The sequence below is a fragment of the Ahaetulla prasina genome, chromosome 7 (genome assembly GCF_028640845.1).
Source record: "Ahaetulla prasina isolate Xishuangbanna chromosome 7, ASM2864084v1, whole genome shotgun sequence".
Lineage (NCBI taxonomy): Eukaryota > Metazoa > Chordata > Lepidosauria > Squamata > Colubridae > Ahaetulla > Ahaetulla prasina.
Genome location: NC_080545.1, coordinates 74,774,231 through 74,918,409, shown reverse-complemented (window position 1 = coordinate 74,918,409; position 144,179 = coordinate 74,774,231). Strand labels below are relative to the sequence as shown.

At 40.0% G+C, this 144,179-nt stretch overlaps 5 protein-coding genes across 11 annotated transcripts in view; 4 read left to right on the top strand and 1 right to left on the bottom strand.

The window, feature by feature from the left end:
* Positions 1-13,934, top strand: part of HCFC2 (host cell factor C2) — a 30,411-nt gene extending 16,477 nt beyond the window's left edge. The window contains exons 10-16 of one of the 2 annotated variants that reach the window (XM_058189727.1): positions 846-963; positions 1,474-1,653; positions 3,552-3,622; positions 4,986-5,126; positions 6,275-6,460; positions 7,194-7,479; positions 8,297-13,934. In XM_058189727.1, the coding sequence (XP_058045710.1) occupies positions 846-963; positions 1,474-1,653; positions 3,552-3,622; positions 4,986-5,126; positions 6,275-6,460; positions 7,194-7,479; positions 8,297-8,322 (1,008 nt within the window). In that variant the 3' untranslated portion in view covers positions 8,323-13,934. The remainder of the gene's footprint in view (positions 1-845; positions 964-1,473; positions 1,654-3,551; positions 3,623-4,985; positions 5,127-6,274; positions 6,461-7,193; positions 7,480-8,296) is intronic. The other variant, XM_058189728.1, reaches the window with a different exon arrangement.
* A 2,339-nt stretch (positions 13,935-16,273) lies between these two features.
* On the bottom strand, positions 16,274-28,036 carry NFYB (nuclear transcription factor Y subunit beta). Of its 5 annotated transcripts, none has more exons than XM_058190961.1 (8): positions 27,912-28,036; positions 25,280-25,374; positions 23,694-23,787; positions 22,303-22,433; positions 20,735-20,932; positions 19,820-19,901; positions 16,890-16,969; positions 16,274-16,715 (listed from the first exon to the last, which is right to left on the bottom strand). In XM_058190961.1, the coding sequence occupies exons 3-8, from the start codon at positions 23,785-23,787 to the stop codon at positions 16,683-16,685; spliced, it is 618 nt and encodes a 205-aa protein (XP_058046944.1). In that variant the 5' UTR covers positions 25,280-25,374; positions 27,912-28,036; the 3' UTR covers positions 16,274-16,682. The 5 variants fall into 5 exon arrangements, with proteins under 5 accessions (XP_058046944.1, XP_058046943.1, XP_058046946.1 ...); XM_058190960.1 differs by lacking the exon at positions 27,912-28,036 and adding an exon at positions 26,739-27,817; XM_058190963.1 differs by lacking the exon at positions 27,912-28,036 and adding an exon at positions 26,749-27,817.
* A 6,798-nt stretch (positions 28,037-34,834) lies between these two features.
* Positions 34,835-46,289, top strand: LOC131202573 (thioredoxin reductase 1, cytoplasmic-like). The gene is made up of 4 exons (XM_058191678.1): positions 34,835-35,025; positions 42,938-43,098; positions 46,043-46,103; positions 46,222-46,289. The coding sequence occupies exons 1-4, from the start codon at positions 34,947-34,949 to the stop codon at positions 46,287-46,289; spliced, it is 369 nt and encodes a 122-aa protein (XP_058047661.1). The 5' UTR covers positions 34,835-34,946.
* Positions 46,290-57,879: 11,590 nt separating this feature from the next.
* LOC131202220 (thioredoxin reductase 1, cytoplasmic-like) lies at positions 57,880-99,694 on the top strand. Its single transcript, XM_058190993.1, has 14 exons — positions 57,880-58,074; positions 65,587-65,706; positions 72,397-72,469; positions 73,377-73,496; positions 74,069-74,214; positions 76,716-76,831; positions 79,397-79,622; positions 81,337-81,429; positions 82,856-82,932; positions 86,032-86,188; positions 86,576-86,683; positions 90,270-90,365; positions 92,857-92,991; positions 98,979-99,694. The coding sequence occupies exons 1-14, from the start codon at positions 58,006-58,008 to the stop codon at positions 99,039-99,041; spliced, it is 1,599 nt and encodes a 532-aa protein (XP_058046976.1). The 5' UTR covers positions 57,880-58,005; the 3' UTR covers positions 99,042-99,694.
* A 37,681-nt stretch (positions 99,695-137,375) lies between these two features.
* CHST11 (carbohydrate sulfotransferase 11) overlaps positions 137,376-144,179 on the top strand; it is a 213,236-nt gene continuing 206,432 nt past the window's right edge. The window contains exon 1 of one of the 2 annotated variants that reach the window (XM_058190995.1): positions 137,376-137,657. In XM_058190995.1, the coding sequence (XP_058046978.1) occupies positions 137,555-137,657 (103 nt within the window). In that variant the 5' untranslated portion in view covers positions 137,376-137,554. Of the gene's footprint in view, positions 137,673-144,179 lie in introns of both variants that reach the window. The other variant, XM_058190994.1, reaches the window with a different exon arrangement.

Below are 144,179 nucleotides of genomic sequence, written 5' to 3'. Positions count from 1 at the left end.
TAATTGGTCTGTATGATTATTAGCAAACAAAACCCTTAATTTTGCCCAATCAAAACTCCCTAATGTTGACTAATTAGGGTAATTAACATGCAAACGTTACATACCCAAGGATTCAGCAGTATGGTGATGCCACTCACGCTGGTACCCAACCATCCAGCCTATCACACCTTTTTTCCCATTGCTTTCCTAAGCAACAGAGGCATCATCTGGTAGACCATGCCTTCGTACCCATTCTAAAGGGCTCTGTAACACTTGTTCCTCATCCCAAATTAAGATCTCCCAAGCTTCTTTTTATGTTACCTAAAGTAGCACCAAGCTCAAGCTTGCCAGCAGACCCACTAGAGAGATATTAAGCCCCTGGACCCAGTTGCTAGATAGATTTTTTTTTTAAAGGGGTCCCTATATCACCATTACACATATCGCTACCACATTAGAACTATAACTCAATGACAACTTTTTGAGTGGATTTGGGAGCCCAATCCAAGACTTTGTGTATAGGATTCACATCCTGCTTTTGGGAGCCAGTTTTCCCCTCACACAGCAGCATATGGGAGGCTGTAGTAATAGACACCAGTGTTCATGTGATTAGGGGCCCAAGGGGATATTCTCCCCATTCTTCAGCAGAAAGAGTTCGGAACCTATGTTGACTCACACTCCCCCCCTCCAAAAAAAAAAGTTCAGATATTAGTTCCTACATAAACCATGAAATCTATAGAGACTATTGGGCGAAAGATTCATAAATCTCTTGGTTTCCCACCTGAAGCAGAATCACGAGTTCTTAGATGCTGACATCCAATAACGGAGTGGTTACTACAGAGAAATTGGTGCTTGTCTTCTCTGTCTAGGTGCAAATTTCCATTTCAGAGGCTAAAGCCAAGATTCCAGAAACTGAAAATATGAAGAAAAACCATTCCGGTTCCAAAGAGTCCAGTGTCCCTTTATGTTTACCTGCTAGCACTTTAGGTAAGCAGCACTAAGTTGAAACTTATCTGTCAGATGTGATTACAGATGTATGCGGGATAAGAATGAATGTTAATGCTTCAATTTTTACTAATACATTATTATTATTGTTGTTGTCAGTGGAAATAATGTTGAAGCAACAGTGGCAGATAACATTTATCACTGAGAGTTATCCCTTGTGGAATTTCCCGTGGCGAGTTGTCTCACAGCGAGTTGGTTGTGGCAAGATGGCCACGGCGAGTCGTCCCGTTCTGTAAAAATGAGCAAAACCATGTAAAGACACCCCCTCTTTGATTTGTTTTTAATAAGTTTTTAAAATAGATTTAATGCAAGTAAACATTCAAAATGGATTTCTTGTATACCCCGAAGACCTAAAACCACGTTATTAAGCCAGTTTGCTGCATGGACATCCCAGCTATGTCTGAAGGAAAAGAATTTCTGTAGAAAACGAACATCTATTAATTTCTGTCTTGGGATCATACGTGATGGGCTTTTGCTTTTCTCTCCTTTCAGATCCTCAGAGGTCAGCAAATCTAAATGAATTACTTGACTTTGATTCGAGATCTTCCCAAGTAGATACTTCTACATCTAGCATAGCCTCCACCACACAAAATATAGTAACCCAGCAGGCTGTTAGAACCAATTCGTCAAACGGGGCAGTTGCAAAAGATGAAACTTCATTATTATTAACAGGTAGTTCAAACCTGGAAGTCAGAATGTGTCACATTTTGTATTTTGAATCACATTCATTACGGGTTTTTTTCATGCTTGTTACAGAATTCTATTTCTTGAATAGCATCAAGATGTACACATCTAAGATTTTTAACCAAGCTATAAATAGCTTTTTATAACACATGCAGGCAGTGCCTTTCCTTGAACCAATAAATAATATATTAGCCTTAATTCCTCATTTCATTCAGACTGAGGAAAGATATCTGTCAAGAATATACCAGGCCAGGCCATTAAACCAGCTTTAAATTGTAGATGAATATTAATCTACAGTTTAAAGCTGGGTTAATGGCCTGGCTTGGTATAGTCATATTTTTGAAGTTTAGATGAAATGGGAAGCTAGGATAGATAGAACAGTTTCCAGTTTTTCAGCATGTGTGCAGATATAAAGATTTGTTTATGCAATGACTTATAAAGCAAAACTGTGATAAAATGATTTCTTTAAGATGCAGATAAGCATATCTGCTCCTAATGAAGATGAGGACATCTTAGGCCAATCTAATAACCATAAGGCTGTCTTTTAGTTTGCCTTTTCTTTAACCAGATGATCTATATCAGTGATGGCTAACCTTTTTGCTATCGCGTCCCAGAAGCAGGGGAGCAAGGGGGGGTGTCATGCGTGCACATGCCTACACCCATAATTCAATGCACCCCCCACCGTGCATGCGCACGCGACCCCCCACGCTCCCGCTTTTGGCACACGATGGCACGGTGGGCCCAGTAGGCCCATTTTTCACCCCCAGCCTCCAGAGGCTTTCTTGGAGCCTGGGGAGGACAAAAATGGCCTTCCCCACCTCCCAAGGCCCTCTGGAGGCCCGTTTCCTGACTTCAGTGGGACCGGAAGGCCCAAAAATCAGCTGGCCGGTGCACGCATGCACAGTGCAGCTGATTTAGGGTGATGGCTTGCGTGCCCACAGATATGCCATAGGTTCGCCATCACGGATTTATATTTTGAGATCTCAACAGGAACTGTTTCGTTTTTGGTGTAATAATTTTATGCAGCTTTTCCCTTATTGTTCTTTTACCCTTGTGGATTTTTTTAAAAAAAACAAACATTAGAATGTTAGGTTTCTTTTGGTTTTCTTCTCAATCGGAAATAATATTTAATTTGGATTGAATGGAAATTTTATTATTTTTTTGCATTTTTTTAACCTTCCGATACATATGCAGTATATGAAATTATCATGCTGTATGAATGAAGTTTAGATATTTGAGTTACAAATAACTATGTTTTTAAAACTGCATTTTTAAAAAACAAAGGTGGAGATTTGTTGCAGGTCAGATCAATTATTTGTTTCCATATATTTAGTTTATATTTTGAATGAAGTTGGGCTATAGTTTTAATTAAATCACCGGCATCTAAAATTACAATTTAAACTGTTCACAATATTTAATATTATTAAGCATATTCATATTCTTTGTGCCATGTATTTTTAATATGTTCCAAAAAATGTAGGAGGAAGAATTTATTTGTTTGTTTTTTTAAAAAAGGCTGGAATCTGGTAAGTGTACAATATTTTGCCGAAGATGACACATGAAAATGTAGGATTTGGAACCTTGGTAGCCCTTGATTACTTTTTAAAAATGAAGCTATTTTTATTTAATTTTGCATGCTCAAAATAATAATTCAAGTTTATTTTTTTCATTCAGCCTATATTTATCTGTTCTTGATAGTCACGCATTACAGATAGTTTGTCACTTGCTTTCCAAGTAAAAAGCCAGCATTTTGCTTCTTGCCTGTAGAACAGAAATGTTATGAGTTGTTATCTCTGAAAGTGATAAAGAGATTTCCACTGTGGATGGATTTCTATTTGAAAATGTTTGTAACTGTAGTAAAAGAATTTCAAATGTGTTTCTCCTAGTTAAAGAGTCTCCAGTGCCCTCAACTAGAGTCACAGTTATTAATCCTCTTGATTCAGCTATACAATCGCCTGTAAGTACATGACATATTTTGAGCAGGAAATATTGCCAATAAGTTTTATCGCTTAGAGAATCAGAGGTGGGCTTCACATACTGTAGCAACCAGTTTGCCAGCACTGGAAATGTGAGCGCTCGCGTGTGGTATCACAAAACACGGCAATTCGCTCGCGCGCGGTGTCCACATATGCATGCGACGTCAAGCAACACGGCAATTCGCTCATGCGCGCAGTCCACACATGCTTGCGGCGTCAAAAACACAGTGATATAGGAAGGGATTGTGCCTGGGTGGGGGTGGTGGCCCACCCACAGGTCGCCACTACCGGTTCATCCGAACCGGCTGAATATCACCTCTGTAAAGAATGATCATTATTTATGTTATCAGTTTCCTCAGTTAGTGGAAATTGAGTCAGTCATACCGTTTGCAGACTTGACAACTTTTATTCCGTATATGCCTTAATTGCTCATTCTATAAAATGCATTAGTTTAACGTAGCATTGGCAACTATGACATCAAATTGATTTCAGTTACTATCTTGACTTTTCTGCAGCATGCAGTTATATTAACAATATTTCACAGAGGGCTAGTATAAGTGGTTGGATGACTTTAAATACATTGGGAGTGGTGCGATGGTCTAGAGGTGGAGCTCTCGCCTCACAATCAGGAGGCTGTGAGTTCGATCCTAGGTAGAGGCAGATATTTCTCTTTCTGAGCACACTGAGAATATATCTGCTGAACAAAACTCCGCATTGGTGACAGGAAGGGCATCTGACCATTAAAACATTCTGCTAGCTCCATTCAGTTGCCCAGACTCCACCCCACAAGGGATTATGGGGTCGTTAAAAGAAGACAATGACTTATAACCACAATTGGGCTTGGAATTTTCCACAAGTCGTTGCAGTCGTAAGCTGCATCAGGCCTGCCTTTACGATAGTTTTTACACTAGTCATTCAGTGAATCCAGCTCAATGGGCCTGTTTTGCTGGAAATAATCATAAGCACGTAGCCACAGGACACTGCAACTGGTCATAAATGTCAGCTGAGTGCCCAAGTTGCAGTCACATAACAATGAGAGTCATTTTACAGTTGTAAATGAAAGCATAGGTTGTAAGTTACTTTTTCCAAGGCCATTATAACTTTGAACGGTCTTTAAATGAATGGTCGTAAGTCAAGGACTACCTGTGTCAATGGTAATTGACATGTGTTGTACTACCACATAATCTGCCCTCTCCTCCTATCATTGGTAGGGCTGTCATTATAGGATGGGGACGGGGAGATTTAATTCCTTCCACATTCAGGTCTCCAAGACTGAATTGTACATTAGACTCTTGATGTGGAGAATGTCCATACTTTTAACATTGCCTGCTCTTTGAATTATAGAAAACTTCACCACCAAAGCAGAATGCAAGAGTGAGGACACAAGAACGAAAGTGGAATGATGTTGGGATTTTTCAAAGCAATACGGCATTAGTGAGCCAGTTTTATTTGCTGCAAGAAGAAAAGATTCTTTCCAGCAAGAAGGTCTGTTGGATTTTCCTATTAAATAGTAACAACAAAATTAAGTAGGGACGTGATTGGATCCTGGAAGTTGAGATGAAGGAATTAGCATCTTAGGTAAAGAACTAAACAAGCTTGTGCCCTATGCCAGTCTAGTTGTTGTAGTTATGGGTTTGTTGTATTTACATAGTTTCTTTCTGTCACCAGTTAATTTTAAGAACTTTCTCTTTCAATTTGGGAACCCTGGTTTTTTTTTGTTTGGTTTTTTTAAGGCAGAGAGCTGCATTGGCTTTCATAAAAACGAAATTCAATGTCATTTATTTTAATTAACATTAAAAAAATCATGATTTTGTGTTTAATATTTTTCAGTTTGATAACAACTTTTAGATATTTATAGGAACCACAACCAAGACATTCAGGGGCACGTTTAGCGTTTGGGCTTTTAAGTTGTTTACTTTAATGATTGAATACTATTCTCAAATTGAGCACACATAAATCTCAGTTGCCAAGGTGAGAGAAGATAGATCATGTTCCACTCACCCATTTACATCCATGGATCTTAAAAACATTCAAAGCTGTTTTTGCTTAATGGGCAGTTGTACTGGAAAACTCTTCCTAATAGGAAATTCAATCTAGAACAGGAGTGTCAAACTCATGGCGTCACAGCGGCGTCACATGACATATCACAACTTTTCCCCCCTTCGCTAAACTAGGTGTGGCCATGGCCAGCGCAAGACACATCCAGCCCGTGGGCCACGAGTTTGACACCCTTGATCTAGAACAGTGGGGGGTTTCAAAAAATTTTACTACCAGTTTTGTGGGTGTGGCTTGGTAGGCGTGGCATGGCTTGGTGGGCATAGCTTGGTGGGCGTGGAAGGGGAAGGATATTGTAAAATCACCATTCCTACCCCAATCCAGGGAAGGTTACTGCAAAATCCCAATTTCCTCCCTATCTGCTGGGACTTGGGAAACAGAGAATAGATTGGGGCGGAGCCAGTCAGAATTTTTATTATCGGTTCTCCAAAATACTCAAAGTTTCCGTTATCGGTTCTCCAGAACTGGTCAGAACCTGCTGAAACCCACCTCTGATCTGGAACATAAGGAGTCTTTAGGACCTATGTTTTAAGAAAAGCAAATAATTATTTATTTATTTTCATGTTATTTATGTTTAGGGAGACAATACGGATATTCCAAATGCCAGTTTATTTAAGAAACAGGATCTCGCTCCTGGCACTTTATACAGGTTCAGGGTTGCTGCAATTAATGGATGTGGTGTAGGGCCTTTCAGCAAAATCAGTGAATTTAAGACTTGCATCCCTGGATTTCCCGGAGCACCTTCAATTGTCAAAATTAGCAAGGTAATGATTCTTCCTTTCCTCCTCAGTGTGTAAATCTGAATAGGGAATGTTAAAACTCATGAAAGGCTTAGAGAAATGAATGTTTCTTGGAAACGCCAGCAATGGTAAAATTTTGAGCAAAGTTAAGTAATTTTGAGTTGACCAAAAAAAAACTTTTAATGGTCATCAGATTTTTGGCACAGTGGTTAACAATATGGATTCTTAATGGAAAAATCTTGCTACTAAATCCAAGATTGGCTCTTGGAACAGCCTTAGTCATGATGTTACTTCCATTTTCATATCTAGAACCTTAGATGTATATAGTACATTATAATAATGTACCTTACAGGTTTACTGGAGTTATAACTGAAACACGGTAAGATCTCATAATCTCAACATAGACATATGTGTTTTGAAGGACAATATTTAATCCCGGATTGGCATATCATGCAAAGCCTATTTTATTTAACCATGTTTTATTGAATAAGCCATCAATTCCTCTGTTCTCAGATCACACTAAGTCAGAAACACAGTACATTTGCAGTCTTGAACTGAATTTTCACAAACATAACCCATAACCCAGAAACCTATATTATGGCTCAGTACAATGTATGAACTGAATAAATGCCTCTGCGTTTTTTGCTCGGTATTGAGTAGCTAAGTAATCTGCACATACCAGAAGTTAGAGAACAAAATTACAGTTTTTCTCTCTAGAATTGTAAAGGGAGGTTTTTTTCTTTTGCTTCTTCCTTAGAGTGCAGACTGTGTTCATCTTTCATGGGAGCCTCCAGTTTCCCCTTCGGGAAATATCTTGGAATATTCCGCTTATTTGGCAATAAGAACCACCCAGCTTCATGAAAATCCTAGTCAACTTATGTTTATGAAAATCTATTGTGGCCTTAAGACCTCATGTACAGTAACTGCTGCCCAGCTTGCAAACGCTCACGTTGATCATACATCCAAGCCGGCCATTGTGTTCAGGATTTCGGCTAAGAATGAGAGGGGGTACGGACCGGCCACACAGGTTCGATGGCTCCAAGGTAAATTGAGTGGTTGAACCAAATCTTTCTCAATACAGGTAGTCCTCAACTTATGACCACAATTGAGCCCAGAATTTATGTTACTAAGTGAGAAATTTGTTAAGTGAATTTTGCCGCATTCTATGACTTTTCTTGCCATATTTTATTAAGTGAATCATTGCTGTTGTTAAAATTTAGTAACATGGTTGTTAAGTGAATCTGGCTTCCCTATTGACTTTGCTTGTCAGGAGCAAAAGGTGATCACATGATCCTGGGACGCTGTAACCGTCATAAATAGGAACCAATTGTCAACAGAGCTTCAGAAAAGAAGCCCCCAAACAGGGCAGAAAAAAGTTTTTTCTGAAACAAGAGTTTCAGAAGTTTCAGAGGCAGAAAAACAAGCAAAAAAAAGCAAGGCAGAGAGCTCACAACCAAGGAACCTATTGCTAAAATTCACCTCTGGGAACAGCTGATTGGGGGTATTCCAGGAGGCCAATCTACCTGTCAATCAGCTTTTTTCTTATTTTCCTCCCCAAAAATTAAGGTGTGTCTTATACTTCGAAAAATATGGTATATAATGTACTGTAACTCTGCCCATTTTTTATAGTTGCTCTGTTATCACAATTCTTAGTCTTACCAAAAAAAGTAATATGTGGCCCATAACTACTGAAAGTTACATATCCCTGTTTTATTCAAAGTATATAGCATCAGTGAACAATTTGGTATAAAATGTTTCATTTGGATAGTCAAGAATAAAGCCAGTTCTCCAGTTACAAAGAAATTTTATGGAAAGTTCTGAATGCTTGAAGATGTAACAAAACTTTCTATTTCTTTACAGAAATGAAAACATCAGGCTCAAAGTAGAAGCAGGATATTCCACTGCGGATTATGAATTGGCAGTTAGTACTCTTGAAGTTTTATGAAACTTCCAAATATTTCATTTTATGCCAGCTTGAGATCAGCATGGTACAGTCTTGAAAAACTGGGCCTATAGTGATCATATTTTTTGGTAGTACTTTACCCAGCATGGTCACTGGCTACTATCCAGAAGGTTATGTAATCACCTGAATTTTTGGAGAGTCTTCCTTACAACATCTCCTAACACAGAGATCCCCAGCTGTGTTAGCTTCCAACACATAGGAAAGGGCCATAGCTCAATGATTGAGCATGTGCCTTGCATGTGAAAGGTGCCAAGAGAAAATTTCTGGCTAGTTCAGCTGGGGTTGAGAAAGGCCCTGTCTGAAAGCTCAGAGAATTGCTCCTGATTAATGTAGACAATCTTGAGTTAGATTATGGTTTGAATAAGGTTCTTTGTGTTTCTAAACATAGATGCTCAATTACTGCTTAAATTTCATTAAATTTAAAAAGAAAGTTTGTGATGTGTTATGAAAATTGCTTAAAGAGAAATTTACCAGAGGAGGAATAATAATAATAATAATGTGTTTTAAGTCACCTTATTGGTGAAATAGGAGGCATATATAGTACATAAATAGTAATTTCTCTTTAAATTATTTTCAGAACAGATTTATAAATGTTTAAGATAGAACTCAGAGGTTTGCTTGGGGAGCAAATAAGCGAGTCTCCAAAAACTTTGCTTGTGTTCAGATCCTCGTGGATGATGGTCTGTAAAACTATTGTAGAATGAGCTGTTCGAAGACTGCTGTAAATATATAGCATCAGAGATGCTGAAAGTGAATTATTTGGTTTTCAACGGCATAATAATGGCCTTTTTAAAATCATTAATACTGGTTAATTGAGTCACCTTTTTACAATAGTAACTATTTCAGAGAAAAGTGATTTGTCTTAGGCTTTTATTCGTTCATTTTTATGGCGTAGGTAGGGCTGTTTTTGATGTACAACTTTATTCATGGGTATGAGTCTCATCAACCTTATCAAAAAAATTAGGAAACAAGGCAATATGTTTCCTTGTCAAACAAGAGTTGTTTCCCTACCTAATTACATGTTTTTGAAAGTATTTGTGGGAGTGACTTGGAGGGAATGAAAGCCATCATATAAAAAATTATCTTTGTAGAATGAACTATAGTTTTGTGCTGAGACAGCGTGCCTTTGTCCAGTGAGAGGTTAAAAGACTCTTGAGTTAACATGATGGCCAGCCTAAGAATGAAAAACAACTTCAACAAGCAGAGCCTATACTCAGTTACTTTTGTGTACACCACAATCAACTGGTTACATTCATTCATTTAAAGCTGCAGTTGTGCAGAATCCACAGGCCCACACAGCTCTGTCGCCCTTATTTCTGTACCATCAAGATACAGTGCTTATCAAAATTCAGCATTGTTAATTTTTGATAGTGCAACTTTTTCTGGTTTTAATAAAGATAAGGGCTAGAACTAGTGCTTTAATGCCTTCTTACCTGCTGCCTGAGAAGCAAATTGAAAATATCTCCATTAATTCCTTGGCAGGTTCACTGTCAAGATTTCTGTCTTCTAGTACCCACAAAAAAAATGCAACCCAGGCTGCAAAACACTGGCCTGTGCAATGGGTATAAATCCCATTGAGCTGTGTAGAGCTTATTTCTGAACAGTTTTGCATAAACAATTTTTTTATGCTGCCCATAATATATAGGTTAATGACCTAATTTTGGAACAAGGCAAAGCTGATGTGATGCCATAGGTCAGTACAGGGCTTCCAGCAAACTCTGACTATTTGGCTTAATACAATGGCATTATAAGGTAGAACCCAAAAGATAAGCATCAAATGCAGTCCCCAAAGTATGACAAATCACAAGTGAGTAGATGATGCTCCTGTTCCACCTGAATTTGATATATATGCAGATTTGTTCTCCTCTGGCTTATATTTTGTATCCATGTTTAGTGTAACGAAGATACTTTTGTTTACAGTAACTTAAAATGTATAGAATATTTTAATATATTCATTTTTGTAAAGATTTTTCTAGTGTTTACAAACACATATTCTAATCTTTGAGAATATCCTAATATGCAAATTGCTAAACTAGTCACTTCTGTTATGAAAAGCGAACTCTGTGTAAATGCACTACTATTAATTTCTCATGGGCATAGAAATGTTAAAATCTGTAGAAAGTTTGAACGTGTACAAAAGTACTCCATAATGAACGCATCACATACCCACAAAAAAAACAAAGAAGAAAAAAAGGGAAAGAATCCTACACGTTGTTTTGGCATAATCATGCTATTTTGCACTAGTAAGAATTGTAACATTTTTGTGTTGCTTCCAGAAATTAACTGTATTGGTCTAAAGTTAAAGCAGATTTGCACATCTTTGCATTGCTTTTCCAACACATGTTTTTCATGACTTTCCTCAAAGGCTTGGGATTTTATTTTGCTAATTGCCTTAGTTTCCTATCATAATATTGGATTTCTGTAACATTTTTATCTTAATCATGTTATGACTAATGTGCCAGCTGCTTCATTGCCCTTCACAATTTTTCTACATGAGACAGCAAAATAGTGCAAGTGCACCAAAAAGTAATAATCTAGACTTACGTTCAGAATGCCAGTGTGCACTTTTATCTACCACCTTATGTAGCAAAAATGTGTATGAAGCACTTACTAGGAATGTTAATCTGTTCCTAAGCACACAAGTGTATTAAATAGAGGCATTTAGATGCCATTTTATACATGAGTAATTGTTTATCATAATATAGCATAAAGTGGCTAAATTGTGCCAGTATATAATATAGGTGGTGAATAAAGCTTAATGATGCATCCCACAGGGATACTTCTGTGAACAATAGTGCTTTTTACATTAATTTGCATGGATGTTATACAGGTTCCTGTGGATTGCATCCTTTGGCATCTAAATAAAATGATTTTTTAAAAAAAATCTATTTTGAAACCCGATTTAGTGCATATGTGCAATAGAATGAATATTTTGCACTTCAGTTTTCCATCAATGCATAAGAATTAAGATGGGAATCACTTGATCTGCAAGGATCAGTTTTAAAGTGGATTATGGTAATATTAATGCTTTACTATCATTCCATGGTCACAGTTACAAAACATCTTTGAGAAGGCCCATTGGAACCCATTCTTAGGTAGACAAACTGGGATAAATTCATTTGAAGAAAGTCTGTTTTGGCTTAGTTCCTAGTAAACCATGAGATGATTGGGTATATGAATTACTGGTTATGATATATTAATTAAGCCACCGTGATTTGCATGGTTTATGGCTTAATGTTAGACAAACCATTATGGCTTCCACAAAATGGCTTAGCATAATCCCAGTGAGTTCGTGGTTTGGATAGAATTAGGACCCAACTCCCCCAGCTTTTATCTCCAATACTTATGAATAATCTTCATCCAGAGATATTTGAACAACAGCGGCAAACAGTTTGATGTATGGGAACAGGTGGTTTGTACTCTCAAATGTGTGGGAACTGAAATTTCCAGAATAGTAGTTAAAAGCTCCAGTCCTAAGACATCAGGAGAGTGGCAGGTGGAGAAAGCTACCCTAAGATAATAGAATTCTAACTTTACAATAATCATACTAATGCAGAACAATCTGTAATGCCATGAAAAGCAGTCGACTATTTGTTAAAAGCTTTCTAATAAATTAGACATTTAGTAGCACTTTTTACTGGCTACTCTCTAAGAAGGAATAAGTTCCATCAACAAACTTTTGTGTATGTTAGTCAGCTGACAGTAACTTTTGCTTACTGGGTTTTTTCCTGAGATAAATATTTGCAGTGTGATGTAAAGAGAATGGGATGGGATGTCACTTATACTACCTATACAACCCTGTGTCTATTTGTGGCATAATAATACAGATGCTCAGAGTGAAACTAACATACTCTTTCATGCACCTTATATGTACCCTTTCCTAAGGCAAGTATGTAACAACACCCCAGAGAAAATATATGTTGCAGCCATACAATTCTGGTTGTTCTTAGCAATTAAAAATAGCTCAAGCTAACATTAGATTTTCGAAACTAGTACTGTGAAATGGAAACTTCAAAAATCTATAAATACTTTCTTCAAAGTTGAAGGTAGTATTTCCTGAGAAGCATCCATTTTAGATGCTCGGAGAATTTCAGCTCTTCCTTGAATTGTCATAAGAAATGTGCTTCCTCTCATTTTACCTGCCACACACTTCCAACTCTGGATTGAATCCAGATATCCCAGTGGTCACAGGGTCAAAGAGAAATACCTTTAGGAAATCAGTCAATGTAGGTATAGTGTTTTGTTTTCTATAACTTTTTTGAATTAGGAGGCCTACTGTGACAGAATGTGAGAATTATATGGCTATTAATAACTTTTGATTGTAGATACCTTACTTAACAATATGATCTGTTGAGTATATCTGTGAGTATTTTTGCACTTTTGAGTTCATATATTTCTGCACTTGTTTTAAGAGTATGTCATGATTACCAAAGGTAAAATTGTGGTGGTGTTAATTCAGACCTGAGATTCAGTGTACATGTGCTTATGCCAATAGGTTATTATGAGTTAACCACAATTCAGCAGTTTCCCATATAGAACTAGATTAGTAACAAGTGTAGAATTTCTTTGGTAGCCTCACCCATACATTGTCGAGCTATTTTTGCAGCCGTCTTCTCTTAATAGCACTTAAAATGTATTTCATCCAACTATAAATTTATATTTGAAGCATATTCTGTTTAAAAGTATTGATATATTTGGATAAATGGGTCAACCTAAGTTCATTTAAAATATATATAAAATCAGACTATTTGGGAAACTGATTGTTGGTTTGTTTGTTTTGCTTGCCTTTGTAAATATATGTATAACAATCTTGTATAAATTAGTCCATCCTGTTCCAACTTCAATAATAATAGACTTAGTATCGAACTTTATAAATGGAAAAGTCTGTTGCTATTTATTCAACTTCAGTTTTGTTTGTGACATGGAGTGTGAATAAAAATTTGGCATGGTTCAGAGGGTCATGTATGTATTTATGGTAATAAACTGATACAAATAAGTCTTTTGCCTATGTATGTGGATTGCAATTCCAAATAACTGCTTACCAGTTTTAGAATAAAATTGAAGTATGAAAATCAGCTTCTTGGTTTCATACACTGGTTTGTTCTAAAACATATACCCATATGCTGGGTTTGGTAAAATGGAATACACCAATTAATTTGACATTTCCCCATTGACCTATTGAATAAAGTACAGTACTTAGTGTTGTAAAAATGCTGAGTTATTATTCAGAAAGGTATGTAAGAAAGAGGAAGAATGGCTCATGTGTCTGTTTGTTTACTAAAGTAATGTGACCATCTGAATGCAGCCATTTTTGGGTATGATTTATAGCAATATTTGACCATAGTTTTGAAGTAGGCTGAACCAGTAAATCAGTCTAACAAAAATTGCACCACGGTTAACTGGAATTCTGAAGTGATGGTTAAAGCCAGCTATTTATGGTCTCATGATCTGCAGCTGAAATGTCTTGAGAGAAATCCAATATTTTCTATAATAAAAGTAGCATTGTTATTTGTAATAAAGTGATTTGTCCTAATGTTTTTCTGGTTTTTTTTAAACCTATGGTACTAGTTAAATCAATGCAACTTTCAACAGTAATAATTATATTTAGAAATAAACATTTCACATATTCACATTGCAGAGTGGAGTTTAGTGTTCTAAGAAGCTAAATCTTGCAGTATGTTATTTTGGCTTTAGTGTAGGGGAAAACAAGGTGAGATGTGTGGGGTTGATTTTTAAGTGTAATAAAACTTTGATTATCTCAACTCGACCTGAATCATGTGAACAAATCTAATTACTGTGGATAGAGATGTAGGATGTTTAAATACATCTCAAGTTTAACATGTTAGATTTGCTTTATTTCTTAAACAGATTTAACAACAAAAGTTCAGTATTTATAATAGGATTGGTATAAATACTATAATCCGGATAGTTACATTTATCACAAAGCCTATGTTTAACTATAGAACCAATAAAATGCTGAACAGATCCCCCTCCCCCTTCCAGGAATTCAAGGGAACATATTTTTTTCTCCCTTTACCACCTTGTGAAATAAGTTGAGCTGAAAGTAACTGGCTCAAAGTAATCAAGTGATCCTTTATGGGTACAAGGGGATTTGTATCTCCACTGTCTTAGTAAGTGCACTGCAAATTCACATATGCAAGCTTGTTTATCAAAAGTTATGCTTGGTAGCTTCATAAATGTATCTCTTTACTGGATTGCTACACTTCAATTTCATTTGAGGCTTGTATTGCACAATGCAATGACTTAAGCTTTATTAAAAGATAATTATTCACATTTTTCCCAAATCCCTTAATCAGTTTGATTTCATATGAGGTGAATCATAAGTTAATTCTGATCATAACTTTGACAGCCAATATCAAATAAACTTTCTAGAAAATTAATTTAGTAATTTGCATTCTAAGTTTCCAACAGCTTTTCAGATTATCCCACATCTAATTATTTTTATTGCACCATATCACAGCTTTCTGAAAACAAAAATGTGTATTAATTTCCCTTAACCTGTTGCAGATAATGAGAGAGATGCTTTCTCTATTGGTGCTATTTTTTTAAAGAAATCATCTTGAACGATAATATCCCAAAGGTGCTTTTTCAGGAGGCAACTGGACTTTCATGCTTTTTCTTTGAAGATGTTTTGGTTCTCATCCAAGAAACTTCTTCAGCTCTGACAGTGGGGAATGGAAGGATTTATGTTCCTTGCAGGATTTATAATCCTTCCATTTCTCATTAACCTGTCAGAGTTGAAGAAGCTTCTTGGATGAGAAGCAAAACGTCTACAAAGAAAAAACAAAGTCCAGATGCCTCCTGAAAAGCACCTTTGGGATAACCATGACCTGAATCACTGAGAATCTCTATAGACATCTTGGACTGTGTAGCTTCTGAGCAAAAATTATGTGAGGTTTCTGTTTTTCCAATGTTAAATGCTACTGGAATGTGTTAGTGCATTGTGTTAGATTTAGAGGATTTTTGCCATCATGATTTAAAATAGAGACCAATTCCCACGGAGGGATGAGCATCAGATTTTCACATTTCTCTCTTCATGGTTTAGAATTCAGCAGCCCTTTTCATTGTCCAATTTTGTCCAGGACAAAGCTTTGCTGATCAGCAATTTTATTTTCAAGTTCTCAGTGGCATTTGTTCACTTATCATTCTACAAATCACAATATTTTTAGGTATCTTAAAATTTATTGCAGCAACAGGACACAGCCAAATAAATGCTCAAACCTTCCATTTACATCCCTGGAAATACATGCCCCTCTTAACTTCCACAGTAATTAAGATCTGAGTTCCCACATATCGTGACTATGAAGATGTTAAAGAGGTAATCTGACAAAGTATCAAACAGAATCTGGCTTCTTTCGAGAGAAATCATAAATTAAAAGGAATTTATTTCAAAAGTAGCAAATGAATATCCCTAGTTCAAAGATTAACAAAAAAAACAAACAAACCAAAAACAAACCCTTTTACTACATACTTCTAATTGTTGCAAAACAGGGACTGCACTACCAGATACAGTTAACACTGATACTGGGTACCAGACAATCCACAGAACTAATTCTGCATACAAGACAACAGTTCATGACAAACCCACTTTCATTCTTTTACAGCTTGTGCAAAATAGTTCCCAGGGACCATGACCCAAGGTTATAATGCTAGGATCCAAAGATTGGTTACTTCTACATTCCGATTATTTAAAGTATTATATTAAAAGTACTGGGAGCACTTATTTTGAACTGTGGGCATTTGAGGAATTTCAAGTTAAATATTAATAAATATTTAATTCAACTCATGCAAGACAGATACAAAACAAAAGGTCATCTCAATTTTTATAATAAAGGCAACTTGCATTCAAAATGAACTGTACCCTTATGTTTTATTCAAAGGGTAAACGTGAATTAAACCCAGCTGTTTACTTGAATTACAAAAGTAACATGATTCAATATGAAAATAAGAAACTGTCTACAAATCTCTTGACAGTAGTAAATTGCAATATACAATGCATATAGGAGTTATACAGAGCAACAAACTCTTGTACAAAACAAAAAAAATATTTTAATACCTTTAAAATCCAATTTCTTTTAAAATCACTCCTGAAAAAAGGTTTCAATCAGAGTTCACATCTCAATTAGTCAAGCCTCAGGAAGCTACATTACAACTATTGAATATACAAAGTGACATTTCTTTCTTCGCTAGCCAATTCAAATTCAAGTTCTCTTTCCTTTAGCATTCCTTGTTCATATTTCTTACATGTCTAAAACCTTCAAGTCATGAGAACTGAATTTGCTGAACACCAGGAATCTAGGGAATAGAAAACAAATACACATTAATTTCAAAAACTAATCCAGAAACACACCTGTTTGTGAGATCTATTGTAGTGATCTTGGCAATAACACACCTTTTCATTGTACTGATACCAAAACTGGAAATATTTTAAAATATTAAAGGGTGGGGGGAAGGAAGGAAACACTGTACCTGTTGATAGGACGTTGTATAAACCATGACATTTTGTTGTTGGCCATCGGTAGTTATCAAACCTGCTGGCAACTGGTTAGCTAAGTGAGAAAAATAGCATTGTTAGAAGATTTCTGCTCATGTAGAATTAAATACCAAATTCAAGTTAAGTATCTACCATTAAACAGTGTTAAATCTGATCTCTTTCACTAGTTTGTACTGGAACTGCAACCTGATAGTACCAGATGAATGTTAGATCTTTCTAACAAGAAACTGAGTTCAACTGTGAACTAATTTGGAAGATAAAAATACACACTAGTATGAATAAAAACATTAAATAATATATTAAGTGTCTCATCTTACAGTTGGAAGTCAGATTGATTCTTCACAGTGCATTTTAATATTTTCAGTTTTTTAAAGCACGACTGTTTTGAAGTACACCACCGTACTTTAATGGAAACGTGCTCAAAGGTTCTCTATCCTCTTTTATAATTGTTTGTCTATATCTGGCAAATATTTTTTTAAATAACACACACACAAATCAAAACAAATACACCCGATCAGTTCAATGGGGCAAGTTCCAACTAATGCAACAGCCCTGTCAAATTACATGCAATGTTTCTGAAAAAAACAGCATGGTTTCGAAGATATAGGTCTACTAACTTCAGTCATCAGTTTCACATAGTTGCTGCTCCATGTTCTATCCTCCACCAATCTACTTCCAAAGTTTCTCTGAGCATTTTAAAATTCTAATAAAATATAGGTAGTCCTCCACTTACAATTGAGCCCAAAATTTATATTGCTAAGTGAGGCATTTGTTAAGTCAACTTTGCCCCATTTTTATGACCTTTCTTGCCACATTTGTTCAGTGAATCACTGCAGTTGTTAAGTTAGTAACACAATTGTAAAGTGCATCTGGCTTCCCGATTGACTTTGCTTGTCAGGAGCAAAAGGTAATCACATGATCCTGGGACACTACAACCATCATAAAAGAGTCAATTGCCAAGAATCTGAATTTTGATCACATGACCATTGGGATGCCACAACAGTTGTGTGAAAAATGGTCATAAATCACTTTTTTCAGTGCCGTTGTAACTTTGAACATTCACTAAATGAATTATGGTAAGTTGAGGACTACCTGTATATGTGTTGTATTGCAGGGGAGAGAGAGGGAGAGAGAGACCGTGATTAAAAATTAGACAATTCTTTTTTATGGTGTTTATATAAAGGTCTCTCTGCCTTACTTTCAAACATTCTTCCTCTCATTCCGGAGGATCATCTGACCTTCAGATGAACCTTTTTGGGCAATAAGAAGAGAGGAAGTAAGCTTCTATCAGCAATGCCTATGCATGCTTTGATCTGCATTCAAACGATCCTCTAATCAGTATAGGGATTTTTTTATTCAGTCAATACTTGGAATATAATTCAGTGAAGAAAATAACTCTGCAATTAATGAGGTTCTGTTGTGACAAAGTTTTATCAGAGAATTCCTCCTTTCCTGCCCGATTAGACTTTCTACCAGAACTATGTACAATTAATAATTATCTTTAGCCTCTCAAAAGTATCTGTATTGTACTGGAAAACAATGCAGAGTTCAAAACTAGTGGAAGATATCAAATTAAAAGCTCAATGAACTCTATGCAAAAGAGACACACACCTGTTATCAAAATGCAAAGAATGCTATTAAAAATGCTTTACAATGGCCTCTTTCTTGTGAGACATCAAACATAGTTTAAACATAGTTTAAACATAACTCATAATGAAAGAAACATTTGTTTTCTACAGAAACTTTTATTAAAACAATTCTGTCTTACAGTAAGAATGCACAGTTAGTTTTGGGTAAATTACACCACTGTTACCGTATATCAAGTTTCAGGTAAACAATTGTGTATTTTAAACCAAGTATTTCAAATTAATTTTCAATTTAATTTTACATAGTAGTATTGTTTCATTCTCTTTTCTTCATTATAATCAGCATGAGATTCTCTGGACAGGACATAACTATTTCAAATAAATAACAATAATGACTTGAGATCAAAGACTACTATTTGTGAATGAGGGATATTCAAAAAAAATAACATTGTTTCTATATGTTTCAGTAAATAATCCAACAGCAGCAGAATTGATTTGTCTCTGTGTTTTCATTAAGGAATAAATCTTCATGCATCAAAATTTATGTTATACTATCACATGTAATTTTCAATGGAAAATCTCCTAATTGGTAAATCATTTATAGTGATGGCAACAAGTGAAGTACGTCAATATGAAATCTTGCTCAAAAATTGTAAATCACTCAGTATAATTCCTTGTTAGTTTCAATCTTGTTTTCAAGGATTCATGAACAAACTAAGATAATACTTGGCTTGTCTCCATTTGTTCAATGAACTGTTCAAGATTACAGTGGTGCTGAAAAAATAGATGTATAACCAATCCTCAAAGTTCTGGCCACTGCAGCATCCCTGCAGTCACTTGATCACACTTGATGCCTGGCTCACAATTATAACATTGCAGGGAGCCATGGTCACGTGACTGCCATTTGCAACCTTCCCTGCCAGCTTCCCATAAGCAAAGTCAATGTGAAAGTTGGCAGGGAAGGTCACAGATATTTCCAGTCCCCTGGCCACCCTGGACTCATATGCAGCCTGCGCAGGATCTCCCTCTCTATCCATGCTACTTACCTGGGACTCTTGCCACTTTCTGCTTAATGATCTGTGGAACCTGGAATTATTATGGCACCTGGAAATGATAGCTTTCTTTGAGTTTTGCCCAATCCCTAACCCAAGGACTACCTACATATAGCATCAATATTTTGTGGACTGCATGTACTTTGCCATTAAACAGTCACATAAATACTGGCTATAGTTCAATACAATTAACAAGCCTATTTAATTGTAAGTATTAAGCAATTATCATATCTGCCCCAGAGTCAGTATTAGAAATACGGTACTTACTAAATGCTTCCTCTGTGAGCTCCTCACTAAGGCCGTCTGCTGTGGTAACTGTTCCACCAATGCCTTTTTCTCCCTTCATTGCCTTGAAAAACGGTAATGTTTTACATATAACACATACATTTTCTGTAATTCACAATACAATTGAATAAGTTTGAAATCTCTCTTTCTCTCTTATATAAAAGACTTTTCCTAATAGGAGCCTGTTGATTTTGCTTCATCACTGATTATATTAAATATTCATATAGTAGATTTTCTGGACAAAATAGCAAATTAGGCAGATGTTTTGAAGAATTTCCCCATACTACTTCCAGCTCAGTCTGCCTTAACCAGAGGCTGATGTGAGGTTCTGACTTCCAATGTGCTATGAATAGCTATTTACAGAGAGAAACTGCAACAATGAGCACCATTCCTTATTATGAGATGCATATGTATCAATTCTGCTCCACTCTGTTCATTCTTATCATTATGGTAAACAAAGTACAAGTAAAACAGTAAGGCCCCAAAACCCCCTCCACAAGAAAACAGTGCAAATAAGAGGGGGAAGAGAAGAAAGGTTGTTTGTGTCAACATTTATATATTTTGGTTTGATTTCTTGGAGATTCTCATCCATTTTCTTCTCAGAACCTAACACATTAAATTACAACACTAACTGCAAATGTTGATTAACCCACTTTGTTAAAGCAACAAATTGCAAGCTGCCTTTTTAGTCTAGTCCATGTGATACGAATAGGAATATTTTTTTCTACTATAAATGTATACACTTGTATAGTAAAGGAAAATCTTTACAAAACACTGCAGTACAGATAAAAAGTGATCTTTTCCAATAGGAACACATACAAATTACCCAGCTATCTTTACTTCCAATACAAATATATTTAAACATACAATGAAACAGTTGCAAATAGAATTACAAACCTCTCTAAACTTCTGAAGATACAACTTCAAAGGTTCTACATAGCTATCAAACCCCAGAGTAGACATAGCAAAGAGAATATCTTCTCCATTTATTGTCTTCCGTTTCTCTTGATGACACCTCTCACTTGCTTCTGATGTAATAAAACTGATGAATTCACTGACACACTCCTGCACACATTCCTTTGCATCTTTAGCAATCTAAAATATACACAATATACATTAACGTATTTTTAAACTGCCATTTTCCAAAAAGATAAAAAATATAATAACCCCCTCCAAAACATAATAAAAATATATAAAAGGCATAATAATGGAGCATGTCTAAAATATAAAAACAAGGCAGGCAGATACAGGGAGGTAATGTTCTTTCAGACATTTAAGCCCAAAAATATTTTGATCTTTAGAGATCAAATCAGGCATTCACATGGACTGGGAATTAAACCAGCAACCCATTCAGCTTCCTCAGGATCAATGTAACATAATCAAGTCCGCCCGAATCTGTTAGAAATTTACGCATCTTCCATAATAGCTGACATTTTCCATTATCAGAGATAATGGTCAATCATCCTTATATAAGGATAGTTAAAGCTGGTAATGACTCTTCATGCTAATAAAATTAGTGTGGTCCCAAACAATACATCTAGATTAAGAACAACCAAATGACACATCTTCTGTTCAAGAGGAAAAACAGAGTATGTAACAAATTCCTGGACACAGGAAACTTATATCACAAGGCATCTATTCTACTGGAGTTTTGCTTTGGTTTGCTGACTCTCATCCATGTGTTACTAGGTTCAAATACTATTGACATCTTACTTGATTAACCAGTGTCCCATCTGATTCAGATGACAAGCACATCAGAGCTGAATATTAAAATATTGATATCTTTGTGCCAAATTCCCCAGTTTTACTTCTTAACAGAAGTAGCATGTAATCTAGCAGAAATGTTGCAGAACCATTTTTAGAAACTCACCCTGCCCCGTGAATGGACATCGATATCTAATCGAAGAATCAACCTAGCTAGTTATCAATGCCAATTATATTAAAAGCCATTAATGTTTAAAAAATATAATAAAGTGTATTCCCTAGCTTAATCTCAATTAATTCTTAAGTATACTAAGAAAACTAACAAAATATGCATTTTATACAGAGAATTGGAATGTGGAAAATATTTTTAAGAGCAAAACACTTCCAAAATAAACAAAGTAATCCATTTGCAAAGCAACCATATTGAAAACAGTTGAAACTCAAAACACTTTGTGTGCCATTAAATAAAAAATAAATGTTATTTTATTGAAGGAATGCTTCTGAGAATTATTAATTATTGGCGGGTTTTAATATGAAAAATGATCTGGCTTTTTTTCTTTTTAAGAGAATTTAAAACTTATTTTCCCTCACAAGAGAAAAATGCAAACTTCTATCCTGGACAAGATGGAATTGTAACTAACCACGAAATATGACACTCTTGCCTGTTAACAGAGACTGATGACTCAGCAATACCAGATCTAAGTCCCTAATCTGGATTTAAAACATGGAATACTATCAAAGATTTATTTTACATATATTACCTTTCCTGTCTGAGGTATAGCATTCTTCATTATCCTTGCCACATTTGCAATAGGAAGATATATATCTTGTTCTCTAAAACTCTCTTTGGAACCATTTGTATCTTCATGATCATTCATGCTGTCCTCAGTATCTAAGAAAACACATTAATTTCATAATCAGGAATGTTAATCAATGCACTGATACCCAACTGAAAAACCTACACTTACTGGTACTTTATAATTACCCTTTTGTTACAGGTAGTCCTTGAGTTACAACAATAATGAAGCCTGCTCATCAAGGTTGTAACTCTTGATGGTTGTAAATTGGGTCATCCAAGTGACCGATTTTATGACCTTTTTTGTGGTGATTGTTAAATGAACACTGCAATTCTGTTCACTATGGTGTGATTTTGCTGAAAACTGGAAGTAGATGCTGGTTTACCGCAAAGCTGTCATAGAACACAAATAGTGACTGTGGGACTCTACAAATGGCGGTAGTTGCTAAGCACCCAAAATATGGTCACATGATGGAGAGGGGCAGCCATCAGAACTTCAAATCTGGATTATAAGTACCTACAGAAGGTGCATTGTAACTTTGAATGTTTGCTAAGCTACTGGTCATAAGTCAAGAACTACCTGGATTCTTCTTTAAGTGCTTTAAAAAAACTAGTAGTTTTTCTTTCATATTTTTACACATTTCAGTATTCTAAGAATGAAAAGATCATGCTACTAGCCTAATAAAAAAAGGTAAAGGTTCCCCTCGCACATAATGCTAGTCGTTGCTGAGACTAGGGGGCGGTGCTCATCTCCGTTTCAAAGCTGAAGAGCCAGCGCTGTCCGAAGACGTCTCCGTGGTCATGTGGCTGGCATGACTCAACGCCAAAGGCGCACAGAACACTGTTGCCTTCCCACCAAGGTGGTCCCTATTTTTTCTACTTGCATTTTTATGTGCTTTCGAAACTGCTAGGTTGGCAGAAGCTGGGACAAGTAACAGGAGCTCACCCCGTTACACGGCAGCACTAGGGATTCAAACCGCTGAATTTAGCCTAATACTACCAGCAATATTAAGCCTGAGGCATAATTCATATCAAAGATGGGCATGCTCAGGTTATGAGCAAGATGTCATTCTTAGAATAGAATTCTTTATTGGCCAAGTGTGATTGGACACACAAGGAATTTGTCTTGGTGCATATTCTGTGTACTAATTTTATGCAGTGTTTGGCCTTCCTTCAAAAGTTCTTTACAACATTTTAATTTAGACACTAAAACAAATCATTTATATCTTTCCTGTCAGCCTCCTGTACAGGAAGATAGAAAAGGGCATTTCAGACAGAACAGGATACCAAGAAAGGAGAGATTGGGCAATTCTAACTGTTGAAGAATCAATAGATTCTGTTCAACATATTGCTTACCATCATGAGGTTGGATCACATAGTGACTACCACCAATATAATCTCCAGCAATTCCCAGCTGTGAAGCATCTGTTGTAGAATTATCACCATCCATCTACAATAATAAGATAATTATTAAACAGAACATTGGCTATATATACACATTACCACCATCATGAATGGCAATATATATAATATCAATACTCTTCTATACCTGAACTTTAACTTTCAGGTATATTAAGAAAATCCCACTGCATTTCTTCTTGTACAGTTCAATTTGTCTGCTGTTTTAGCACACTGGGATACTATTATTCATGTGCAATGGTATGGCATTTCTTTTATCATCCCCAGGCAGCCAACTTTATTCTTTTGTGGGGCACTTATACAAACCGAAGTATTTCAGAAGTTATCAAACACATATCAAATGTTAAGAGATTTACACATAAATAATTAATTATTCACTATTTCAAATAACTGAGTGTTTCTCAGTGCATTAAATCCTGTATGATAGAGGCCATTGTTCATTAGGCAATGATAAATTCTTCACAAAACAATGTTGTTTCTCTTTGTGTAAATATTTCATGCTTTGGCTCCACTTCAAGAAGCATTAAACTGAATTTCAAAGAGAATTACTGCCACTTCCATAAATAAAGATTGTAATAAAATTACATAAGTTTAATAATTTGGGGGGAGGTTCCTTCTTTTTAAAAATTTATGTATTTATGTATCTCCATCACTATTATATTTGTTTTGGTCCTGTTTTGTTATTAATTGAAAAGCAATAAAATAATTTCAATTCCCCCCTGCCAAGGAAGCATCATCTACTGCTGTTTTATTAGGCCAATATTGGAATAAAACGAATTCTAACCTGAGAAGGAGCTTTCTGCTCTGTGTAGTTCACACTTGAAGCAGACAAAGTGGATGGAAGTAGGAAGATAGCCACCCTGTGACTCAGAGGGTGCCCAGAGAGGAGTGTGAAAGAATTGGGCTGAAAGGGATGGGCATTCTGTTAAAGAGCTGCTTTGATCACACACCAAATTACTGCAATCTTTCCCTTGCAAACTGAAGAGGGATACAGCACCAGACCACTGAACAAACTACTTTGGATTGCTTGACAAGAGCCAGACATTTGTACCAGAGTAGTTCTCTGTCATTCCAGCTGGAAGAGAATGGTCAACTCTGCACTGGTATCCCTAACATAATCCCAGGGCACATTAACCCATGTTTCTCTGCTCAGAAAATGGCTGCAAATGATCCAGCCTGTCCACCCCAGTGATTACAGTCAATAGGAAGAGAGTGAAGACAAGATCATAGCAGTAAGAGGAAGAAGACATGTCAACAAACCATGACAGATTATTGTCAGAACTGGTTCTCTAATGCAGATAATACTTCTGGATATGTCCACATAGACCAAGGGGTCAAACTCACGACACCACTTCATCAAGTGATATATCACAATTTCCCCCCCTTCGCTAAACTGGGGGTGGGCGTGGCCAACACGTGATGCATCTGGCCCGCGGGCTGTGAGTTTGACACCCCGACGTAGACTATTTGATATCACTAGAAAAGTGGCATCTCTCTGGGATATTCTTTTCTAACATCTTTACCTTGCACTCCTGGACCTTCCTAGTACAGTATTTCAGTCAAGTCTTGTCTACTGTTTATTCAACTCTTCAAGATGTGTTAAAATCAGCTATCATATCTGAAAGTGCCAAAAGAGTACTTATCATATTTTCATAAATCTTAATTTATAATACAATTATTAAATTTCTATTATGCAACTGAGTAGGGAAATCATTTTTACATTTTGAGAAATGTACTTTGAAAAGTTAGATCTGAGATATTACAGTTCTAATCCTACACATTTTTATCTATGGATTTCATCAAGGTCAATTAGACTTAACTTCTAAGTAAATGTATCCCATTGCGAAGATAATCAATCTTTGATATCTTTCTTCAACTATATCATGAATTCATATATAGAATTGCAATCTTAGGCAAACTAACATAAGCTGTCTTTTCAATAACACTAACAGTACATTAACAGTATATTAATTTATTTTATATAAATCTAAGTATATATATTTTGAGTTATTTTTAAAGACAATAATGTACATTGCTTATTAGTAACTATATTGATTATCCCTTCCAGTTTTCTATGTCCTTTTAAAATTATACTTCACAAATGATGCAATTATTCCAAGTTTTATATGTTTGGAATGTTATTAATTACAAAAGCACCTCTGTGTGTGCGTGTTGGAAGGTCAGTATTTTAGGGGGCAAAAAAGGAACAAGAGCCAATAAGCATATAAAGGTAATCCTCAACTTACAATCACAATTGAACCCAAAATTTATGTTGCTAAAACATTTGTTAAGTGAGTTTTGCCCCATTTTATGCCTGCTCTTGCCACCGTTGTTAAGTGGATCCCTGCAGTTGTTAAGATATAGTAACACAGTTAAATGAATCTGGCTTCCACATTGACTTTGCTTGCCAGACAGTCACAAAAGGTCACATGACACTGCAACTGTCATAAATATGAGTCAATTTGGCAAGCATCTGAATTTTTATCATGTGACCATGGAAATACTGCAATGGTCATATTATTTTTTCAGTGCCATTATTAATTTTGAATTGTAACTAAATGCTATTGTAAGACAAAGACTACCTGAATTAGTATCAAGTCTAACAAAGTACAGACAATTGGACAGATTGATTTGTATATATTTTGTCATTCAGTGAATGATTTATGCTGAAACTTCTAAGAACAACCTCACTGGAGATCCATGATTTGCTTTTGAACCGTTATAGTCTTTGTTATTCATTTGCTTGACTAATGAGCAGAACACCAGAGAGGATCCGTATTAGACTTACGAATTTTCTAATAAATATCGATCAGTAATTCTGGGAATTCTACCTAACGGATAAAACTTTTAATACTAATAATTCCAGTCTAAGTCAATTAACACAAACATAACCCAGAGAAAACATGCAAGGCTCCCTTAAAAAAAAGTGAGAAAAGTTTGATGACACATTTACTTTTGATAGGTTCACAAGCATTTACTCACATGGTCGCACCTTAAAATTAGGCAGGCAGGCTGACAAAACAACAACAACAAAACAACCCTGATCCGACAATACCGATCTGTTGTAGTTGTGTGTACGTTGTAGAGAAGGGGAAAAAACAAATTACTCGGAAGTGTGTGTATATCCACCTGGTGGGTTGAATCCTTTCAGGGCGGGAGCGATAAAAGGCGCTTTGACAACCGGGGTGGGGTGGAGGAAGACGCACGTGGGAGACGTAACAAGAGAAAACAACAGCAACGTCTGAATGCTAATAAATGCGCAGCGAAAAACACAACACCCAGCGGAGGGGAGGGAAGAAAAAAAAAAGCTTTCGGGCAATTAAAATAGCAGCCCTACGACACCCCACACACACCCCTTTAGGGCCGCCGTGCCCGGACAGCAGGACAAATACATCATCCGGCTGGGGGGATTGCGGGAGCCCTTTCTGACAGCGTCCCATTTCCCCCCCCCACCTTCTTCGAACCGCGAAAAGCGGAGGGGGCAGCGCGACGGAGGGTCAGTCGGGGCAGGCGAGTGGGGGCCAACGAACCCCGCACCCCGCCATCCCTCGTTTTTAGGCCGAGAAGCAGACAAAGCGGGTTGGCTTAAAAAAAAAAAAAGCCCAACTCCACCCGAGGAAGGAAGGAGGGAGAGAGAGAAACGGGGAGGCAGCCCTCTACCCCCCCCCGAGGATTACGATAGCCCCCCTTCAAATAGCAAGGAGGGGGCCACGGGGGGGGCTCGCCGCTGAGGGACCCCCCCCTCGGGAAGAGGGCGCGGGAAAAAAAAAAGGAAGGCAAGGACGGTTTGCCCCGCAGGCGACCCAGGACGAGGCACCGCCGCCGCCGCCTCGCTCGGGCCTCGCTCTGGGGCCCCCGCGTTTCCAGGGCCCGGCCGGCCAGCGCCGCCATCTCGCCTTCTCCTCCCCTCGCGGCGGGAGCAGAAGACGCGGCACAAAGAAGCGGCAAGCAGGCGGGCCCGGCTTGGGCTCCGCTCAGCTCCGGCCGCTCGTCCTTTTTTTTTTTTTTTTAGATTTTCCAGGCTCCCCCCTACACTTCCTTGTCCCCTCAGCGGCGGCGCGGCGGCAACGCCGGAGCCCGGGGAGGGAGACGGACATTTCATTCGAGCCTGCAGTGGAACCGGTTAGCAATCATTGGCCGGAGCCAGGCACAAACCTCCAGTGCGGCCCTGGTTGGCTCCCTCCACAAATCGGCTGTTTGGTTGGACAGAAAATGGCTGCGAAGGAACCAGTCCCAGCGCGGAGCACCGCTTCCCGAAGCCGGCCTGCCCTCCCTCCGCGCCGCCTCCTGCCCGCCCCCCCTCCCTTCCCCGCGCGGGAGGCTGTTCCCGCTGAAGGATTCCCCTCCCGCCGCTGCCTCGCGATCAGCCGCGAAAACACCGCCGGCGGCCTCTCGGGGAACGGCGTTGCCTTGACCTCGGCTCTTTATACGCCCGAAGGCAGCTGCCGTCCCCCCCCCCCCACCTCCTCCAACCGTCTGTCGAACCAAGCTGAGAGGAGCAACGTGGCAGTCTTTTTTTTCAGTGTTGTTGTTTTTTGTACCCTTTCCCCTCCTCTTTTTTTTTTTAAAGCAGGCTAGGGACCTTTTCTCGCGGAAATACAAGAGTTATTATATTCACATGACATGAGAAACCATGGTTTAAGATAGAGGTCTTCAAACTTTTCAGCTTTAAGACTTGTGGACTCCAACTCCCAGAATTCTCCAGCCAGCATAGCTGGCTGGAGAATTCTGGGAGTTGAAGTCCACAAGTCTTAAAGCTGACAAGTTTGGGAACCCCTGGTTTAAGAATTGGCTACCTTGCAAATCCACCGCAGTAGCTGTATTCACAGTATATGTTCTGTCTCAAGGAAATCAGGTGTTGTACTTTGTGAGTTAAGATGGTGTTAGAAGGGTCCCCTTCTAAACTGAATAGAATAGAATATAAATTTTTTTTGGCCAAGTGTGATTGGACACACAAGGAATTTGTCTTGGTGCATATGCTCTGTGTACATAAAAGAAAAGATATGTTCATCAAGAATCCTAAGGTACAACACTTAATGATAGTCATAGGGTACAAATAAGCAATCAGGAAACAATATCAATATAAATCGTAAGGATACAAGCAACAAAGTTACGATCATACAGTCATAAGTGGAAGGAGATGGGTGATGGGAACGATGAGAAGATTAATAGTACTGCAGATTTAGTCAATAGTTTGACAGTGTTTAGCAGATTATTTGTTTAGCAGATAAACTGGGTTTGAAAGAAGACAGAACTGTTGCTTGAAGCAGAGAAATTAATTTCCAAAGGCACAGTATGAGTAAGATCAGGTTTTTTTTCTCTAGATTAGCCAAACCCAAATCATGCAACCGTTCTTCATATGTTTTAGTGTGTTGTTTTTGTTAGTTGCGAAGTACGGGTAGTCCTCAGATTATGACCACAATTGAGCCCAAAATTTATGTTGTTAACTAAGTAATTTAAGTGAGTCTTGCCCCCATTTTATGACCTTGTTAAGTGAATCGCTGCAGTTATTAAATTAGTAATACGGATGTTAGGTGAATCTGGCTTCCCCATTGACTTTGTCAGAAGTTTGCAGAAGGTGGATCAGATGACCCTGAGACACTAACACTAATCAGTTGTCAATTTATTTATTTATTTATTTATTTTATTAAATTTTTATACCGCCCTTCTCCCGAAGGACTCAGGGCGGTGTACAGCCAAGATAAAACACGAAATATATATACAAGTTAAAACATATTAAAACCTATCAAATTACAAAAAGGCTGAATATTAAAATTTAGTTTTAAAATTTTAAAAATATTAATAAAACCCCAAATTAAAACTTGACACTATTATGCCAGTCCCGCTTGAATAAATAGGTGTGTTTTGAGCTCACGACAGAAGGTCCGAAGATCAGGCACTTGACGTAAGCCAGGGGGAAGTTCGTTCCAGAGCGTCGGTGCCCCCACAGAGAAGACCCTGCTCCTGGGGGCCGCCAGCCGACACTGTTTGGCGGACGGCACCCTGAGGAGACCCTCTCTGTGAGAGCGTACGGGTCGGTGGGAGGCATAAGGTAACTCCCTCGGCTCCAGACTTTCTTTAATCAAGCATCCAAATGTAAATCCAAATGTAAATAATGTGGCCGTGGGGATGCTGCAACGGTCATAAGAGTGAAAAATGGTCACGAGTAACTTTTTTCAATGCCGTTGTAACTTTGAATGGTCACTAAGTGAACTGTTGTAAGTAGAGGACTCCCTGTGCATGTCAATCCTTCCCCCAGTTTCTTTTATAGGAACATTTTCCATTGCTCCTTGAAAATGCCTGAACAGAGAACCACCTTGGAAAATGCAATTGGCCTAATGGCCAAAAGGGAGCGCTCTGCTGGGCTTGTGGTTTTTTTGCCTTTTAAAACAAGCGATGGCCTTAGAAACAAAGAGCCTTATTGTTTATAAAATGGGGAAGTCTCAGTAGAGAGGAAAAGCCTCTGATAGCCTAAACACATTTTATTTGAAAAGTCTGACGCCCTTTCTTATCTTGCTAATTTCAACCTTGGTGATAAATCCTTTTAAGTGTAATTCTAATAGTTTGCCCTGAAAATGGTTGAAAGGTTGGATAGCCAAGAGTGAATGGTGGGGGAAGGCTTAGTTTCCTTTCTGCAGTGGATACAACCTATATGCAGTAATTGATACCTAGGCTTTGGGATATATCCAATAAGGAAAATATAATTTTAGTTAATTTTACAGTGTAAAATAAATCCTTGGCCAGCGTTCACTGAATAACCTACAATTGCTGAGTTGAGGTAAATGGTTTTCCTCAAGCTGAGTTCACCCTGGAAGTTCATGGACATCTCCCTCATGACCAACAGCAGGAGGGCAAGGAGAGGAAAGGATGTTTGCATCATGAAAAGGACGTCCCTAATCTACTAGTGTCAGACACCATGATATCATTATATACTCATATTTGCACGCTGTGATGCCATGTATCATCAACTGGATGACATGATGGCTAGTTATTGGCTCTCCTGAGCTCCTAGTAGTTTTCTTGGGAATGATGCTGGAGCAATTTCCCATTTCTGTCTTCTGGAGTACCTAAAATACTTCTGGAGTAACAGAAAATAACAGAGTTGGAAGGGACCTTGAAGGTCTTCTAGTCAGTCCTCAATGTTTTTGGCTTGGTGGCCTGGCTTGGGGGGGGGGAGAGGGGATCGTGTAAGTGGCAGGCTGGTACATGCATGCATACACACAGTTCAACTTGTGCTTGCGAGTGCCCGCCATACTTGCGTGAGTTGAGTTGTGCACGTGTGTTCTGGCTAGCCCTTTGCATAGCCCAGTTCCAAACAGGCCACGGCCTGGTAATGGGGCACTGCCCAAAGGTTGGGGACCCCTGTTCTAGTCCAACCTCCTGCTCAAGCACTTTCTAAAAGTCCATTTTCTAAACATGGATCTTGATGACCAGCTATATGGTCAGCTATATGATAAACCACACACACAAAAATGTGTGTTGCGACTTGATAGCACAAATCCAAATTGCATTTATGTCCAACATACTTTTATATAGGATTTGCCTTATGGATGCAAATCTGAGTCGTGGTTTGTATTACAACAGGGGTGTCAAACTCGATTTGTATTGTATTACAACAGGGGTGTCAAACTCAATTTCATTGAGGGCCGCATCAAGGTTGTGTTTGACCTCAAGGGGCCAGGATGGGTGTGTCCAGGGTGGGCATGGCCAGTTCGACATCACTCGTGTTGGGGGTGCCTGTGGTGGCCTGAGCACTCTGCCAGCAAAAACGGGCTCCTGAGCTCTGTTTTTGGCTGTGATGGCTTCCTGAAACCCTCTGCCAGGGAAAATGGAGTTTGGGAGGGCCTCCCACAGCCCTCCTGAACTCTATTTTTGTTGGCAGAGGCACTGCGGGCCAGTCCTTTGCTGCTTCCAGAGTAGCCCCACGGGCCAGATCTAAGCATGCCATGGGCCAGTTCTGGCCCCCAGGCCTTCAGTTTGACATCCCTGTATTACAATGTCACAACACACATTTTGTTAGTCACCCCCTGCAAGTTCCTGTGTGACTATATGGGTGAGATGTAGGTGAGCCTAATTAGGTGGCAGATGTTGCCTCAGGTTTGCTGACGGGAGGGGAAAGGTTTAGATAAGTAGATTTTGGTAGTGATGAGAAGGAGGAGAAATGGCAGAAAACGAGGAGCTTCATGAAAATGAGGTATTTCATTACAGGTAGTCCTCGACTTACAACCATAAATTTTGAAATTTTGAGCCCAAAATTTCTGTCAGTGAGACATTTGTTATGTGAGTTTTGCCTCATTTGATTACTTTTCTTGCCACAGTTGTTAAGTGAATCACTGTGATTGTTAAGTTAATCACACGGTTGTTAAGTGAATCCGGCTTCCCCATTGACTTTGCTTGTCAGAAGGTGATTACAGGATCCCAGAACACTGCATGAGTCAGTTGCCAAGTGTCTGAATTTTGATCACGTGCCCATGGGGATGCTACAACGGTCGTGAGTGTGAAAAATGGTCCTAAGTCACTGTTGTAAGTTAAGGACCACCTGTTCTACAGGGGCTGATTTTCTCACTTTGCTATTTAGCATCTCTATGAGGCTGCTGGGATAAGTCATTAATCAGATCAGGAGATATCACCAGCATATTAATGATACCCACCTGTAGGTCATCCCTGGAAGCTATGTAGATCTGGATGGGACCAATTAAGCCAAGGCTGAAGCGAGGAAAAATGGAGCTGCTGCTTATCCAGATATCATCTAGTTCTCTGCTTTGATGGTTACTCCAGACAATAGCACTTCATCTAAAAGAGCAGATCGGCTGCTTGGGTACCTCCTGGATTCCTGTTGCTGCTGAGCAGGTGGAGCTATGGCTTGGGTGAGAGGGCATATAACTCATGTTTTTACCAACATCCCTTCAATATGCTGTATATGAAATTATTTTTGGAAAGGATTTGGAAGCCGCAGGGGATGAAGAATGCAGCAATCTGCATGCTGACATGCGAGAGTCATTATAACAATATTGTGGGTGGCAAACTGTGCCACAAGGTTCCTAGATAAAATTCAAACTGTTGTTTTTCGCTATTAAACCCTTGGCTAGTATGCATTTGCAGGATTCCTAATATAGTACCGACCCATCTTGTATGTTCATCCTGTATAAAAATGTTACAGGCCCCTGTGCTACATCTGGTGAAGTTCGTGGGGACCCAGAGACTGTGGTCTGTTTGGTGGATGCCTCTGCCATGCAGAACAGCTACAGGAGATCAAATCTTCGACCACCCTGGCTTCATTTCTGAAGGCAACCCAGATAGAATTATTCTCAAGAGTCTTTAAATGTTTCTGTTTCCAGCTGTAAACTGCAGGATTCTGTAATATATAAATGTGGAAAATAAATATTCTGCATATGTTGATATTTTAACCGAGTTCCTTTTTTTTTTGCCAGTCATTTTACAAATAACTGCTTTTTTTCTGTCTGGCTACAAATGAAATGTAGACACGGCTTGACACAACAGATTACATGAATTAATTGATTTTTAATCCATAAATAGATGAAATGGAATCTTATCTCAAATTTATGAATATGTCTATGTATTCCCAAAGGCTGGAGACCTGTATTCTAGATTCAGAATTCTGGGAATTGAAGTCCTCCAGGCTTAAAGTTGCCAAGATTCGAGACCCCTGTTCTAGATACAGATAGTCCTCAACCTATAACCACAATTGAACCCAAAATTTCCATTGCTAACTGAGGCAGTTGCTAAACAAGTTGTGCCTCATTTTACAACCTTTTTTGCCACAGTTGTTAAAGGAATTGCTGGAGTTGTTAAATGAATCATGCCATTGTTAATCCGCTTTACCGGATTTTGCTTTGCTTGTCGGAAGCAGCCAAGGAAGGCTACAAATGGTTATCACATGACTCCAGGCCATTTGCCGAGCACCTGGATTTTGATCACGTGAACACGCGGATGCTGCAATGGTCTTAAAGTGTGAAAACTGATTATAAGTCACTTTTTTCAGTACTGTCGTACTTCAAATTACTGTCAAAATAATTTAATATTTTTAATGACTTGTAATGTCATTTGTGTGTTTGTGCGTGCGTATGTGTGTGTGTTATCTGTCATTGTTTTCAATATGAGCATGACAACTAAGGCGTCTAGTCGATACGGCGCATGCACTCCTGTACTAATTTATCTAATGAAAGTCTGAGATGGTAGGACATACAGGGAAGAAACTAACCTCACAAGCACACATCAGTTTCATTGCATGAAATATTCCATAATTTCATGGAATAATAAATATTCCATAAAATACAAATTGCCTAGCCAACTCAGATAACTCAAGCCATGCCAGGGGAAAGAAAATACACCTATCCTTCATTAGCCTTTCCGGGAGTGACCATCCATCTCACCCTTTTCCATTTTTTAATTTTATTTTTGATTTATTTTATTTGTCAAGCATGTATAAGATAACAGATAAAGGTATAAACATGATTTTGAATACATGAAAAGGATACGAGTAAAAAGGGACATTAAGACAGGGACAGTAGGCACGGTGGTGCGCTTATGCACACCTCTTAGGAATGGGGTGAGATCAACAGTAGAATGTCTTAAGGTTAAAGTTTTGGGGGTTTGGAGAAGAAACCACAGAGTCATCAAGTTATCAAGTTATTGAGTTATCAAGGAAAAGACAATAATCAACGTTATGGAATACCTTCCTGAAAACTATGTACATTATAGCTACAGTATTTTTTCAGTCTATTAATCTAGACACTTTGTCCCCCCCAAAAAGTATATTTTGTCGAACCATTTTTAACAAACCCTTCTATGTGCTTCTACTATGGGCATCACCTTGTTCTTCCCTTGCAAATTCAGTTACACCTTTTCAGCCAGCAGGGGTCGCACGACCCCTTTCGGAATTCAGAACTTCATTCTTTCGCTTCAGGTTCTATTCCCATCGCAACCGGCTGGAGACCGTCAAACCCGCTCTGGCTGCCCGCCCGCCGGGGTCTGCAAACGCCAAGAGCTGCCAGCGTCGCAGACCTCGGGGCTCCTTCGGTTTTTTGTTTTTTTATAGGACTGTTCCCGGCTCAGGATCAATTGCTACGCGGAGACAGAGGAGAAAGGAGAGTCTACAGTTCCGGGCACCTGACGTTTCGCTTAGCGGCCAACAGAGGTCGCAAGAAGCGGAGAGACAGGAGCCCCGGCATGGGCAACTCAGTGGGGAAAGGCAAAGTTGTCCAGCAGGCACCCGAGGAGCAGCGGAATCGCGCCACGCCCTTCGAAGGTGGGGTTGTGCTGGCAGGCGAAGTGGATGCTTACCAGAGCAAAAGAATGAAAAGGGTTAAACTTAAGCTCCGTGGTTTGGTTGGCTTTTTAGCTGGGCGTGGGGTGTGAATTTAGCCACTTCCTTTTGTTTCAGCCGGTTGTGATTAAATCACAGCTGGCATGATGCTTGAAATCAACTGTGGCCTCTATTCACAAGAATAGAGGCCACATGAATGCATGTTGCACAAACTAGCCTGTGCGATTAGTTGATGAGCCAGTGCAGAATTTTGCAAATTGGGTTCAGTAAATTAAAGCCATATTAATCACGGGTAAGCGTTAATAATCATATTAACAAAACACACTGGTGCAATACGACTGGGTGTTTTGTTAATATGATTTATTGGGTTAGAGATTTCCTGTCTTCACTGTGAGTTGTGTTGTGTCGGGGGAGTGTTGCACTGAGGGAGCTCCACCAATCTCATTGTACATAAGTTGTGTACCGAAAATAAAGATTTGATTTTGAATTGAATTGAATTGAATGTGCAAATACACCTCCCATTTTACAGAAGGTGCTTCAAAGCAAGCTGCTTCTTTATTATCCCGCTGCCTCTTAAATAAATGTTTTGGGGATCTGGCTTTTTGCAACGTACACCCCCACCACCTCTGGTCCCTCTGAAAATCTGGCTAAGGAGAAAAAGTTTAGTAGGGAACACTTCTCAGTCTCAAAGCTCTCTGAATCTGTTTCTAATCCAGTGTTGCTTTTTCCTCCCAGCGCTTTTCCTAAAAAAAAATCTGCATTTACAGCTCGAGCCTCTTTTATGGATGATAAACATCAATGTCTTGTAGGTACTCTTTTCTTTATCTTCCTATTTTCTTCTTTCTCCAAAGAGCCCAACAGAACATAAAATATTACTTTTTCACAACAGGTGGAAAAAAACAAGTGGTTTTTTTCTTGATCACAAAGATCAAGAGTTTTAGAGCTGATCAAATGATGTTCACGTTGGAATTTCTCCCCACTCTTTCCCCATCCCCCATTCTCAGGGTTTGCAGCTTAGCCTAGAGCAGGGTTCCCCAACCTTGGCAACTTTAAGCCTGGAGGACTTCAACTCCCAGAATACTGGAATTCTGGGAGTTGAAGTCCACCAGGCTTAAAGTTGCCAAGGTTGGGGACCTCTGGCCTAGAGCACAGATTTAGAAGGAAGAAAATCTCAGAAGGCCGCTTAGAAAGTAAGGCGATTGAATTTAATAAACACAGTAACACACTTGGGAGGTAAAAAGGTAGAAAGACAGGTACCTTTCTTTCTTCCCAAATGCATCTGCTGTACTCAAAGCAACAGCACCCTAGTTAGAGACTTGATAGCTACGGTATGGAAGCAATGCAGCATGCCAAGATCAAAAAGTGAGGTGCACATGCTGCCGTGTTAGAAACTGTTATATATGTCTCATTAATCAAGGCTGGTGCTTTAGTAACTTAGTCTGTTTCATGACTAAGGCAGGACCTGCCATCTGAGGTTTCTAAGGACCAAGGTTTGTAATCTACCACAAACTTTGGGTATCAACAGTGGTTTCAAATCTGCTATTGTTTTGTGTTCAGGCAATTTAGCAACCCACATACTGTGTTTAAAAAGCCATGCCATGTGGTTACTTTGGTGTGTGCCTATGTGTTGGCAGCAAACATGCCTCTCAATCAATCTTTTTAGTGCGTATGATGATTCTCCATTGAATAAACAGCAAAATATAATACTTTTGTTTAGTGGTGCAAAACTCAGTAGGCCTCCTAAAGGTAAACGACCTGCCCATTCATTCATCTGATCCTTCCCTCCAAGCTTATTTAGACCTATGGATGAACACACCTTGAGCCTGGTCATTAATTGGTATGGGGCTTTGCTGTTGCTCAGGTATATTCTGTTTCTGGTGTTCCTCTGATCTACTCTGTTAAAAAAAAGATGCCCAGGTAAACTGGCATGATTTGTTTCTAACAATCTCGTACTACCTCTTGTTAATTGTAGCATGCAGACATGCTGTTTGATGGTCTGAGGATGTCACCTGGTATAGATGTCAAGCTGAAAAGTCCGTGGTTTCCTGGAATTTATTTCTCCTTCCTAAACACAATATTTGCTCTTCTCCAACACGCTGAGACCTTACCAGACTTCCAGTTCTCAAAGTTTGCCAACAGTTTACCTACTCTGCTGAATTTCTTTACTATCATAAAATATAATTCCTTTGGCTCCAGAGATTAAATTTATGTACATTATCTAACCCACCTATGAGCACCTTTGTTTATCCTAAATTCCAGTTCCCTCATTCACTCAGCAAGTTAATGATGCCAGGGTGTAATTTTTCTTCTGGCAGGAGACAAAAAAACAAACAAACCCCAGTGGTCCTTGATTTACAACCGCAATTGGGATAGGAATTTCCATTGTAAGTCGCTGCAGTCATAAGTTGAATTGGACCTGGTTTTATTGCAATTTTTACAGTGGTGGTTAAGCAAATCTAGCTTCTCCGATGGGCATTTTTGGCCTTATTTTTGTTGGAAATCAGCAAACAAATGTCACAAATTGTGACCACATGACCACAGGAGACTGTACCCAGTTGCAAGCACGTGCCCATTGGGGTGATGCAATGGTCATAAAAGTGAGTACAGTTCATCAGTTACATTTTCCCAAGACCTTTATAGCTGTGAATGATTGTTAAACAAACAGTTGTAAATTGAGGATAACCTGTAGGATTAAGAAATTCAGTCTTTTCCCTGTAGTGCATTGCCAACTCACCCCTTTCTTCTTTGTTTTTCTTTCTGTTTCTAACATACCCAAAAAATCTTCTTTTGTTCTTTTTGTTCTTTCATAAGCTTCCATTCATTCTGAGCATTAGCATTTGTGACTCAATTTCTGCAGATCTTATATTTTTCTTTAATGCCGTATGTCTCCTTGACGTGCCTCCCTGCATGCCTTTCTTTTTCTTCATCATTTTGGAGAGCTGTATGTGGTGTGAACCTTTTGCCCCATAAATTGGTAATACATCACTAAGTCCATACATCACACTAAGCTAATTTTTGAGTGGTCCTTGGTGCTCTCTGAGGTTGGTTGTTTTCTTGCAGATGTTTTATTACCCAAACTAGGTAACATCATCAGTGCTCGTCTGCAACGAAACACTGAAACATCTGCAAGAAGACAACCAAGCTCAAAGAGCACCAAAGACTCCTAATTTCAACCCTGAGCTACAAATATTCTCCTTTATTGAAGCCATTTTTAAAAAACAAATGTGTGACATGTGAATCCAACCACTTTCTATAGTTTCTTTTTAGTGCTGAAGTGGCAAAGTAAAGGGGCAAAGGGCAAAGGGCATTTGTCTTACAACTGAACTGTTTCTAATAGCACAAGTCTACTTGCCCAAGTATTCCCAACGTATAAGAGAGGTATGTGTGCTCCAAGTTCTTCTATGTTCCAATGACTGGCAACCAAAAAGCAGGAAGGACCAAAGGGTACCATATCAAACGTTTTGCAGCAAAACAAGCAGGGATGATTCACCAGCTGTGCGCTCTTGTGCCACATTCAATATAAGAGAAAAGCCAATAGAATTTTTGCTTAGAGGAAAATAATTCTGAACTCCAGACATGAAGATCGGTCCTAAATGTGATATGTAAGACTGTGCCAGTTATATTTAGAGATTTTATAACCATATTTGTAATTTTGTTATTGGGCTATGCCCATGCGATTTTCAGTTTTTTAAAGATTTGGATTGGGTCCAGGTAAATAAAACTTGGATTAGCAAATATTGATACCTTGGTCTAGTGGTTTAGCCACCAGGCTAGAAACCAGGAGATTGTGAATTCTGTCTAGTCTTGCCCTAGTCATGACAGCTGGCTGGGTGACTTTGGACCAGTCAGTCTCTTTCAGCCCAGACCATCTCACAAAGTTGTGGTTGTGGGGAAAAGAGGAAGAGGAAGGAATATTAGATATGGTTGCTGCCATTATTTATAAAAGTAATGAATAGGATAGGATAGGATAGGATAGGATAGGATAGGATAGGATAGGATAGGATAGGATAGGATAGGATAGAGTAGAGTAGAGTAGAATAGAATAGAATAGAATAGAATAGAATAGAATAGAATAGAATAGAATAGAATAGAATAGAATAGAATAGGTGTGATTAGACACACAAGGAATTTGTCTCCGGTGCATAAATTCTCATGTACATACAAACAACAAAGTGACATAATCATAAGATACCAATAGGAGAAGGTAACTGGAAAGATGAGAAGGATAATAGTAATACAGTCCTACTACATGGGTAAATATCCTTAGGCATAAGACAGTGCTGTGCTGTGGGAATTAGGTGTTCAGCAGAGTGATGACATGGGGGGGAGAAACTGCGTTTGTGTCTAATGGTTTTGGCATGCAATGCCCTATAAGTAGCGTCCTGAGGTAAGAAATTGAAACAGTTTATGTCCAGGATGTGAGGGGTCTGCAGTTTTTTTCTTGGCCTTCCTTCTGACCCTGCAATATACAGGTCGCAATTGTTTTTCCTGCAGTCCTAACTATCTATTGGAATCGGTACTTATCCTGTTTAGTTGTTGTGCCGAACCAGACAGTTACAGAAGTACAAATGACAGACTCAATAATTCCCCTGTAGAACACTACCAGCAGCATAACAGCAGGATACAAACAAATAAGCAAATATGTTCTGCCTATTTGTCAAATTAGTCCTCTGAGGTTTGACTTTTGTGTCTATTACTAACAATGTGCCATTTTGTAACTGCTAGATTTTTTTTTTGTTTCCTTCCCTGAAAGGAGTTTTCAGATTTTTTTAAAGGAAATTCCTTGGAAAAGGAAGGGATTTTTTTTCCATGTCAGCATTTAAGTGCTGCCTCAAGAAGGAAGCATGAAAGTGCAAAGAGCAGAATTTTGTCCTCCTAATTTGAACAGAAAATGGCTATAATTTAGGCATGTTTATGTCAGTAGGTGCTAGATAAATAAGTCCTAATGTACCAAGCAACAGGAGATAGAAAATTGGCATAAAATATTCTTTTGTTCTGATTCAAAACACAGTCATATGCAGATGCTGTCAAGAAACCTTTTGCATAGAGAGCATTCGACTTTTCCCATACGGTGCAAAGCACAGAGGATACAACAGTGGCAATGAGGAATCAAGTGAGTGCAGATAAAAAAGAAGCGGAGCCTTTATTTTATGAATGAAAAGAGGCAGCTGGATTGCAACAACATAGCTCGGGTATTATTTTGAAAGTATGACAGATGTAATTGGGTAATTTTCAGATTTAAAACAAAAAGGCACTTAATAAATACTCTGTAATTATTCTTTCTAATTACAATAATTAGAAATAATTATTATTTGCTAAATAAAATAATTAATTTTATTTATTTAAATAGTAAATAAATAGTAAACTACTTGGCATTGTCCTGTGCATTTGAGTTAAAACTCTGTGCCAACAGGGTACTTGCAGGCTATACATTGCATAGAATATCTAAGATCAATTGTTCTGCTGCTTATTTACCCTTTAATTTTAAAGTAGGTAAGAGACAATTACCAATGTCAGGAGCATCAATATTAATCTTGTCACTTCTCCACTTGGCATCCTGGGTTTGTTGTGTATGTCAGTGTGGGATTTAGGCCAGATTTCCTTGACCCTGATTATCAGAATGACCACTAGGGGGCACCCAAAGATGCTTCTACTGTCTTTCCACATTTAAATAAGTGAGCTAATACACTAAACCATATAACAAAAGACCATTGATTTCAGGATCCAAAAATCATCCAACCGCTGTTGAACATTTTGAAGGAGAGAACTAGACTTCTTTTCTTAGATTTAATAGTAGCTTAATAGTAAGCGGGCAAAAGTGTAAGTCAAACCAGGAACAGGATATTTAGTGGGAAGAAAAATTACAATCACCTCACGAGTGTTATTACTCAAAATCACAGCTAGCCTCACTATTGCCCTCTTTTGATACAAAACATGAAATTGTATATTTAAAAAAAAAGCCCCAAATAGCAGACCTTCTATGTTAAAATATAATGAAGTTCAACACTTCTCATCTAAGTCTCAATTGCCTGACGTAGTCACGCATCAAGATTTGAAAGCTCACATTTTCAGCTTCCGCAACTGCAAAATTTGCTGTCACTCTGGTTGCGGAAATCCACAAATGGTTTCAGGTACCGATTCAATAGACTAAATCTACAAGTAATAATTTTCCTTGACTCTAAATCTGATCTACCTAGGTATTTACCCAATCAGAACACCAGTTGTTTCAAAGAAACAAAACTGAGCGTATTCTGGAAAAACTGGATTTATTTGGCTGGATCTTGTTCTACCGCTAGGAATGTGTAATTTAGATTGTGAATACTGATAGAAATGTCTCAAGGTTAAAACCTAATTTCTTTAGGTGCACAAAAACAACTCAATTAACTTTAATTGGGGCTGCATAAACCAAATTCCTGTATACCTGTCAGAAGAGAAGCCAGTGGCGACTTTATGGTAATGCTCAGCTGGCTATGATTAATGCATCAAGCTTGTATTGTGGTGTTTGGGCCTAAGGGATACATGATACTTTCTGGAAAATGCCCTCATTGTGACATCAAGCTATATTACAATATCTGCTCTGAAAAACTATCTACGATTTTCATCCTTTTCCTCTTTTGCAGCCACATTAATAACAGTTTTTTCTTAATAACCAGCACAAAGAACGGTCACAAAACATGTAAAACCCACAATCTAAATAACAATATGTTTAACTTCTTGTCTTCCATCTGATTGTGGACAAACATTTGATAATTTTATCCAACTACATTTCTAGGCTTAACTACATTGCACATCCTGAAATATGGGAGACCAAATGCACTCAAATTATGTGAACCTGGACTAAATCTTCCCTTTCAATAGATAATCAAAATCTTCATTTGTAATTTCGATTTTAAGTAGAAAAGCAGATATATTAATGAGAAAAGAAAAGAATTTCAGAAGCTCAGGTATGGGGAAGGGTGTAACAAGGTGGTATAACCCACCCCTTTCATTAAAAGCATGATGTCATCTATCAGATCATCCAATGCACAACCTACTTCCTGCATTGAAATAGGACTGCATAGTGGTGGCCTAGTGGTGAAGATGCTCGCTTCCCACTTGGGAGGTTGAGAGTTCAATCCTAGGTCACCGTAGATGTTTCTTTCCTAGGGTGCAAAGAAAAAAAAATGTGGTACAAATGCCATGTAGACATCCGGGAGGGCATCCAGCCAGCCAGTAAATGCTCGCTCCATCCAGTTGCCCCGGCTCTACCTCGAATATCCCTGTAAAAAGGGATATTTTACATGTCTCCAATAAGACATGTCATAAAAACAGTTTTATTGCTCTAGCTGTATTTTTCCATGTAATGCTGCAAATGTCTTTCCAGAAATATCTACAACCTCATAGTTGTAGACTTTACATTATTTAAAAAAAAAAATTAAAACATCCATATCCTTCATACCAAAAATTTTAGCCCACCTCATGTCGTTATCTACTTTTTGGGGCCTTTTACTCCTAGTAATGTTAGATATAGTTCCATAGCACTGACATTTAGCCTATCTTTAACTTTTTTTTCTTACTTTTTTTTGCTGATTAAATTCCCATACTGTGGGTGTTATTCTGAATAAAATCCTCCATTCTGGTTTTACAGAAGCAGAAAATAATGCATTTAAACAAACTCTCCCATGCCTTGGCTAGAGTCACTTTAATTAGTAGAATTTTTTTAATTTGCAGTGAGAGTTAATAGTAAAGTTCCTTGATACTTAGGCTTTCCTAATCCCTCCATATTCCATATATTTTTGGACTTCTCAATCAGTAATTCTAAAAACAGCTGTTGCAATACATCTGGATGGTATCAAATTCAGGAAAAGAGCTGTAATCTAGTTTATTAGAATAATAATATTCGTTTTTCTTGCAGCCACCAAAAATACTACTCAGAAGGCATTCCAAATTCATGGCAAAGGAAAAAATGTGGAGGCTGCTATTAATAAGAAAGATTGGAAATTAGCGATCCAGACACTCATTGATGAAAACAATGTCATGATTTTCAGCAATACCACTTGCGAATTCTGTGCAAAGGTAATGCATTTGTTTTCAGATGCAAAGATGCAGAATGTGTATCTAAATCGTGTGTGTGTGTGTGTGTGTGTGTGTGTGTGTGTGTGTGTGTGTGTGTGTGTGTGAACTATGGCCCTTTTATGATTTGTGGACTTCAACTCCCAGAATTCACAACCCAACCTTGCTGGCTCAGGAATTCTGGGAGTTGAAGTTCACAAGTCATAAAAGGGCCATAAGTCTGTAGAAATTCCCAATCACCCGGGTCATGGTTGTCCTAAAGGTGCTTTTTCAGGAGGCAACTGGACTTTCTTGGTTTTTTTTTTGAAGACATTTCTTTTCTCATCCAAAAAGCTTCTTCAGCTCTGACAGGATAGTGAAGAATGGAAGGATTTATATTCCTTGCAGGCAGTTAGAAATTTGCATCCTTTTAGAGGGTCTTTGAAGCACTTGGAGGTTTATCTGTGTCCTGGGTCACCTGAGTAATACTCCTGGTTCCTGTAGTCTGCAATTTTTTTCCTCTGGAAATCCATTCCTACTCCCACACCATTCAAAGGGTGTTCATTCCAAATTGTATAGCCAAAAGTCTGTAGAGATTCTCAGTCATCCAGGTCATGGTTGTCCCAAAGGTGCTTTTTCAGGAGGCAACTGGACTTCAAAAGAAAAAACAAGGAAGTCCAGTTGCCTCCTGAAGAAGCACTTTTGGGATAAAAGGGCCATAGTTCCCCACCTCTGATTTAAATGAAACACTAGAGAATGCTGGCAATTCATTGCCTTGATACTGAGTTGGTAAAACATGGACTGTCCGTGGCAGCTTTTTTTGTTTCTCTGTTCTTGTTATATAATCTTTCCAAATCTGTTATTGTTCAGATCTATAAGTCAGCAGTTTTTCACAATTTCTTAGCAGCTCTTCTGCCTAGCATTGGCCATCTTGGTAAGAAAGTTATGATAATGACATTTACTCACACTAAACATGGGCTCTTTAATGGCTTATTCTGGCAAGTGGTAACTAATTGTCGCCTATTTTATCCAGGCATATTGGCTGCAATATGAAGATTAAATAGTCTGAAAAGGGAAACAGTTTAAACTAAAGAGTCGCCTTGTGGGCAGATAGGTGGCAAACAAATCTAATAAATAAATAAAATATATTTTTTTCTGCTTTAATTCTACTGAACAAATCTAAGTGCAAGCTGTAGCTTTTCTGAATCTCTTGTATAGATCTCAGTGAAATCTATTTCATAAAGATGGAAATTGCACTACAGGTAGTCTTTGACTTACTGTACGATCACAATTGAGCCCAAAACTTCTATTTCTAAGCAAGACCGTTGTTAAGTGAGTTTACTCTCATTTGACCACTTTTCCTGCCATAGTTTTTAAGTGAATCGTTGCAAATGTTATATCAGTAAAACGGTTTTTAAATGAACCTGAATTCCCCATTGACTTTGCTTGCCAGAAAGTCACAAAAGGTGATCGCATAACCCTAGGACACAGCAATTGTCATAAATACCTGTCAATTGCCAAGTGTCACATGACCACAGGGATACTGCAATGGTCAGAAGTGTGAAAAAATCATAAGTCGTTTTTGTCAGTGCCATTGTAACTTTGAACAGTCACTGAACGAATGGCTATAGGTTGAAGATTATCAGGAAGGAAAAATACTTTCATTCGCTTATTAAATTAATAAGAAAGATCCAATGAATATGGGAGATGTTTTTTAAGCAGTATACAATTAGACTGTACCACCAGTCATTTTCATCTATTTATTTTATTTCACTAAAATGGGTGGAATTCCAGTTTAATTACTTTAGACGAGACCCATAAATTAGATTTATGTGTGTTTTCATTTATTTCAGTGATTGTATCTCTGCCTTTAAACCCAACCCTAAAACTGCAATCTGCTGAGCTAAACATCTTCACTTTAATTCAAATTAACTGAATATATTTTAAATAAAACCCTACATTCTCAGTGCTATTTATGCTGATCCAACTCAAGTGACTGGGAAAGAAACAACTCGGGGACCACCAACCCGCTTGAACAGACTGCCTGCCTTAATCTGAGAATGAAAAAGACAATATGAAAGGATCAATTACTAGAAAAGAAATTTCATGATTTCAATGTCAATGCATAGGCAAAAGGCCACTCCCTTCTTTGCGAGTCTATGATAATTCGCCACAGCCAACTTACTGTTGCCAACTCACTGTAGGACAAAAGTTACGCTAATATTAAAGAAAGAGTCGAATAGAATCATTAAAGAAAGGATGCAAAAAGAGGGACAGAATGAAATATGAATGACAAAAATTAAAATATTTTTAAATTTTATTTTAAATAATTATATAGAATTATTAAATTTCCCCACAGCAGGTTGGCCCACAGTGAGTTGGTTATGGTGAATTATCCTGCAGCAAGTTGGCCATGGCAATTTGGCCACAGTGAGTTGGCTTTGGCAAGTTGTCCCATTCCACCTCTTTCCATATGACATTCAATTGATGGCATTCAATGGCTACCCACATGTGGCTCTGAGTGCCCTTACTTGGAGGGCCCTGTGTGGCATTCAAAAGTATTAGATATGGCCACCAAGGATGCAGTACCATCCTTCACACGCATCTCAGAAGCCAAACATGATCCCTAGTAAAAGTTGTGGATTTTGTTATTCTAAACAGCATGCTCACAGAATTTTCTTTATTAAACCTATGCCACAGTATCTTAAAATATCAAAACAGGTTTTAAAAGAAAGATACTATGTTCATCATTTTCAAAGCTATATTTAAGCAATATCTTTAGTTAGTAAACTTGAATGGTATACAGACTTTTGAGTTCTATTTAACACTTCATCAGGAAAAATGGTACAAGAGAAGAAATTGCTGTTGTTCTCATTGTATATTGATTATAATATTAACCTGCAAAATGGGAGGGTATGTTTTAAAAATTCTAGTTGCTAATCATAATGAAATGTTGTGTTTTATGTAGGTGAAGGATCTGTTCAAGTCCATGGGTGTTTCTTATTTCGTTCTTGAACTTGACCAAATTGGTAAGGTTATTCATATTCAAATATCATTATACTTAAATAAAAATTTATGTCCTAATATCCTCCATATACGTTAGATTGTCCTCTTCCATAAAAAATTCTTGTTTAATATATTTTGAAGGCCACCACATTGAAAAAAGGAATGTAAATGAAACACTAAGGCCAGACTGCACATTTTTCTCAAACTGAAGGATTAATTTTTCATTCAAAGTGAGAATGATGAGCATTCAAGACATACAGACCTGAGTTATGCATCATGGTAGGTCATCTGACTTAAAAATGGTTAGTGGAACAAGATGAATTCATCTGGATTCATATAAAAGGCAAGCTATTAAGTATAATAACTGGGTTCAGACAACATGTTAAGTCAAAATTAAACACAGTAAATCACTATGATTTAGCCTGATAAGCCAGCCTAACTATATGGGAGAAGCTAATTTTCTAGCTGTTGCTGTGCTACAACATTCAGACGACAGCCAAAAGGGCCATTAGTGAAAAATGCTGAAAGTTGTACTTCAGCATCATCTGTTGAGCCAATATGTTTATACAAAGGGGTAATCTTTTTCAAGATTTTTGGGATAAAGAGATGGTGTTATTCCTCTTGTAACTGTTTATGGTTAAAAAGATAAGTTTAAAGAAGTGAACTTTAACTTCTTACTAAAATCAAGAGAGTGTTCCTTTTACAATAATATTCCTTTTTGGGTGGTTTGAAGCTAAAAGAGAAAAGGGAAGAAAGAGAATGAGAGAGAGAAAGCGGTATCCAGGGGCCAAGCAAGTGTGATGCAGTAATACATGCAGTTAAGAAAAACAGTTTTTTTTTGTTTGCTTCTGAGAGGGAATTAGATTGAGCATTCAGACAATATAATGGTATGTGGGAATGACCTTGGAGAGAGAAGGAAGAGCCATAGACCAGGCCAGGGGTGTCAAACGCAAACCCTGTGGGCCAGATCCGGCCTGCAGGGTGCTTAGATCTGGCCTGTGGGGCTGCCCTGGAAACAGTGAAGGACTGGCCCGTGGTGTCTCTGCCAGCAAAAACGGAGCTCGGGGGGCCACATGCCGCCCCCTAAGCTCTATTTTCACTGGCAGAGGGCTGCAGGAGGCTGTTGCAGCTGAAAACGGACATCGAGCTGGCTGTGGCCACTCCCCCTAAACCCACTGGGACCCTCCCTGGTTTCTTGAACCGAAGAGGCCATGGAGGAGAAATATCCTCTTAGCCTTGCAAGTTTTTGCTAATGTTACCTTATAATAAAGATACATACTGTAGCTAGTATTTCTGGGTGTGCTTCTTGTCTGAACTACGTCTCAAGGTTGACAGACAGGAGCAAATGGGTTCATTAAGTCATCTTCACACTGTCCAGTGCCATCTTAAAAATTACATCACCAAAAAAAGGAATTTTTTTTTAAATTAAAAAAATATTGCATATAGGTAATCCTCGATGTACGGCTTTTAGTGACCAAAATTACAACGAACAAAATGACTTTGACCATTTTTCACATTCACAACCATTGCAGCATTCCCCTGGTCACATGATTAAATCCAGACACTTGGAAACTGACATGTATTTATGACAGTTGCATTGGGGTCATGTGATCACCGTTTATAACCTTCCTAACTGGTTTCTGACAAGTAAAGTCAATTGTGGGGTGGGGGGGAGCCAGATTCACTTAATGATTCATTTAAGTGTCTTGCTTAGCAACAGACATTTTGGCCTCGATTTAGGTTATAAGTTGAAGACTACCTGTATTGGCAATAGAATGTTTTGTTGGTCAGAAGGCCATATGTGGAGGGCCAGCTAGGCCCTCATCTTCTGAAGAGAAGGAAATCTACTCTTTGAGAAAAACATGGGAGAAAGTTCCTTTCTTATGGGCCTTCGGTTTAATGCTAGTTCAGAAAGGGAGGAGTCTCCTCTGAGGAACAAATGACTATTTAAGCCAGTGGTCCCCAAACTTGGCAGCTTTAAGACTTGTGGACTTCAACTCCCAGAATTCTCCAGCCAGCTGGAGGCAGAATTCTGGGAGTTGAAGTCCACAAGTCTTAAAGCCGCCAAGTTTGAAGACCTCTGATTTAAGCAGTGACTCAGGTAGCATGACTGCCTTGTTGAACTCTTCCGGCATAGCAGTTTTGGTGGCATGACATTCAGGCTGAGATTACTTCTTTGGCTTTTGACCTGATATAGTGAAGAAACTGGTTGAGGACTCATGATATTAGGCCAAGTTCCAGCCTTAGCCTTGAAGGTGCCTCATGCAAGCCCAGGGTGCTATAATTAGATGCTGTGCTAATTACAGACAGTCTGAGCAGGATTAGTGAGGTGGTGGTAGTGGTGGTGGTATGGTTTTAATGCTGACTATATATATAAAAAATGTGCCAGCTTTTTCCTTATATGGCTTTCCCTCCATTTTATCTTCCGATTGCCAATCTAGTGCTCTTTGAATGTATTGAATTACTAATTTGATTATCCATGCAGGCTAAAAAGTTGAAAGAAGTTGATGGCCAGAACATGTGGAGGTGAACGCAACCAGATACAAGTGATCAATCAGAGGCTCAAAACCAGTTTATGTTTTAGAATAGGAACTAGACAATTAAGGTTATCAAATAACCAGTAGACCTTTATACGATCTCTTAAACCTGAGGACATCATCTTGCAAATAGTAGTTGCTAGAGGTACTAGGTAGGATACCATGCTTAAGGTCTGTGTGTGATCTTCTTCAGCCATTTGATCCAGGAGGATCTTCTTATAGTTTTAAAAACTTTTGTTGTAAAGGCTGAAGTTCAGCTACCTATTTTTGGTTCAAAGACCTTTCCTAGTAAATGGAATTGAGAACAGAAATAGGAAGTACAGTACAGAAATTGCTCAATTGTTCCAAAGTGCTAATATTACGAGGCAGGAAATGCCTTAAAGGGAAAAGAATTCACATACAGCAGGACAGAAACACACTTCTTTAGTGAGCACCTTTGTTAAATTATTTTTGCATTGTCATGCTGCCACTGGCAGTTTGCACAATGCGTAGGGGTGGCACTGTGAAAATTCCACACTAGGCTGTTACAGCATTTCTACACAGGCACATATTTTATGGGGAGAGGTGGAACATTTTATTTAAAGTTGTTTCACAGGAAGGATCTTCAGATAAATATATATATATGTGTGTGTGTGTGTGTGTGTGTGTGTGTGTAGGTCTTTGGTTATTCGGGTTTTCTCCCGCGTAAAATATATATATACATACTTCTAAGAAGGATTTAAAATCCAGGCCGTTGAAATGGCTTTAGACATAAAGCCTTAGTTTTGTTACTGTTGTCGTTGTATTTATCAGAAAAAATTAGTGTACTTTTTAAAAGATATGTGTGCATGTGTGTGTGTGTATGAATGACATTATTACAGTCTCACAAAATGTTATTAACTTCTTATTTAGTAACTAGTATGCTGATGAAATAGGATTGGGTTGTTAATATGATTTATTGGGTTAGGGATTTTCTGTCTTCACTGTGAATTGTATTGTGTTGGGGAGCGGTGCGCTGAGGGAGCTCAATCAATCTCATTGCACATATGTTATGCATTGACAATAAAGATTTGAATTTGAATTTGAAACTAGTTATACATCTCTAAACTGGCCTGAACATTTGATTGCTGTCAAGATCTCTTCCTAGTGCCCGAAGGCTGTGAGGGTCAGGATCAGGGGTATCAAACTCGCGTTGTCATGGTGGCATCACATGAGATATTTGACTTTTCCCCCCTTTACTAAACTGGGTGTGGGCGTGGCCAGCATGTGACACATCTGGCCCACGGGCCACGAGTTTGACACCCCTGGTCTGGATAAAGGAGAAAAAGCTTCAGCTCAATCCTGGCAAGACTTGAGTGGCTGTGGATTTTAAGGTTCCCTGGTTCTCAGGATTTTCCATCTTTAACTCTGCCTGGGGATGTATAAGTAGTCCTTGGCTTACAACAGTTCATGTAGTGATGGTTGGAAATTACAACAGCACTGAAAAAAGTGATCGTTTTTCACACTTATGACCATTGCAGCATCCCCATAATCATGTGATCAAAATTAAGATACTTGACAACGGATTCATATTTGTGATGGTTGCTGTATTCTGGGGTCATGTGATCCCCTTTTGTGACCTTCTGACAAGCAGTGAAGCCAGATTCACTTAACAACCGTGTGACTAATTTAACTACTGCTGTAGTTCATTTAACAATAAAGGTCATAAAATTGGGCAAGAAAGGTCGTAAATGGGGACAAAACTCACTTAACTGTCTCACTTAGCAACTTTTAGAGTTGCTAAGAAATTTTGGACTCTATTGTGGTCGTAAATCAAGGACTCCTTTTATAACTTTGTACACTGTTTTAGGGTCCTCCTGAATCTCAGCTCCTGCTCAATGTATATAAATATACTAATGAGGTGATTTTAAATATTAAAGATGTCATTGTGATGTTGAATTATATACTAAAACTTTGGAATCTGATTTTATCAGGAATTATGGCTGTATTGTGCTGGAGGTGGAGGTGGAAGTAGCTAAAGGAATTGTATTGAGATATGGGAAAAGTTAACATTATTCCAGATGTTAAGGAATGGCTTTTAGAAATGCATGACTTACCTAGCTTGGAAAGGGCAACATTTCCTATTAATCAAAGAATAAATCTATATGCACTAAATCTATATGCACTATTTGCCAAAGCTTTTATGATACTTTTCTATCATTTTCACCATATATTTTGCATTGATTGTACTATAATATTAAATGGTATAAATTAGTAAGCCCGTGATTATTCATATGTTTAATATCTAATTTTAATAACTACGTTTTTAATATAAATTTTATTGAGCTTTTTCTTTTCATTTTTTAAAATCCTTTTAAAAACCTCTCTGGGAGAGGACTGCATATTTTTTTTTCATTTTAAAGATTATTATATTTAGCTGTGGTTTTTTTATCTTCTGGAAATATTCTGTATTTTATAAAATACAATGAACATTACAAAACCAGGCAAATCCTGAAGACCTGGCTGTTTCCCCAGGGATTTGGATCAGGTGATTAGATGAGCTTTGCTGTGCTTTTTTCCCCTGTGAGTCTAGTTATTCTTTGTCTTTGGATGCCTGAGGTTATGTCATGGGGTTTGTTTGTGCGTGCATGTGTGTGTATGTGTGTGTTTTTAATCCTTGTATGTGAGCCAGTGACTTGTATGAGATGGGAGTCTTTATAAATTGTTTAAATAAACTAAATAAACAAATAACAGCATACCACCATCCTTAGCCCAGCATGTCTTTTGATGATACAAAGAAGGTTACCTCTCTCATCCACAATTATATTCTGGAAGAGGCCAGCTTTATTACAGCTTTATAGAATTCTTTATTGGCCAAGTGTGATTGGACACACAAGGAATTTGTCTTTGGGGCATATGCTCTCAGTGTACATAAAAAGACAAGATACATTCATCAAAAACCATAAGGTACAACACTTAATGATAGTCATAGGGTACAAATAAGCAATCAAATCATACTAGGAAACAATCAATATCAATATAAATTGTAAGGATACAAGCAACAAAGTTACAGTCATGCAGTCATAAGTAGGAGGAGATGGGTGATGGGAACGATGAGAAGATTAATAGTAATAGTAATGCAGACTTAGTGAATAATTTGACAGTGTTGAGGGAATTATTGGTTTAGCAGGGTAATGACATTCGGGGAAAAAAACTGTCCTTGTGTCTAGTTGTTCTGGTGTGCAGTGCTCTATAGCGTCGCTTTGAGGGTAGGAGTTGAAACAGTTTATATCCATGATGTGAGGGGACTGTAAATATTTTCACAGCCCTCTTTTTGACTCGTGCAGTATACAGGTCTTCAATGGAAGGCATGTTGATAGCCATTATTTTTTCTGCAGTTCTAATTATCCTTTGCAAAACCAAACCAGACAGTTATAGAAGTGCAGATGACGGACTCAATTATGACGGTGCATTAAATAGCAACACCTGGAAGCCAGGATTTCCGGAGTCCTGGTTAACTGACTTTGGGTCATAGCAGAAAGGTCTGGAAGGCAACATTGATACTAAATACTGATGTTGCCTTCCCCAAGAGTGGCACACCCTCTGTCTCCCACCATATCTCCCTCTATCCATCCCCATCCTAGTATTAGCTTGCTGCCCCTTCTCACCACTCCCCAATCTCCCCCAACCCTAGCTGTTCCACCCTCATTGCCAAAGGCTCCATCATCCCATCCAACATATCAACCGTGCCGTCAGAGATGGGCACCAAACTCAGGCTTCTGCCTTGCCCTCAGTACTCCTTATGCGTAAACTAAGAAGTGCTGAGTAGCGCCAGCTACTTTATCACTCTCTTCCAAGAACTTGCATCAAGTTAACAACCCTAACCAAAATAGAAAAAGGGAACTGAATGGATTTTGTTACTCTGCAAGATGGAACAAAAGAACCAGGTGTAGATATCGTTAAGATTGGCAAAAGGGCTACACAATCCTGGTCAGATTAAGCCAAAATAATGCAAAAGTATCCCAGCAAACCAAAAAGAACAAGACAAAATCCCAAATTACACCAAGGATAGTATACAGATTATATGCTGGCTCTTTCTTCAAAAATTTAAAAGCCTACATTATTTTTTTTCCTGCCATCATATACTAGTTAAAACGCCCTAGTTATAAGGCAGAGAGTTGAAAAACCCACAATTTACTGTAGGTGCAAAGGAGAAGTATGCTTTTATGTGAGAATTACGTGATACCCCAGACGTTGGGCAGTCTGGAATACTGAGAGCTGTACTCATTTTGCAATTGCTATACATATGCCACTGAAATTTGGGGGTGGGTGGGAAATTGCCAGTGGGTTTTTTAAAAAGAAAAAATAAGAGTGGAAATGAATGTGTTAAACATCCCTTTAGCCCCGTCTCTATCTTTCAATATGAACGCCTCTAAATTGTTCAATCCTGCTGCATACAAACACAGCTAGCATTGCAGATCAGTTCACTTGGTGATGTTAAACAAACCGAGAGTTTTTAGCTTTCAGTTGACAAATGGAACTCATTTAAAACTGTTCTACCTTGCCAGCTTGCACTACAGTAAGAATGATTGAGCTAATGACTGTGGAATGCTTTAAGTTTAAAGCTTAAACACACATGGAATGTCGCTATCTATCTATCCAGGGGTTTCGGTAGGGAGGGATTAAAAAATGATGCCCCCCTCCACCTTGCATTTGAAGCCTGACCATTTTTACCTGTAGTGCAATGAAGAAAAGGGACTGAGGCTTGGATCTCATGGCTGTGACTGCCATCCTGACGTTTTTGACCTTCTATGCACCTGTCATTTCACAATGCACTGAGAGAATTGCAATAATAATAATAATAATAATAATAATAATAATAATAATAATAATAATAATAATAATAATAATAATAATAATAATAATGGAAATGTGAATAACAACAACATAATAATGATTATGTGAACCAAAATACAAAAAAATTGCTGCAGGCTGTGAAAACAGAGAACATTATAAAAACAACAGAAACAAAGGCAGAATATAAGGAAAAACAGCTGGATGACAGATTAAATAGATGGTAAACCAAAGCTTTGCATGGACAGCACTTGAAAAACATTGAAGAAAAATGTGATGACAACTTTACATGGGCATGGCTTAAGATGGGAACCATCAAGAAAGAAACGAAAGGTTTAATACTCGCTGTTCAAGAACAAGCACTACAAACTAATGCCATGAAAGCAAAGATACAAAAATCCACCGACAATCCAAACTGCCGACTTTGCAACAACAAAGTCAAAACTGTTTCACATTTAATATGTGAATGCACAAAATCGCACAAATTGATTACAAAGCTGGACACAACCGAGTTGCTAAATTAATCCACTGGTCATTATGTAAAAAATACAACTTACCTGTCTCCAAAAGTCACGGGAACATAAAGTGGAAAAAGTTATAGAAAATGAGAAGGTGAAGATCTTGTGGGACTTTCAAATATAGACGGATTGTCACTTGGAACACAACACGCCAGATATCACAGTTGTCGAAAACCGAAACATACAATTTATTGACATCGCGGTTATAAGGCATGCTAAAGGTTACCCAACTATTAACTGACTTGGTGATAATTTTTGTATATCTAATTTTTTTCTGTGTGTTTCACTTTTCTTCTTTATACTATAACTGCTATTCTAATATCAAAATCTTCATAAAAGTTATTACATTATATTCTTGATTAAATCATCTTTCCATTGATATATAATTTTATGGTACTACTAAAAACAAAGTGGTGTTACCCTGTTTCCCTGAAAATAAGACCCAACTGGAAAATAAGACCTAGCATGATTTTTCAGGATGCTTGTAATATAAGCCCTACCTCCAAAATAAGCCTCAGTTAAGATTGTCAGCAAGATGGGTGCATTTAGTACCATATTTTCCCCAAAATAAGACCTAACCAGAAAATAAGCCCTTTTGGAGCAAAAATTAACATAAGACCCGGTTTTATTTTCGGGGAAACACAGTATTAGTTAGTTTTAGAAAATACACGTTTCCCAAAAGGTTTCTACAATTTTGGCCACTACTGTAACTGTATGTTTCTTCTTTCTTATATTTAAAGGATAAATGAAGTTGTGTCCTTTTGGAGCTTACTACTGTATAAGAGTTGTTGGTCTTTTTTGTTTTGTTTTGTTTTTTTGCTTTTTCATACAGCTGCTGGCAGAGCTGGCCCAGTTCAAAACAAAATAGCAGTTCAAAACAGAATAGCAGTTCAAAACAGAATAGCATGATTAAAAACCTTCAAACAGTGCAGTGTTTATATACCTGTGTGTCTTCCTCTGTTCTGCAATTTCAGGAAGGTGGCAGAAAATTGCTTAATTAAAACAAGTTCATTGAGTGTATAAATATTTGCCAGTTGTAAAACTGTTTACATAATGTGAAGCTTTATATGTTTCCCATCTCCTGACTTAGCCACCGGTAGTTGAAATTAACTTCCTTTTAGCAATTTGAAGTTAAAAATCACTCTATAGATGAAATTGATTTAGTTGTGGATCTCATATAAAAGTTCCAGTTGTAGAAAATAATTTTATAAACAATAACTCAGATGAAGAATACTATCAACACAATGATTTTCTTCATTAGACGCATACACATATATCCAGCAGATTAAACTGAGATTAAGCCACAGGAGAAACAGCCCCTGTAGCAAGGGAAAAAAATATCACAGGACCTCATTCCTAGTTTAAGAGTCTTGAGTTTTCTTAAAGAAATGGAGCCAAGGAAAAAAGATTTTCTATTTGGCACATCCTGTACTGGGGGATAAACAGTCACAAACAATCCATTCACTAGAAGCCAGCTGGTAAGGTTTTCTTCCTGACATTTCCGTGATCTACCCCACCCTGTAATCTACCCCAACCTTATTACTTTTACCCCTTTGTCTGGTTAGATTGCATCACCCAGAGTGTTTGCTTTCTGTAAATAGCTGTTGGACCTGAAAGCATTGTTAGAAAATGAAAGGTATGCTAGAAGCTTATTTTATTTTTTACATTCGTAATTAAAGAGAGGAATAAATATAAATTCATCAACAAAGCATCCTCCTCCTATCATCTATGATACATCATCCGGGTGGAGATGTCCGTGTGTGAGTCCACGGGTGTCCGAGTGTGTGTGTGTGTAAAAGTTAAGATGTTAGCCACAAAATTCTGATTGACAAACGTAGTTGGGGGCTGGACTTCAACAGTTTGATTTCAGCTTCCATTTTAACTTTTAACCCTCTCTGGATGTCCCAAAGGCATATTTGGTGTTCAGGATTATTCCATAATGCTAACTAACTAATGCCAGCATATTCCAAGGTATATATTCCCTTTAATACATTTTATACTGCTGTTCATCTTTGTATCCAGGATAACGTATAATTAATTTGTACATTATTTCTCTCTCTGCCAGCCTCCCGTGCATCAGCTGGGAGGGCTGCATGGACAATTGGCAGTACAGGTAGTCCTCGACTTATGACCACAGTTGAGCCCAAAATTTATGTTGCTAAGTGAGAATTCGTTAACTGAGTTTTGCCCCATTTTACAACCTTTCTTGCCATGGTTGTTAAGTGAATCATTGCAGTTGTTAATAACATCGTTGTTAAACGAATCTGGATTCCCTATTGACTTTGCTTGTCAGAAGGTCACAAAAGCTGATCGCCTGATCCCTGGACCCTGCAGCTTCATAAATTATGAACCAGATGCCAAGTATCCGAATTTTGATCACATGACCGTGGGGATGCTGCATGGTCGTAAGTGTGAAGAACAGTCATAAGTCCCTTTTTTCAGTCCATTGTAACTCTGAACAGTCACTAAATGAACTGTTCTAAGTCGAGGACTACCTATAGTTATTTACCCTTAGCAAACCATGCTGTCTGATCACAGCCATTGCTTTATTGCCGATTATTTTGGTGCCAGCATGCCTGACTGTTACCTCTCTTTCAACATCTCACAATCTGCATCTTTTTGGTCTTGCCCTTTCTTCAATAAAACTGTTAGTATTAAAATAACGCTTCTATAGAAATGATATTTTTCTATGATCTTTACTGTCAGTTATTTTTGTCCTTTTGAAGTTATTTTCTTTGACGGCACACTTTTTGTTAATTTTGGTACATAGTGTTTTGTATATACAGTTAGTTGTTGGTCAGAAACTTAACATATTATATGAACTCAGCCAACTGCAGCTCATTCAAAAAATCATGGTAACCCACAACTTGTCATATGACAGGAACACATGCATCATTCTAAGCTATAAATAATTCCCTCAACACTGTCAAACTATTTACTAAATCTGCACTACTATTAATCTTCTCATCGTTTCCATCACCAATCTCTTTCCACTTATGACTGTATGACTGTAACTTTGTTACTGGCAATCCTTATGATTTATATTGATATATTGACCATCATTTGTGTTGTAAATGTTGTTCCTTGATGAATGTATCTTTTCTTTTATGTACACTGAGAGCATATGCACCAAGACAAATTCCTTGTGCGTCCAATCACACTTGGCCAATAAAAAAAAATTCTATTCTATTCTATTCTATTCTATTCTATTCTATTCTATTCTATTCTATTCTATTCTATTCTAATGTACTTTGTCTTATTTTGGCTTAGTGTGTTGAATGAACACAGCCTCTATACTCTTCTGCTAGGAAAACATTCTGATTTCATAGTATTTTGTTAGGAGGAGAAAATGCCAAACTTCAAGCTCTGTCCAAAGAGATTAACATCCCAAATCCTCAAGAGAATATTTTTAAAAATGTGTCTTTTTTATGCCAGATAGAAATTGACCAAATTGCACATTCCAGCTTTGGCCAACTGAGGACTGCCTTGAACTGTTGGAATCCATTTCCCATAACTCTGAGACATACTGGCTGGGGATTATGTGCTTTGCACTCCAAATCACGCCTAGCATATGCTGTACTAAAGGTTGCATTTCTGTACCCGTTTCCTTGAAACGAACGGGCCGCGCCTTCTTGAACTCAAAGGGTACCGCTTCCGAACGGCCGGTGGGAGCGCAGAATTGCAGGTGGAAATGTCTACTATAGGATGACGCGTACATTGCTGGGGCTTCTGCAATTGCCCCAAAGCACAAAGTACAGTCTTGAAATCTGAAGTTAGGATATCAGATTTGTGACGTGAAGCGAGGAGGGGGGGAAAAATCACAACAAAAACCAGCAAGTCATGCTTACTGGCGAGTGACTCACGGACCCTTTTAAGCAATTTACCAAGAATCGCGCCCGGCGTTGGGCGTCCGGAGTCCCGCCTTCTCCCGGCGGGGCCTCTATCGTTTAATCCATAAAAAGGCGGAGCTCCCAGCCGGCGCGTTTCTTCCTCTCTCGTCTGATTTTTGTCTTGCAGAACATGGGCATCAACTGAGAAACGCGCTCTTTGAACTCACGATGGAGCCTTCTTTGCCTGCCGTGTTTGTCCGAAAGCAGTATGTAGGCGGCTACGACCGGACTGTGAAGGTAGGGAACCAAATGTGCGCCGGTGATTTAGTGGTGCGGGGCGAGTTGGCTCTCTCCTCCGAACATGGGGTTTTCCAGATGTTCTGGGGCGACAACTCCCGTTTATAGCACGCTGGATTGAGATATTGAAATAAAACGATCGGATGGGGGGCGGGGAGGGAGCAGCTTGCTTAATGCTGTGTGCATTCTAGCCGAACTAAGTCTCAGGCATCCCTCGTTGATTTCGGGGTCATTTTCTTCCGCTTTTCCTTGAGGGTACGGGTCCAATTGAACTCCATGGGACTTCTGATAGGAGTTCAGAGAGAGGTGGCTTTCCCTCTCCTGCCAATCTGCTTTGATGATCTGCCCTCTCCAAAGGATCTGCCCTCTGGCTCTCCCATGGAGATTGTAATCAGATTCAATCTGTAATCAGTCACAGATCTTTGGACACTTGATGCTGTAGCTTAGAAACTCTGCAGGCATTTTGGGTGCAGGGTAGGGGAAATGTACAGGCTTTCAAACCTTTTGCAAAGTAAATTGGTTGCTGATGCCACATCTGTACACATAAGTTCTGAGAGAACCGAAGGCATAAGTAATGAGGGAAACAGGTTGATAGCAATTTGAGTTTCAGGAGGATGTGCAACAACACTGGGCTGTCCGAGATTTTGAAGGGGCTAAAAGGTTGCATTACACGTTAATTGGTTAGGATGCTCTAATATTACTTTGTCCTTATTTTGAGTCCTCATGTCAAGCTTGGGTCCATTCATTCTTTTGCACAAAGCCTGAGCTTTTTAATAAAATGCGTTAGTCCGAAAAGCTGCTACTATACTTCTGGGTTTTTTTAATGGTACATAGTATTTGCATATCTTAAAATGTCCCATTCCATTTCATGTCTTAATAAAAATACTGCTAAACTACACAGTTCATACTTGGTCTATAAATTGGCTTGTAGTTGTGTGTGTGTATGGGGGGGGGGGAAAGGGAGGAGCACATTTATGTATACTTTATAATTCATGCAGCAAACACAACTGCCTTGGTCTTTAGTATAATGAATTTCAGGTGCATTTTCCTTAGTGCATCAATCTTAACATTAACTGCAAATCATTAGGATTCTTAGCCTATACCCTGGCACCATCTGCCTTCAAAAGTGCAGTACATGTACCTTCATACCTCCAATCCCACAGGACTTCTAACATTGCCCAAGCATCCCTTATACACTTACCCACAAATGCATTAAACAACCACCCTGGCCTTATTCCTTACTGTGATTGATCAGTTGCTAAGTCGTGTCTGACTCTTCGCAAACCCATGGACCCTCCTCCATTGTCTCCCAAAGTTTGCCCAAATTCATGTTTGTTGACTTGATGATACCATCTAACCGTCTTCTGCCGTCCACTTTTCTATTTGCTTCCACTTTTTCCCAACATCAGGGTCTTTTCCATTGAGTCGTCTCTTCTCATTTGGTGGCCACAGTATTTGAGCTTCAGCTTCCCTGCTTAGTACCGATCAATTTATAACACATCTTGTTTATTCTCACTCATGCTTTACTCCCATTGTATACTTCTGTATCCCATTCAACAGCCAACCTTGATTCTATGTTCGTGCATAATATTCTATCAGACAGACTCATTTCATTCAACACATGGTTTCTTTACATTGTGCAATATTTTCTCACATCCATACTTTTCACAGCGATCTGTTGAAGCTCCAAAATATCTCTGGCATAATGTCACACTCGATTCCCCAAATTTGCACATTGTCATAATCTTTTGTACCTTTCAATCACAGTTCTGCCAAAGTCCTTTTTTTTGGGCACAAGTAACAAACCATTGTTAACCTTCACTCTTGCTACCTTTCTTTCTTTCTTTTTAATAGGAAAGCAATAACAGCATTTTCCCAATCATCTCAGGCAGTCTTTGTGGATTAAACAGCAAGTCTGTAAACAAACCATATGCAAACTTCAGTGCTTGACCACTTAAACCATTCAACATTTTGATAATTTTTATTTTCATCATTTTTTCTTGAATCCTAATATTGATATTTACCTTCCATTCAGTATGTTAGAAAACGATTCCATATCTTTTCATACATCTTATATTTTTTCTGCAATCATACTTTTATTTTTTTTAATCTTTAATCTTTTTTCTTTTTCCTCTATGTAACCACTTTTGACATAGCCAGAAAAGGATCTTTCCAGATTTTGTATCTGTCGTCACCGATACATTATTTCATCTGTCCTTTTTAAAAAAAACATATACAGGTACTCCAGTTGCATAACAACCATTCAAAGTTACATTGTACCTCCCCAGGGCTACTTATGGCTTAAATTTAAAGTTCTAACGGCCACCCCTCCCCGACAATCATGTCATTGTATTTTTAGTGTTCAGCAACTGGCCCACTTTAATGATTGTTTGTTGCATCTTGAGGTCATGCGACCACAATTTAGGCCTTCCTATTTCAGCAAAAAATGCCTGTTATGACAACAGATTCACTTCATAACCATGGTGATCCAATTAACTGCTGCAACAAAAGGTCTTTTTTTAGATGTGGTCATGTGGTGATCTGCTTAATGACCAGCATGATTTGTCACAGTAATTCACTAATGATTGTAAGTTGAGGACTGACTGTATATTAATTCCCTTGCTCCCAATCCCATTCTCAACTATTTAATCATGCCCCCAATGAAATAATTGTTTGCCTTGCATTGTATGCTTCTAGAATGTTCAGTTTTCCTGGTTTATCTGGTCGTTTCATTTTCATTGAAGCACAACATGCAACTTATCCACCTTATGGATTCAAATTTCAGATACCTTCCTAGCAAAGTCTATGCTACTAATTCCTATTTTCTGACATATACTATAGGCCAGGAGTGTCAAACTCAAGGCCCGCGGGCAGGGAGTGCTGAGATCTGGCCTGTAGGGCTGCCCTGGAAAAAGTGAAGGACTGGCTCGTGGTGCCTCTGACAGCAAAAATGGAGCTCGGGTAGGTCACGCAAGGCCTGCCCGGGCTGTTTTCAGCCACAACAGCCTCTTGCAACCCTCTGGCAGCGAAAACAGAGCCTGTGGAGCAACATGGAGCTGGCCACACCCACCTCAGCCCCCTGACATCAAACACAATCCTGATGCGGCCCTCAATGAAATCGAGTTTTGACACCCCTGCTATAGGCCATTCAATTTATAATTAAACCTGCATATCATTTCTGCTTACAGTCAAGCCACCTTTAGATCTATGCTTTCCTTTCCTTTTACTTCTGTGGACACAAAGCCTACCTATTTTTTTTTTTACCATTTTGTTTACTCTTTCATTTTACCTTTACTACTTCATCCTCTTGTCTTCCAAAGCTCCATATATCACTGTCTTAAGATAAGCTTATTATCCTAACTGTGGTGTATTGAAACTTTTGTGTAGGGGTTTTTCATTAGATAAATGAAATAAGGGGTGTATCAGTCAGTTTTGCCAATTTTGTTTAGTATCTTACAGGTACAACCAAAGGCCATTTTTGCGCTCGCATTATTCTGTGTAAACAAGGATCTATAATTTTGGAAGACAGCATACCCTTACCCATATCCGGGGGTGGGTCCACTTACCTTTACTACCGGTTCGCAGTGGGAGCATGCACACTTTTGCGCATGCGCAGATCACCCATGATGATGTCGTGGTGGGTGGGCGGAGCCTCCCACCGGTTTTACTACAGGTTCTATAGAACCGGACTGAACCGTGAGCAATTCACCACTGCCTATATCCCACAAATTAAGATGTATACATACAGCTAGTTCTTAACTTACAACAGTTCATTTAGTGACAGCTCAAAGTTACTATGGACTGAAAAAAGGGACTTATGACCGTTTTTCACACATATGACCATGCAGCATCCCCACGGACATGTGATCAAAATTCAGATTCTTGGCATCTGTTCATATTTATGACAGTTGTAGTGTCCAGGATCAGGTGATCCTTTTGTGACCTTCTGACAAGCTAAATCAGTGGGGAATCCAGTTTCATTTAACAAGAACATTATTAATGACTGCAATGATTCACTTAACTATGGCAGGAAAGGTCATAAAGTGAGGCAAAACTCACTTAACAAATTCTCACTTAGCAACATAAATTTTGGGTTCAATTGTGGTCATAAATGGAGGACTACCTGTACTGTACTGATAAAGACTCAGGATACTGAATTGTACACAATATTTTATTTATTAAATTTATATGCTGCCCATCTACAGCATGTGCTGTTACCACATGCCTCCCACCGACCCGTACGCTCCCATAGAGAGGGACTTCTCAGGGTGCCGTCCGCCAAACAATGTCGGCTGGCGGCCCCCAGGGGAAGGGCCTTCTCTGTGGGGGCTCCCACACTCTGGAACGAGCTTCCCCCGGGTTTACGTCAAATACCTGACCTTCGGACATTCCGTCGCGAACTGAAGACACATCTTTTTATTCGCGCGGGGCTGGCTTAAATTGGATTTTAAAAGTGAATTTTAGCAATTTTAAATGGGGTTTTAATTGACGGTAATTTTTAACTTCAGGCTAATTTTAAATAAGTTTTTTAAAGGTATTTTAACGTGTATATTTGTATTGTTGGTTTTATCTTGCCTGTACACCGCCCTGAGTCCTTCGGGAGAAGGGCGGTATACAAATCAAATCAAATAAATAAATAAAATAAATAAATAAATAAATCTCATTACCCAACCAATTCTGGGTGGCCAACAACACAATAAAAACAAGAATATATTTAAAAAAACCTTTTAAAATATCTACTACAAAGGGTGATATGTCAATATGCAGCTACATTGCTGACCTTATAAGTGTAATTGCTGATTTAATCTTGGGGATTGTCAAAATTAGTGGAAGACTAGAAAATGTCCAAGAGGATATTTATTGAAAGATAATTGAAAGATAATTTTTAAAAAGAAAAATGGCAGCTAATTTATCTACATGGATTAAGAGCCAAATTCTTCTTTGATTTAGCGGCGCACTTTGAGTTAATCAGGTTTGCGAAGCATGAGCAAATATTTCTGCTTTTAAAAAGTATTTTTATATGAATTGTTCCTTAAAACTACAATGAACACTCTCTCTTTTGCCAGTCAGTTAAGTCTTTTTCTTCCCATAAACATTGCTTCTCTCCGGCAAACAACTTGGGTCTATGTCAGTTTCCTTATCCTTTCATATTAATCCCATGACTTCTAGGAGAAGCATATTAAATCTTCATGGGCATATCAAAGAACTAACATTATGGAAGCATATTTATCATTTTTTGACCAAGTGCCTGCAGCTATTGGAAAATGCACGGAACATATCTCAGACTAGAATCCCTGCTCTAGCAAACTAGTTACTCAAGCTTGGTAATAATTTAGGATGCCTAGATATTCCTGAGATAAATCCCATTTTGTTTATGAATGCAATGAGTCAGTGAAGTGAATTACATTTAAGATTTATCACTTAATAACCCATTCTCTTCTGCTTGCCAGTGTTTTTGCAAAGGAAATTGTAGACCAGAATTACAGCCTTATTAGATGCAGGTGCACCTATTTTTCCCTGTATAAACCATTTAAAGAGGCTGTAGAACCATTTAAACTATTTAATCTTATCAGAGGAAAGATGTAGAGGCTGAAAAGAAAATATTGATTAAATCTTAGGGAGAAAGAGCTGTATTTGATTGAAATCGCTCTTCCTAACTTCCTTTCTGTTTGAACAGTGTGGAACAGTAAAATAATATATCTAAACATATATAAGTTTTGTTAAAACATGATTCTAAACAGAGGTAGCTGCCCATAAACCTTTTATTTTATAGGTGATCCTGATAAGGTTTAGTTGCATTCCCAGTGGAGGTTTTGGAAGTTTAAGCAGCTTCCTTCCCAGAGATATCCCTTACTGGAGTTTGATTTTAGAGGCTTCTCCTGTTATGAATTACAATGGGGCCAAGCTCCTTTTAGCTCTCGTCTATCTAAGACGGGTGTCAAACTCACATCATAATATCGTTGTCACACAACATAACACTTTTCCCTCCTTCGCTAAACCAGGGGTGAGCGTGGCCAGCATGTGACACATTCGGCCCACAGCCCGCAAGTTTGATACCCCTGATCTAAGAGAGTATTTCTTGGCAAATGACAACATTTCTGAGTACTGTATAGCGCAGGGGTCCCCAACCTTGGCAACTTTAAGGCTGGTGGACTTCAACTCCCCGAATTCTGGGAATTGAAGTCCTCCAGGCTTAAAGTTGCCAAGGTTGGAGACCCCTGGTATAGGGCATCATTCAAGAACAAAATGAGAAAACAGCATTATTTAAAGATACATCTCTGAATATATGTTCAAGCTATAAAATGCACTGTTTTTTTGTTATTTCAAGGGTTTATGGAAGCTGTATCTTGTATTAACTGAAATATTTTTTTCTGCAGAAACAGAGAGGTACCATAAGTTAAAAAAGACTAAATGGCTAAACAAAAGGCTAAACCATATAATGAACAATTGAGGGAATCTGGTATGTTTAGTCTAACGAAGAGAAGGACTAACAGGGACATGATAATAGTATTTCGGTACTACTATCTGAAGAGAAGCTATCACAGAGAAAAGGGAGTTGACCTATTCTCCAAAGCATCTGAGGGCAAGATACGTAATGGATGGAAGGTCATTAAACAGAGATCCAATCTAGAATGAGGGAGAAATTTCTTGACAGTGAGAACAATTAATCAGTGGAACAGCTTGCCTCCGGAAGTTGTGGGTGTTACATCACTGGGGTTTTTGAAGAAGAGATTGGACAGCCATTTGTCCAGAATAGTATAGGGTCTCCCGTTCGAGCATGGGGTTAAACTAGATCTTCAAGGTCCCTTCCAATCCTATTATGCTATGTTCTATCAATAGAACAGTATTTATATAACTAATGCACGTAGCCCCTGATATGCAGAACCTCAATCCATTGATTTGGAGCATTTAAGGAATGAGCTACACATGACGTAAAACACTGTAGGCTGGGATGGCATATCTACCTTGCAGGTATTTGGAAAGCAAGGTGGTACAGAAGTCTGCACATTTGTCTCACAGTAGTTCAAATAAAGATGGAATTAAACCCTGCCAGTTATCTTGCTAATCGTTCCCAACTCTAGGGGGCGGTGCTCATCTCAGTTTCAAAGCTGAAGAGCCAGCTCTGTCCAAAGATGTCTCTGTGGTCATATGCTGGCATGACTAAACGTCAAAGACGCACGGAACGCTGTTAACTTCCCACCAAAGGTGGTACCTATTTTTCTACTTGCATTTTTTATGTGCTTTCGAACTGCTAGGTTGGCAGAAGCTGGGACAAGTCTCGGGAGCTCACTAGAGATTCGAACTACTGAACTGCTGACCTTTCGATCAATAAACTCAGCGTCTTAGCCCCTGTGCCACCGCGCCCCTATATTTCTTTTCCTAGTAGTGTCCAAATTACTCCCCACCTCTAAGTTTACCATTTTTTCCCTCCAGATTTCTTTTCATGAAGTAGTAATTTTTCCACTTCACCTTTGAGTGATATTGATCAGTTTCTATATTTTCTGTGTTCAGGTATACCGTGAAGGAGCTTTTCTTAAACTACTTGAAGGAAACAGGCAAACGAAACAGACTTCATATGACTATGATCTGATTGTCATTGGAGGAGGTTCTGGTGGACTGGCAGCTTCAAAGGTAAGATCGACCAAGCTAGATTCACAAAAAACATTCTGATAGCTAGAATTTGTTCCAATATGTTTTAGCAGAGTCTAGAAAATGAGTTCTCTCTTGATAAGCCACAGTTTGGTTTGTGGAATGCAGAACACATTTTACAATCGATTCAGACAGCTTTCCTAATCAGCTTCCAGCCATCTAGGTTAGCCATACTAAGAAATCCAGTAATTTTAATTGCAACACATCTGGAAGACACCAGATTGGAGAACTGTGCTATATAATTATATTATATTATATATAATCAATGTGGCAGGGGAAATTACTATACAGCCCTGTGGATAACCTCAAACTATTCCATATAGAATAGATCCGTGTCAAGGAGTGTTTTTCAAATACTTTGAGAATCCCTCTGAAAAAAAAATGATACAAACCTAACGAAAGAGCAGAATTACATTGAACTGAAATCTAGCCATGTCTCTTGATAGTTATCAGTTGAATATATATTAAAGTCTGCCCTTCTCAGTCTTCCATATATTTTAGCAATGGCTTTTCACCATAATCTTTGGCAACTGGAGAGCAAAAGACCGGAAAAACTGATCTAAAGAGAATTATTTGAAACATATTTAATTAATAAACCATTCATCTTGTTTTAGAATCTGTTAAAATAAAAGAAAAATAATTAGCTGTCTATTATTTTACCTTCGTGGGGAAACGTGTAACAATATTTTCCCATTAATTGTTTTGGTATGAATAAAATGTGAGATGTATTAATAGTTTTGAAGGATAAAAGATTTGAATTCCCTTTTCATCTAAAGTATCGTATTTATATTTTTAAATAAAATATGTATCCAGCTGCATTAGAAACGTGGTTGCCAACCGTAAATGTCTGAAGTGGGCCAGATTGAAAATAGAAATTGAAATATACCAACAGCCCTTGTTAAATAGCACAGCAGTTACAGTATATTATCTTTGATCGTTAGTACAATGTAATTTCCTAGAAGGAACTTTCTTGCTTCATTTACATTCTCCTTTCCAATAGTAATTAAAATGGACTTATGGGTATTGGTGGTCTAGATGAGGTTCATGCTGTTCTAGAGTTGTGGTTGGTAGCTTGAAAGATTAGTCTGGTTGATTCAGTATAACGTCTTGTGTATTTCATTGGGGTTTTGGTGTATTTTGGTATGCTGGAGAAAGCAAACTATTTCAACCTACTACTAGAATGTAGAACTCTCCCCCAGAACTTTGTTCATCTTTAATCCTTCCATCAACTAGAAGACCAATTCAAAGTTAACATAAAACCATAGCATTATATTACAATAATACATTAAGTTAATATATATTGAGTTGGACCATCTAATTTAGTATTGCTTACGGAAAGTGCCTCAGGATTTCAGGCAGGAAATCTTTTCAGTGCTAATTAAAAAAAATCAGGACTTGATCCTTTGACCATTCAAAGTAGACGGAGTAGTCCATGACTAAATTATGGCTTTGCAATTTTCCAAGCTTGGATAGACTAAAAAAAAAAGCAAGATGCGTACTTCCTTCGTAAATTGTCCATTTTATATAGTTATGGTCATAATTCTTCTATCATCACTAGTATAACACTTGTAGTGATGATATCCATTCTAAGCCAGTTCTACAGATATTTTACTGTAGTGGTTTTGTTCCCAACATAAAAATGATACAGAAACTCATGTTTCAAATAGAGCTCCTGCAGCACTTTTAAAGAATATAACAAATATATTTGCTGGCAAGATAGTAATCCTTCTGAATCTGGCAGGATCCCTGTTTCTGTCTCTGATTCTGAAGCTAGTTTGATTTGCAAGGAATAACCAGATAGGATATAACAGCAGTACTACTCCTAAAATAGGAGAGCCATCAAAAGAATAAACATTTGCCTTAGTTAAGTAGGAAGAATGGGTATTCTGGAGAACACAGGCGTTATGATAGTTTTTAGCTTCTTGCTGAGTTAGGAGTGATTGTGACCCCAGGGACCTTGAAAATACAGGAAGCAGTATTTGCTTTTGGTCTTCCCATGTGTCTAGAAGTTACCTCGTAAGTAACCCAACAGGACAGGTTTTCTGCCAATCAACAAACTAATGACATGACATCCTTACAAAGCACGAGTTAGCGGGAAGCATTTTTTTGTCTCTGGATTTTCTAGGACATCTAGGCCACATTTTAGTTCCAAAGAAGGGATGGGTTGACTTTCAAAGGGAAGCTGCTACATCAAACTGCTGAGTTAGTATCATATCTGCAAGCTTGGTCTTAGCTAACAGAGATTAGCTTGATGAGCCTCCCAGTAAAATTAATTGTCCCTTTTTAAATTGTGGTATAACATAAAAGAGATGTCTTGCCTTTGTTAGTTCCATAGTAATTAACAAGGATCACAGGTTTTTTTTTCTTTTTGTGTGTTTAGGTTTTTTTTGATTGCATAATAATGTGGGACTCCTGTCCCTTGTATTATTGTCTACTCTGATTCTCCTTTATATATATATATATATATATATATATATATATATATATATATATATATATATATATATATATATATATATATATATATATATATATATATATATATATATATATTTGTTTTCTGAGGTTTTCACGGTGTTTGTATATAGGTCTTTGGTGTTTGTATATAGGTCTTTGGTTGTTGGGTTTTCTCCGTGTAAAATTGTACAATTTTACACGGGAGAAAACCCGAACAACCAAAGACCTATATATATATATATATATATATATATATTTGTTTTCTGAGGTTTTCGCGGGTGTTTGTATGTAGGTCTTTGGTTATTCGGGTTTTCTCCCGCGTAAAATTGGAAGTGTCTTGGCGACGTTTCGACGAATGATACCTCCCGCCTACCAGCCATTTGGAAACCTGCCCTTATTGACAAACGTGTCCCTAACACAAGGAATGACACCAGACCCACACTCACGAGGTCCACACAGGATGTCACCACCACACATCCACCCAGAAAGCACACCCAAACCCACACTGATCAGGAAGCACGACCAAGGACCAGAAGCCAGACCGCAGCTGCAACATTAGCCATTTCAAACCCCTCCAATCCATACATGCAGCAGACTGACACCCACTACGAAGATGTAGCACGACCACGAACACGAAGCCAAACAGCAGCAGTGCAGCTCACCAGCTCAGATCCCCCTGCAACTCAGACTAATTTGAGCACAACCAAGCCCCCACCCAAACAGGACACACCCCCAGCCAATCAGAGCACAAAAAAACCCACATCCAATCAGAGCACAGCCAAGCTCCCACCCAATCAGTTCAAACCCCCACTAGCAGTTAAAAAGGAAGAAACAGCTGTGTGGACCTTGTGAGTGTGGGTCTGGTGTCATTCCTCGCCATTTCAAACCCCTCCAATCCATTCATGCAGCAGACTGACACCCACTATGAAGATGTAGCACGACCACAAAGCCAAACAACAGCTATGCAGCTCACCAGCTCAAATCCCCCTGCAGCACAGACCAGACTGAGCACAACCAAGCCCCCACCAACACAGGACACACCCCCAGCCAATCAGAGCACAGAAAAACCCCCATCCAATCAGAGCACAGCCAAGCTCCCACCCAATCAGTTCAAACCCCCACTAGCAGTTAAAAGGAAGAAACAGCTGCGATCACACATTGCTCCCAGAAGCACGAAGCTGAAGCCTGAAGATGACGAATGAGACTTCGTCGAAACGTCGCCAAGACACTTCCAATTTTACGCGGGAGAAAACCCGAACAACCAAAGACCTATATACAAACACCCGTGAAAACCTCAGAAAACAAATATATATATATATATACCAGCTTAGACATACATTTAATAAAATAGGTCCTGATCTTCAAAATTTAAGCCACAATAAACATGGCAACTTTTACTATTGAGCTGATATGTGTATGCTCTTTTTTTGTTTTTGTCTGCAATGATGAATTCTTCAGGAATTTGAAACTTCCACATCCCATCAGAGTCTCATGGGTGGTTGGGGAAGGAAGAAGGATTCCTTCCATTTGTCAGTGAATGTAGCTTTGTTTAGAAACTGAGCAGAACTGAGATCCAAAGAGTCCTTTGACAAAATGCCGCATCAGTTACTCTCATCAGCTTACCTATATTTATACGCATGACAGCAACTATGTTGTGAACTGCCTAGACTAGGCAGAAATCATAGGTCAACTTTTCAATTTTCCATGAAGCTAAGTTATTTTCAAGGGCTTTACCTAGCCACAAACTAAACTAATAGCCTACCTAGCTACTTGGTATGCACAAATGGAAAAGGGGTAATGCACAATGATGAACTTGTATTTCACTTCATGGTGTGATGGACTCACTTCAGGATGCATGCGTTGTCATTAAAGTGTTCGTATGACTTTGATTAGATGCACACAATTTACTCCTGGAGGTCTAGACAACGTTGGTTTTGGAACATCTGCCTGGTAGATGCCAATAGACGTTGGGAAAGAAATAACAAGTATTAGACTTTTAAGTAGTCACTAATCCTATCAAATACTTTTGATACCTATTAAAGCCAAATTAAATATTCCACTTGTTAGGCAGGAAATGAGTATACTTAATATCTTTCTTTTCCAAATAATTGTGATGTGATGGTCAGGGTATTACTCCCAATGTGAACCGAGGACCCGTATCAGTTGTCTGTTTAAAATCTTCATGATTTTAAGATGCTTTTTATTGCAAACAAGGTGAGGAAGTGTTAGTAATTCAGGTATTGGACTGGAACCTGTAAGACTCTGATTGTATGTCTCACTCACAGAGGTTCATTCTCTGACTTCAGGCTAGTCACAATTTATCAACCCAACCTCCTTTGTAGGATGTAAGAAAAATTGGAAGGAGTATTGGGCATGTAACTCAAATACTTTGGCCACCTAATGAGAAGGAAGGACTCACTGGAGAAGAACCTAATGCTGAGAACGATTGAGGGCAAAAGAAGAACGGGACGACAGAGAATGAGGTGGCTGGATGGAGTCATTGAATCAGTTGGCATGAGCTTAAATGGACTCCGGAGGATGGTAGAGGACAGGAAGACCTGGAGGAACATTGTCCATGGGGTCGTGACATGACTTCGCAACTAACAACAACAATTGGGCAGGGAGCCTTGACTGCTGTAAGAAAGATGGGATAGAAATCTAACAAAGAGAAATGTGAGAAGTGATTAGCTTTTTCCAAACCAAGGATTGGCAGCTTTATTTTTTTTTTCAAACATGGTTCCTTTGAGGATTGACCTTTAAAAAGGAAAGAGAAGAAACGCTAATGAACAGTTTGTTCCTCTAACTTGTGGTAAACCATTTGGGATTAGCATATTCACCATTGCTGGGTGGGTTTATATGTAATGATTCATCTGAATTTGTAGGTGAAGGCAAATACTGAAATCACCTGCCAAATACCTCAGGGGTCAAAGGAGTCCCTTTATGTCTCACGATAAAGCTCATTTTAAACAGTGTTTTGGATTGTTGTCATTTTATATAGCATGTGACCTAGTTAGTGGAAAGACTTCTCATCCTTTGATAGAAGTGTGGTAATTTAGGCAGCCAAATTATTGCTTGACATTTAATTAGTTGTTGTTAGATTCCCAGCCCCCCCCCCCCAATTTCTTTGCCATCACAATGCTCAGCTAACAATTGCTGTTCTCACTCAAATAAATGCTGTGGATCTTATCTTTTCATTAAAAGAAAAGATGGAAAGGAGGAACTGTTAGAACCTCACAGTGCTAAAATACTTCTGATCAACTCAAACTGATGAGCCTGTTTTGTCTATTTTGTAAATATAATTTACAAAAGTATATTTTAATAAGATAGTTTAAAAGTAACTTTAGTTGGTGAGAACATTGGCTTGTTGTGGTGATTGTGGAGTAATCTAACATTTAAACAAATCTTTGTAATAATGTTTTACTAGTATGGTTCAGGAGGTTATGTATTTCAAACAGCTTTCCCCAATTCAGAGCTCTGTAGTTCCCAGTCAACACAAACTTTTAACTACAACACATCTGAAGACCTACAATTTACAGGAGTCTAATCCAGCAGGATAACAGTACTTAGATAGCAATGATGCATGATGACCATTGTACCAAAACTGTTACAGTGGAATTATATTTTCCATTTTTGATTGGTGTGCTCAGTTTTTCCACTGGCAACTCATCCTTATCCTCACAATTACTTGTTCTTGAGAAAGAATGGATGTTTTCAATTTTTCAAAATAGAGTGGATATTTTGTGTCCTTAAAGTGGAAAACGGAAGGAAAGAGATGTTAGAGGAAAAGAAAGATAAGGCATGGATGATACTACTGGGGTAATAAAATGTCTATGAGCAAACAACAACGCTTGGAGAGTACCAAGAACTCTTCAGTTCATCTTTGAGTTACAAATACACCCTTCTGTTAAATAGATGAGGCAAATTAACAGTTCTACAGCTCAGTTACTAGACACACATTGATAAACTCATTTTCCCAAAGAACAATATCGTCTATGCATGAGAGGTATCAACAGATTTGAGGTAATTTAAGAGCTTTGTTAAAAATAAATTTTTAAAACCCATCAAGAAAAACTGAGGAAATGATTGTGTGAACATGTTTATAAACATCAGATATAAATCAATTCGAGGTGGTAGGGGGAAAAAAGAAAAGAAAAATCAGGAATGGAGGGCAGTGGCACGGCCACTTCACATTTTTCTCTTTATTGGTTTTTTTAGGAAGCAGCCATACTTGGCAAGAATGTATTGGTTCTGGATTTTGTCGTCCCTACTCCTTTAGGAACAACTTGGGGTAAGTAGATGGTTCTCAGTCTTAGTACAAATAAGTACCCCAAATTAGTTTTGCTTTTACAACAACATTAAGTGTTTTACCTTATAATTCTTGATGAATGTATCCTGTCTTTATATACACTGAGAGCATATGCACCAAAGAAAAATTCCTTGTGTGTCCAATCACACTTGGCCAATAAAGAATTCTATTCTATTCTATTCTATTCTATTCTATTCTATTCTATTCTATTCTATTCTATTCTATTCTATTCTATTCCTTATGCTTCTGAACAATTTTTGTTTTTCATCTGCACATTACAGAAATAAGGTATGAAGAAATACCACATTGGGCTGCGCTCATACATTACACTAATTTACTTTGCTTGGTTTTGACTTATAATATTCCAGGCACCGTAGTTTGTAAACTATGATTTATACTTAATAGCATGTTGCATGAATTCAGCAAATTGCTATTTATTCAACAGACTTTGTAAACTCTGGATTAATGCAATATGTGAAACCAGCTACATTCTTTGGGATTTATTTATTTCATTAGATGCATATCTGACTTTTGTGTAGAAGCTCAGGGCAGTAGACATCATTCCTCCTCCTAGTTCCTTCCCACAGTAATAATTCTGTGAGTAGATTGGGCTGAGAGATGGTGATTGGTTCAAAGTCATCCAATAACTTTCCTGGCTGATTAGAATGAGAAGTGGATTAGAATTTGGGTTTCCCTGCTCCCAATCCAATGCCTTAACCATTGTACCACACTGGCTCTCAGAGTTCTGCTTGGCTTTCATATAACAGAACTGAAAGGTCTCCTCCATTGCTTGGATGTTGAAGATTCTCGCCTACAAAGTTGCCAGTGAATTACTTCTCTGTTTTCTGCAATGTACACCTGAATGATCCTGGTATGCTTCCTTTTATAGGTCTTGGAGGAACTTGTGTAAATGTAGGCTGCATCCCTAAAAAGCTGATGCATCAGACAGCTTTGCTTGGGCAAGCCATAAAAGATGCACCCACGTTTGGGTGGCAGCTGGGTGACAAACGTAAGGATGTAAAATTCCATTTCTGTGAATGTTATGCTATTATTTGGGGGAAATGACATGGGAATAGAAAGACGGTGGGTGGGATGCACAGTGGGATAAAAGGCAAAATTAAAATGCAGGGAGAAGGGTTAGGTTGAACGAACGGTGTGGGTTACGTTTAATTTAAAGATTTAATACCATAGGCATAAATGCCACCTCCAAACTGGGGTATACAGAAGCAATTCTCCAATGTGCTTAAAGCACAGAGCTCAGTGCAGAGCCCTCAAAATGTTATGAAAACTGATCTCTCTAATAATTTATTTGAAGCAAGCATGAAATAAAATCTTGAGTGGCTTAAGAGGAAGATGGTACACTACTTGCACATTTCTCACTATATTTACCAATATTATTCTTTGCACAGTGTCAGCAAAGCTTAATAAACCCAGGAGAATTTAATATAATTTTCAGAAAGGAAAGCACCACCAAAATCATATGTATCTGCAGCGATGTAACACTCTAATGAGGTTTTTAGTTGCAGAAAGTTAAAGACACAGGTGAATGCTAGATTCTTTTTTCCCCCCTTTGATCCTTAGCCATAAAGCACAGCTGGAGCGCTTTGACAGAAGCTGTTCAGAATCATATTGGCTCTCTGAATTGGGGATATAGAGTGTCCCTCCGAGAGAATAAGGTCACATATGAAAATGCTTACGGGGAGTTCACTGGACCACACACAATTAAGGTACTAGATTTCTTTTGAAAGCTTTGTTACATTACTTGTTTACCATTGGGTCTCTTATATTTCTTTTACTTGTGTGGGAAGTTGGTGTGGAGCATATCTGTTAAATGACAAGATCCTACTGTACTTCCTGATAAGCCATACTTGTCTGATACCATGGATTCTTCTCCATTTTCTGAAAGAGTAGACTGAAGGTATCTTTCTATCAGTTGGGCCAATTCAGTGAATTCTGTTATTTAGCAGCAAGGAAGTGCCTTAATCCTTTGCCTGATCTTGGATTAAATATCAAAGCAAAGCTGGGTTCAAGGTCTTAAGTCTTAGGAACTAGGATAAGCATAGAGTCTTGGGACCATTTTTTTCTTCTTCTGCTCAGTTGTGTTTGATGCTTGGAGATTTCCTAGATAAGTCCTTTTTCTTGGCAAGGATTTTCAGGAAAGGTTTGCACTTCCAAAGGCTGAGAGAAAAACTAGTTTGGTGTAGTGGTTAAGGCATCAGGCCAGAAACCAGGAGACCGTGAGTTCTAATTCCATTTTAGACAGCTGGGTGACCTTGGGCCAGTCGTTCTTAGTCCTAGGAAGCAGGCAAATGGCAAGGTTGAGGCCAAATTACTGCATCTTACTGCTGACCTGTCAATATACACACACAGTGCATATGCATAGAGAAAAAATGTGTAGGAGATGAAATTCAATGGATCTACTGGTATTTAGAGCCATGGTGGTGCAGTGGTTAGAATCCAGTATTGCTGGCTGACTCTGCCCACTGCCAGGAATTCAATCCTCATCAGCTCAAGGTTGACTCAACTTTCCATCCTTCTGAGGTCAATAAAATGAGGATCCAGATTGTAAACCACTTAGAGAATGCTGTAAAGCACTATGTAGTGGTATATAAGTCTAAGTGCCATTGCTATTGCTATTTGGTATACAGTAACTATTAAAAAGTACATAGCAAAAATATTAACGGTAACAGATATCTGTATCAAAGGTAGACAGCAGAGACATCTGGATCTTCTTATAGAGCAATTTCTCTATGATTTACTGTAGATGAGCAAGAATTCTCCATACACTGTAAAAAAAAAAAAAAGCTGGGCATGGATGTAACTGGAACTGAATGTTTAGCAGGAAGAAATGGGCCGTGGTGGCTCAGACTGTAAGATAGCCTGTTATTAAAACACAGCAGCCTGCAATTACTGCAGGCTCGAATCCCACCATGCCCAAGGTTGACTCAGCCTTCCATCCTTTATAAGGTAGGTAAAATGAGGACCCAGATTGTTGGGGGGGCAATAAGTTGACTTTGTAAATATACAAATAGAATGAGACTATTGCCTTACACACTGTAAGCTGCCCTGAGTCTTCGGAGAATGGCGGGATATAAATGTAAATAATAAAAAAAAAGAAATGGGATCAGAATTCTTTTGTCCAAAGGGGATATTGTTGTGTTTGGCTGTGCTTGTCGAATCATTTTGCTTCTAATACAAAAAAAGAAAGATTCTCCAAAGCTGAAGGCTAACTGCCCCTTTGTGGCTAAGATACTGCTTGTCAGTCAGAAAGGTCAGCAGTTCACCGGTTTGAATCCCTAGCACAGGTTTCCTACATAAGCAGGGGGTGGACTAGAAGTAGATGATCTCCAAGCTCCCTTTCAACTCTGTTACTGTTAAACTGTTTTTTCTGAGCCATGAACAGTTTTTACTTGCTTTAAAAAAACTGCCTTCTGATCTAAAATAGTACATCCTCAGCCTATAATTACAGCATAATGGAAAAAGAGGTGCCTAGCCAGGTCCTAGATCTTGCCATAAACTGAAATACCAGCTAGTCTCTATCCATGTAGGCATCACTCTTAATAACATCATCTGTATCTTCAAAGTAGGTTCATTCATCTGCATGTCTTAACATTAGTTATTTAGGAAATGCGTACGCTGCCCCCATCCCTTAATAGTTCTGGGCAGCCTTTGAGGTATATAATGTATACTATTATTTGCCAGCAGGATCTTTATGTAATTTCAGCTGGAGGGCCAAATCAGTCTCTATGGAAAAGAAATAATAGATGCAGCTGACAACAATGTGGTTGATGTCCATAAATTTGGAGGTGATGGGAGAGATTTTACACTTTGGATTTAGATGAATAGTATCAGCCAGGCAAAATCTGGAAGGTTTGCAGGAAAAGAAAAAGCTAGTTTAGTAGTTCTGGGGACGACTACAGGAGGAAGATAACTTGCAACAGGACTCATGCAATGAAAGAGTTTTCAAGATTTGCTGCCAAGGGAAGTAAAGAATAGATGGGGAATATTTCCTTCTTTGTAACTACCAGAATATCTGAAGTATAGTTTTTAAGCCATGTCAGTTGATTTCCAAAGTTCCTTGGGCAAATGCCTTATTTGTGTCAGCAGCCATGTCTATAGACAGCCCTTTGTCTAATTTTGGCTCAATGAAAAGTGAGTTTGCTGCATTATAAGGAGAATGATTTCCTGTCTCAGGGTCCAGACAAAAAACTTGCTCTGTTATTTACAGACAACAAATAGTAAAGGGGTGGAGAAAATTTACACAGCAGAAAGATTCCTGATTGCCACTGGAGAAAGACCTCGCTATCTCAACGTTCCAGGAGACAAGGAATATTGCATCACCAGGTAACATAAAACAAATGAATTTATGTGTTTTGAGGACGACACTCAAAGCAGTTCGGTAAAATGTAGCATTTGGAAGACAAGGTTGCTCCTTAATAGAACTCCTGTGGTAAAATTGTTCCTTATTGAAAATATTTCTTTTTCATCCTCAGACGACCAGTTTTCAGGCCTTTTCTTGGAGATGCTATTGTGGAGTAACTTAAATTGCATTTGAGGACACTTTCATATAATAACCGGCAGATTGTAACTGAGAATTTTGAAGGTTACAGTCCCAAGAAACCATTAAAACAAAGCCATGTGACTAACCTTTTGAATTTGTCCACCAACATTTAAAGCCGTTCTTGCATTGGCTGTATGCGTAGAACCTACCTGGCTTATCTCCATTAAAAATACCTCTTCGGTTTTTGCAAAGTTCTATTTTGTACAGCCAAAAGCAAAATGCATAAAGGAGGGGAGGGGGAGGGAAGGGGAAAAGCTGAGTTATATTTGCATCGTTCAAAAATTCAAGCCATGAGAAAATTGTCCTGCATTAACGGATATAAAAAGTAATGGCCTGCAAAATGTTGAGAATTTGTAATGTGTTGAGCTTTCAGGTTTGAAACAACTGTTTTGAGCTTGAAAGAGTCTCATTATGAGCTTGCAATACTAGTTTCAAGATTAAAATTATGCTGTTTTGAGCTCGGAGCCCTTTCAATAAGGTTGGAACAACCCGTTTTGAAACAGATATTTTCCAAATGAAAACTTGATGCATACACCTTTGAAAAGGCAAGGGAGACGGCGAGGTTCCAGTTCAGAATATTCAGCCTATAAGACACACTTAGCTTTCCAGTCCCATCTTGGTGATCTCTAGGTTACACTAGAATAGAATAGAATAGAATAGAATAGAATAGAATAGAATAGAATAGAATAGAATAGAATAGAATAGAATTCTTTATTGGCCAAGCGTGATTGGACACACAAGGAATTCGTCTTTAGTGTATATGCTCTCAGTGCACATAAGGAGAATAAAATACATTTATCAAGAATAAAACAATACAGCAGTTAAGGTTACTAATAAGCTATCAAATCATACTAGGAAACAAAATCAGTATAAATTGAAAGATATAAGCGACATGGTTATAGTAATAAGTGGGAAGAGATAGATACTAGTAAGGAAGAGAAGAATAATAGTAATATAGTCTTAGTAAATTTTTGACAGTGTTGTGGGAATTAGTTGTTAAGCAGAGTGTTTTAGCATCACTAAAATTCAAAGGTGAGCATCAAATTGCAACTAAAAAAGTTTCCAATAGGTCTAATAAGATAAAAAAGGCAGGTTCTAAAATAGAGTGGAAGAGGAGCTTGATAATTCTAGCTCTCTTCAATCCAATGTTGTTGTCCTAGATCAGTGTTTCTCAACCTTGGCAACTTTCAGACTAGGAGACTTCAACTCCCAGAATTCCCCAGGCAGCCAGGCTGGCTGAGAAATTCTGGCAATTGAAGTCCATGTATCTGAAAGTTGCCAAGGCTAAGAAACGCTGGTCTAGACATTGACCAAAATAATCCGTTTTTATCCCTCTGGCAAAGACATTTCCTCAGGCTCTATGATGTTACTCACAGGGAGATAAACAATAATCCCCAAATAAAGAAATAGTTAGAAAACAGGGGTCTTACTGATGTTCATAGAAAATTGTTAAGTTTTGAATGAGAGCAGTGGTGCCAGAAAAATAACACCATAACATTTTTTGGGGTTAGAGCAAAGTTTGTCTCTGTAAAATACAATAGCAAAGCATCCTGTTTGATTGTCTTTGAAAATATATTTCTTAAAATTATTAAAGATTCTATCAAATGCCACCAGAAAAATATTCAGCATAGAAATGAACTTGGACAAGGGAGTCCTTTTGATCAGTGTTATCCCTGGAAGGATAAGCCATCTGTCTGTTGACTTCAAAATCTTCAAGGAAATAAAATTTCCCACCTGTCCCTTCAGGGGGGCAGAAAACTTTGATGAAAGAAAAGGCAACCAGGGACTCTTCAGATGTTAAATGGCAATTCCTGTATCTATGACTTTAGCCCTGGTTCCAAGGGATGATTGAAATTTGCAGTTCAAAGGGGAATATAGTAACCTTATTTTAACTGCTGAATCCTCTGTGTCAGGGGTGTCAAACTCGATTTCATTGAGGGCTGCATCAGGGTTGTGTTTGACCTTGGGGAGGTGGGAACGTGTCCAAGATGGGCATGGCCAGCTTGACAACACTCGTCTTGGGGGCGCCTATGGCGGCCTGAGCGCTCTGCCAGTGAAAAGAGAGTTCTGTTTTCACTGGCAGAGGGTTGCAGGAGCCATCGCAGCCGAAAATGGAGCTCTGGGGGGGGTGGCTGCGCATGGGCCTCCCAAGCTTCATTTTTGCTGGCAAGGGCATCGCGAGCTGGTCCTTTGCTGTTTCCAGGTGGCAGGTGGCCCCGCAGGCTAGGTGTAAGCACCCTGTAGGTCCCTGCTCTATGTTATATAGAAATTGCCTATCTCTCATCACAATTTACTTTTTTCCCCTTAACATTTTTGTCTCTAAGTTAATTTATGTATATATTTTCCAGTGATGACCTCTTCTCGCTGCCTTACTGCCCAGGAAAGACATTGGTGGTTGGAGCGTCTTACGTTGCTCTTGAATGTGCAGGATTTCTTGCTGGGCTTGGCTTAGATGTGACTGTCATGGTGCGTTCCATTCTCCTGAGAGGCTTTGATCAGGATATGGCAAATAAAATAGGAGAACATATGGAAGAGCATGGTATAAAGTTCATAAGAAAATATGTACCCACTAAGGTAAGACTTGCCAAAAAGGAGTAATTTTAAAAGTGGTTTTCATGGTAACATGCTTTGTGGTTCATAATCCTTTTTCCTAAGTCTTCAAAAGTGCTTGCGGCTTTCACAACTTCTTTTATAAGTCACACCAAAGAGCAGCAATATTTTGGATGACATAGATTATTCATGTTTTAAATATATAATTAATGTCAGCCTTGGGACTGCATGGGGTGTGTTTGATGTCGTACTGATTTCACTGGAAAACAAACTTGTTTTTCAGGAGTTGAAGGGCTTTAAAAGTGGCAGTGGATGTTTTTTGCGGCTCACGCTTAGCACACCCATTTTTCTGCATGTAACAGCCCACATTTACAATGGGGAAAAAAAATCATATTGTTGAAAATCAGATATTTCAATGGCACAATCTGTGGTTCCTCTAAGGGCTGCAATTTGATACCTGAGTCCACGTGCAATCCATGGAGTGACAATACAACACAATCCATATTGTAGAACATCAGAAGTTGTCTTTTACTAGGTTAAACTATTATCTACTCGTCTTATTGCCAGTAGCTCATTCTTAATCCAGGAATAAACCCTTGACTACTTAATGACCTTAGCACTTTGTTAATTCTTTGACGTGTCTTTGAGATGCTTTTTCTCCCATCAGGGCTGAACACTTAAAAAGAGTGACAAGGCAACTTTGGTTTAGAACACTAGCATTACTTTTTCCCAATATTTTATCATATGTAGATTTTCCCTTCATGATATGAGTAGCTAGATGCGTTAAGCCATTGGTGGCAGACATAAATCCCAAGTGGTTTATTATATTCTTAGGCAGAAATCAATTTTAAGGCATTAGGCAGAATTCCATGTGTCTGTAGAATGTTACAGACACAAATGAATACATGTTTAAATTACATTTTTCTTAAAGTTTGCTTCCGAGGTATCATGGAATCCAACTTACTATAGTGGTTGGAGTTTCAGAATAGGCAGAGAAAATCTCTATTCAAGACCCAAATGAACCATAAAGCTCAAAATGTTGGGCCATTTTCTTCCTTGTGCCTTCCTACATCAGGTTTTGAGGGTAAAAATAAACAAATAACTGCAAATATGTTGCTTTGTCTTTCTTAAGGGACAGGTCAGGCTATGAACATAATAAACATCAAATAATGGAAAAACATAGCTTGCAAGGTACAGTAATCTCTTGTGAGATTCTGGCCTTTGACCCAAAGGACATTACTGACCTCTGTTCTTAGATTTTCCAACCGAGACCTGGTGTACTCTTCCTACACTCAGTGCCAATTATTTGAACCATCATCAGGCTAACAAAGAATGTTTGAATAGAGCAGTATAAAGAAATTTCTTGGTGGACTATGAATGGGAAATTGATGAGAATCAATTTTATTTTAAAAGGCTGGTCTATCCTTCTGCAAGAGACATGGCTGCTTCCCCTGTGCCTTGGCCATTTTTAAGGAGCTGTAGATTGAAGTGGTCACATGAACAGCTTCCTAAATTCAGTATTACTAGATTCAAACTTCTGGTTTCTTTGGAGGGAAACAACAGCAGAAAGAAAAAAAGTAGACCCATTGCAGCAAATTTCTTGAAAAATGATGACAACAGCTGTTTTCTTTAGGTCACAAGATAATAACTAAAATATAAGCATACAGAAGAAACACTGATTAAAGTTTATCACCATCCCCTACTTGAAGTCAATATTTAATTTATAAAAATCTTACAGATTGAACAGATTAAGGCAGGAACTCCTGGACTGCTAAAAGTTACAGCTCAGGCTACAGAGAACTCTGAAATAATTGAAGGAGAATACAACACAGTAAGTACTTTGCATTTGTTATTTTAGTTTCGGCTACACTGTGTAAAATGCCCCTGAGCAGAATAGGCAAAGGAGAGAAGAACAAGATGCTTCCTCGGTCAGTGTCATGATGGCTTCAATCATATTGGTGAAGGATAGATTCTATCAAAACGTTGAGGACCACAAACTTATTTAAAAGGATGCATAACAGGCTGAACTACTTGCATTGATCTTTCATCAGTCAACAATCACAAACCTCAGGAACACCTGGCTTCTTAGTGTTCAAGATCTGCTCCCTGAGTTGACTGTCTAGACCAGAAGCCTTCAAACTTGGCAGCTTTAAGACTTATGGACTTCAACTCCCAGAATTCTCCAGCCAGCATAACTGGGAATTCTGGGAGTTGAAGTCCACCAGTCTTAAAGCTGCCAAGTTTGAAGACCTCTGGTCTGGAACTAGTGTGGTTTTCAGTGCTTTTGAACATTACAAGGCTGAATCAGATGCTTAGTTTTTCCCTGCCTATGAGCAACTATATTCATTTCCTGACACCAGGGTAGTTGTGCTCATGTTGGAAAAACATAAACCACATATACATAAATAATAATAATAAAAGTAAAAAGTTGGCAGCACTTAAGGAAATGCTGCATTGTTCCTGTTTGACTGTAGTGGACAACTATTTTGTGTTCAATTAATGTAAGAGTAAGGGCCACAGTGAAATATTAATGGAATAGTCATTTAGGTTTCATGGATATGAATGGGCCTAGATTTTGTAACATTTTTCTACACTTTGGATCAGGGGTGAAATGCTACCGGATCGGACTGGATCGCACAATCAAGTAGCGATTGTGGCCGGTAGTTCGGTGATCCGGTAGTGATGGCGGAGCAAAGCTCTGCCCACCTGCCTGGGTGTCATTACTGGCTTTAACCAGGAAATAATGTGTTTTTCACCTTCTGCACACATGCAGAAGGTTTTGCGCATGTGCAGAAGGTTTGCGCACGGCACGTGCACTTCCGAGCCGGTAAGGAAGGTAAGTAGATTTTATCCCTGCTTTGAATATGTGATTGTGGAATTCTTTCCTTTGGTCTTTTGATTGTACAAATGAGGTTTACCTAACTATATTAATATATTTCCAGCCTCATAACAATAAGAAATTAAAATTCCGCAACGCTGATGGCAGAATGATTGTTAAGAGCTCAAAAAAACAGTATAAGGGACAAATGAAATCTTAGAGATATAACTTGCCAAACTGTGCAGTGTAATCTGATTCACACTAGTGCTTGATCATAAAATTGTGACATTAAAGCTATTGCATACCAATATTAGTTGAAACAGCTATGCTATGTACATTTTTCACAACTTAATTGTGTCCTATATCCTGTATATGCTGTATAATCCTCATAAACTTCCTAGGATAAGTAGACTTAAATTCAAATATTGCTTGTCTTCAGGTGTTGCTAGCAATAGGAAGAAATGCCTGCACAAAAAAAATTGGCCTACAGAAAGTTGGAGTGAGGATCAATGAAAAGTAAGGCTAAATTTCTTGTCGGTTTTTTATAATATGTCTCTTTCTTGCACATCAATCTTGAAGTCTTTATGCATATAATTTTTCAAGGAAACATACATTTCTATTCTGAAACATAACTGCTGCAGCAATAATGACACCATAATTACAGCTTCTTATTACTGGATATGCCAAAAGAGCAAACTTAGCAATAATTAAAATGCTAATGATTAACATTCTGCCATTAAAGCTTTTGCGTTATCTCACCTTGCCAGATGTATTGGGCAAAGAAAACCCTGAGCCATACTTTTTATTTTGCTCTGTTTTCTTGGTGCTTTTGATAGGGTGCAGAGCCTTTTTTTTTTTTTTTGTAGTTATATAAGAGGAAAAACATGAAAAATACAGCTTTTCAGTTGTAGCCTTATAATAATTATAGCCCTCCCCAGCCTTATGTTTGAGACAAGTGGCTGCATGAATTGAAATAATCAATTATTTAATAAATAAAGAAAACTGTTGAGGATTGCAGATTTCCCCCCATTCTATATAGCTACGTATTAAAGGCAAATAGTCAGATCTTCAAGAACCTGAAATTCTCTAGCTATAATTCCTTTTCTGATTTATTACTATGATGTTCTATTAACTACAGAGTTCCCCAATCTTTCCGGCTTTGGAGACGGCAGGGGGGAGGGGGGGAAAAGAGGGGATAGTTCCCATGAGCAGTGGGGAAGCATGTGTGTACAACTCCATTTGCATGAACAGCACCCACACACACACACACACACACACCCACACAGAGCTTATTCACATGGAGTGTGCATACTGCTCATGCGAGTGGGAATGCGCTTGCCAGCTCACCACGGTTCCGAAAGGCTCAAGGCCCGAAAGTGGGCTACAGTCTGGGGATTGGGGACCCCTGTTCTATTATATGGACTTTTGCCTTGACAGCCACAATTCTGCTTGATTTATGTTGAGGCAGATTTGTAAAATTCAGAGCTTTTGATCCAGACTCTTAGCCAGTTGTTTGCATGCCATAAGCCACAGTCTTCAAAAATCTGTGTGGTGTGTCCAATATTCCATTGATGCCATCACCATTCATTTTTTTTTTGTCATCAGGCAACCCCATATGGTCTTCCTGACCATATCCAACTTTGAATGCTAAGGCAATGTTAATAATGAGAGTACAAGTCCAAATATTTTTTTTCTATCACATTTTTAATAATAAAGATACAGTTGTTATTCTTATGGCCTCTAAGAACCTCAGAAAGGCATGTCTAGTGGTGAGAGATAGATGAGGCCCAGGGTTCTTTGTCTTTTGTGTGGTTTCGGATGTGTGTGTTGAAATGGAAAAAAGAATAGAATAGAATAGAATTTATTTTTATTGGCCAAGTGTGATTGGACACACAAGGAATTTGTCTTGGTGCAAATGCTCTCAGTGTACATAAAAGAAAAGATATGATCATCAAGAATTTTAAGGTACAATACTTAATGATAGTCATAGGGTACAAATAAGCAATCAGGAAACAATATAAATCGTAAGGATACAAGCAACAAATTTACAGTCATACAGTCATAAGTGGAAGGAGATGGGTGATGGGAACGATGAGAAGATTAATAGTAGTGCAAATTTAGTCAATAGTTTGAGTGTTGAGGGAATTATTTGTTTAGCAGAGTGATGGTGTTCGGGAAGAAACTGTTCTTGTGTCTAGTTGTTCTGGTGTGCAGTGCTCTGTAGCATCGTTTTGAGAGTAGGAGTTGAAACAGTTTATGTCTAGGATATGAAGGGTCTGTAAATATTTTCACAGCCCTCTTTTTGACTCATGCAGTATGCAGGTCCTCAATTGAAGGCAGGTTGGTAGCAATTGTTTTTTTCTGCAGTTCTAAAAAAAGATCACATAGCCCTTAAATAAACATAACCCTTAATGCATGGATTACATCTAGCCTGTGGATTATACACCAAAGATATACAGGAAACTCAGAAATCTCTAATCCAAATAGCAGTTGAGATGTAGTCATATTTAGTTTCAATGTGGCTTATCTGCCCATCTTATGAGACCATATCTATTATAAGTATCACATAACTTATAGGAAGCAATCTTCTCTTGAGTCAGAAATTTGCTCCATCCAGTGGCATCTGCAGGAAGTGGTCAAAATAGGCAAGTGGTAGATGTGGCTTCATGGTGCTAACCCTGCCCCTTCTGTGTGAATGTTACACACTTAACAAAAGAGGTAAGGCTTGCATTGTGATACTACGTTCACTTTGTTGCCTAATTTTACACATACATAAACACCCATGGATGCTATAGCGAATGCTGTAAACAATGATTGCAGGTATCTTTAGTATTTCAGGTAGGAGAATCAGTAACAGCCTGCTTTCTGTGAATTTGAAAAACGTAATTCTTTTTTGAGCCATGGTTGCAGTGGTTAGAATGCAGTACCGCAGGTTGCTTCTGCTGCCTGCCGGCTGCCTGCAATTTGACAGTTCAAATGTCACAGGCTCAAGGTTGACTCAGCCTTCCATCCTTCCGAGGTCGGAAAATGAGGATACAGATTGTTGGGGGCAATATGCTGACTCTGTAAACCACTTACAGAGGGCTGTAAAGCGGTATATAAGTTTAAGTACTATTGCTATTTGACTATCCCTACCTGATTTGGAAATGGCTGCAGCCTTCAATATTATAGGTCTGCTTTTAACAGCATTTTAGGATACAAATACAGCATTTTACAGATCGTAAAATAGAGCAAAATCCACTTAACATATGTCTCACTTAGCAACAGAAATTTTGGGCTCAGTTGTGGTCATAAGTCAAGGACCACCTGTATACGCTCTGGTTTTGCCTTCATGCTTTATTCTGCTTTTGCTACTGAGATCTGCAAAATAATAACCTGATGAAAATGCCAGAGCCAGTGAGGAGTAGCACTTGAGGGGGGTTCAGACAGGGATCTGATGCAAGAAACTGCGTTTTTGTTTTGTGTGTTCGAATCACCAGTTTTTCTCTACAAGCGTTTCTCCCCAAAGCACATGTTATGGTCTCTTTTTAATGAGGTTATGATTCTTTTAATCTGCAACCAAAGCCTTGCATGTGGATCATCTTCTTTTCTCTCTCTCATCCAATCAACTTCTAGTACAGGAAAAATCCCTGTTAATGACAAGGAACAGACAAACGTGCCTTACATCTATGCTATTGGAGATGTCCTGGAAGGCAAACCAGAACTCACCCCAGTGGCAATTCAGGCGGGTCGGCTGTTGGTGAGGAGGCTTTACGCTGGAGCATTCACAAAGGTAAGCCAGTGCTTATCATTATGGTTGTAAAAACAATGGTTTTGAAATTAAAAATGCATTTTTTTAAGTTTATGCACATGTTATTGGTAGCTAACGTTCATAAACTTGCAGCAACAGTCCCAAGTGAAATTCTTCCAGATGCTTTGAACTACAGCTCTCTTCGGACTACAGCCACCATCTCCGGTAGTTAGGGATGATGGGCATTACAGTCCAACAACACCTGAGGAAAATAAACCAGGGAAAGTTTCAGTGGTGTTCTTTTTCTATGTTTGTGATCGCCCTTGAATTAAATGATGCTGCTTTAAAATCATCTAATGCTCTTGAGATATTATATGTTTGTGGTTCTGACAAGGGTAATGCTTATCTCCAAATATTTTTCCTTGACAGTGTGATTATATAAACGTCCCCACTACCGTATTCACTCCTTTGGAATATGGAGCCTGTGGTTACTCAGAAGAAAAAGCAATTGAAAGATTTGGCAATAATAGGATTGAGGTATTTTTGGAATACCTATGCTAATGTAGACTATGGCTTGTTTGATTTCTTTTCTGTTTTGACATGAAATTCAGAAATTTTTTTTTTGCATTCCAAGTCTCCCGATGATGATAATCAAGTGAATGTTTGTTATCTACTTCTCCCTTGAGGGCAAATTCCTTCTGCACATTATATGATTGTTACTTTTATTCTGTGTGTGATGGGATCTATCTCTATAAACAAGCAGGTGGGTGGATCTGAAAATCAAATTTGGTGTTTTTAAGGAAAAACATCATAATGTGTGCAGAGCAGTTATCTTTTTGATAAGCAATATGGGGTCTTGGCTGGTGCCAGAGCCAGAAGTCAGCTGGACATTGCTCAGAAAAGGGAACTCCCCACATCTCTCCTAGGCAGGTCTCCATGATAATCCATAATCAACCCTTATTGACTTTATTACAAATGGCCTGGTGTTCAGCAGCAGCAGCCAACAACACAGGGTCTAAAACAGTGATGGCTAATCTTTTCTTCCTCGGGTGCCAAAAGCGCATGTGTGCGCCTACAGCACGTATGTGCATGCCCACACCCATAATTTATTTATTTATTTATTTATTGTTTATATTTATATACCGCCCTATCTCCCAAAGGACTCAGGGCGGTTTACAGGCATTTAAAAGCAAATAAATACAATCTAAAAACAATTAAAAAACTTATTCAAAAGCCTAATAATTAAAAATATAAAAAATAAAACCCAAGTTAAAACCCATACATTAAAATCTAGCTCAGTCCTGCGCAATTAAATAAGTATGTTTTAAGCTCGCGGCGGAAGGTCCGAAGGTCCGGAAGCTGACGAAGTCCTGGGGGCAGTTCATTCCAGAGGGTGGGAGCCCCCACAGAGAAGGCCCTTCCCCTGGGCATCGCCAGACGACATTGCCTCGCTGACGGCACCCTGAGGAGTCCCTCTCTATGAGAGCACACGGGTCGGTGAGAGGTATTCGGTAGCAGTAGGCGGTCCCGTAGATAACCCGGCCCTATGCCATGGAGCGCTTTAAAGGTGGTCACCAAAACCTTGAAGCGCACCGGAAGCCCACAGGTAGCCAGTGCAGTCTGCGCAGGATAGGTGTTTATGCGGGAGCCACGAGGGCTCCCTCTATCACCAGCGCAGCCGCATTCTGGACTAACTGCAGCCTCGGATGCCCTTCAAGGGAGCCCCATGTAGAGCATTGCAGTAATCCAGGCGAGGCGTCACGAGTGCGTGGTGACTGTGCACAGGGCATCCCGGTCCAGAAAGGCGCAACTGGCGCACCAGGCGAACCTGGTAGAACGCTCTCCTGGAGCGGCCGTCAAATGATCTTCCAAAGACAGCCGTTCGTCCAGGAGGGCGCCTAAGTTGCGCACCCCTCCATCGGGGCCAATGACTCGCCACCGATGGTCAGCAGATTTAGCTGACTGTGCGGGATGCGGCATCCACAGCCACTCTGTCTTGGAGGATTGAGCTTGAGCCTGTTTCTCCCCATCCAGACCCGTCGGCCTCCAGACACGGGACAGCACTTGATAACCGTTGGGGTGGTCCGGTGTGGAAAGGTACAGCTGGGTGTCATCCGCATACAGCTGGTACCTCACGCGAAACCACTGATGATCTCACCCAGCGGCTTCATGTAGATGTTAAACAGAAGGGGCAGAGGATCGACCCTGCGGCACCCCACAAGTGAGGCGCCTCGGGCCGACCTCTGCCCCCTGTCAACACCGACTGCGACCGGTCGGAGAGATAGGAGGAGAACCACCGATAAGCGGTGCCTCCACTCCCAATCCCTCCAGCCGGGCGCAGCAGGATACCATGGTCGATGGTATCGAAAGCCGCTGAGAGGTCTAATAGGACCAGGGCAGAGGAACAACCCCTATCCCTGGCCCTCAGAGATCATCCACCAACGCGACCAAAGCCGTCTCTGTCCTGTAGCCGGGCGGAAACCGGACTGGAGCAGGTCTAGATAGACGGTTTCATCCAGGTGTAGGGAAACTGATATGCCACCATACTCTCTACAACCTTCGCCATGAGCGGGTTGGAGACGGACGATAATTACCTAAAACAGCGGGTCAGGAAGGCTTCTTAAGGAGGGGTCTCACCACCGCCTCTTTCAAGGCGGCCGGAAAGACACCCTCCACCAAAGAAGCGATCGTAATCGCCTGGAGCCAGCCTCGTGTCACCTCCTGAGTGGCCAGCACCAGCCAGGAGGGGCACGGGTCCAGTAAACACGTGGTGGCATTCAGTCTACCCAACAACCTGTCCATGTCCTCTGCAATGCCCTCTGTGCACCCCGCACCCCTGCGCATGCGTACGCAACCCTCTGTGCTCCCCCACCTGCCACGCATGCATGCACGATCCTCCCCCATGCTCCCCCTGCGCATGCGCATGTGACACCCCCCATGCTCCATTTTGGGCCTAGCAGGCCTCCCTGAAGCCTCCTGGGATCAAAAAACAAGCCGGGGGGTGAGTGCAGCGCACATGTGCGTGCGACCTAGGGCGACGCTTGCGTGCCCGCAAAGATGGCTCCGTGTGCCACCTGTGGCAAGCGTGCCATAGGTTTGCCATCACAGGTCTAAAAGGTCTCCCTTAGGGGCTTGGGAATGAGCTCAAGGGCCTGGAATGCGCCACAAGGGAAAAAAGAACCCCTCTGGCTTTATCCCATATATTTCACTAAATTTTCCCATACCCATAGTTACTGGGATGTTGCAGCCTCCACCACTATCTAAAACCTTCCCCTGTCCAAATTGGTCCATGCCTAAGTCTATAGACACCCCACCCACCCCAATACCTACATGTCCAGTTACCTCAGCCCAGGATGCTTCTGTTTTGTATGTTGCAATCCCCAGTATTTCCAGTAAGCCACACTAGTTGGAGATATTGCATATTATTGTCCAACATATTTGGATGGCAACCAGGTTAGGAAAGGCTTATGTTCATGTAAGTTTTCATTGGAATTAATGGTGTGTCAGGGGTCTAAGAAAGAATATCTAGATCTTCCTCATTTATCAGTTGAAAGAACAGCTTCCTTACCATTTAGAGCAGTGATGGAATGTAGTGAGGAGGTGGATCCCCAGGAAGCGGCGGGGGGGGGGCATTCCAGAGGAGTAAATGGCAATTTACTCTAGATATTATATGCAAAAGAAAGAGGATGAAGACAGCCCCTCCCTAATAGTTCATGGAGTGTATGGTAGATTCAAATAGTATAGTGCTCAGTTTGACAAGATTTTGTCTATAGGTGTGGAACAATAATAGAATTCAGCTTGGAAGAAGCCAGGCTCGGGAACTGTGGGAGTTGAAGTCCAGTCATCTTTAAGTGGCTACGGTTGAGAAACACTGATTTAGAGAAAGGCCATTAGTTAAGAAATGAAATGTCTCTGCCTTAACTAAGCTGGGGGAGAAAAAAGTTCTAAAATAAAAGCAACCCAGTTGCTGCACTTCCTGCAACTTTGCTCCTGTTCTTTTTCAGTAAATCTTGTAAATGAAATTCTTGTTAAATGAAATGACGAAGGGTGCTGCTGACATGAGCTTGACAGTCGGCTGAAATTCAGCATCAGTATTTATATATCTTTTTTTTTCCTTTTTCAGGTTTACCACAGTTACTTCTGGCCACTGGAGTGGACAGTCCCATCCCGGGACAACAACAAATGCTATGCAAAAATTATTTGCAATCTTGCAGATAGGGTATGCCAAGAACACTTTGCTTTTTTCCTGCAAAACGATCAGCATTCTGCCGAAAGAGGAGAGGGAATGTTAATATTCATTTTGCACGCATTGTGACTCACCACCTGATTGCTTTCTCTCTCTCTTTCTCTCCCTCTCCCTCTCCCCCCCCCTCTCCCTCTCTCTCTCCCTGTCTCTCTCTAAAGTATACCTGAGATGCTAATTGAATCTATGTCATCTTCAGATCCTTAAATTGGAACTATCTGGAGCCGAGGATGAAACTGCTGCCTTCATTTGGCAGGCATCAATGAGATCTTGAAAGTATTAGCTGGTTAAAATCCACCCGCAAATCCCTAAATTATAGAGTCATTGTATAATAACACCTTGGCTAGGCTTTGCAACCATTAAACAGTATCCCTCTTTAATTTTGCTCAGTCCTTGGTTAATAGCTGTGAATGTTTTAATTTGCGAGATATAACAACAGCTGGAACCCAAAATACCGTGGAACAACTATTGTATCCTGAGGCTCAAAAGCTGTTGTTGTGTTAGGTAGGGCAAGTGGGCCTTAGTCTCTGTGGAACCTTCCCACAGTTTCCACTGCGGTTAATTTGGACATGTATTTTCTAATCTAAATCAGCTATTCCCTTATTGGCAGTTTATCAGAAATTTGACTCCTAAATTGGAAGTGATGACTTGAAAGTTTCAGGCCTGCAACAAGCAGTATGAACCATTTACTCCAGGGGTCTCCAACCTGGGCGACTTTAAGCCTGGCGGACTTCAACTTCTGGCAGTTGAAGTCCGCCAGGCTTAAAGTTGCCCGGGTTGGAGACCCCTGATTTACTCAGTCCTGCTGAGTAAGCCTTCTCTGATGGAACTGTCAAAATGCAGCAGTTGGCATAAAGGGCCAGCCATTCAAAATTGTCCGTTTATTCCAGAACAATTTTCTGAAATATTAAATATATGATATTTTAATTATAGGAGTTGGGAGGTCCTAATTGCTCAGAAATGATTGGATTTTGATACCCTTCCATAGCATGTCTCTATTATGTCACTTTTCTTCAGTGTTTCAGGAAAAACACTGAAAGTCTTAGCAGCCAAATGAATTCTGTCTAGCCTTCCATGACATATGGCTCAGGAGTGTATAATTTTTTCCAGATTAACAACCAGCCTTGGTACACTACTTATACTGTGTCATATCAAGAATTATACTCTAAAAGGAAACAGACCAGGACAGTGGTGGGATTCAAAATTTTTTACTACCGGTTCTGTGGGTGTGGCTTGGTGGGCATAGCGTGGCTTGGCGGGCATGGCAAGGGAAGGATACTGTAAAATCTCCATTCCCTCCCCACTCCAGGGGAAGGTTACTGCAAAATCCCCATTTCCTCCCAATCAGCTGGGACTCGGGAGGCAGAGAATAGATGTGGGCGGGGCCAGTCAGCGGTGGTATTTACCGGTTCTCTGAACTACTCAAAATTTCAGGTACAGGTTCTCCAGAACTGGTCAGAACCTGCTGAATACCACCTCTGGGCCAGGACAAAGTATGAGCTGTACTAGGAAAAAACTGACTTGTGTACAGTAGGAGTAAGGAGTTGAATCTTGACTGGAGAATCAGAGCTGCTGATACATGGTCAATCACATGTGAGGGAGCAGAACTATAGAAGGTGCAAGGCCAACCCCAGGTTTGAGGTCCCTCAGATCCATAGTCTTTTCTTTATTTCAAAGAGTGAGCTGCTTTTTTCTCATTTAGGCAAAGCCAGAGAGCTATATCCAGTATGAATTCCACTCATACATTTCCATGTGGTAACTTAAAGTTTTCAGTAGATTATGTAACGATCCTGTCTAAGTTCATAAAGCTGCAAGACCTGCTACCTGAGTGGGAACAGCAAACCGAGTTCCATGTTGATTATGGACAGATTGGCTGGATTATTTGATAAAAAGCCTCCCACATTCTTTTTTTTCCTGAATTGGCAAAACGCATAATAAAAATTAACTGACAATTTACTGCCCTTTCTTGATTCTGAGGGCAGACTTCTCCATGGCTTTCAGATTTTCCATTTCTCTGTGAAATCATTATCACCCTCAAGCCAATTGCTGTGGTTTGAGGGAGATAAAGGGTTAAATTGAAAATCCAGCCGGGCTTCTTCAAATCACATTATCTTTAAACTGTCTCACTGTCACTTTTAATAACCAAAAGCCTTTCAGGTTGAAAATAAGAGAGGATGGTTAAGTGATTGTTGTTTTTTAAAGAAATGCTTTTTTAAAGAAATATCAAGTAGCTGATAATTACTTCCTGGCTTTATATTTAAGATGGCCTGTCATCTTTTGCATCATTTTTGGTAACTTATAAAACTTCTCAGTTGAATTAAAATACATCCTTTGTGCAATTTTCCAGCTAGAATATATGGAACAGAAGAAGTCCAATGGCAGTACTCTTAGAAATGAGCAATCTTTAGACAAGGGGGACAAAATAGTTGGCTCAGTTAAGTCCTTTTTTGCTACTCTTGTTCCCTAGAATCGAGTTATTGGTTTCCATGTGCTTGGTCCCAATGCTGGAGAAATTACTCAGGGATTTGCAGCAGCCATCAAATGTGGAATGACGAAAGAGCAGTTGGACAGCACAATAGGAATTCATCCAGTCTGTGCGGAGGTGGGTATTTGGTGCGGGTTGGCAAAAAGCCTATATTTTCATAGACATTTTATTATTTTGGAGGGCAGTTTTGATAAATACTTTTTTCTTCTCCTTTACTATAATCAGCCGGCTGTCCTGCAATGGGAAAAGTGATAAACAGTGTGGAGCAGGGGTCTCCAACCTTGGTAACGTTAAGACTTGTGGACTTCAACTCCCAGAGTTCCTCAGTCAGCAAAGCTCTGGGAGTTGAAGTCCCCAAATCTTAAAGTTCCTCTACACCAGGGGATTTGCACAAGGAAGTTTGAGGGTCAAGGCTCCTTTGAAACTGACTGGGACCAGTGAAAATGAAGGGGAATCCCCTTCTAATGGTTTAAGCTCTTGGAGAAAGTGTGGAATAGAAACCTAAAGAACTCCTCAATAATAGAACTTATGTTTTCCCTGTAAAAGCTCTTGGGTTTAATTTTTGGTATTTCAAGAGAGGCCTTGGAAAGCCTCCTATTAAACTCCTACTGAGTTTCTGTCAGTCAGTTTGATGCTCAGCTAAAAAAGGTCTTGGGTTTAGATTTGCAAGGCCTAACAGAAGTGTTTCACATTTACCTTCAAAGTTTCATGCCAGCATGAGACACCCCCCCACCCCTGCAATACTGAATTGTGAATTCTCCTGTGAATCCCTGAAGCTGCAGTCTAAATGAGTCATACCTAGTTAGTATTGACAGCAAAACTTTGTCAAGAAAACCCAGGCTATTTGTGATCTAAGTGCTCCTATTACTTGCCCCAGCTCTTGCAAACTTGGCAGTTTGAAAGTATTCAAAATGTGAGTAGATAAATAGGTACCACTTTGGCGGGAAGGTAACAGCTTTCTGTGTATAGTCATGATGGCCACAAAACCACGGAAATCTCTTCGGACAATGCTGGCTCCCTTGGCTAAGAAATTGAGATAGGCACTAGCCCCTGGAATTGGACATGACTGGACAGGGGAAACCTGTACCTTTAGCTTTATAGACAATTTTTTTTTAAAAAGGTTGAAAGACGGCAGTGCTAGTATTGCTCCTAGCAGCAATAGTTTTGTATTGTTGCTAGGAGGACAATATGATTATAACTAGGCACAATGGGTGTTATTTTTATATTTGCTATATCTAATTTCAGAATCTTTTTGGTATTTACTGTAAATTAATTGATTAATCTGTTTTAGACTTGCTATTGAAAACTAATACTGAGTGCCAAGAAACCACAGCATGAAATCATTTCTGTTTTTATTCTTATTGTCTTACATCTTAGATAACAGATTGTACGTCTTAGATTCACCTGATTGTATCTCACTGATGTACTAATAGTAGGTTAAAAGAAGAAAGCACACAATCTAACCCAAGGTCTTTATTTTGTTTCCAATAGAAACATCTTAAAAGTTTGACCTAAAAAATAATAATACATTATTTTCTTCAAAAGGCCCTTTGTTGGAAGAAATCTCTAAAAGTAGAATATGTTTGTAGATGGTACAGAAGAGAGAATCATTTGGATGATTTCTCTCAACATTAAAAAGGAAAGATTAGTTGTGTCTTTGGAAAATTACATGTTAGAGTAGCAAAAAATGGATTGAAATTATATGTGAATCTAAATGAAAACAAAAGAGAATGAATCTATTGTCTTTCCTGCTCCCCCTCCTCCTAGCAGATCTGCAAAAGTAGAATTTAAAGATGTGCAGAGTTTTAGGTATGAAATTTTGCAGAACACTTCATTTTGCATTCACATAAATTAGAATGCAATTATTACACTTAAGAGAACTTTTAGCACTAGCAGTGCCAAATATCTTTTAATAGCATTCAAAAATGAGAATAAATATTTCATAGAAATCAGTATACTGCAATAATTAATTTGGATTTCAGCAAAGTTAAATAAATGGCTATATTTAAAAAGCCAGCAGCTACTAATAATGCTATTCAAAGCCAGAGACGGAGGAAGGTTTTCAGTCTGCTGAAACCTATCCGTAGTATTTTCAGGTGCACTAAACCTGTTTGCATGATTAAGATATGTAGATGCTGTATCCTGTTCCTATTTATTTTCTTCAAGAGATGGCTTTGATGCCAGCTAATTGCCTTGCTTTGAACCTTTTAGATTGAGTTGTATTTAATTTCCTGTCAGCCTCTGTATTTAGATGTCCTAGTAGCAACGTTACCCAGGAAATAACCAAAATAACCAAAGAAAACCAACCCATTATATTTGTTGTCATTTCCTCATCAATTTGTTATCTGAGTTTAGGATTGAAAAAACATCCTTAACACATCTAACACTGTGTGAAAAGCTATAACTGCTCAGACTAGTGAGCAAAACTAATCCATAAATCTAATATTTTCATAAATATCAAGGGCCATTTGCCACAATCTGATGTGTTCATGTGACATTTTTGTTTGCAGTTTTCTTCTGATCCATCCAGGGCTGTCCTCAAATCTAATTCCACCCCTTGGGATTATAGATTTGAGTTCTGTCATAGCTTCAGATCCAAGCATAGTGGTCCTTCAGGCAATATATTGTAGAGTCTGCTACATCTCTTAAAAAAACCCATAACAGTTGAAGAAAGTGCAAATAAAAATGGTGCGAGGAACACACTTTATATAAGCAGAGCTTCATAAAATTCATAATCTTATGTACACTAATTCAGCTACCCCTGTTTAGTTTCTAAGCCTAGATTAAAAAACAACAACCAGGAACTGCCCTCTTATTTGTCTTAATAGGATTAGTACTTGGATGGGAATCCAGAGGGCAGTGTTTCTCAATTTAGACACTTTAAGATACCTAGATTTAACTTCCCTGGCTGGGAAATTCTTCCCTTGTTGAAGTCCAGCTAACTTAAAGTTTCTAAGGCTGTAAGCTAAGTTGGGAAGCAAACAAATCAACCAACCAATCAACCAACAAAAGAAAAGAAAACAAACCAGGGTGGAAAAATGCAATAGCACCCACTACCATATCTTTACCAAGAAGGCAATATGGGCTTCTTTATGCAGCCAGGAAACTCAAGTTTTGTGTCTTAGTGGACAACCAGTTAAATATGAGCAGGTAGTGTGTGGCGGTAGCCAAAAAAGCCAACGCAATCCTAAATTACATTAACAGAGGGATACAATCAAGATGAAGTGAGGTACTAATACCACTTTATAAAGCCTTAATAAAACCACACCTAGAATACTGCATCCAGTTTTGGTCACCACGCTATAAAGAAGATGTTGAGACTCTAGATAAAGTGCAGAGAAGAGCAACCAAGATGATTAGGGGACTGGAGACTAAAACATATGAAGAATGGTTACAGGAACTGGGCATGGCTAGTCTAGTGAAGAGAAGGACCAGAGGAGACATGATAACAGTCTTCCAATATTTGAGGGGCTGCCACAGAGAGGAAGAGGTCAAGCTATTTTCCAAAGCACCTGAATGCTAGGCAAGGAATAATGGATGGAAAATTATCAAGAGAGATTCAACCTAGAGATAAGGAGAAATTTTCTGACAGTGAGAACAATCTACCAGTGGAGCAGCTTACCTTCATCAATGGAGGCTTTCAAGAATAGATTGGACTGCCATCTGTCAGAAATGGTATAGGGTCTCCTGCTTGGGCTGGGAGTTGGACAAGATGACCTAAAAGGTCTCTTCCAACTCTGTTAATTTGTTAAATTCATCTTGAAAGAGGCTTAGTTTGGCCTCACATGTTCCATATGAACTGGCAGTGATTTCCAGTGACATCAGGTAGAGGTTTTACCATCTCTATTTGTAAATGATGGAATCTGGGACTTTCTGCATATAAAGCATATTGTTTGCCAGTGAAATGCAAGACCCATATTCTCCTGTGAAACAGGGATTGCTTCTATTTGTGGGGATGCTTGAATGTCTTTTCAGATTGACAAATTAGATCCTATGAGCATGAAGTTGTCCCACATTCCCTCCCATATCACTTTGGTCCCTTGTAAATATTTCTTAGCCAATGTTTACATTTTTAGAAAAGGAAACACTGCTTAGCCCTTGTTGATTTTGTCCACCCAAATATTTGTACACAACGTATTAAAGACTCACTTGTTTCACTGCCATACATGATGATTCTGTGTGAAGTTTGCCTTTGATAAAGCGTAATCTTCCAAAATGTTTTTATGAGATATATTGCACTGGTTCTCAGCCTTTAAGACAAGGGCACTCAATTCTCTAATTTCAGTGGATAATCATTCCTCTACACTAAGCCATGAATTGTTTTGACTGACTTCCACAAATTGGTAAGTCACAAGGAAAAAAACAGATCCAGGAAATTACAGACCTATCAGCCTGACCTCAATACCAGGGTGGATTCTGGAAAAGATAATCAAACAAAGAATCACCGAACACCTAGAAACAAACGAAGTAATAACCAAAAGCCAACATGGGTTTGTCAAAAACAGATCATGCCAGACTAATCTTATTGCATTCTTTGACAAAGTGACAAAATTAGTGGACCAGAGGCATGCTGTCGATATAATTTACTTGGACTTCAGTAAAGCATTTGATAAAGTAGACCATAACCTACTACTAGATAAAGTAGAAAAATGTGGGTTAGACAGCATCACTACCAGATGGATTTTTAACTGGCTGACCAAGTGCACTCAACATGTATTCCTCAATGAAACTACATCTACATGGAGGGAAGTATGCAGTGGAGTATCCCAAGGCTCTGTTTGCCCAGTACACTTCAACATCTTCATCAATGAGTTGGACGAGGGGATAGATGGGGAACTCATCAAATTTGCAGATGACACCAAGCTGGCAGGAATAGCCAACACTCCAGAAGATAGGCTCAAAATACAGAAAGATCTTGACAGACTTGAACGTTGGGCACTATCTAACAAAATGAAATTCAACAGTGAAAAAAGTAAGGTTCTACATTTAGGCCAAAAAACCCAAAATGCACAGGTACCGTATATGTGGTACTTTGCTCAATAGTAGTAACTGTGAGAGAGATCTTGGAGTCCTAGTGGATAACCATTTAGATATGAGCCAGCAGTGTGCAGCAACTGCCAAAAAAGCCAACACAGTTCTGGGCTGCATAAACGGAAGGATAGACTCAAGATCACGTGAAGTGTTAATACCACTTTATAATGCCTTGGTAAGGCCTCACCTGGAATATTGCATTCAGTTTTGGTCGTCGCGATGTAAAAAAGATGTTGAGACTCTAGAAAGAGTGCAGAGAAGAGCAACAAAGATGATTAGGGGACTGGAGGCTAAAACGTATGAAGAACGGTTGCAGGAACTGGGTATATCTAGTTTAATGAAAAGAAGGACTAGGGGAGACATGATAGCAGTGTTCCAATATCTCAGGGGTTGCCACAAAGAAAAGGGAGTCAAACTATTCTCCAAAGCACCTGAGGGTAGAACAAGAAGCAACGGGTAGAAACTAATCAAGGAGAGAAGCAACTTATAACTAAGGAGAAATTTCCTGACAGAACAATTAATAGGTGGAACAACTTGCCTGCAGAAGTTGTGAATGCTCCAACATTGGAAATTTTTAAGAAAATGTTGGGTAACCATTCGTCTGAAGTGGTGTAGAGTTTCCTGCCTGGGCAGGGGGTTGGACTAGAAGACCTCCAAGGTCCCTTCCAACTCTGTTATTATTATTATTAAACCATGGTTTACAAACCCCAATGCCTGTTTTAGACATGAAGAGATCATCCATGCAAGACATATTAAACATGACTTAGTAATAAGTGAGTCCCATTAGTCTTTTTAAACAGTCTTTACAATATGAAGAATAGACCAAAGTATTGCATCTACGAGGATTCTAAAAACTTGAGAAGTTCTCATAATAAAATCTTAGTCCCATATGCTGCGTTGGCTATTTAAAACCAATCTCAAAGTCAGACTAGCTATTTGTGGATATAGAAGGCCACATATCCACAGATAACTGCTTCTTAGAACTGAGCAAATCAACATAACTTTCCATATCCAGAAAAGCTTTTCTAAACCATATCCATGTCTTGTGTTTTTCTCCCTTTTTGTCTTTTCAGATATTCACTACATTGTCGGTGACAAAGCGCTCTGGTGGAAACGTCGTTCAGTCTGGATGCTGAGGTTAAAGTCACCCGCTGTTTGCCATTGCCAAAAACTGACTTTCATCACGGTTGCAACCTTCAGAAGTCCGCAGCTGGGATGTAAGAACCATTAAGACCTGCTTTCCTTTCAGCTTCAGCCGGCAAAGGGAGCAGATGAAGAGCACTGAAAGCTGCAAATTAATTGTGATGATTGCATGGCAACTGGCATGACAGCGGGATAGGCCCATGATCAAGATGCTGCTGGCAAAGCATTGGCAAGATGCTTCTATGAAGTCGTAGCCTAAAACCAGTTTCTCTGGTAGGCAACGATGGAACAATTGCCAGCACAGCTTGAAACTCTTTCCTCTCATTGGAATAAAGAGACTTAGCTTCACTTTCATGATTTTTATAGACCCTCCAACAACACAAATCTATCTGGACTTCTAACAGAAACAAATGACCCAAGTTCTGAAGAAATAAATGTGTTTCTAATATGAAACAGCAGATCATTGTGCCCTCTCAAATTCTGTAAAATTGAAAGGGATACTGTGTCACTGTTATTCCTATTTAGAAACTGTGCTGTATCTCTGATGCTAATTACATTGAGTCATTTCGACAGGAAAAATCCTCCCCCTTCCATCATCAAAGCAAACCATGTCTGAATTATTTATATAAAAAACTATTTAGAAAGAGATCTATAAATGTGTTCCTGAAAGCTTTTCTGGTTCATAATGTTCCTTCATGCCTTCTGAAGTACTTTTTTTTCCCCTTGATGTGCTGGGTATTAATGTGCTCTGTTTAAATCTTCTGCATCCCATTTCCACACACATATCATCACCCTGTTCAATTGTGACTGAAGAAAAATGGGCAGTCTGTGGCCAGATTATTTCTGTAAGTAATCAGTTACTCTATTGCAGGATTCTCTAATCCAGGGGTCTCCAACCTTGGCAACCTTAAGCCTAGTGGACTTCAACTCCCAGAATTCCCCAGCCAGCAATTCTTGGGAATTCGGGAGTTGAAGTCCACCAGGCTTAAAGTTGCCAAGGTTGGAGACCCCTGCTCTAATTTTTATTGCAGGACTCTCCCAAGTCCCTGAGAGAATCTTAGAGAAAGAATGGTATTTGTCACTTCTGATGTAGTCCTATCTCCTTGGAACCTCCCAAGGGTTTCTTAAAAGAAATATTCCTTCCTCCCTCAATCTGGGAGGTGCAAAAGATCAAATCCACACTTAAAGGTTCAATTAAACTGATTTATTACTAAATAGCCTATGCATAGAAATCCTCTTAACTAATGGTTAGTATCTGCTTGGAGTTAAGGGAATTCAGGGGGAGGGGGTTGATTTTTGCTCTTTGTGGCTACATACGGATTTTAGGCAGATCCCTCTTTTAACTTCACTTCAAGTTCTGCCACTCTTCCTATAAAATCCCAATACAAATCAAAACTTTCTGCATAAATGATTTAAGGAGACTGTGACTTATGTTCTGAGACTGACGTGCCTTCCTCAGCAAAGTAGTGTGGGACATAGTTGCATTGGTTTTCTCTATGTCCTGCTTGACATGTTATATTAGTTCCTGGTTTGCCTAGCCAGCTGCAGTCAGCTGGGTTCAATCCATTGCTACAGCATAAACTGTCTGATGATATAGTGACTGATTATTCAATCGGTTGAAATAAATCGTTATTTCATAATGTGATTCATTTCATGTTTCATAACATGAAATAATCTTTGTTACTGCAGGTCATGTGGTGCTAGTCATGTGATGCTAGTCTTGTTTCCATTATTCAACTGGATTGAACTCTAAAGGATCTTTCTTGGATTGGCTGTTAGTTTAAAAGTCAAATTTTTGGCTCAAAATTTATTCAATGTATCAATACAGAATATATAGTATGTTATATGTATTTATATAATATATTAGATAGGTAGATAGATAGATATATAATAGATGATAAAAAGATATATATATATATATATATATATATATATATATATATATATATATATATATATATATATATATATATATATATAATAGAAAATTATTATATTTTAGAACGTATTTTGTTTAATGAGAGTCCAGTGTGCATGCCCAGAAAGTAATCTTTATAGCGAGGCACAGAAGAGCTTAATTGCTGTACAGATGAGTCCTAATCTTGTCTTGCTGCTAAAACTCCATTCTTAGTTCTCTGCCAGAAAACTGCTAATGGTTTTAAATATAGTTTTAGGAAGTGGAGATTAGATTTACTTCCACCTTCTGTTGGTACTAATTTGATCAAGGATGTAGATCTGCGTAGCATCAGGCAGACATGCTGAAATATAGACTATTATAGCAACTGTTGGTGTTACAAATTGGCTGTTGGCCTTACCAAAAAGACAATGTAGTGTTCACTTCCTGCTGATGAAGCAAGGGTAGCAACAAGAAAACTGGATTATATACCTGTACTAATGGATATAACTACTTCAGAGCAAGTTTCATTTAACAAAGTTTCTTAATAACTTTTACTTTTCCAGTAAAAGACCTATTGGGCTGATTTTTTCTAGTCTAAGGCTAAATAGGTAATTAGCCCAAAACTGAGCCCAAAATTCCCATTGCTAAGCAAATCAGTTGTTAAGCGAGTTTTGCCCATTTTATGACCTTTCTTGCCATAGTTGTTAAGTGAATCACTGTAAATTAGTAACATGGTTATTAATGGAATCTGGCCCTGAGACATTGCAGCCGTCATAATAAATGCCAGTTGCCAAGAGTCCAAATTGCGATCATGTGACCATGGGGAGGCTGCAACAGTAGTAAGTGTGCAAAATGGTCATGAGTCACTTTTTTCAGTAACTTGGAACAAGAGCTAAATGAATTGTAAGTCAAGGATTACATGTATAGCCAAAAAAAGCCAATAATTCATGTCATGTTTTTAAAAGTCCATGAATCTTCACCATGCATGGCTGTTGGAGTTCAAGGGTACATCCCTCATTCTTTGAAGTATGCTTTTGTGGATAAGACTTCTTAGATTACAATAGAATAGAATTCTTTATTGGCCAAGTGTGATTGGATACACAAGGAATTTGTCTGATGCATACACTCTCGGTGTACATAAAAGAAAAGATACATTCGTCAAGAATCATAAGGTACAACACTTAATGATAGTCATAAGGAAACAGTCAATATAAATCTTAAGGATACCAGCAACAAGGTTACAGTTATGCAGTCATAACTGGAAGGAGACGGGTGATGGGAACAATGAGAAGATTAATACTAGTGCAGATTTAGTAACTAGTTTGACAGTGTTAAGGGAATTATTTGTTTAGCAGAGTGATAGCATTCGGGAAAAATGTTTTTGTGTCTAGTTGTTCTGGTGTGCAGTACTCTATAGCATCGTTTTGAGGGTAGGAGTTGAAACAGTTTATGTCCAGGATGCGAGGGGTCTGTAAATATTTTCACAGCCCTCTTTTTGACTCATACAGGTCCTCAGTGGAAGGCAGGTTGGTAGTAATTGTTTTTTCAGAAGTTCTAATTATCCTCTGAAGTCTGTGTCTGTCTTGTTGGATTGCAGAACCAAACGTATGTCATTGCAGAGCATCAGATACTCTAGGATATTTTTGTAGAACTTGGCTGACCTAAGTACCAGTTGCTTCACAACCTCTCTGATGTTGGGCTTGCATGGTTGAATGTGTCTATGAGAATAGCTGAAGAACAACTTCAAGTAACATTTCAGCCAAAGACAATAATGACTAAGTGAAGTAAATGAAAAATGAAAACCACAATCCTGCAATCCCAGAAGTGTTTTTTCAAGAGGTAACTGGACTTTCTGGTTTTCCTTTGAAGATGTTTCGTTGAAGAAGCTTCTTGGATGAGAAGTGAAATGTCTTCCAGAAAGTCCAGTTGCCTCTTGAAAAAGCACTTTTGGGACAACCATGTCCTGGATGACTGAGAATCTCCATAGACACAATCACGCAAGCACCAAACAGCTAGAAGTCCAGACCCTAAAATTCCAGAGCTTTATATAGCTTCTGGGAGCCTTGAATGTGATCCCTGGAATTCTTACTCTGGTAACATTGCTATTGAATCCTATTTTTAGATGTGCCAGGGGAAGTTTTTTTTTTAAAGTAAGGAATAATAAGTAGAATTTCATTTTTCCCCCCCTGTTTTTTGGAGTATAATCTTGCCTTCCCTTCAAAAGTTAAGTACGATCCTCAACCTGGAATAGTTTTCATATATCCATTTCAGTGTTTACTGCACTTTACACAGTGTGCATAATCATTTAGTTCCCTGATAAGAACCTGGTGAGGCTCTCTAGAAGCTATTAAACTACAACTCCTAGCAAGCAGTCCTAATCAAGGATGTGGGATCTAGGAGTTGTGATTATTTATATATAGGTAGTCCTCAACCTACAACCACAATTGGGACCAGAAATTCCATTGCTAAACAAGATGGTTGCTAAGTGAGTTGCAACTGATTTTACCTTTATTGGCACAGTCATTAAGCAAATGATTGCAGTTTAAGTGAACCATGCAGTCATTAAACGAACCCAGCTTCCCCCGTTGACTTTGCTTATTGGAAGGTGGGTGACCCCAGGATGCTATAATTTTTGTAAATACGTGCCAGTTGCCTAGCTCCCAAATTCTAATCATGTGACTGTGGAGATGCTACAAGGGTTGTGAGACTCTTTATTTCCAATGCTTGTGACTTTGAACAGTCACTAAATTAATTGTTATAAGTCAAGGACTACCAGTAGTTCAGTTAGAAAATCACAGCAGAGACAAAATTAGAACAACCATTTTTGATTTGTAGCTCTTTAAAAACTGTCTTTAATAGAAAAGGAAATATTAATGTTTGGATTATTACAGTACTCAGAATGCCAAAGCAGAGATGGTCTTCTCCAACAATTCTAAAAATAGTTCATCAGAAGTTTGCTCAAGAACAGTAACTATCAAACTAAAATCTCAAAGCAAAGTCCCTTTACATATTTGGAAATGCTTTCCACAGGATTTTTTCCCATCTAGTCTGAATCTAGTCTGTAGCCTATGAAATAAGATGTCAGCTGACTCATCCACCATCTCCTTATTGTTCATGTCTGCTCTCTCTTCCATTGCTTTCCCAGCCCCCCCCCCCGCCCACATAGCAGCTAAGTTCCACCCCCACGTATGGGCCCCATGTATCTCTACCAATCTCATTTCTCAGGTGCAATGAAAGATACACTGCAAGGGCAGCAATTTTCAAGATGGCACTTGTGGAGGAGCCACAAGAGTCCTGGCATGGCTCACTATCATGCTAAATAATAAAATACTTGTGCATTATTTTTGAATTAAAATAGTTGCTCCCATGGCCAATCGGTCTTGACGTCATATGAAGAGTTAGTGCGATGGTATGCTGATTATTTCAAAGATGAATCCAGGCTACGCTTTATGTTTTCATTTTGATCGTAGAGCTGTGGTATGTTGTTAGTCTGTATTTTATGGTTGAAGTAATAATCCAGGGCCATCTCTTTTTGTACCCCATAAACATTGGTTTTGCAAAAGCAGTTAATAGGTGAAAAGTTGAGTTCTAAAATTTCTTTAATTTTGAATCATCACAATACATTTTAAAGATGCAAGAGATTAGAAACAAACAGAAACAAATGAATACATTTAAAAAAAATAGTGTCTTTGCTGCAGAATAGGAAGGGTAGATTTAAAATCAAGGACACTGACCAAAGAGACTACGGCACAAGCTGTTTCCATAAATTATTTCATTTCTGAATTTATAAAGACAAGGATTTAAGTTAATTAGCCATTTTAACAGACACACGGGATATACCTGCAGGCAGAAACAGGCTGGCAGCTTGCTGAATGAGTGTATAACTTTTTCTGTTGCTGCTATTAATTCATTTGGGAATGATGGAGCCGGCAAGTGGAGTAAGGTGAAGGCAGTGGGGGGGAAATGTTAGAAGAATTTTGATGGATTAGACCAAAGATCAATCTAGTCTGCCGTCTTGTTTCACCAATCAGATGTCTCTGGAATGTCAGTAAGAAGCAGAGTGGAATAGCAAACACTTCAGTCGCAAGGCATCAGAAACATTCAGTATACTATAGATGTTCTGTTTAACAAAAACAGGCCTCTTTTTAACTAAAATAAGGCAACATCTTGTGGATACAATTTCACAACTCTACCAAAATCAGTAAAGAAAGAGAGGGAGGGAGGGAGGGAGAGAGAGAGAGAGAGAGAAAGAGAGAGGCAGGGAGGAAGAGGGAGGAGAAGGAGGAGGAGATGATGATTCAAATCACATATTGAAAATTCTTCTGCTTCCATTGCACCCTTTTTCAACCTGATCCCCTTCAATTGTCTATTGCTGTCTGGGGATGATGGAAATTGTTGTTTCATCACATCTGGAAGATTGTCATTTCGTAAGGCAACATTTGATCATGTATGACAGATTTGAGTCAGGAATGAATAGCCTCAAGGGGGTTATTCAGGCACATCTTCCCTTGATATCTATGCCATAATGCAATATGTTTCTTGTTCTACCTGTCAAACTATGTACAGGCAGAATGAAAATAGGGATAGCAAAGATTTCTTCTGCTTCACCTTTTAATTCAGCTTAGATATTATTTATTTATTTGTCCAGTATGTATTAGATAATATATATAAGTATAAGCATGAATTGAATACATAAAATGAATACAATTAAAGGGAACATTAGGACAGGGATGGTAGGCACGCTGGTGTGCTTATGCACACTCCTTACAGACCTCTTAGGAATGGGATGAGGTCAACAGTAGCCAGTCTAAGGTTAAAAGTTTTGGGGTTTGGGGATGAAACCATAATCAGGTAGTGCATTCCAGGCATTGACCACTCTGTTGCTGAAGTCATATTTTCTGCAATCGAGTTTGGGGCGGTTTATCTTAAGTTTGTATCTTTAGTGTGCTCGTGTATTGTGGTTGAAGCTGAAGTAGTCATTGACAGGTAGGACATTGTAGCAGATAATTTTATGAGCTATGCTTAGATCATACCGAAGGCAGCATAGTTCTAAATTTTCTAAGCCCCAAATTTCAAGTCTGGTGGCATAAGGTATTTTGTTGCGAGTGGAGGAGTGAGGACTCTTCTTGTGAATATTTGTGGGCACGTTCAATTGTATTAATGTCTGACATACAGTGCGGGTTCTAGACAGATGAGCTGTATTCGAGAATTGGTCTAGCAAATGTTTCGTACGCTCTGATTATAGTGTGATATTACCGGAGAAGAAGCTATGCAAGATTAGGTTTACAACCCTTGATGCCTTTTTGGTGATGCTGTTACAGTGGGCTTTGGCACTTAGATCATTTGATATGAGTATTCCAAGGTCCTTGACAGAGTGAGGGTCATCTACAAGGTGATGTCCACTCAGTTTGTATTTTGTGTTCTGATTCCTTTTGCCAATGTTTGGCAAAAGTGGTTGTTGTTGTTTTTTGCACTTGTGTTAGTAAACAATATGAATAAGAGTTAGCATATGGCATTAGGGTTCTTCGAGCATTTTTGGACTGCAAACATTTCTAAACTGGAAAGCACATTGAAGCTCAATGTCTACCAACATTTGCAATTCTTGGATTATTGCATTGTAAGTGCCCGATCTAAATCTGTATAGAAAAATAACCACTTATGGAAAGATAAGCCAAAAATAATGTATTGGTGAAAAATAATAAAATTGATGCACTGGAGAAATTATTTGTAAAGATAGAACGTATGGCAAAATTGTGTACAAAAATACAATGGTGCACAGAATGCATGCGGCTCATTCTGTACATTTTGGTTAGTGATATGGAGGATTAACTTCAGGTTACTTTCAGTGCATCAAATTCTAGAACACACATGGAAATATATATATCCTTTAGTATTGCAGGCTAATACAGTGCCCACTGCCTGGAGTTCAGTCCTAACTGGCTCAAGTTTAACTCAGCCTAACTTCCGAGGGTGGTAAAATGAGGACCCAGATTGTTGGGAACAACTTGCTGACTCTGTAATCCCCTTAGAGATGGCTGTAAAGCACTATGAAGTGGTATATAAGTCTAAGTGCTATTGCTATATATATATATTTATATATAGTGAAAATCTGAAGCACTCTTGCTTAGCACTGCCTATTACAAGAAGATGATTTCTCAGCCTCATTATTCCTATTGATGGAAGCTGCAAAGAGATAAAAGCGTGCCTTCTCTATCTAAGCTGTGTTCCTCTGTATACTGTCTTATCAAGGGTAAGCAATGGGGAACCTGCAAGGAACACAAACAGCAGCCTTGTGTCCTCTCATGACTCTTTATTAGATTTCACACATCTCACAAAGAGCTTCCTCAGGAAGATCAACACCTGACAAGAGAATTGTTATGTTCGGGAAGTAACGAGGCTGGAGACCAGGGTAGTGACAACAGCTCTTTAATATAGGGTGAACCCAGCAACTGGCTGGGAGAAAAACCTCTCCTTTTATACAGTTCTACTGGAGGCTTCGTCCAATCAGCAACGTGCTGATTTCCCGCTCAAATATTTAAAGGCACAAACATGAATACATAACACTCCTCCCCTCCCAGAAAACACTTTGCCTCTATTTACATATTTATTTACATGTTATTTTTCGACGTAGTCACGCAAATAACCTGGGCGTCTCCTAGTTCTTTCTGACCTGCGCGGTTCAGTTCTGGGTGGTGTTTTGAGCTGGTCGGAGGGGCTGCTTTCTCCTCCCAGCTCTCTCTCTGAGCCAACGGGCTCTGGATTATTGGCTGACTCTTTTTCTTGGCCATCCGGCCTTGGATTACTTTTGAAACTTTCCCTGCTGTTTCCCTCGGGAACCTGATGGCGTCGCTGGAACTCTGGGACCTCAGCTAAGTCTTGCGCCTCCCCCGGGTCATTGTCAGCTGTGAATTCAAATTGGTATTGGTCATGATCTGTTTCATTTGGTTCGGTTTGATCAGTTATTCGTTTCCTTATCTGATCTATGTGGCGCCTCCACACTCGGTTGTCTGGTAGCTCTACCACGTACGATTTTGGGCCGGTTATCTTTATTATTTGTCCTGCGAACCAACTAGGGCCGTCCCCATAGTTTCGGGCCCACACCCGGTCGCCTATGCTCATTTCCCTTGTCTTTTCTAGTTCCCCCTTGTAACCCTCTGGTGTGTAATGGGGATTCAAACGGTCAAGTGGGCATCGGAGTTTCCGTCCCATTAGTAATTCGGCTGGGCTTTTCCCGGTGGCCGTGCTTGGGGTTCTGTGCTGGACGGCTAGGAAAAGGTCTATCTTTGTTTGCCAGTCACCTGGCTTGAGCCTGGACAATGCCTCCTTAGCGCTCCGGACGGAACGCTCTGCAAGGCCATTCGACGCAGGGTGGAAAGGCGCAGAGAGGGCATGTCGGATGCCCTCCTCTGCCAGGTATTCTTCAAACTGGGCTGCCGTGAATTGAGGCCCATTGTCGGACACCAGAGTGTCCGGCAACCCGTGAGTTGCAAATAGGTGGCGCAGGGCTGCGATTACTGCTTCGGCCGTAGTGGATTTCATGAGTATGATCTCCAACCATTTAGAGAATGCATCAACAACCACTAGGAACGTTTGGCCGTGGAAGGGGCCAGCAAAATCAATGTGGATTCTTGACCAGGGCCCTTGGGGCTTTTCCCATTCTCTGACTGGGGCCGTTGGGGTAGAGGTCTGGACTCTTGGCAAGCCTGGCATTTCCCTACCCTCTCAGCAATCTCTGCGTCCATGAGTGGCCACCACACATAGCTTCTAGCTAACCCTTCATCCTTACGATCCCTGGGTGACCTCGTGGAGGAGGTCCAATACCTTTCCCTTAATTTATCAGGAATCATTACACGATCACCCCATAACAGGCACCCCCCTTGAGCCGAGAGCTCATCTCGTTTTTTAACAAATTCTTTGAACCGTTCGCCCGGCGCAGCGGCCACCCTCTCTGTACCCAACCGAGTACAGTCCTTAACACAATGTCCCGGTATGATGCCGAGCCACTTCCTTAGATGTGACTGGGCCAGAGTCCAAAGAGTCAATGAGTAGCATGGGCGCTCCCGGAGTGGGGTCTTCGATCGCCCCTGGGAGTGGGCATCGGCTTAACGCGTCCGCATGCCCCACTTCTTTTCCTGGTCGATGCTGCAGCTTGTACGAATAAGCGGCTAGGAATATAGTCCATCGGGTCAGTCGTGGCGAAAGTGCCACAGGCGTTGGGCGGTCGCCAGCCAGTATCCCTAGTAGCGGTCTGTGGTCAGTCACGATTTCAAAATTCCGCCCAAAGACATATTCGTGGAATTTTTTAACCCCTGACACAATGGCTAGTGCTTCTTTATCTAATTGGCTGTAGTTTCTCTCTGGGGAGGACATCGTTCTAGAGTAAAAAGCTATAGGGGCTTCTGTGCCGTTTGGAAGTCTATGGCTGAGTACAGCCCCCACCCCATAAGGGGAGGCATCGCAAACCAACACTAGGGGTAATGAGTTGTGATATTGGATGAGCAGGCTATCACTTGAGAGCAGGTTCTTTACTGCTTCAAAAGCCCTATTTTCCGACTTTCCCCAAGACCAAACAGTATTTTTTCCTAAGAGCCTATGCAGCGGTTCCGCAACGGTTGCTTTGTTCTTTAAAAAGACCGCGTAAAAATTCACCAATCCCAGGAATGCCTGCAGCTCTGCTTTGTTTTTGGGCGCTGGAGCCTTCCTAATTGCCTTAACCTTGCTCTCAGTGGGTGAATTCCTTTCTTGTCTATCCGTAGCCCAAGAAATCGACGGATTCGACCCTATCTGGCATTTGTTTGCCTTGACTTTTAATCCGCTGTCCGGAAAATGCCCAAAACCTTTCTTAACCGCTCCCCAATTCCTCCATGTTTTCCCTGAAATTAGGACATCATCAAGTAGGGAACTACCCTGGGAGCCCTGCAGTAGTCGTTCCATTAGGTTTTGGAACAGCCCTGGTGCCACACTAACCCCAAATTGCAATCGGGTGCACTTGAAGGCCCCCTGTGCGTTACAATCGTTTGGGCTTGGCTGTGCGGGCGTCACGGGCAGTTGTTGGTAGGCTTGGGCCAAGTCTAACTTTGCAAAGACTTGCCCTTGCCCCAAAGAGTGCAATAAGTGTTGCACCACGGGAACCGGGTAAGCGCTTTTCTGTAAGGCTTTGTTAAGCGTCGCCTTGTAGTCAGCGCAAATTCTAATTGACCCGTCCAGCTTTATTGGGGTGACGATTGGCGTCTCCCACTTTGCGTGATCGACTGGCACCAAAATCCCCTGATTTATGAGCTTGTCCAGCTCCTTATCGATTTTTGGTTTTAGGGCAAAAGGGACTCTCCTCGCCTTAAGCCTAATGGGGGCTACCTGGGGGTCTAAGTTGAAGGAAATAGGGGTCCCCTTGTACTTGCCCAGGCAGTCCTTGAAGACATCTTCGAACTCGTTAAAGAGAATGTCTTTCAGGTTACAGTCACTTCTGTAGATGCCAGTCACTCCCATGCCCAGGGCACGAAACCAGTCTAGTCCCAACAGACTGGGCAGAGTTCCTTCGACGATCGTGATGGGCAGGGTCTTCTTGTGTGGACCGTACTCGACTCGGACGGAGGTGGTCCTCGAACAGGGATGCGATTCCCTGGTAGTCGTGGACTCGTAGCCGTTGTGCTTGCAGGTGGCGCCGCGACGGACGGCAGCGACTTCGCCAAAGTGTCCCAGGACATGATGGTGATCGCTGATCCCGTGTCTACTTCCAGCCGGCACCGTACTCCCTCTATTTTGGCTTGGTGAAGATCTTCTTCTCCACTGGTTGAGGCGCCGCCTATGACCACAGTTGTTTGGTTGGAATCCGCCTTTTTGTTTGAGCCAATCGCGGGTCGCCTTGCCGATTCCGCGCTCTGATTGGCCGATTTGAATTTTCGGCGGAAGGTTGGGCGCTCGACAAACTTGAGCTAGGTGCCCTTTCTTCCCACACCGCCGCAGGTCGCGTCCTTAAACTTGCAGCGTTGCGCTGGTGTTGACCACCGCAGCTTCCGCATTCATCTCTGTCCCCTTTGTCGCGTTTCTCGGTTCGGCAGACCCTTCCTCATCTTCACCGTCGGATTCGGTCTGAACCTCCTCCTGGTGCACTGGGTTGCCTTCGCGCCGCCTTTGGTGGGACAGGCTTCTGCAGTGTCTCCGCCGCTTGGGTGGACATTTCATGTGCTCTGGCTTCGCCCAGAGCGTGGCCAGCGTTAGGTTGCTCTTTGCTAGCAGCCGCCGCAAACGGATGTCTTTGACCCCTCGGATGAGTTGCTCGAGGAGCACCTCGCCCAGGTCGCGGTATCCGCAGTCCTTGGGCGCTTTCTTAGGGCGGCCATGTAGTCACCGATGGTTTCGCCCTCCATCTGCCTTCGCCTCCGAATTCAAACCGCCGCACGTATTTGGACGGCGTTGGTGCGAAATGGTTTTTAGTAAAGTCTGTAGAGTTGGCCATGACACCGACTGCAACGGCGTTGGCTCTGCCAGGGCTTCCGCGATATCAATGACCTCCGACCACAGTGGCTTAAGAAATAAGCCCTTTTCGGTTATCTGGAACTCCTTGCAGTTCGTTGGCTTCTAGAAAGCTTTCGAAACGGGTCATATACGTTCCCCATTTCTCCTTAGCCGGGTCAAACGGTGCGGGCGGAGTGTAACTGGCCATCTCCGCTTTTCTGCCCTGAGTTTGCTGGGTTCGGGTCTATCGTGCTTCAGCTCGGTTCTGGTTCTCCTTAGCCTCGAGATCCCACCCTCGTTGCCAATGTTATGTTCGGGAAGTAACGAGGCTGGAGACCAGGGTAGTGACAACAGCTCTTTAATATAGGGTGAACCCAGCAACTGGCTGGGAGAAAAACCTCTCCTTTTATACAGTTCTACTGGAGGCTTCGTCCAATCAGCAACGTGCTGATTTCCCGCTCAAATATTTAAAGGCACAAACATGAATACATAACAAGAATATTGCAACTGCAATTGAGCTCAAGATACTTCGAGAACTTTATGTGAGGTTTGGAGACAAGATTATTGAAACCTCACCAGATATGGCAACATTGGTGGGATTCAGCCAGTTCAGACAGATTCAGGTGAACTGGTAGTTAAATTGCCCACCCCTCCCCACTCCATCCCTTTCAGGAGTCACCACGCGCCCCATTTTGGCTCCCAGGTAAGTGCAGGAGGCCTACTAAGCCGAAAACAGGGCATGGGGGTGTGTACCCTGACGCGGCCCGTTTTCACTCCCAGGAGGCTTCAGGGAGGCCTCCTAGGCCAAAAATGGGGCACAGGGGATGCGGCACCCCCCTGCAGCCCATTTTCACTCCCAGGAGGCTGCAGGAATGCCTACTAGGCCCAAAATGGGGTGTGGGGGCAGCGCATTCCCCCTTGCAGCTGGTTTTTGCTCCCAGGGGGGTGCAGGAGGCCAAGTGCTGCGTGTCACACACACCGGTCAATAGGGCAGAAAACCGGTTGTTAAATTATTTGAATCCCACCACTGTATGGCAACATTAGAAGAAGGTACTAAGGATAAGAAAAAGATAGTGATCTCTACTATATATCCTTCCCTACCTATATATAAAGTTTAGGACTGTAGAATAGACTTGGAAGTAAAGAGAAAAAAAAGACAGAAAAAAGCAGTGGCTCCTTCTATGGTGGTTGCTTTCAACAAATCAGTGTTTGGCAGCAGTTAAGATGTTGGACTATCACTAGGAAGATTCAGCTTCAAATCTATTGTCAGCCATAGAAGGTCATTGGATGTCAAGCTCTTGAAATCTGGTTAAAGACAAAAGCCAGAGGCATCTTTAATTAGATTATTGAAAGGGAAAGCCGATTGGGTTATACAAATGTCAGCAACAGGCTTGGGCAGGAACCCAAAATCTCTGGGTCATCTTGTGTTTGTGTAGGACAGCTTTCATCCTTTTGACTGGTAAATTGGCTGTCCAGGTAATCAGAATGGGAATCTTTCTCAAGCTCTGAATATATTATTACAGTGAGTAGCTTTAAGTTTTGAATTTTCTTTCTCAGAGAAAAAAGGGAGAAAAATAGAAAGTAGGAAATCACTAATATATCCTAGATCAGTCATGGCTAACCATTTTTGGATAGAGTGCCCAAAGCATGCATACACCCCCAGAATACAATGTGCGCATGGCCCCCCACATGCACCCTGCCCCCTATACATGCACGTGTGCCCCCACATGCGACCTGCACATGCACCCGTATGCACCCCAGCAGTGGTGGGTTGCTATTAGTTCGCCCCGGATTTGCTAAACTGGTAGTGGCGGCGGCGGGAGGCTCTGCCCACCCACCCGGATGCTTCTGCACATGTGCAGAAGCATCGCACGTACACATGAGTGCACGCATATCCACAAGTGAACCGGTAACAATGTGTTTTAAAACACGTCCCCGCAACCCACCCCCTGCGCATGCGCAGCAGAGACCCGAAGGCCAGCTGGCCAGTGGGAGGCACACATGCATTCGTGGCAGAGGTGAGCTGGGGCAACGGCTTGCATGCCCACAGAGAGGGCTCTGCGTGCCACCTCTGGCACGCGTGCCATAGGTTCGCCACCACGGCCCTAGGTTCTTAAAGAAAAAATGGATATAAAATAATCAAGCAAACAAAGATTATTTCCAAGAAAAGAACATATTTATGTTGTTGTGCTTCCCATGAGTTCAGTTCAAGGGAAACTTATTAAAACCTTATTAAAATCATTCAAAAATCTTTTCTTTTCTCTTTTTTTTTAAAAAAAAACTCTTATTGGGATAAATATTCAGTACTTTGGAAGAGTGCATATAAAAGAATTCCCAATTAAATGTAAATAAAATAATTCTATTTCCTTTCCAAAAAAATCACACTGAAGTGTGTATATAAAGTTCTCCAGTTTCTTCCTAATTCCAAAATCACTTGGTTTCGAATCAGAGATGGGTAGTTTGATAACAAATATTCTGATTGTATGCACTGATTTATTCAAATAGCTTTATGTACATTAGATTATTGTCTGCATCCCTGTAGGATGTAATAGCTCAGAATCTATTTATTTAGGAGACTTGTCTGAGGGATGCATAGCAGATACAAAGAAAATGTATCTTAAGCAGCAGCAATGATCTAATGCCTATAGATTGTTTATGGCTTTGCACACAAACATACTGTATTAACACACATAAGGAAGATAGAAGAAACAGATTGTTCAGTTGTACAATTAATTAATAGAATCAAAGAAAATGCTTACCACTAAAATAGTTCTGTGCAAGAGCATTAGGAGAAAATTCCAATGCTCCACCTTCTAAGCCTCAAATGTCACTGTTCTAATTATTGCAATAATAATTAGTGGACCAATTTGCATTAGAGAAGTAACATTTGGCAGAGAAACAGGACAACACTGAAAAGGTGAGGTCATGTTGATCCAGGAAATGCTTGCAAAATATGCTTGGGAAGGTATCCGATAGAGACTGGGGTAGGATAATTGGCTTTAAGGATTTTTCTGATCTGCTATGCTGTAGAGACGATGGACTTCAACCTTTGTAATCACAGACCAGTATTAGCTGGCAGTTAAAATCCCATAGACCTGAAGGTTAGATTGTTGGGAAAGATGGATAAATGGATGGGGAAAGGGTTGTTTCATTCTGGATAGAGCAGACAGAGTAATCAGTGTGGCAGTTTTAACTAGGAAATAAAAAATACAGAGGATACCATATATAGCCATTATGGGAATGGAATGCTAGGTCTGCCATGGCTTTCATCTTATATATCATGGCTCTTATTAAAACAGATAATTCAATATTCTCTAAGTTTCAGAAAAATATATGCTTACAACAGTCATTAAAAGACACATCTCCCTTCCACCCACGTGTCTGTTACTTAAAACAGCAACTATATTTCAGTGCTTGTCTCTGGAATAGAACCATTAAAAGACCATCAGATTCTTTCAAAGCAGGAGTTACTAGGAGATTGGGGTCAGTGGTGGGATTCAACTGGCGTAACCGATTCGCTTTGTGCACGCTTTGCGCCAGTGGTGAAATCTAATTTTTTTTACTACCAGTTCTGTGGGCGTGGCTTGGTGGGTATGGTGTGGCTTGGTGGGCGTGGCTTGGTGGGCGTGACAGGAGAAGGATACTGCAAAAACTATATTCCCTCCCCACTCCAGGGGAAGGCTATTGCCAAATCTCCATTCCCACTCCACTCTGGGACCAGCCAGAGGTGGTATTTGTCAGTTCTCCAAATTGCTCAAAATTTCCGCTACCGGTTCTCCAGAACCTGTCAGAACCTGCTGGATTTCACCCCTGCTTTGTGACCCAAATGGGCAATCCACGTGTGAGCAGTACATCTGAAAACAGCATCTTCTACTGCAGCTCCGGTAAATAAAACAGCTGAGGTGTGGCAATCCGCGCTGCCCTGGCAATCAGTTGGGCTTCAAACAAAGGAAATAAAGGTAGGTATAGCGCAGAGGCAGGCGGGCAGGTCCAGCTGATTGTCGGAGTGAACCGGTTTGCTCTCAGCTGATCGTCACAGCAATTGGTACGCCTGAACTGGTCTGAACCAGCAGAATCCCACCCGTGATTGGGGTGTACATTTCATTGTATGAACTCAATTGTTGTAACTTCTCATTTCTTTACTGTATAATTTCATCTGAGACTTGACTGACCAATAGAATAAGTGAGTCTTAAGTGGCAGACTCAGGGGGACAGCAGTGATGGTTTCTGAATCTCAGGAGGATAGTCATTATCCTTTTGCTGAAGGACAATAGCCAAATAGCCTTTAGCAAAGAGCAAGTGTGTGTATGTATGTGTATGTGTCCACATATGCAAAAGACCATCTCTCTTATGGTCTTTGGTACAAGAAGAAGGATGCTATTATCAATCATATATGAATGTGTCTCTGTTTTGATGCATGAAATATTAGCCGATAGCTATTCATACTAACCTATTGTACTGATTCCCACAATTACAATTTTTACTTATATACAGATAGTCCTTGACTTATGACCATAAATGAGACCAGAATTTCCACTGCTAAGTAAGGCAGTTATTAAGTGAATTGTTAGATTCATGCCTGATTTTACAACCTGTTTTGCCACGGTTGTTAAGCGAATGACTGCTGTTAAATCAATCATGTGGTTGTTAAGCTTTCCCCATTGACTTTGCCTGTCAGAAGCCAGCTGGGAAGGTCGCAAATGAAGATCACATGTCCCTGAGATGCTACAATGTCACGGATTACATGCCAGTTGCCAGGCACCCAAATTTTGATCACATGACCATGGGAATGCTGCAACAGCCATAAGTGCGAGGACCAGGTCATAAGTCACTTTTTTCAATGCTGTTGTAACTTTGAATGTTCCCTAAACAAATGTCTCTGAATTGAGGGCTACCTGTACACGAATATGGAGTCATACATATAATTTATTATTTCTGTTTCTTCCGTGAATATCCATTTGTTTCCTCACAGTAAGCAGATTGCATTTTCTTCCATTAGATGGCGCCCTGTATACATATTATGCAGTTCATGAGGGAAGGGAGAGAGAAATGGCTCTCACTAAACAGGCAACAAGATACAAATAAATCTGCCTGTTCTTCTAAAGATATATTGAAAGGACGCAAATAAAATGCCATGTTTTATAAAACCATACACATTTATTCCACACCTTATCCTCATCATTAATTAACACAGTGAAATATACCCTCATCCAATATAAATATAGCAAAGATAATTTAGATAAATGTATGGTGACAATTTAGCTTTACAGTGCAGTCTATGATATGTCTGTCCAGTCATATTATCCCTGGACACAGTTGCTCTAAGAAACTATGCCTTTACATTTGTTTGCTGAGAATACACACAGTGCAATTTTCCAACATGGTATCTTATCTATAAAATTGCTACAATTAAGGGGCCAAATCTGAAAGGTAACTAAATTCTCAGCTAGCTCCAATTCAAGGGATGCTGGAGGTCCCATCACCAATTTTTACTACTTGCTCAGCTTCTGAATCCCTTCATTTCTTTTCATCAGTCAGTCACTTCGTGATTTGATGCACAACTTGCAAACATAATTTATCCCCATCTTATTTATTTATTTTATTTATTTTATTCGATTTTTATACCGCCCTTCTCCCAAAGGACTCAGGGCGGTGTACAGCCATTTAAAATACACAAAATACACATTAAAAACAAGATTAAAACAAGACATATTATTATATGTCTTGTTTTAATCTTGTTTTATATTTATTAAAAACAAGATTAAACAAGACATTATTATAGAGTGGCCGAAAATTTAAAACAATTAACAAACCTTAAAATATAAATAACCCCAATTAAAATTTAATAAAACTTTTAAGCCAGTCCCGCTTGAATAAATAGGTGCGTTTTCAGCTCACGGCGAAAAGTCAGAAGATCAGACACTTGACGTAAACCAGGGGGAAGTTCGTTCCAGAGCGTAGGAGCTCCAACAGAGAAGGCCCTGCCCCTGGGGGCCGCCAGCCGACATTGTTTGGCGGACGGCACCCTGAGAAGGCCCTCTCTGTGTGAGCGTACGGGTCGGTGGGAGGCATGTGGTAACAGCAGGCAGTCCCGTAAGTACCCGGGCCCTAAGCCATGGAGCACTTTAAAGGTGGTAACCAAAATCTTAAAGCGCACCCGAAAGACCACAGGAAGCCAGTGCAGACTGCGCAGGAGTGGTGTTACATGGGAGCAATGAGTGGCTCCCGTTACTACCCACGCAGCTGCATTCTGGACTAGCTGCAGCCTCCGGGTGCACTTCAAGGGCAGCCCCATGTAGAGAGCATTGCAATAATCCAAACGGGAAGTGACAAGAGCATGAGTGACTGTGCATAAGGCATCCCGGTCAAGGAAGGGGCGCAACTGGCGGACCAAGCGTACTTGGTAAAAGGCCCTCTTGGAGACGGCTACCAAATGATCGTCAAACGACAGCTGCCCATCCAAGAGGACACCCAAGTTGCACACCCTTTCCATTGGGGCCAATAACTCGCCTCCTACAGTCAGCCGTGGCTGCAGCTGATTGTACTGGGGTGCTGGCATCCACAGCCACTCCGTCTTGGAGGGATTGAGCTTGAGTCTGTTTCTCCCCATCCAGACCCATACGGCTTCCAGACACTGGGATAGCACTTCGACAGCTTCGTTGGGGTGGTCCGGGGTGGAAAAGTACAGCTGCGTGTCGTCAGCGTACAGATGATAACTCACCCCGAAACCACTGATGACCTCACCCAGCGGCTTCATATAGATGTTGAACAGGAGGGGTGAGAGAATCAACCCCTGAGGCACCCCAAAAGTAAGGCGCCTCGCGGTCGACCTCTGCCCCCCTGTCAACGCCGTCTGCGACCGGTTGGAGAGATAGGAGGAGTACCACCGATAAACGGTGCCTCCCACCCCCAAGCTCTCCAACTGGTGCAGCAAGATACCATGGTCCATGGTATTGAAAGCTGCTGAGAGGTCTAAAAGGACCAGGGCAGAGGAACAACCCCTATCCCTGGCCCTCCAGAGGTCATCCACCAACGCGACCAAAGCTGTTTCCGTACTATGTCCGGACCGGAAGCCGGACTGGAACGGGTCTAGATAGACGGCTTCATCCAGGTACTGGGGAAGCTGCCATGCAACCACACTCTCTACAACCTTCGCCACAAAGCGAAGGTTGGAGACTGGACGATAATTTCCCAAAATAGCTGGGTCCAGGGAAGGCTTCTTGAGGAGGGGTCTCACCACCGCCTCTTTCAATAGGCAGCGGGGAAAACCCCTTCCAACAATGAAGCGTTTATAATTCCCTGGAGCCAGCCTCGTGTCACTTCCTGAGTGGCCAGCACCAGCCAGGAAGGACACGGATCCAGTAAACATGTGGTTGCATGTAACCTCCCCAGCAACCTGTCCACGTCCTTGGGAGCCACAGACTCAAACTCATCCCAAACGACCTCAACAAGACGTGCATCCATCATCCCGCTTGGATCATCACAATTTTGGTCTAAGCTATCCCGAAGCTGAACGATTTTATCGTATAGATAACCGTTAAACTCCTCAGCACATCCCTGTAAGGGGTCCTCCCGCCCCCCCCGGTGAAGGAGGGAGCGAGTCACCCGAAACAGGGGGGCCGGGCGGTTATCTGCCGATGCAATGAGAGTGGAAACGTAGGAACGTTTCGCCTCCCTCATTGCCACTAGGTAGGTCTTAGTAAAAGATCTCACTAGTGTCTGATCAGCTTCGGAACGGCTAGACCTCCAGGTACTCTCTAGGCGTCTTCTCTGGCGTTTCATCTCCCTCAGCTCCTCAGAGAACCAAGGAGCCAATTGAGATCTACGCCGGGTCAGAGGCTGCAAAGGCACGACACGGTCCAAAGCCCCAGCCGCAGCCCGTTCCCAGGCCGCAACTAGTTCTTCAGTCGTGCCGTGGGCAAGATCCTCAGGGAACGGCCCAAGCTCCGTCCAGAACCTGTCAGGGTCCATCAGGCACCTGGGACGGAACCAACACATTGGCTCCATCTCCCTGCGGTGGTGAGCGGCGGTCCGAAAGTCCAGGCGAAGGAGAAAATGATCTGACCATGACACCGGTTCCGTGACTAAATCTCCTAATTCCAGATCATTAATCCACTGTCCAGAGATAAAAATCAGATCTAGTGTGCCTCCCCCCATGTGTGTAGGACCATCAGTTACTTGAATCAGGTCCATGGCCGTCATGGAAGCCTGGAACTCCTGAGCTACCATTGATGACAAGCCGGCCGATGGCAAGTTGAAATCCCCCATGACCAAAAGTCTGGGAATCTCAACTGCCACCCCGGCAAGCACCTCCAGCAGCTCAGGTAGGGCTGTAGTCACGCAGCAAGGAGCCAGGTACGCGATCAACAGGCCCATCTGATTCCGATGGCCCCACTTCACAAGGAGGGATTCAGAACCAGCTATCTGAGGCACAGTGGACTCCCTTGGCTCTAGGCTTTCTTTAATCACAACCGCCACCCCCCCCCACCCCTACCTTGGGCCCTCGGCTGATGAAATGCACGGAAACCCGGAGGGCACAGTTCAACCAGGGGAACACCCCCTTCTGTGCCCAACCAGGTCTCCGTAATGCCTGTAAATTCCGCGGACTCCCTCTGAATAAGGTCACAAATCAAGGAAGCCTTATTAACCACGGACCGGGCATTGCACAGTATCAGCCGAAGACCCAAGCTCTGAGGATCTTGGCCATCTGGGGAACGAGTAAGGACTGAGGGGCCGGAGCACGTGATCGCTTTTAAACATCGAGCACGTGCTCCCAGGGAACGATAGGGCCCCTTGCCTCCGCCACGTCTGCCTCTCCCACTTACCGTACAGATGGAAAAACACTCTACGCTCTGAACATCCCCCTCCCCCCCATCTTCGGACCCGATGAAATAATGCCGTGAGCACGCACTGGGACTGGACATACCCTCCCCCCACCTCCCCAATGGGTTTTTCCCCTCACCCATCTCATTCCTCCCCCCCTCCCAACCCTTAAAATCCCCATTAAAACTCCCCTTAAAAAATCTATTAAAACAACTAATTAAAAAATCCCTAAGCCTCCTATTTTTAGCATGCCACCTCTCGGGGCTCCAAAGCCCGTCCTCAAGGTGGGCCCTCGATAATCTGGAGGGCCAAACCCGCGAGAGAGGGGCATCTCGCAGGGCAAGAAGGTCAGCCGTGGTAAACGTTCGCATCACAGAGAAAGTCTGGCAAGAGCCCCATCCTGGGCTGGTCAAGATGGTAGCAGATGATAAAGCAGATGATAAAGTGACCACGACCAGTCTATTCTGATGGGAAACAGTTAATGGTAATCCTTATGCGGTAGATGACCAAATCGCTAACTCAGTCAATTCACCACCCCATATAAACAACCAGGGGTGGACTATGGAAGAAGGGGGGAGGAACGATGATAAAGATGTTAAGATGTTAAATAATAAAAGGGGTATCTGCTGGGCCCGTGGGCCTTCCTCAAGGCAACCACCAGGTATCCACGCCACCCGCTAGGACAAAGCTACACCCATGTCGGGCCTACCGGGCCATCCGCCGCCTCGAAGCACCGGGGCAGGCCGCCGCCGCCTGCCACCTCCGCCCGGCCATCGCCTCCGAAAAAGCCCCATCGCTGCCGCATGAAGGCCACCGAAATCCCCACCATCTGGGAAGGGACACCAGTCGCCAAATCCTGCCAGCAGTCCCGGGGCTCCACTGGCGTCGACGCCGAACGAAGGAAAACCAGGCTGCCGCTGCCGCCACCGGGAAGTCAAGAAGGCCGACGGAAGCCTGAGAGGCCCTCCAGATCTCCACTGGGGCGCAACCCCTCCGGGGCTCCTCCCATCGCCCCTGAAGATGCCCAGCTCCAAGTCACCCATCTTCCAGGTGACTGAATCTTCCTCCATCAAGGCAGGAGTCCAGGGGGGTCCAAGGTGTCAAAGGCCCCCCGCTGCCGCCGCTGCCACAGTGCCGAAAAGGCTGGCGGCGGCTTGGCAAGCCGTCAGGATCACCACTAAAACACCGCAACTCCGGGGCTCTTCCCAACGCCCCCCGAAGTTGCCCAGCACCAAATCACCCTTCTTCCGGGTGACTGGATCTTCTTCCATCAGGGCGGGGGCCTAAGATGTTATCAAGCCCCCCCCAGACCCGGACAAAGCCCGAAAAGGCCCGTTGCCGCTCCCCCGATCAGCAGGGCGACGCCATCTTGGACATGCTCAGTAGGCAGGTCCAAGATTAACAAGATTGGTGTGCATAATATAACATGATTGGTGTGCCTGCATGGATTTTATCACAGCTACGTGCCTGCACTCAATTGGTGAAGATGAGGAGGTCACTTAAAAATGTTATTTAGAGAAAAAAATGAAATGCTGGCCATGTTGTTCTGCGTCACTAGCTTTACAAGGGAAAACGAATTACCAGATTTATTTGTTTTGGCAGTTTTGCTCAGAGTCAAGGCAGCAATCTATGTCAAGGACTATCAAGTCTGCCTTTCTCCAAGCCCAATTTTCCAGCAAATGCATCTGTCCTTAAATCCATCTCTAAAGATAAGATGCAACCATTCTCACTCCTAGATTTAACATCTATGCAGTGATGTGGAACCAGAGGACCAGGGCCAAATTCGGCTCCTATGGTTGCCTTTAAATTCAGCCCACTGCTACTTCTTCAAGCTTTTTAAATTTATAGTATCTTAACTGGCAACAGTGAAAGTCTTTTTTCTTCTTCCTCTTCTCCCTCCCCCTCCCCCTCCTCCTCTTCTCCTTCTCCTTCTCCTTCTCCTTCTCCTTCTTCGGCTCACTACTCTGTGTAGGAGTGGAGAAATCTAAGAGCTAAATCAAAAGGCACCAAGAATTCTAGTTTCCCAACCAAGCTCTATAACATGGATGGAGGAAGATGGGATTCCCAATTAGTGTCAGTTCTGGCAACTCATCAACAGTTATCATAATAATAAAAATGATAACAATAATAAGATGAGCTGTTGTTGTTAGAAAATTGGAGAAAAGGGGATTCAATTGAGTGCACTAAAGTACAATGAAAAACAGAGACAATCTGACAATAAAAATGTATATAGCATATGTATTTGTTACTGGATTCTCAAGATTCCTGTCATGCCCTTTCTTATAAAAATCATACCATTGGGAATTGCTAGAAAAAAGATGCCATCCAGCTTTGATGTGAGATGATGGAGGGGATGCTCATTTCAAAAAAGAGGAAGATAAAAGCACTGTAGCAGCTTTTAGCTATAGATAAGTAACTTAGGCATTCCTATCACCATATTATTTTCTAAATAAAGCTCTTATTTGTTTTACTTTCATGCAAGCACTAGATTCAAGAGTACTTTCTCATAAAAGTTATAAGAATGCCTTTAGCCAGTATAAAGGTATAGAAATAGCTTTAGCATTAATCTCTGAGAAGAGAAGAGCCTAATGCTGGGAAAGATTGAGGGCAAAAAAAGAAGGAGATGACAGAGAACGAGGTGGCTGGATGGAGTCACTGAAGCAGTAGGCGTGAGCTTAAATGGACTCCAGAGGACGGTAGAGGACAGGAAGGCCTGGAGGAATGTTGTCCATGGGGTCTTGATGGGTCAGACACGACTTCACAGCTAACAACAACAACAACAACAACAACAATTTATCTCTGAAGACATTCATTCCGTACGGCTATCTGTTCTTCATCCCTAGCTTTTCAACCACAGTATGGCTTTTCTGTGTCATTTCCTACTCAAATCATCCTTGGCTATAACTTGACTGTTCAATCCCTATAATAACCACCAGATCATACCTGTCTTCTCTATTTTTTTCTCTCTCTTCCAAGCAAGAGTCACATTCCCTTTATTCTCATACAAGTAAACTTTTCATTAAGGGGACATGCTTATATACTCAACACATTCACATTGTAATATAATGTTTTAGCCTTTTTAGGAGTTTAGGCCTAGGGCTGAATTTAGGCAATGTCTAACTAATAAATACATCAACATGTTTCTACAGCAGGGGTACAAAACTCACGGTGTCATGGTGGTGTTATGTGATATCAGGAGTTCCACCCCCCTTTGTTAAACCAGGCATGGGCATGGCCAGCGCGTGATGCATCTGGCCCACAGCCCGTGAGTTTAACCGCCTTGTTTTATAGAATCTAATATTATGGGTTGATCAATATCCACTATTGTAGAAGTGCAATATATTGTAGTATGTTCTATAAGTAGAATGTACATGATGTTACAATGAAACAATCACATAAAACTACTATGAACATTGTCTTTAAAAAGTAAGTTTGTAATGTTACCCATTTTTTTTGGAAAAAAACACACAGAAAGGGGAACTATATAAGATATCTTCAAATGGAAAGAGGAGTGGTTAAAAATTCCCAGGAATCTCTTATAGCATTTTAGCTAAACCCAAACCTATCGTGAAATGACCTTTAAGGGCATTGAGAGAGAATAGAATAGAATAGAATAGAATAGAATAGAATAGAATAGAATAGAATAGAATAGAATAGAATAGAATTTTTATTGGCCAAGTGTGATTGGACACACAAGGAATTTGTCTTGGTGCATACGATCTCAGTGTACATAAAAGAAAAGATACCTTCATCAAGGTACAACATTTACAACACAAATGATGGTCATAGGGTACATTTTAACCCTTAATGATAGCAACAAAAAGTTAGTCATACAGTCATAAGTGGAAAGAAATTGGTGATGGAAACGATGAGAAGATTAATAGTAGTGTAGATTTAGTAAATAGTTTGACAGTGTTGAGGGAATTATTTGTTTAGCAGAGTGATGGCCTTCGTGTCTAGTTGTTCTGGTGTCCAGTCTAGTTGTTCTGGTGTGCAGTGCTCTATAGCGTCGTTTTGATGGAAGGAGTTGAAACAGTTTATGTCCAGGATGTGAGGGATCTGTAAATATTTTCACGGCTCTCTTCTTGATTCGTGCAGTATACAGGTCCTCAATGGAAGGCAGGTTGGTAGCAATTATTTTTTCTGCAGTTCTAATTATCCTCTGAGCAGGTAGGATGTGCGGAAAACACCACCAAAATCCCCTTCTTTTCTTCTTTATCACTTTAGCAAATGTTATTCATGACCACCTGAGTTGTCCTGCTATCTTACTTCTCTAGGGATTCTGAATTTATTGAGTGCATGTGTCTTATGCTTTGCATTGGCAGCTGGACTCAGACAAAATAATAGCCACAAGCTGAAGAAAAGGATAAATTAAGGATGGAAGGATATCTTTAGAAGTGACAACTGAATTAATTCCTTTGGGAGTTTCAATGCCAAGAATGTATTTTACTTGGAGACAAGATCTGTCTCAACCTGGGCCAATCAAACACTTTACTGCCGTCTGGTACTTGCTGCCTATGGTGGATGCCTTATCTTGCAATCAGTTTTTAATTTTATGAAATTACTGAAGTGGGGTAGGGGAGAGTTACTGCCCAGAAATATAATGATCGGGACAATAAAAACAAAAATAAAACTGCCAAAAATTCTCTTTGTTCTTAATATTTTTGCCCAGTTCTTTTATCCTACTTCATCTCACAACAGAAATTAATAAAAATGTTTTTTTTAACTGAGGGAGAAAAAGTCCAGACAATTTCCACGGAAGGATAAATAGTGTCCCCATAATATTTATTGTGTATCTCTGAATGTGTTGATTGCATTATTAGGGGCGTATTGCTACCAACCTACCTTCCACTGAGGACCTGTATACTGCACGAATCAAGAAGAGGGCTGTGAAAATATTTACAGATCCCTCACATCCAGGACATAAACTATTTCAACTCCTACCCTCAAAAGATGCTATAGAGCACTGCACACCAGAACAACTAGACACAAGAACAGTTTTTTCCTGAAGGCCATCACTCTGCTAAACAAATAATTCCCTCAACACTGTCAAACTATTTACTAAATCTGCACTATTATTAATCTTCTCATAGTTCCCAACACCAATCTCTTTCCACTTATGACTGTATGACTGTAACTTTGTTGCTGGCAATCCTTATGATTTATATTGATATATTGACCATCAATTGTGTTGTAAATGTTGTACCTTGATGAACGTATCTTTTCTTTTATGTACACTGAGAGCATATGCACCAAGACAAATTCCTTGTGTGTCCAATCACACTTGGCCAATAAAAAAAAGTTCTATTCTATTCTATTCTATTCTATTTTTATTCTTTGATTTTTTTTTGTTTTTATAAGAATTGTCAACTAATTCAAGACGTTATAGTCTTGGATGATTAATCCAATGAATTTAAGTCAATTCGTTAAACTTGCCTAACAAAGTAATAATTCAGCCTAAAACAAAGAGTAAAACTACAAGTCAAAAATATGTAAAATAAATCCAAAGTTTAGCTGCCTACTACCAGTAGTAGCAACACTTATGACAATTACTCCTCCACAAGTGAACGACTGGAAAAATATGACAAACATATTATCTTAGAAGGTGTAAGGACAGCTGGCTGAGAATTCTGGGAGTTGAAATTCATTATATCTGGCACATACCCCAGATGGATCCAGCTCCATCTGTTTCAAAGGTAATTCTGAGTTGGGTGCATGTTAAAGAAAAACATCTTTTATTTGCCATGTTTGCACTGTAATCTCATGCCACACACTAACACGTCTAATTATAGGAGAATTAAGTATAATAGTCAGTTGCATTTATAGCTGCCTTTATACTGTGTATGCATACCATGAGTTACTTATAAAGGGGGATTAACCAGAGATTACTGCAGCTGCCCCTTACACTTTATATCTGCGGAACTGACTTGTCTTCTTAAATCTCATTAAAGAAAAGAAAATGTAGTTTTTAACTTGTAGAGAATAGGAGAGAAAAATATATCAACAGGCCAGAGGTGGGTTTCAGCAGGTTCTGACCAGTTCTGGAGAACCGGTAGTGGAACTTTTGAGTAGTTCGGAGAACTGGTAGTAAAATTTCTGATGGCCCCGCCTGCATCTATTCTCTGCCTCCCAAGTCCCAGCTGATCAGGTGGAAATGGGGATTTTGCAGTAACCATTTCCCTGGAGTGGGGTGGGAATGGAGATTTTACAGTATCCTTCCCTTGCCACGCCCACCAAGCCACACCCACCAAGCCATGCCACACCCACCAAGCCATGCCACGCCCACCAAGCCACACCCACAAAACCGGTAGTTAAAAATTTTGAAACCCACCACTACAACAGGCTATTGTGCTTCTGCAAGAATCAAAGGTAGGAATTCTAGTAGATTTTTTATGTATTTGTTTGTTGGTTAATAAAAAACTTTGATGAATAAGATTAGTGGGGTTGGGGGGAGTAAAAGAAACATCAATACCTTTTCAGCTGGACATTCTGTCCTTCTTATGACATGGACCCTTTTGCCAGGAATTGCCTTCTAGGACAGAGGTCTCCAACCTTGGCAACTTTAAGCCTGGCAGACGTCAACTCCCAGAATTCCCCCACCAGCTTTGCTTTGCTGGCTGGGGAATTCTGGGAGTTGAAGTCTGCCAGGCTTAAAGTTGCCAAGGTTGGAGACCCCTGTTCCAGGACTAATTTTGTCTCTGTCGCTAAGAATCTGTGATTGACTTTCTTTTTATCTCTTGCATCCTGATCTCCATCCCCCTTTCTGTAAATAAAACAGTGGGCAAAGGCTATGGTGTTACCAATCTTTATAAATCCCCATGAAGACGAATTTTACGGCAAAACAATTCATCTATATTCATTAAGAGATTCAGGTTTTTTCCAAAAAGGAAAGCTAGGCTAAGAAGACTTAGTACACATTGTACACAGTAAACATTCCCAATGCAACAATTTAAGTGTCATCTTCAACAACTGTGAATAGCCACTGTTAGAAGGGCAATCATAATTTTCTGAACCTTCTACAGTTGTAATTGGTAATGTTCTTTTTTCTTTTTCTCCCTTAAAATGTTACCAGGAAATCTTTCCCCTTACTTAGTTGCTGCATCAGGATAATGGGTAAAAAGCATGGGAACAAATATTGGCAATCCAGCTTTTTTCAAAAACATCTAGAGAGTTTCATTATCTATGTAGAACTGTGATTCTACTTGTCTGTATTTTGTATATTTCATCCCACTGATTTACAAATAGCCTTCATCTGTTGCCTAACATTTAGTAGCTAGTTGCTGGGAACAGTGGAAAAAAAATTCACCCTTCCAGCAACCTTCTTCCAGATGAATGGGGAATATGGTTATTCTATTCATAACAACATTCCAAAGCAGAATATTCAGAATCATTTTGTGTTTACTTAACTTGCCCACATTAATGAATAATGCTTTGCAAAGTTTCTGGCTGGGTATAATGTGTGAAGTGATTCTAGTTTACATTACCTCATAAGACTTCCATGTGATTCAAAATTTCTCTACCTTCCCTTGAAATATTGCCTCATATTATTTAAATGTTAAAAGTACCATATTTTCTTTAGCAGATGGAGGAAAGTAGGGAAGTTGCACATAATTAGAAGCAGAAGTGATTTTATTACTTGTACAGCTTTTCTATTTTCTACTTAAATTGACCTTTGGGGGGAACCTTACTCATTCCAATACTATAGAACAACATCAGTGATGGGATTCTAAATGTTTTACTACCGGTTCGGTGGGCGTGGCTTGGTGGGCGTGGCAGGGGAAGGATACTGTAAAATCTCCATTTCCACCCCACTCCAGGGGGAAGAATACTGTGAAAGCTCCATTCCCTTCCCCCTAACTTGCTTTCCAGCTCCGTGTGCAGGGAAACAGAAGACCCAGCTGATCAGCTGGGACTTGATCAGCTATTTTATTTTTATTTTATTTATTTATTTTGTCACAACAGTATATATAAGCATAAGCATGAAAATAACTATATAATATATAAGCATATATATAAGCATGAGTATGTAATAACTATATTAATTGGATATAATGAAAGGAAACAATAGGACAGGAACTGTAGGCACGTTTGTGCTCTTATGCACGCCCCTTACGGACCTCTTAGGAATGGGGTGAGGTCAATAGTAGACAGTTTTTGGTTAAAGCATTTGGGATTATGGGAAGAGACCACAGTCAGGTAAAGTGTTTCAGGCACTGATGATTCTTACAGAAGTCATATTTTCTGCAATCTAGATTAAAGCGGTTCACATTAAGTTTAAATCTATTGGTTGCTCTTGTATTATTGCAATTAAAGCTGAAGTAGTCTTTAACAGGAAGGACATTGCAATAGATGATTCTATGAGTTAAAAACAGGTCCTGTTGAAGGCAGCGGAGTTCTAAGTTTTCTAAACCCAAGATTTCAAGTCTAGTGGCATAAGTTTATAAGTATAAACTTATAAACTTATAAGTTTATAAGTATAAACTTATAAACTTATAAGTTTATAAGTATAAACTTATAAGTTTATAAGTATAAGCTAGGACTGGGGAGGCAGAGAATAAATGGGGGTGGGGCAGTCAGAGGTGGTATTTACCGGTTTTCCAAACTTCTCAAAATTTCCGCTACCGGTTCTCCAGAACTGATCAGAACCGGCTGAATACCACCTTCAAACAACATGATGGGAACAAAGTAAAACTGGGATAATCCCAAAATATAAACTAGTTTAGATCCATTCTTGCCATATCCGTGTTCAGTGACTCTTCAAGCAGGTGGCTCTCATTCAATATCCTTCATGAAGAAGGATCTACCTCCTTCCAAGATACAGGTAGTTCTTGACTTACAACCATCTATTTAGTGACCGTTCGAAGTTACAACAGCACTGAAAAACCTATGACCTTTTTCACACTTATGACCATGGTCATGTGATTTACATTTGGATGCTTGACAACTGGTTCATATTTATGACCGTTGCCGTGTCCCAAGGTCATGTGATCACCTTTTGTGACCTTCTGAAAGCAAAGTCAATGGGAAAGCCAGATTCACTTAACTACGGTGTTACTAATTTAACAACAGCTGTGATTCACTTAACAAATATGGCAAGAAAAGTCATAAAATGGGGCAAAACTCACTTAACAAATTTCTCACTTAGCAAAAAAAATTTTGTGCTCAATTGTCGTCATATGTTGAGGACTACCTATACATATAGTATGTCGTACTACTGAAGAGTTAATAATCTGAAGAGAAGTTTTCTGCTTAAACCTGGTATTTTATCATTTCTCTTCATTGATTCAGAGCCCTATCCCCTTAAAATACAAGATATCTATCATATTGCTCTTAAATCAACTTTTTTTTTAATTTGCATTTATATCCCGCCCTTCTCTGAAGACTCAGGGCGGCTTACACTATGTCAAGCAATAGTCTTCATCCATTTGTATATTATATACAAAGTCAACTTACTGCCCCCAACAATCTGGGTCCTCATTTTACCTACCTTATAAAGGATGGAAGGCTGAGTCAACTTGGGCCTAGTGGGGCTTGAACCTGCAGTAATTGCAAGCAGCTGCTGTTAATAACAGACTGTCTTACCAGTCTGAGCCACAGAGGCCCTATCTATTTTCCAAGTTATATTTTAATTATTCATTATGAAATATGATCTCCACATTGCTTATCAATATTATCGCTCCCTGGACATCGTCTAGCTCAGCAGTATTGCTCCAGTAGTGCTGGAGATGAATTCTGACCAAGGCAAATGAGATCAACATCATTACTTGTGATCTGGAGACCAGAATTATTTTGAGGCAGCCTGGAATTTCAATAACTTTTCAGCCACAGTATCTATTGCTGAGTAATGTTTTGGTAGTAGTTTTCTTAAACTCAGTAACAGTAATAGAGTTGGAAGAGACCTTGGAGGTCATCTAGTCCAACCCCATGCAGGAGACCTGTACTAGGGATTTGAACTGCCGAACTGGCAACCTTCCTGATCAACAAGCTCAGTGTCTTGACCACTGAGCCACCTAGTCAGATCAACACCTAAATCCATTTCACACGTTCTGGCTGTACCCCGGAAGAGAAACTTTTCTGCTGTGGAATCCACTCTACGGAACTTCATATCTCCCAAATGATAAGATTTCCCCTCTCACCCTGCTGGCCTTTTGCAAGAAATTGAAAACCTGGTTTTGTTACCAAGCCTGGGGTCCAGATAGTATGGGTGGAGCCAGTGGTGAAATTCAAATTTTTTTACTACTGGTTCTGTGGGCATGGCTTGGTGGGCGTGGTGTGGCTTGGTGGGCATGGCAGGGGAAGAATACTGCAAAATTCCCCATTTCCTCCCCACTCTGGGACCAGCCAGAGGTGGTATTTGCTGGTTCTCCGAACTACTCAAAATTTCTGCTACCAGTTCTCCAGAACCTGCTGGATTTCACCCCTTTGTGTTCTCGCTGCTGTTATTTTTATGTTGTTTGTGTTTTTAAAAATTGGATGGTTTTTTTAAAAATTATCTTTTTATTCTATTTTTAACTGCTAGCTTCTCAGAATCATGCCTATGAGATGGGTGGTCATATAAATATATTGATTGATTGATTGATTGAATGAATGAATGAATGAATGAATGAATGAATGAATGAATGAATATGTAAGTGGTGCTATAGCAACTTCAGTGCAATGGATTTCCCCCTCCCACACACACGCACACATTGCAGTTACTCTGTTGGAATTTATTTCTGTTCAATCCTTCCAGCTTGGGACAGAGCACATATTAACCATTGAAAAACAATTTGAAAATGGAAACACCACATGAATAATAAATAATTGGATACTAGTATTTCACTTGTTGTAGATCTTTCTTTTTGAGGCAAAAACTAGACATTACATCAGATTCAGGGTCACCTCCAAAAGCAACAGTTCCATGCTGGAGGCTTTTTCTTCTCCTTTCTCCATGGTACACTAGAGTTGTCTCAACTTTGGCAACTTTAAACTATGTGGACTTCAACTCCCAGAATTCCCCAGCCAGCATATCCCCCCACCCCACACTTCTATATGCATGCCTTTTTACTTTTCCTAACTAAAATTATTGCAATGTATGGCTGTGAACATTGAACCATAAGAAAGGCTGAGCGCCAAAGAATTGAGGCCTTTGAACTATGGTGCCGGAGAAGACTCCTGCGAGTCCCTTGGACTGCAAGGCAATCAAACCGGTCAGTCCTAGAGGAGATCAACCCTGACTGCTTTTTAGAAGGCCAGATCTTAAAGATGAAACTCAAATACTTTGGCTACCTAATGTGAAGGAAGGACCGGAGAAGAGCCTAATGTTGGGAAAGACTGAGGGCAAAAGAAGAAAGGGACGATAGAGAATGAGGTGGCTGGATGGAGTCACTGAAGCAGTAGGCATGAGCTTAAATGGACTCAAGTAGAAGGCCTGGAGGAACGTTGTCCATGGGGTCGTGATGGGTTGGACATGACAACTAACTTCGCAACTAACAACAACAACAACAACAACAACTAATGTTAAGACTTTGTATCTGTCTTTGAAATACATCTTGCTGGCCCATTATTCCAAACCAGTCTTGATAGCCAGGTTAGATTGGTTTGACATGAATTATGATTGAGAAATTCCATTGGTTCCTGGAAAGCAAGGATTTTTTTTTCTAAATGCTTAATCAACTGCTGGTCTAGTACTAATATCAAACTAACTGGTTTGTGCTCATTTGTATCCTCTTTTCCGCCTCTTTGAAGCCAGAGGTTGTCTTATGTTGACCTTTCATTGGCAGTACAGATGAAAAAAACTACTTGTGCACCTAAGTCTATATCTTTCTTGCCTAGCTGCTCGTAATCACTCTATTGTTTTCAATAGAGTATTGTGTCATTCGTCCCTACATGTAGTAGTAGAAAAGGGTAGTAATCTGTGGGTTTTATTATTTTGGTTAGGTTCTCAGCCACATCTTTGATTTTTGCTCCAGGGAAACAACATACCTCTCTGAATTGACTGTCTGGTCTACAGATGGCTGGTTCTGTTCCCTTGAGAATCGAATCTCCTATCACCAACACTCACCTTTTTTTTTCCTAGGGAAGCTTGGACTATTTTTCTAACTACCACAGAAGTATTTGATAGTGCTACTGTTTTAGGGACATTTGATGATGCTTTTTTTCTATGTGCCTGCATGTTTTCTTCCAGGGAGAGTCCATGAAATCGATTGCTTAGCACTAATGGGGCTGCATCAGAGTGGGTTGGTTTGAACAGGGGTTTTGTATTAGGTTTGTGTTTTTTTCTATGGGTGACATGTTTCCATTTGTCTTCTTCGTCTTCTAAGGGATCAATTCAATGGTCAGGTGACACTGACCATTTTCTAGTTCCCCTGGCAATATAGCCATCTTGTTAAAGATTACAAAAAGAGGCTATGAAATGACTCTAAGAGTCTTTAGTTAAGTAATTGGTCTGGTTATGGAAGCTTAAATTTGTTTCAGATTCTCAACTGCCCTGTAACCATCAAACTGTCTTAGCTTGAGTTGTCATTCCTGTAATGCTATTACTTACTTATCATTTCACGCTAAACTATCCTGCTGGGCATAGATTCTTCCACATGGAGTAAGGACTGTAACCAGCCCACAGCACTCAATGAAGTCTAGAGGCTACTTGATCTATGGAGATCCTAAGATCCTCTTGTACAATATGACATCATATTATTGAGATGGGAAGATAGGGATTAACAATAGCTTGTTCAAGTAAACTACAATACTCCTTTCCTCCTTGTTCTACATATTTCTTAAAATCTACTCATCATTTTATTATCTGTTATCTTTTTGCAACCAGCATCTGTTTCAAATTCATAAGGTCTTTATTTATATATCTACTGTATTCATAAACTGAATACCTTCAGCGGGAACTTGCTATAGAAAATAAACTTAGTTTGGACTATAATAAACATTTGCAAAGCACAATAAATGAATATTAGCATAGTGAGATTCTAGATTTCCAGATCTATAGTCTCACAGACAGAATAACTTCCTTTTGTCAATTGTTCTGCTTGGATCCATTTGATTGAATCAGCTATTTGCCAGTTATATGTTGTAAATTCTTTTATTTGAAAGTTGTGTGGGTTTGTGTTACTGGTAGCCAAAGCAGTACATTCATACATTCCTTCAATTTATATGGCCACTCATGGCCACCCACTTGCCAACCAACTTTGGGATTAAAACGTCACAGTAAGGGGAAAAAAGCAATAAATAAAACACATTATGCCAAACACACCAAAACACATACCACATAATTAAAACAAACTCAATATAACATCCTATTCAATGCCTGGGAGAAGAAGCATTTCTTCAAGACATTCCTAAAAGCCAGCTGGGTTAGGGCCAACCCAATATGAGTTGAAGATTGTTCTACAGGGCAATGCAGCTACAGAGCAGGCATGCTTCCTGGGTCCCATAAGATGACACTATTTAATTGATGGGATTTGGAGCGTGCCAACTCTGTCAGATCTTGTAGTTGTAGACACTTGAGGTATAAGATTCCAAGAGCATATCTCCCCCCCCCCACCGCCAACAGTAAAAATTTCGGTCAACTCAGCGATAAATATTTGATAATTCACAATTTGTTGTCCTTTTATGACATCAGAAACACAACTTGAATGGGTGCTTTAAAAGTACATGAGTTGGATGACTAGAAAGCATTTTACTTAGTGGTTTTTAATAATGGCATTGCTGAATTTCAGAATCATCAGGAGTCAGGCATAATAATAATATCTTAAGAGCTCTTAGGTCCTTGGTGAAGACTTGAATGGTTAAGTTTTTACCAGCCCCAGATTGTGAATTTTACACTGAAAATTAAATCAATATTAATAATAATAATAATAACAACAACAGCTTCCATCCTGAGACAATATCTATAACACCGTCAAACATCCAGATTTACCTATCCCGGGTCCTTGGTAAGAACTCAATAGGTAGACAAAAATGCCAAACCCAGTCTGAACGTCTGGCTGTGTGATGATCAATAGTAGTAGTAGTAGTAGTAGTAGTAGTAGTAGTAGTAGTAATAATAGTGGTGGGGGTGGTAGTAGTGGTGGTAGTAGGTGCTTGGATGCAAACCCAAAACATCTGGAGCACAACTTGAACACCATTGGCATTGACAAAATCATCATCAGTCAATTTCTAAAAGGTAGCTTTAGTTGGAACAGCTTACATCCTGTGACAGTGCCTTTAACGCCATCAAACAACATTTGCCTATCTTAGATATTTCACTGGTCAGGAACCTGCCGCTTATAGCATGCCACCCATTTTGTATCATTAGGCAAGAGGTCTGTACCTCATTTTTTTCTAGGCTGACAGCTCATTTGGTCTTTAGAAGGCCCACATGCTTGAAAAATCAAGCAGGATCAGGGAAAACTAATTTTGATTTCATCGTAAACTGAATAACAGTGGAATGAAATGCATTAAAGCCTGATAGCCTCAGGTTGTATACTTCTCAATTTGATACTAACAGAGATAAAAGAGGACAAGATAGAGAACTTCCGTACTTGGTAAGCTTATATCATACCAGGGGATAAGAATGGTAATTTCTAGCAAGTAAAATACAGGAAATTGTGGGGGCAACAGTGAACATGCCTTTCTACTGGAACAACCTCCTGGCCTGAAAAAAGAATTAGTCCATAGGGTACCCTGCTATTAAAGCAAACTCAATTAATTGCAAGCATGTTAGAGCTGGCAGTGCTGAAATACTAGTAAAAAGAGGGGCTTTGACTCCTTCAGAAAACCATATTTTAACTTGTTTTATTTTAACGACACCAAACAACAATAGGTGTCTTAGTCTGTTATGTAGCAATGGGGAAAAGAGGCAAGAGAATGTATAAAAAAGAGAAATAAGCTATGTCAAAGTCTGAAAGCATGTATATCTGTTTTGATTTATGTGGACACCCTTGAGTCATGTAGATCTGATATCTTCATTTGCTTTTCATACAGAGCTAGTTATAAATTAGTGCTATTGAAATGAGCATCAAGGAGAAATTCTCCTACTTGCCTTTGTCTTTCATAATCTTTGCAGCAGAGGTTATTTTACAGCTGAAAGCAGTACAGTATTGCACAATGCAGAGGGATGCATAAATTCTACTGATTCAGTACATTGCATTGATTACTTTCACAGATTAGGGTGTCTCCCTAAGGATTTTAGGACATCAAAAAGCCAAGTTGTCCGGATTTATTTTTTCTGCAAGTATCCATTGTGCTATCATAGCCTCAAAAAGTTACGATGATTCTCTGTTTGTTCTTGTCTGGCTATAAACATGTTGTATCTTGTGTCTTTAGAATAAATTTTCAAAGTACATTGTTGACAGACAGAAGATGGGCCTCCTTTTTCTTTATTTAAAGAAATCCTTATTTTAAAGGATTTCTTTTAGTCATGTCATCAAATAACAGAGAAAGACTTAATAATAAGTGATCTGAAGAGCTGCAGACAGGATCTGTAGATAACAAGCTAGTCTGTCACTATGAGCTCTTTTTTTGCATGGATTTTGCATCTTAATTTTCCATGTATTAGAAAAGAAACAAGTTGAGTGACAATGCAAAGGTGATGGAATTGGAGTTGCATCTCTCGTGGAGGTAATGTCCAGATTTGCCAGATTCATCTTTAGTGTGAGGATTTAAACTGGGGACTATGAGTTACTTTTTTAAAAAAAAGCATTAACCCTATTTTAAGTCTTACCAGACAGTGCTCATATATTTCCTATCCCAAAATTAGAAATTTCTCTGTTGAAATTCAGATGTCCTCTTTTCCTGAACAACTCCTCCTTCCCTCTTGGATATTTGGAAATCAAGTTTATTACTTATCAGTTGAAGTTTAGCTTCCAAAATTGAACAAAGGACACTGAAAACTTGGGTAATGTTTGTTTGTTTGTTTGTTTAAATTCAGCAATGCCACCTATATGAGCATTCAAGGAAGTTTACAACATTAGAACAAAAAAATTAAAACACAGATTGAAATTAGTTAAGACCAAGAGAATATTTCTTTTTCTTTTTGTTGTTGTTTCAGTTTAAGTTGTTTAATAACTCAATGGATGCAATGTCTTAGCCTGCTAATGTATATAACAGTTTGGCTGCTGTGGCTACCAAGAGTTTCTTAAAATGCTTTTCAAGGAAGTATTTTATTTATTTATTTTCTCCACCTCTACCTTTTATTCTCTGAAGAAACCTCTCCTTCTATTTAAAATGAATTATTGTGTAAATATTTGTACTAGACCATGAAATATATAGAAGAAAAAATCCCCAGTTGGCTAATACCTATATTGACAATGACCACACATCCTTTATTATAGAGGACTGTCTTTTATTTCAGAAAGCTGTGCTTCAGATTTATTTATTCTTCAAAAACTCATTTTTGGCTATTATTTTGGTCATTTAACTTTTACTGTTACGGGTATCACTTAATGGACAGTCGTTCATATTCATGAGAAAAATATAGAAAATGAATTGTGTTTTTTAAAAAAATACCATACTGTTTAATTTTAGATATTTTTATTAGAACGTGTTCTTGATTGTGCTCTTGAACGTTTTATTCAAAAAATAAAATTATAAACACATTTTTATGCTTATGAACTGCTCCCTCTTCGGGCATTTTTTCCAAGAAAATATGGTCACCGTACCTGTATTACCTCCAACCAAAATGCTAGAAAAAATGAGGACTATTTTACAGAACCCAAGAACTCATCATTAGGCGGGTTCAAACAGCAAAAGCTCCGGGTACCTTAGAAAGGAGAGCATGGAAACCTTCCCCAGACAAACCTTTTTCCACCTGGCCAGACGAGATAGGAGGAAGACAAGATGCTCTTCACCATCCGAGACCACGAACCCACCTCAGTCTGCGCACTGCATCCCCCCGCGAACTTGGAACGGTGGGCTTTAGGACCACGAAGAAAGCGGCGAGACGGCTTTGGGAAACAGCCGGACGCGACCATATTCTCCAGTAGGGTGAGTCGAATGGTATTCCAAGGCGACCTTCTTGGAGGTGATGCGGGACTTCCGTAGGTTTCACAGGCTTCCTCAGTCGTCTCCCCCCCTCAATCTAAGCCGACTGGTACACCCCAGGCTAGGACTAGCTGCCAGCCAAATGAGGCAGCGCTCGCGAGCTGCTGTCCAAGGCATCCTCCAGAGCAGCAGCGCCGCCGGCAGCAGCATCACGCCAGCCCGGTTCCCCGAAGAAGCCGGCCGGTTTGCCCAGACTGCCACTTACCCCTGCGGTCGTGCGCTCCGGCTCCTCCGTCACGCAACTCTTGGGCAAGAGCCTGCGGGGTGAGGGTCTCCCCCCTCCCCGCCACCTACCTACAGTATTCTCGCCGGGACAAAGCCATGAAGCAGGCGCTGCTGGAAGTGATGAGGATCAATCGGATTTGCCGGATGGTTTTGGTCACTTGCTTGGGATCCTTCGCCCTCGTCATCTTCTATTTCCAAAGTATGTTGCACCCAGGTAAGGACGGCTGCTCGGTCCTCTCCGGCTTCTCCGGGGACCCTTAAGTTGGACCCGAGGTGGAGGCGATCAGGAGGGGAGCGGGGGTGCCGCCGGTGTCGTCCCCATCCTCCTCCTCCTCCTCACCGCGCTGGGGCCGGGTGGAGGGGTGGGAGGAGAAGGAACTTCAGTGGGTTGGCGCGGATGCGAGGGGCTACTAGCCCTGGCGTCCTCGGCCCACGCAGGTGGAGGGCATCGGTGAGGGCTGCGTGGAATGGGAGGTAACGGGAGAGAGAGAGAGAGAGAGAGAGGAGAGAGACAGCGGGGAGAAAAGCTGCGATCGGGACGGTCTTTCATAAGGCTCCTCTCGTTGCGATCCAATCGCGGGGGAGAAAGGAGGGCGGCGGGAGCGGTGGCTGCTTCTGCCGGAGCAGAAGGAGAAGAAGAAGTCGATGAGTCTCGGGATCTCGGCGGGTCTTCGTCCTGCTGGCCATGTGCACGGAGGGAGTGCTGGCAGCATTCTCAACTGAGGCAACAGCGACTGGCAGAGGATGGGGAAGGACGGACGCGGAGGCTCCTCTTAGGAGGCTGCTTTGGATTTCTTTCCTGGGGTTGCGGCTGACAACGGGGAGCGAACCCCCCGGCAGGATCGCACCTTCTTGCTTGTTTGGGGTGGGTGGGTAGGAGCAAAGCAAACCGTCTCTTCCAGTGGCTGGAGAGAAATTGAATTGCGAGCGGGACATTGGAATAATAAAGCCCGATCGCCATCGCACTTGAAAGTAACTTCCTAACTAGTCGGTTGGGGGGGGGGAGGGGGGTGGTACCTTAATTCTCACTCACCCAAAGGACTTTCTTCGTGTTTCTGGTCCTAGTACGGCTCTTCTGTTTTTTGTTTTCCTCGGGTTTCTAACTTAGCCCTAGTAGTTAGCAAGTTCTCGTGGCTCGAATATTACGATGGAGAAAAAAAAAAAAGGTCCGGAGAAAAGTTGGCGTCATGAAATCCAACCTGTAATTCTTACATGGGATTCCCCTCAAAAAGTACTAACAAAGCGCGATTACATCATATGTTCTTTATACAGTTAAAAAGTCCAATGCATTTGCATGATCTGGATAGGAGATCCTTAGGAAACCACCCTCAAAGTGCCGAGCACATGTATCATCACATGGTGTGATAATTATTGACAAGGTGATAACAAAAACATGTGGAACTCAGACTTGGATTTTTGGGAGTTGAGTGATTTTTTATAAAGAATCCACAGGAAGCCACACTCAAATCTTAGATTACAGCTGTTTGCATGGAATCAGCAACAAAATCAGGAACAAAATCAGGAACTAACAGTTTCTCATTCTGCTGTGGTGCAAAATGTGGATCTAAATTGTGGATTCACATAATTTCCACATGAGACCCATAGGAAGCTATTGTCTTATCTCATATATCCAGCTGTCCAGAGGACACCTTAACTATTTGGGATTTGAGATGTGGTTCCTCAAAGATTCTCATAATTTTACCTGGGGACCATGCCATAACTATAGTTTTAAGCATAAGAGATCCAATTATTTTTGATACCAGCATGGGGCAAAATGTGGATTTCCTTAGATCTTAAAGATTTACACAACAGTCAGTCTGCCATCACAATCATATATTTTATATAAGATTATAAGATTTTTTGGCACTACTGTGATGGAAAAACATGGAATTGAGCCACTGAGCCTCACTGCAGTTCACAATTTCTGGTGACATTTAATAATAATAATAATAACAGAGTTGGAAGGGACCTTGGACGTCTAGTCCAATCCCCTGCCCAGGCAGGAAACCCTACACCACTTCAGACAAATGGTTATTCAAAATTTCCAGTGTTGGAGCATTCACAACTTCTGCAGGCAAGTTGTTCCACTTATTAATTGTTCTAACTGTCAGGAAATTTCTCCTTAGTTCTAAGTTGCTTCTCTCCTTGATCAGTTTCCACCCATTGCTTCTTGTTCTACCCTCAGGTACTTTGGAGAATAGTTTGACTCCCTCTTCTTTGTGGCAAACCCTGAGATATTGGAACACTGCTATCATGTCTCCCCTAGTCCTTCTTTTTATTAAACTAGACATACCCAGTTCCTGCAACCGTTCTTCATATGTTTTAGCCTCCAGTCCCCTAATCATCTTTGTTGCTCTTCCCTGCACTCTTTCCAGAGTCTCAACATCTTTTTTTACATCAACCAAAACTGAATGCAATATATCAAGTGTGGCCTTACCAAGGCATTATAAAGTAATATTAACACATTTACATAAAGCCATATCATAAATTTCTGCAGCGAATTAAGCCATAATTATTCTGATGAATTTTGACATTGACATGTCCCAAAGGCACTTTTTGAAAAGGCAGCTGGGCTTTCTTTGTTTTTCCGTGAAGACACTTCACTTCTCATCCAAGAAACTTCTCACTGAATGGTGGAGAATGAAAGGAATTATATTTCTTGCCTCTAGTCATTAGCATCTTTCTGAGATTCCTTGAGGCTATTTGGAGGTTTATCTGTGCCCTCAGGGTCACCACAATAGTGCAAATGGGTTTAGAACCTTCTTGGAACTGCTGAAAGGGCTGTCCCTTCATAAACCTTCAAGTGGCCTCCATGACGACTCTCAGAAAGTGCTAATGACCAAATGTCCGCAAGGAATATAAATCCTTCTATTCTCCACCATTCAGTCAGAACCAATGAAGCTTCTTGGATGAGAAGCGAAACATCTTCATGGAAAAAACAAAGAAATTCCAGTTCAATTTTCAATTCTTTTGAAAAAAACACTTTTGGGACAACCATTACCTGGATGACTGTGAATCATCAAGGTTGACTCAGCCTTCCATCCTTTATAAGGTAGGTAAAATGAGGATCCAGATTGTTGGGGGCAATAAGTTGACTTTGTATATAATATACAAATGGATGAAGACTATTGCTAACATAGTGTAAGCTGCCCTGAGTCTTCGGAGAAGGGCGGGATATAAATGCAAATAATAATAAAAAAATCTCCATAGATACCTGACATTGACGGTTTCAAAATGTGGCTCTGAAGCATGGATTCTTGTGCTTTCTATGTGAGGTTTACTAGAAACATAAGTGGCTCAGGGCTGGGCTAGGACGCTGAGCTTGTCGATCGAAAGGTCGGCAGCTCAGCGGTTCGAATCCCTAGTGCTATCATGTAAAGGGGTGAGTTCCTGTTACTTGTCCCAGCTTCTGCCAACCTAGCAGTTTCGAAAGCACGTAAAAATGCAAGTAGAAAAAAAAGGGACCATCTTTGGTGGGAAGGTAACACTGTTCTGTGCACCTTTGGCATTGAGTCATGCTGGCCACATGACCACGGAGATGTCTTTGGACAGCGCTGGATCTTCAGCTTTGAAATTGAGATGAGCACCACCCCTTAGAGTCAGCAACGACTAGCACGTATGTGCGAGGGGAACCTTTACCTTTACCTTTACCTTAGAAACATAGCCCACATCCTTCTGCACAGAATTAGCCGTCAGAATCATCGTTCTGATTATTTTTGGCATTGCCACAATGCACACCTTTCCCCAAAGCCTTGAATATGGATGTTCTAAATTTTTACATGATACCTGCCTGAAATACCATGGAGCTATAAATTCCATTTCTTTCTCAGCAGACAAAAAGAACAAAATCACAACTTTTAATTATTTTTATTCCAATGGGGATGCAAAACAGAACAGATTTCTTTTTGAATTTCAGCTGATCTGATTGTTTTTGGATCTTATGGGAAGAAGATTCTGAGGTGCATATTCTTAAGAATTATCATAATTTTATATGAAAAGTTAAATCAGAGCTAACTCATGGATCTTTAAATTAATTAAATTTAAATTTAATTAAATCCTTATGAATCATAGAAACCGTGCCTCTCCCAAATACTTTCAAAAGACGCAGATTCATACACTGTAGGGGGAAGTTCAATGAATCATTCATTGTGCTATCACTCCATAACCAACCTAAATCTCAGACATGTAACTTTACATAAGCCATCGATTTTTATGCACCCGTTTGTCACAGATGAAATCAATAAATAATGTTCACTCTCCAAAATATGGTAGCTTGTTTGCATCCACATTTCAAAATCTGAATATGTTTGTCAGAGAAATTAAAAAAGAGCCGCTGTCAAATCTAGGATCAGTGCATAAATAAAAAATTATGGATCCTATGTTCCATGGCACCACACAGGTTGATACACATGGATCCAGGGCATTGCATGACACTCTTTGGATATGTGCAGAGGATTATTTCAAAGTGACAATCAAAAAGAGGAACATAAAGATAGATTTTGAAAAACCATTCATTTAATGATTTACTAGGCCAACATGGCAGATATGCTGAATATGAGGAAAGATACATATGAATTCACATGACAGATTATCATAGATCTCTTTAGTATTATTTGAAACCATATATTGCTTTCTCAGTCATGCATGAAATTTAAAATGTACTATAGATGCATACTCGAGATGTACGGTAAATGGATGGGTGGGTGAATGCATGGATGGATGGCTATCAGCATTACAACATGAGATGCAACTATGACATATTGATTCTTGAGTATCCAATGCTTAACATTTCAACTTGCCTTTGTCCATAATCTGTAGTGTTCCAAGGATATGATCCTCTCCATCACTTGATCCATTGCCTTCCTCTTTTCTACTTCTCTCAATTTTGCCAAGCACATTTTTCTTGACTATCATTTGCTTAAATCAGATGTCCAAAATACATGAATTTATGCTTGCTCATCATCACCTCAAGGAAATAGTCTTTATTTGTCCAGGTTTGTTGGCTCATCTTGCAGTCCCTGATACAACGGTATTACTAACCATATCCAATTGCCTAATTTGAAACCATCTATCTTGTTGCTTCTTTTCTCAGTACCTGTTTTTCTGAGCTGCATGTATCAGTTTAGAAAAAAATGTGGATTTCATACAATCTTATTTTTTTCTCATAGGTTTTCATATTCTCTTTTACATATTAGAACTGGAATGTTCTGAATCTCTTCCTTATATTGTTCTTAGATTCTGACTTGAGGTTCAAGTCAAGTCAAGACTTGCTGGATCAACTCTTTCTTTAATTTTCTAAACTTGACCCATATATATGACCTCAATAATCCATGAACTGCTCTGCAATTTAAACTTGGATTAGCTGGATGATTGAATTACATGTAGTCAACTTACTATTAGGAACTGATTCAGATATTCTCTATTGGAAGTGCCCACATATTTACAGTCTGGTTTATGACGCGGTGGCTTAGTGGCTAAGATGCTGAGCTTGTCGATCGAAAGGTCGGCAGTTCAGCGGTTTGAATCCCTAGTGCCATGTAACAAGGTGAGCTCCCGTTACTTATCCCAGCTTCTGCCAACCTAGCAGTTCGAAAAACGTAAAAAATGCAAGTAGAAAAATAGGGACCACCTTTGGTGGGAAGGTAACAGCGTTCCGTGCGCCTTTGGCCTTGAGTCATGCTGGCCACATGACCACGGAGATGTCTTCGGATAGCGCTGGCTCTTCGGTTTTGAAATGGAGATGAGCACCGCCCCCTAGAGTCGGGAACGACTAGCACATATGTGCGAGGGGAACCTTTACCTTTACCTTTTATGTTGCTTGAAGCAACTACATTGATGCAAAATTTAAAGTGAGATGAATTGGGACCTGTCTTCCTCTCCCTTTATTTCCCTACCTTGTCCTAATTTAAAACCTACAGTATACCCATTGACCACTCAGTGAATCTGATGAAGTGAGATGTACTTCACAAAATAGTATGCCTTTTAATAAAAGCTTAACAAAAGGTTCTACCAGACTCCTGATTTTTGGCTACCTTTGATCAAAACAGGTCTCTCCCATTTGTATACCACCAAATCTGCAGCAGCTGGCAGTGGTTGCCAAAATGCATAGCATATCACATTAAGTCATATTTAGTAGTTAATTTCACTTGAAGTAAACAAACACTCAAGTTTGTTTACTTCTTAAATACTCAGTTTCTTACATTTCATTCATGTGTCCTTGCTTTATAATGTGTTCTTGCTTTAGATATTGTGATTGTTAGTAACATCAAGCTTCCTTACTTCTTTGGTTTGGCCATGTCATCACTTCCTTATGAGACTGTGACATACTTTCTCTCTGTAATTAGAGTGGTGCCTAAAATAATCCTAACATTGGGTCTTTATATACCTCATCTACATCACCTATTGGTAACAGTAAGTGTTATCAGTTTAACACTTCAAGATGGTGTTGTACAGGGGTGTCAAACTGGCGGCCCACGGGCCGGATGCGTCACACACAGGCCACGCCCATCCCAGCTCCGCGAAGGGAAAAATCATCATGATACGTCACGTGACGGCAACATGATGCGGTGAGTTTGACACATGGTGTAGTATACAGTAATGAAAAACGAACAACTAAGGACTTACAGAAGTAATCAGTAGTTATGCTGATGACTGCACTGTGTATTTCTTACTTGGTATATTGAGTCACCATGCTGGTATCCAAAAGACGCTACCTCATCAC

What these genes read in the sequence shown, in the direction of transcription:
- LOC131202220 (XM_058190993.1), top strand. Translation starts at nt 58,006, where the DNA reads ATGGAGCCTTCTTTGCCTGCCGTGTTTGTCCGAAAGCAGTATGTAGGC. An exon ending in TTGAAGGAGAATACAACACA is followed by an intron (nt 81,430 to 82,855) that starts GTAAGTACTTTG and finishes GCTTGTCTTCAG; the next exon opens with GTGTTGCTAGCAATAGGAAG. An exon ending in TTGGCAATAATAGGATTGAG is followed by an intron (nt 86,684 to 90,269) that starts GTATTTTTGGAA and finishes TTCCTTTTTCAG; the next exon opens with GTTTACCACAGTTACTTCTG.
- LOC131202573 (XM_058191678.1), top strand. Translation starts at nt 34,947, where the DNA reads ATGGGCAACTCAGTGGGGAAAGGCAAAGTTGTCCAGCAGGCACCCGAG. An exon ending in TCGCGCCACGCCCTTCGAAG is followed by an intron (nt 35,026 to 42,937) that starts GTGGGGTTGTGC and finishes TTTTTCTTGCAG; the next exon opens with CCACCAAAAATACTACTCAG. An exon ending in CTTGCGAATTCTGTGCAAAG is followed by an intron (nt 43,099 to 46,042) that starts GTAATGCATTTG and finishes TGTTTTATGTAG; the next exon opens with GTGAAGGATCTGTTCAAGTC.
- NFYB (XM_058190961.1), bottom strand. Translation starts at nt 23,787, where the DNA reads ATGGATGGTGATAATTCTACAACAGATGCTTCACAGCTGGGAATTGCT. An exon ending in ATCTTCAGAAGTTTAGAGAG is followed by an intron (nt 19,902 to 20,734) that starts GTTTGTAATTCT and finishes CCGTTTTTCAAG; the next exon opens with GCAATGAAGGGAGAAAAAGG. An exon ending in GCTCACAGAGGAAGCATTTA is followed by an intron (nt 16,970 to 19,819) that starts GTAAGTACCGTA and finishes TTTCTCACTTAG; the next exon opens with CTAACCAGTTGCCAGCAGGT.